This window comes from Panthera leo, chromosome B1 (assembly GCF_018350215.1).
Source record: "Panthera leo isolate Ple1 chromosome B1, P.leo_Ple1_pat1.1, whole genome shotgun sequence".
In the NCBI taxonomy this organism is placed as follows: domain Eukaryota; kingdom Metazoa; phylum Chordata; class Mammalia; order Carnivora; family Felidae; genus Panthera; species Panthera leo.
This window is the reverse complement of record NC_056682.1, coordinates 148,227,474-148,371,652: the sequence shown is the minus strand read 5'-3', so window position 1 is coordinate 148,371,652 and position 144,179 is coordinate 148,227,474. Positions and strand designations below refer to the sequence as shown.

General features: G+C 35.7%; 4 protein-coding genes, 1 long non-coding RNA gene and 1 pseudogene across 6 annotated transcripts; 4 read left to right on the top strand and 2 right to left on the bottom strand.

Moving 5' to 3' along the window:
• Positions 1-5,406: 5,406 nt before the first annotated feature.
• On the top strand, positions 5,407-13,255 carry ODAM (odontogenic, ameloblast associated). The gene is made up of 10 exons (XM_042936710.1): positions 5,407-5,457; positions 5,546-5,587; positions 6,118-6,165; positions 6,709-6,942; positions 8,278-8,325; positions 10,377-10,481; positions 11,298-11,345; positions 12,350-12,421; positions 12,850-12,996; positions 13,226-13,255. Exons 1-10 carry the CDS (start codon positions 5,407-5,409, stop codon positions 13,253-13,255), a joined length of 825 nt encoding a protein of 274 aa, XP_042792644.1.
• A 9,435-nt stretch (positions 13,256-22,690) lies between these two features.
• Positions 22,691-22,909, bottom strand: LOC122218490 (annotated as a pseudogene).
• A 5,228-nt stretch (positions 22,910-28,137) lies between these two features.
• Positions 28,138-117,244, bottom strand: LOC122218174. Of its 2 annotated transcripts, none has more exons than XR_006201923.1 (10): positions 117,099-117,244; positions 93,925-94,052; positions 84,587-84,738; positions 76,353-76,431; positions 71,281-71,626; positions 44,871-45,025; positions 44,501-44,540; positions 33,074-33,194; positions 28,452-28,537; positions 28,138-28,176 (listed from the first exon to the last, which is right to left on the bottom strand). It is a non-coding gene; the product is annotated as an uncharacterized LOC122218174 (long non-coding RNA). The 2 variants fall into 2 exon arrangements; XR_006201924.1 differs by lacking the exon at positions 117,099-117,244 and adding an exon at positions 114,941-115,179.
• Positions 43,154-60,920, top strand: CSN3 (casein kappa). The gene is made up of 5 exons (XM_042936239.1): positions 43,154-43,207; positions 53,403-53,464; positions 56,947-56,979; positions 58,147-58,645; positions 60,723-60,920. Exons 1-4 carry the CDS (start codon positions 43,156-43,158, stop codon positions 58,606-58,608), a joined length of 609 nt encoding a protein of 202 aa, XP_042792173.1. The 5' UTR covers positions 43,154-43,155; the 3' UTR covers positions 58,609-58,645; positions 60,723-60,920.
• On the top strand, positions 115,316-116,671 carry CABS1 (calcium binding protein, spermatid associated 1). Its single transcript, XM_042936238.1, has one exon. The coding sequence runs from the start codon at positions 115,349-115,351 to the stop codon at positions 116,555-116,557; it is 1,209 nt and encodes a 402-aa protein (XP_042792172.1). The 5' UTR covers positions 115,316-115,348; the 3' UTR covers positions 116,558-116,671.
• Positions 117,245-131,140: 13,896 nt separating the features above from the next.
• LOC122218173 (forkhead box protein B2-like) lies at positions 131,141-136,541 on the top strand. The gene is made up of 4 exons (XM_042936240.1): positions 131,141-131,230; positions 132,389-132,421; positions 134,145-134,670; positions 136,384-136,541. Exons 1-3 carry the CDS (start codon positions 131,177-131,179, stop codon positions 134,607-134,609), a joined length of 552 nt encoding a protein of 183 aa, XP_042792174.1. The 5' UTR covers positions 131,141-131,176; the 3' UTR covers positions 134,610-134,670; positions 136,384-136,541.
• The last annotated feature ends 7,638 nt before the right edge of the window (positions 136,542-144,179 follow it).

The window sequence follows — 144,179 nt, the reverse complement described above, 5'->3', positions numbered from 1 at the left end:
ATATCTGTCAGTGCTGTAAGTAACATTTAATCTCACTCTGTAAGTGTATCTTTGGAATTTCCAAGTCATAAGAATTTTCATACAATTGTTCAACAAATACTTGAGTATTTATTATGGGCCCGACACTACTCTAGGCACTGAGATAAAGAAGTTAAAAAAAAAAGATTCTGCTGTAATGGAATTATATTCTAGTAATGGAATGTAAAAAATAAAAACAAATAATTATTAATACTACTAAAAAGAATAAACAAATAAGTAAACAAATTATCAGTTATGAAACAGTGATACAGCCTTTGCAGAGAATTTAAGTAGGGTGATATGACAGAGGTGGCTTCTCTAGATTGGGTAGTCTGGGAACATCCTTTTGTAGGATGACTCCTAAGCTGAATGATAAGAAGACTCTGGCTCCTCAGTGATCAAAGAGACAGCATTCTGGGTGTAGAAAACAACTAAGGCCTTGAGGCAGGAATAGATTTTACATGTTCAAACTTCAGAGAGAAAACTAGCATTGTTGGAGCTTGGTGAACAAGGACTGACATGAGAAGCAGTCAAGTAGGGGAACAAGGCAAGAGTCAGATCACTGGACAGTTTGTAAACCAGGAAAGGTGGAAGAAAAGGAAATAAATGGAGTAGGAGACAAAAGAAGAAATGAGTAAATATATAGAAGAAGTCAAGGAAAAGGAAGTGAAGAAGAAAAAAGGAAGACAAGACAGCAAAATTTGGAGCCATAAAATACCAGTGCTGCCAGAAAGCATAAAATCTTGTTAAGGAGATACACTCTTAATGTAACAAAATAGAAAAAGAAGACAATCAACACAATTCTGAGGGAGAATTAAGTCAGACTGGTCTGACTACTGCCCTTGACCGCAACATTAACAAGAAGCCCCATGACCACAGTGTGGGCTTGGCTAGATGTCAGGGGGGAAAAGCCAGAAATCACCCAAAGACCCTAATCTTAAGTTACTAAAACTACAATATTTTTATTAAAATGGAGTTTGTTTCTGAGAAGTTATCATACAGAAACCAGTTTAGTGCCAGACAAAAAGAAGAAACAGATACATGGGTCATGAAAGTAGTTGTCTGAAATTTACAAAGAGCAAAGGACACAAATAAATATGATAGTAGTTCAGCAGAAAAAGAAACCATTTCAGGTTAGAGGACAAAAGAAGTGCTTTTCAGAAAAGGCGAGTGTTGATTATGCCCAAACCAGGATGGGGTGTGTTTGAGACAATGTGCCTCCCACAGAATGCTCTACAGGCTACACTTTATGGAATTACAGTCAGTTGATAGTTTTGTAGCCCAAGCTTAATTGTATAGTGGCTTCTCAATTACTCTGAACCTCCTGGGCCCTTTTTTGAAAAGAGGAAGTATATATAACCTTATTTTTCTTAATATCTCTATTCCTGAACAAGTTAATCCTGGAAATTATATTTTATAGACATAATTCACATGCATGTACCTATAAATCTGAAATATAATAAGTTTAGACTCATATTATCAAGCCAAAGTCATTAAGCTAGAATGTATTGGCATAGTGGGCAGGTGATGATTAATATCCAGTAATGTACACTATTAAACAGAAGGGGGCACTTCAGTAAGGTCTCATAGAAGTTAGAAGTAAGCACTCTACTATGTAATAGAAAAGATATGATTGACAGCTTGCTTATCCTCTGTATTTACTGTACAAATTAATAACGAAGTAATTGTTAGAGTCACCAGTTACCTTGATTGAACTGAGATTCATTATTCAACTCTGGCAATAAATGAAAATACTCACTTTTATCATTTATTATTTTGTTATTGTTGTTGTTAATTATCTTTGGAATTGTGCTGTCTCTCTTCTCCCTGGTTAGGCAGCTTGGTGATTTGGAAAGACTACTTGATTAATAATCAAAAGACCAGTATACTGGCCATTATTCTGGAAATCCTTTGATAGTAGAAAACTAACAGTAATTTCCATGAAGCAGAAATCATGTCTGTTTTATTAGTACTAAGTTCTCAAAACCCAATAAGGACATGGATATAGAAGTTATACAATAAACGTGTGTTGTATGAATAAATGAATGAATGAAGTTGCTGAACCTTGTGCCTCAGCTTTCTCACTGAAATGTGGCAATGATATAAGTATCCTGTTTACCTTGATATGTCATTAGAAGCTCCTAGAAAATTATAACTCAAATACAAGAAAATTATTTTATTATAAGCAGTGCTAAAATTCAAACTCTATTCTCTTGATGTGCAGAATACTGATTTACTTCACCATGGCTCTCTGTCAACCTCTTAACTGATTTTTCAGGTTGGTTTAAGGGAAAGGAAAGCAGAGATAACATTTTGAAAGGACTAATATATAAGCCATTGTTATTTGTGCTTCACCATCTACGTTATTGGAACAGAGTAAGGGTACGGATCATTTTAATGGTACATAATCCAACAGTCATATGTACTTGGCACTGATGTGTGTTTTTGTACTTTTATTTGAATAAAAGGGTATCTGGTGTTCTGGTCATCAAACTAAAACAAAGTAATGAAGTCACAGTCACAATCTCTGGCTCAGGATATCCTCATTGTAAGGTTTCCTCAACTTAAGGTCCCTGTACCTTAATCCATAAAGACTGACATTGCTCTGGATGTGTATCACCTTTTTCTTCTTTGAATAAAAGAACCTATTTATTTCACAAAGTCAATGGAATAGCTACTGGGTGAATGGACCAAAAAAAATGAATAAGTTCAACATAGCTCAATGTAAAAAAGAGACACAGACAATATCCACACTATGGTGTGGTAAGAATTAAATGAGAACCCCTTGCTACTTTCCCTCCTGCCCAGAGATAACTTTGCCACCAATGATATAGGGAGGTATCAGGTAGGAAAGTATAACCTGCTCTTTTCTACTTCAATTTGTTGTATAACTGGAGAGTTTCAACTGCTTTGCTTTAGAATACTCAAGTATGGAAAATAAAAACAAAAAGAAAACAATAACAGAAATTTCCTTCCAACTGCCTTCACATTTAAGGAATGTAGCTAGTTGAAATTATTCATCATCAAGCTGATTTTTACATTGACTATATTTTGGCTCTGTGATACAGTCCCTAACTTTTCCAGTGCTGGGCCCTGACAACTTTCTGGCTCGGTAGTAGTGTTAGCTGCCTAAGACCCCAACAATGCAACAGAAAACCTCTGAGACTGAGACCTTAATGGTGTACTAAATTTAATTTGACAATATTCAGAATAGACCAAGGTCATTAATTGGAAGTATGTCATCAGACAATTTAGAGCCATCTATCTAGTTCACCCACCCACCCAAATACTGGATTTTCCAGGCAACAACTGGTTACATTAACCACCAAGCTCTAGTTAAATCTGCATCAACATCTGGGGCAGTCTAAATATTTGGCTAATCTAAAAGGAAACTTTTGTAAATCTTGGGAAAGTTCCTTTCTAACAGATAGAAAATCCTAGTTGTGGCTTCTCTGCTTTAGTAAAGGAAGGGGTCTTGTTATCTTTACTATTTTTTTCCCTTGTAGCTTTTCTTTTTTCTTTTTTTTTTTTTTTTTGGCTATATAAAAAATGGCATATTTTTCAGCATTAATGAACCATGCAAATTCAAGAAGTGTCTCATCCTGCTAAGAAAGAAAAATTCATTGAAAGGTAATAATGTTGTTTTCCTGCATGATAGCTACCATTAGTTATTCAAGATTAAGTTAGCAAAAGAACTCTTCCAATGGAAATTAACTGATAATACATTATGGCAATGCTTATGATCTTGGACTGTCTACTAGAAGAGGGTCAATACTAACAGCAAAGAAAAACAAGACAAATGCAAAACACATTATGAAGAAAATTTAAGTAACAATGAAGTATGGATCATAACAGTTGTATTTTGAATGCTAAAATCATATTTAGCAAAAGGGATGTTTTAAAACACAAAACATTCACCATTTATTTTTAAAATGTAGGCCATCATGCTTCATATTTATTAAATTACTTATTCCAAGCAACATGATCACATGGGTCATAGATGTGTCATAGATACATAGAAATTAGTAATGATTTTAGGATTTCATTCTGTAGGTAAATGGAGATATACTGATATTTTCAAGGTTGAACCTAAATAAAATTAGTTCATATTTACTCAGTCCAACACTGAAGAACCAGAGAATCTTAACTGCCTCTGAGTAGATTTTGGATTTTTATCTTTTAGACCTCTTACATCTAGTAATTCTGTATTTTACTCTTGAAATAAAAAATAATCACCCATTAATCCTTGAATAAAGGCCTAAAGGCTACTCTATTACTGTATCCATTTTAAGATGATAAATGGAGCAGAATGAAATTATTCTAGAAGATGTAGTCATAACCAAAGCAGAAGCTAGGAATGATCACAGGGAAACATTTGTCAGAGGATAATTTAAGGACATTACTAAAAGTGTGGGAATCCCATGTACTACCTTGATGATTAGGAAAGTGGTTATTAGCTAAGCCATTGTCTGAAACCCACTAAATCACTAGTCCCTTTGAAAAATGATTGGTCATTCTTTTCTAAAGATGGGTTTTTAAATTTAAGAGAAGCTTCAAGCAGCAGAGCTGAAAGATAAAAAGAACACAGATCTTGCATGGGTTTAGATTTCTCTTCTTAGGCAAAGGATTAAGGTAAGATACCAAAATATTTGCTTTCATAATTTTAAGGGCCCAAATCAGTCAACTCCTGTAGAATAAACTACCAGGGTCACCCTAAATGCTTATGTAGGTCAGTAATTTGAATTAGGGCAGGAGTTTTTACATCTGGAGGACAAGATATAATATGCTTCCATGCGTTACACTATAAATCAATATTACAGTTTTATTTGATAATCTTTCCCCAAATTAGAAAAATATTGACTCAGTTGCCTAGTTTTAAGATACTTTAATGTCATTAGATTTTTAAATGAACTTTTATCTGTTATTAGACTGCTATTGTCAGATATTTATTGTAGTATTTTTACTACTACATTAAACAGACATTAAAATTATCTTTATCATAAAGACCTACTGATGGGCCTCTCATGATCAGAAGGACCCATCCCCTTAAGTGCAAAACATCGCAAGGGAGGATGCCACCTTGTTCTTTAACTCATTCAACTACATCACATGCCACCAAATGAACGATTTGGTCAAGCTAAGAGGAGAAGCAAACAATTCTGGTTTTTATAAAGAGCTGCTCTGAGAAAAAGAATAAGGTCTGTTATAGATATTTATAAGTATGCCTTTTTTATTTTAAATCCTAATATATAAGTAAATACTATAGAATTCACCCAACCACTCCTCTGATGGAACAATACTAACAAATTATTGTTATCATGATTTTTACACAGAGGTTCTCTTTAAAGGTCAATTTTACAACTTATTTTCTAGCTATTTCATCTGAAAATGAAAACTATAATTCTTCTTGGGCTTCTGGGAGCCACAATGTCAGCCCCAGTAAGTGATCTTATGGTATAACTAAAACCATTGTGGGGAATCTTTAACAAATCCTTCTTTCACCATTTGTTTGTTGTTTATTTTTTAGCTTATCCCACAGCGCCTTATGTCTGCAAGCAACAGCAATGAGGTTAGTTGAAATACTTACAACGATCTCTCCATCTTGGTTGTTTCTTTCTATGGAAACCCAGTAGAGTAGAGATAAAAGCCTTCATTAATTTACCCTGCATGCCTATCCATTAGCTCTTATATCCAAATACATTTCCAATACTGATGTTTATTGGGTGTACCAGGTTATTTCTAGAATATCATTTTGCTCCCCTGTTTGACAGTAAACTCTTTAAAGGCAGAGATAGTATGTCATATATATTTTTATTCTAATAGCACCTAATACAGATGTGTATAGGAGTTTAAGAGCATAAAGTGAGTGGCTAACCCACTGGAATGGGCTGAAGTTTTGCAAGTTTATACACAGCAGGGGAGAGGTGGTTAAATCCTAATCTCTAATCACAGTAATTTAGCATAAGCTTAGTGAGAAAACACCACTAGCAGGAAACGGATCAGTCAGCTCTGACTTGTTCTTTATTTGTAGTAAACATCGTTCTTAATCGTTTTAGCATGTGTAATAATCTGGTTTTCATATTATCTTTCCTTTTCTAGTTACTTCTGAATCTTAATACTGCTCAGCTTCAGCCACTACAGTTTCAGGTACCTCTTTGATTATTCTAAGAAGATTTGCCTATGACATTTTTTTACAGTAGTTTGTATGAGGACAAAATGTTTTCTGATTTCATTTCTGAAATCTCAATTATCAAGGTTATGGATTCATCCCATATATTCTAATGACCTTTGTTTGAAGGCAAAAGTAAAAGCTGTAATCTGATTAAGATTTATTTACTGAGAACTTGACACATACCAGACACAAATTCTCACAACTATGAGATAGTTAAATTAACTATTTACACAAAGTCATACTCAGTTGAAGAAGAAGATTTACAACCAGTCTGGCAACTGCAGAAACCATACCCTTCATCCACCTCACTCTGCCCCATATTTTTTATGATCTCTGGGAATTCAGCATTGGTCATGCTATTTGCACAGCTCATAATGTCCTAAAATGCTGTCCTTTTTTATAATGCTGCAGTAGAATTGCAGAAATCGTTTACATTTTGTCCTTTTCTTGCTCAGGACTGATTTTAAATTCTTTCTGAAATGAAAGAGAAATTCTTCCTTTCTTTCATGTCCTCCCAGGGCCCATTTAATTCATGGATTCCTCCTTTCTCTGGGATTCTACAACAGCAGCAGCAAGCTCAAATTCCAGGGCTCTCCCAATTCTCTTTATCAGCTTTTGACCGGTTGGCTGGACTGTTCCCAAATCAGACACCTTTCCCAGGATGGGTCAGTTTTGCCCAGGGATCTCAGGTGGGACAGCTGGACCCCTCACAGCCTCAAACATCACCACAGACCCAACAGGGCTCTAATCATGTAAGTAGAGCCTCTCCCATATTATTCTTTGGAGAGGTAACTCACTTTGAATGTGAAAATGAATTATGAATCAGCTTTAAAATAAGACAGGAGCAGGGTGCCTGTGTGACTCAGTCAATTAAACGTCTGACTCTTGATTCCAGCTCAGGTCATGATCTCTCTCTCTCCCCTGCTCATTCTCTATCTCTTAAAAACAAAATCCAAACAAACAAACAAAAAACAAGACAGGAGTTCTTTAAAATAAGACAGGGGTTACTGAGAGAGAATTCTTTCTCATAATTTTCTCTACCATCACTGGAAGTACTTCCCTATCTTTTCTGATTTCTCACATGAAAAAAAAAAGCTATTTAAATCAGCTATTATATCACAGTCACAAATCAAAAGTGATAAAACAAGTCTTAGAAAAGATAATTAGAGAAATTTCATCTTTAAAAAAGAAACAATTTTCATTAATGACATACACATAATAGATACCCTTTTGTTGTCACAGAATTCTTGTATATAAATTACACATGTAGTGGCTAGGTCTAAGAAAAACAGCTCCGGAATTTTATGTTAAAAAGTCGAGTACAGGGGTGCCTGGGTGACTCAGTTGGTTAACCATCTGACATTTTTTAATGTTTTATTCATTTTGAGAGAGAGAGAGAGAGAGAGTGCGAGTGGGATAGGGCAGAGAAAGAGAGAGATACAGAGTCCAGAGCAGACTGCAAGCTCTGAGTTTCAGTCAGCACAGAGCCTGATGCAGGCCTCGAACTCACCAAGCATGAGATTATGACCTGAGCCAAAGTTGGCCACCTAACCGACTTAGCTACCCAGGAGCCTCAAACATCTGAATCTTGATTCTGGCTCAGGTCATGATCTCATGGTTTGTGGGACTGAGTCCTGCATCTGGCTGTACACTACAGCACAGAGTCTGCTTGGGATTCTCTCTCAATCTCTCTCTCTATGCCCCTCCTCTGCTCATGTGTGTCCGCTCACAAGTGTGCATCCTCTCTCTCTCTCTCTCTCTCTCTCTCTCTCTTTCTCTCTCTCTCTCAAAATAAATAAGTAAACATCTAAAAAATATATCTTTAAGGGCACCTGGTTAGCTCAGTCAGTTAAGCATCCAACTTCTGCTCAGGTCATGATCTCCTGGTTTGTGAGTTCACACCCATCAGGCTCTGTGCTGATAGCTCAGAGCCTGGAGCTTGCTTTGGATTCTGTGTCTCCCTCTCTTGTCCCCCCTCCCCCGCTTGCACTCTGTCTCTCTCTCTCTTTCAAAAATAATCATTAAAAAATATTTTTTAAATATATTTTCAAATGTCAAGTATAATTTTTTATACCTTTTTTCATCAGGTTATGCCCTATGTGTTCTCCTTCAAAATGCCTCAAGAGCAAGCACAGGTAAATAAATGGAATACTGTCACTCCTACAGACAGATGGCTATATATACTCTCCACCTAATGCTTTCTTTTATATTTGTAGCTCTGACTCCTATAGCAGGGCTGTGAAACTTATACAATTATCTCTGTCTAGTGCCACCATTGCTGGGATTGCATCAGTTTGTTAATTTTAGGCTTACATAATAACTCCTGAAGGAAGAACAGCTAAGGAGATTCCCGAGTTTCCAGGGCATTAGTGTATTGGGAATAAAGGAGCTCACCAAGCCATAAGTCACATTCCCTCTGCATGGCATTTGTACTGGCATTTGGGAACTAAAAAAATACTGTAGGCTTTTTCCAACCCTGAATTTTGTTTTAGAGGTAGGTGTGTTAAATTGATAAATTATGATATGATGAAGAGATAAAAAACGCTTACCATGTTATTTGGCAGTATGGCACTCTGCTCAAAATACTTCCAGGTTCTTGCGTGTATTTTCAATTTAACTTCATATTACAATCAAATGGTGATTTCTATTAAATAAGAGATCTTAAAAAATGAATGCCAACTAGTATAATCATTAGAGTAATACGAAAAACCCTCTTAAGATTAGTTTAATTAATTTTATAATAAACTAGGTTCAAAGAAATAGGGACATAGATAAATTATTCACCAGCAGAAAACTGACCATTTCATCAAAAGTTACACCACTTGGCTCCCATGTAATCATAATTATGTAATTTTGTCCCACCCTTATCATAAAATAAAAGTTGCTTCTAGACATTACCTCATTCTATACTTGGTAAGTGAAACTGCTTCATTTTAAGGATCAGGAAACTAAGTCTTAGTGAGATTAAATTCCCAATCCTAATGGAAGTAAATAGATGACTGGGAATATAATTCTTCATCCTTCTTTTAACCACTAAACCAGTGGCTCTCCACCCTCTGTAATTTTCAAAATTACAAATGCCCAGACCCTGCCCACACCTAATGAATCAAGACCTGATGAGTAGATCCCAAGTATGATTATCTGTTAAAATGCTAAATAGGTGATTTTAACTCGTAGCCAAAAGTAAGAACCACTGCATAAAATGTACTTCTCAAACTACACTTGTTGTTTTTTAACCTTATATCTATTATTGTCTCTTATTTAATTATGCAGGAAACAAAACAGCATACTAAACTCTATGTACATACTAAGGTCCCCATTTTCTGTAAACAAATATACATGTGTAGACACACACAGATATAAATGGAAGCCAATACATGATAATGTGTGGCATGTTAAACTTGCAGTTAAAGCATTTCCTTGTCTATTTCTGGGTTGCCCAATATTCTAAAAATATATAGGGATTGTCTCAAAATGGCAATTATTAAAGGCAAAACATTCTTGAGAATTCGTTCCTTATCATAGAACTTCTAATACCATATCCTGCAGAATAATGATTCTCAAAAAATATGGAAAATGCTGCTAAACTATTCTCTTCTTAAATATTCGCAAAGTAATTTGTACATGATGTCTGTATATAAAATCTACAGTTTTTATGTAAGGTCCAAGGTGCCATTTTTGAAAATCTTGTTATTTTACTACTTCCTTAATGTGTATGACCAAGCAGTCTTTTTTTAAATATGAAATTTATTGTCAAATTGGTTTCCATACAACACCCAGAGCTCATCCCCACAGGTGCCCTCCTCAATCCCCATCACCAACCCTCCCCTCCCTCCAACCTCCCATCAACCCTCAGTTTATTCTCAGTTTTTAAGAGTCTCTTATGGTTTGGGTCTCTCCCTCTCTAACTTTTTTTTTTCCTTTCCCTCCCCCATGGTCTTCTGTTAAGTGTAATCTTAAAGTCCAGCATCATGTGTAATATGAGTTATTTCTAAAGTCTGAGAAGGACTACTTTATGCATATATGCATATATGTGCTTAAAGAAGGGCTACTTTATGCATATATATATATATATATATATATATATATATATCAGCTGTAAAACAATATTGACATTAGAAGACTTTTTTTAAAGACCTATGTGGATCTAATGGAAGCTCTTATGTACTTTTCTGTTTACAAATAGATGTTTCAGTACTATCCAGTCTACATGCTCCTACCTTGGGAACAACCTCAACAGACAGCCACACAGTCACCTCCACAAACAGGACAGCAGCAATTTGAGGAGCAGGTAACTACTATTTGATTGTAATCTGACTAGTTCCTCCTGAGAATAGAGAAGTTATAGTAAATTTTCAGAGAAGAGAATATCTGAGTATATTTACTGCAAAAGTCAACAGCCTAGACTGATGGTGACAAAAAGATATAGTGCGTTCTCCTAACATATCACTAAGATGGAAGTGCTCGAAGCTGAATTTTAAAAAGAACGAAGTCAGTGAGTGGACTTCAGTAAAATCAGAGGCCAAAGGTTGTATCATCTTGGAAAAAATCTTCTAATTTTTTAAAAGTTACCAGCATCCCTCTTGTCATATTTATATGTGGCTATTATTAAAAAATAAATAAATAAATATCCCCCATGACAGACGGCACCTAGGATCACTAGATACAATTAGATAACTTTATATTGAGCTTTGTGGCCCTGCAATACATTTTTGGAATTCTAATGTAATTCCAGGTGGCACATACATAACTAGATTTCTTTTAGTTAGAATGGGGGAAATTTTTAGTAGCTTATCACCACTCTAAAACCAAAACTGGTTTCTCTAGAGAAAACTGAAAATTATGCTTTAAGAGACTGGTAGTAGTAATTCTGAGACGTGTTAATTTAGAGAGAAACGGGAAATTTTAAGCTAGGAATAATACAGTATTAAAAAGATGCTTGGTAATTTATCAATAATTTTTATCACCTAGAAGATATGAACTTTTATTAAAAAAGTATTTAATATAATTATAATACAATATTATATATAATTTTAAGTCGTAATTTATTATAAAATTATGACAAAATCATACAACAAATCTAACACATTTTCCAAAAATCTGACAGATGCCATTCTATACCCAATTTGGATATATTCCAGTACAAGTAGAACCTGTAAGTAATGCACATTTTTCATTAAAAACAAAACTAACTTTTCAAATGACTTGCTTCATGACCTATTAAATCCATCAGTGCCCTTCATCCAAAACCCATCAGGAACACCACCATAGTTGAACAAAATTAGATTTATCTACTCATTGCAACAGCGGAGGACACACATGGGGAACTCTGGGTGTCTTTTTTTCTTAATAAATCTTTTTTTTAAGTTTATTTCTTTATTTTGAGAGAGAGAAAGAGAGCACATGAGCAGGATGGGGCAGAGAGGGAGGGGGAGAGAATATCAAGCTCTGTGCTGTCAGTGCAGAGCCCTACATGGGGCTCCATGCCATAAACCATGAGATCATGACCTGAGCTGAGATCAAAAGTTGGACACTTAACCAACTGAATCACTCAGGCACCCCTGTGGGTGTCTTAATAGGAAGGTGACTCTTCTAGGCTTATATCAGGTGATTTTGGGGTGACTTCAGGAAGTAATGGTTCACTCTGAATTCGGTATTCTCAAGAAATGATTGATAATTCTACAACTGGTTAATTAAACAATTCTTACCTAGAAGATAAGAACAACAGAGCAAGGCAAAGGCTATGATTCATAAAAAAAGAAGAGTTACTCAGATTATCCAGGATATGAGGATACCTGGTATTTTTGTGGCTAGCATGGTGACCTTGCTTTACACAAGATTACAGAGTGATCTTGTTTTTGTTGTACTTCATCATGTTCAGACATGACCTTGTCTGATGTTGGTATTCTGCAGGGTTGTTAATATTCAACAGAACACCAGAGCCCAGCAGAGAATGTCCAGCAAGCTCCTAACAACACAAGCAGAGTTGTATGTCCCATGTCACGAGTTACTTTTCTCTTTCTCGAATCTAAATGATTATGTTTGTTTTTAAGAAACTGAAATTAAAGAAGTTGAGACGTGTGCTAACTGCCTTGAATGTAAAACCACTATTTTATAGATGAAAAATTTAGGCTTTTTAAAAACTTTCCAATTTTTCAGGTTATACCAGGAGTCCAGCAGCAACTAGCCTTAGATCCCTTCACAGACACAGCTTCTGAAACTGTTGTGATGGTAAGATTCCTCACCACACTGTGCTACCTACCAGAAATCAGCAACTGACAACCTACAGGTTCCCGCACTATTGTGCATTTTAATGAAAACTTTATTATTATTTTTCCATCAACAATTATTCCTCTTTCCACCCATAATCTTATGCCAGTCAAGATTCAATTTATGCAGATTACCAAATATTTACTACTCTATATAAGATACACTCCTAGGTACACTCACTTAAAATCAGGTATCAAGAGACATCCATGTTTGCTGGTATTTATTTATAGTCTTTCTATGATAGATTATAACCTAGAAAACCAATGAAGTCATTTACTTCTCAATCCTTTGCATCCCTTGCATCTCAATCCTATTGCTTTATATTCTTCCCAATTTTGACCTCACACTTGAACCGGTAACCACTTAGTTTTCTTTCTAATTCTTCATAGCCAGCAGGAGCACAAAAAGAAATGATAAACTTTAAGCATGCCAACAGAGGACTTTTCATTCCTTCTACTTCACAAAAACCCAGCACTACAAATTATTTTGCTCCTGCTATAGACCCAACTATTACCCCCCAGGTGATGGAAAAGAAGGTAAACAAAGATCCATTTTATGTAAGAAATTGTTATCTAATAGAAAATATAAAGTTAATGTTTATAGGACTTAGTCATGGAAATAATGAGAGAGGTAATGATATAGTAAAATATGTGGTCTTTACCTTGAATAGGGAGGCCAATAATTGATTATTCATAATCAATTAATTAGAATACAATTTAATTTTTATTTAATAAGAACTTCTTGTGAATGTCCTTTTCTCACTAGGCCAATACTGATTACCGAAAGGAACCATAAGATGGTGTCCTAATCGTTCAGAGTTTTTGGTAAGTATTTGCCAAGAGGCATGCATTAAATACCATGACATACCCTAAATTAAAAGAGAAACAAAAAACTGTCAGGGGAACTAATGAAGAGGTCTTATCAAAAGGGGGGAAGTTAGTGTTTAGATAGTCCTGCAAAGCTAATAATTTGGGGGACTTTAGCAATGTTTTTTAAAATAAAAATAAATTTTTGAGAATCATGTATGCCTATGCTATATGTTTGGTATTAACTCTGAAAACATAGGTAGTAAATGTGTAAAAGACATTCTACAAACACAATATAGAATCAGTTCTCCTAAATCATCACTTTGCTTTGCAAGGTAGAAGTAACTTTGCCAATACATCTGTGTTGGCTTGGAATGAAATAAAGTCTCCAAGGGTTAAAAAAAATTGCACAATCTCATGGAAATTAAAAATTCCATGACTTTTCTATCAAATATAACCTTAATTAATTACCTGTCCTAATGGGCTTGGTTGACCGAGGCTCATGGGTGTTTGATAGAAGGGCAAGCTGGAATGGCACCAAGAAATAAAGAGCAGACACTAAAAAGCAAACAATCTGGCCTCAAGGGAAAAGTAAAAGGCAAAGGTTTTTTTGAAATCTCCTCCCTGCTAAGAGTCTTTTCTGATTCCTCCTTCTATGAAAATGAATACTTAGCATTCTTCAGTTGAAAAAAAATCTACAAAAATCCAACCAGAATTGAATAGTTTAGCACCTCTTTAGAAAAGTCACTTTTATAATGTGACATTTTGTATAATGCAACTCAATTCAAGTTATTTAACCAGAAATACTAAAATATTTCAGTATAGTGTGACCTTTACTCTAGGTGACAACAGTGCCAGAGGTTAAGTTTTCTAACTTTTTTTAAGCATTTTGGAAAATATCTAGAAAATATTACATAAAACAGTCTATTGGTATTAAAATATACTCCTTTTTTATATAATTTATTGTCAAATTGGTTTCCATACAACACCCAGTGCTCATCCCAATAGGTGCGCTCTTCAATGCCCATCACCCATTTTCCCCTCTCCCCCACTCCCCATCAATCCTTAGTTTGTTCTCAGTATTTAAGAGTCTCTTATGGTTTGCCTCCATCCCTCTGTGTAACTTTTTTCCACTTCGCCTCCCCGATGGTCTTCTGTTAAAGTTTCTCAAGATCCACATTTGAGTAAAAACATATGGTATCTCTCTTTCTCTGACTGACTTATTTCACTTAGCATAATACTCTTCAGTTCCATCCACGTTGCTACAAACGGCCAGATTTCATTCTTTCTCACTGCCAAGTAGTATTCCATTGTATATATAAACCACCTCTTCTTTATCCATTCATCAGTTGATGGACATTTAGGCTCTTTCCATAATATGGCTATTGTTGAAAGTGCTGCTGTAAACATTGGGGTACAAGTGCCCCTATGCATCAGCACTCCGGTATTAAAATATACTCCTATCTTATTTTTCAGAGAAAAAGAAGTGGCGGTGCCTCGGATATCACTTTAGGCTATTTGCTTTCTCAATGCTAATACCAGTTCTTTGAAATATATGAAAAACTCTTCTCTTGAATTTCTTTTTACTTACAAATAGCATTGCACTCTTTAAGTAAGTCATAGAAAATAATACAATCATTTAATAAGTCCCGTCTTTACAAAATTATATTTCTTTTCAAATATCCTATCATTGCATAATCTAGAAAGTCACAAGAATGAGAATGAAGCTAGTATCACTGAATCAACTAGATCATTGATTGCATTGATAAAGAATAGCTCTGGAAAATGAGAATAAAGATACACTGTCATTGGATTTGTGAGTGTGGTGATTGTGACTAACGACCTAAAGTGTGTACCTGTCTTTGACATATCATCTCATTGTTACCCCCAGGCCCATTCAGCTAGACTCCTTCTGATGCACTTCCGCTTAGAATCAAAATTATTTAGTGGCAGATATCATGAAGTGCACACTCCCCGTAAGACACAGCTACATAGAGAGGTGGATGTCATCACCTAAAAGGGTAGCTCCCTAGGAAGACGTATGGCGGCTTTGAGGAGGCAGCATCCTGTAAAAACTAGAGCACAGATTTTGGATTCCATCAGATCTGGCTCTCAATGTAGTTTTGAGCCTTTGGCAAGTCACTTAACCTGAAATTTGTTTTCTCAGGTGTAAAACATAGATAACAATACTTATCTTTCAGAACTTCTGAAGGAAGTACATGAAATAACATAATTAAGATAGCTGGCCATACAAAATACGTTGTAAAACTTTGGTTGGTGTGCATAATTTGTTCCAGAAACATGCTTATAATCCAAAGCACTTGTATATCAAAGCGAATTTCAAGAACCATTGGCTCAGTTGTGACCATGTGAGGTTAGCTGTCACGTGCTACTAGTATTGCAAGACATCGCTCGTTTATCAAGTCAAAATTTATTAGAAATGTTTTCTAGTCTTGCAGAATACTTGAAGAACAAGTTACTCACAATCCAAGGTTTTACTGTACTCAGAAAATATTAATTTTCCCCCTTTCACCTGTGATTATGGGAGGACTTCTTACTTATTTTCTCAGCTTTGGAGCTTCAGCTGAAATTCTGAGAAAACAGGAGAACTGACACTTAATATGCTTTACATATTTGTATGTAGGTGTGTGTTGATGTTTGTGAGTATATGCACACAGAAAGAAATCTGAATGTATAAATGAGTGACTGAATGAATGATTAGTATGTGTTAGGTGGTTTCAAACAAATTTGATTAGTATCTTAGGCTTTAAACCTGATAAAAAAATCCCAGAATCATACCTTTTCCAGAATTTAATATCATTATGACTCTGGAAACTGCTACTTACCTATGGAAGAGCAACCCAATAATCACCTACTCTACTTTCCTCTTATATTTCATCCTTTTCCCCTAAATTAGTGAATTGAATGAATGTAATTCTAGGTAACTGACTGACCTCTTGATGTTGGACATGACCTAGAGATTCACACATCCAGATGTCTGATAAAAGCAGTATTCAGCACTTAGGAACATTGTGCCCCCAAATTCCAAGAGTTCATGAAAAATTACATGAGGTAATTCATGCTGTTTATTTAGAAAACATTATGGAACATAGCACACATTCAACTTCTCATTAAGGAGGAGGAGAAAGGAGATGGTCAGAGACTAAAGAGGAGAGATAAGCACAACATAGCTACTGTGTTCAAGGGCACAGTGAGGAGAAGCAGAATTCAGGGAAAATGGCAAAACTCTAAGCATCAAACGAAAATCAAGTCAAGAATTTGCAAATCAGGGATTGCAGTAATAAATATTGTGAAAAATATGAAGATTACATAAATACAATATTAACAGATGGAAGCATACAATGGATAAGTATTGCATAAATAAAATCATACAATGTTAAACATTAAGTTACTCTGAGAATGTTTTTATAAAGACATTAACATTAAGCTAAGCATGCTGAAATTATTTATTTATTCTAGGAAATATTAACAGCACCTTATTACTCTGGATAGCTTTAACAGATCCAATTTAGTGACTTAGCTTAAAAAATAAATTCCCTAATCTGTGACTGTTCAGTATCCAATCTGTTTCAGGAAGATGTTAAGTCATATTAAGGTATTCATGAGCAACAACTATGTTTGAAAATCTGAATAATAGACTTGCTATCAATAAAATATTCTACATTTTCAAAGTACTGCATAAAAGAGCTTTAAACTATACCTTTTTGTTATCAAGGAAGAAGTTATAGTTAATGGAAATATCACCAGAATACAAGCAAAAAACTATACTTTGCTTGCTTGTTTGTTTGTTTAAACCCTACTATCCCAATCTCCCCATCCCAGGCCAGTGAAAAAAAAGTGAAGAAGAGAAGCAGCTCAACCAATTCACTTTGTACTGATTTGAACAGAAAAATTCTACATAGAATAATTTGTCCAAAATCAGTTCTGCTTAGATTTTATAATTCACAATGGTCTTGTTTGTTTGTTTGTTTTCTTGCTTGCTTTAAATATTTGGGGGGGGGGGGGAGGGGACATCACACTTCAATTAAGAGAAACATTTTTACAGTCTTGAGGTCTTTTTTTTTTTTTAACACATATCATACCATGAATTCATAGGGAATGGTTTCCAATGTTCATCAAAACTTTCCCTACCAACTTTCTCCTTTTTCCATTGGTTGCTTCCTATCTAAATGTACTACAGCAGCATTAGTTCAAGACTGAAATAGAGAATTCATACATGACCTCACTTTCAACGTTATACCCATAACCCATATCCAATCTATCATCATAGTCTAGTATCACTTTTAAATGCATAGATTTTAAGTATGTGGGTTTGATGAGTTTTATTCCCAGACACATATATTTATATGTACATACATAAATGTATGTACCTTGTAGCCACCACCCCTATCAAGACACGGAACATTTCTATCACCCCTAGGAAGTCCTTCCTGCTCTTTTCCATTCAATCTAGTCTCCCACTCTCATGCTAGGCTACTACTTTAAAATTTGTTTTCTTTCTATCTATCTATCTATCTATATTTGCCTATTCTGGAACTGTATATACATTGAATCATATACTAGATATTCTTTTGTATCTGAAACCTTTACTCAATATAATGCTTTTGTCATTCATCCATGTTATTGCTTCAGCTGCGTATTACATTGTATGAATGTAGCAGGTTCTTTATTCATTCTCCTACTGAAGAACATTGGGTTGTTTCCAATTACTGACTATTACAAATAAAGCTGCTATGAATGTTCTTACACAAATTCTATCATGAACACACATTTTCTTTCTCTTTGGTAAATACCAAGAAGGAAAGCAAAATCATAGGGTAAGTGTATGTGGTAAGTAACTGATAAGTAGTTTCCAATGTGGCTGTACCATTTTATACTCTGATCAGCAATGTATCAGAATTCCAGTTCCTCTACCTCTGGCCAACATTTACAATCATCATTTGTGTGTGTGTGCGTGTGTGTGTGTTTTAACCAATTTCATGAGTTGCTCTCCCTTCAAAGGTTAACCTTCAAAAGTTTGACCTCCATCCCCTTCTCTTTCTCAAAAATTGCTGCATGGACATCTTTGTGATTATTTTTTTGACTTTAGAAAACATTTATAAATAACCACTGACTCCTACACCTATATCTCAGCCTAATCTATTAAATAGTTTAGTGTATAGCTAGTCAAATATATGAAATAGTTCAAAATTGTCTTTTTAACATTACCTATTCTAACAAGCATAAAGCAGCATCTCATGGTTTTAATTTGTGTTTGCCTGATGACTAATACAGTTTTTCTATGCTAACTGGGCATTTATTTTTCTTCATTTCCAAAAACTATAATCAAATCTTCTGTCATTTATGATTGAATTGTAAGAGTTTTTAATAAATTATGGGTCAAATAAATGTATTTTGAATACTTTTCCCATTGTGTATCTTGTTCTTTTCATTTCTTAATGGAGTTTCTTAAAAATACTTTTTTTTTATTTTGATGTAGTTCGATTTGTCATTTTTTGGAAGATTAGTACCTCTTGTGTCCTATTAAAAAAATCTTCACCTACTCCAAAGTAATGAATATATGTTCCTATGTTTTCTTAAAGATTTTTTTAATGATTTAGCTTTTACATTATTTAGTTCTATAGCTATTAATTTTTATGTACAGTCTGAAGATAGGGCAAGAAAAATTTTTTTCCACACAGGTACCTAGTTTATGTTACACTAGCATCATTTGTTTAAAAGACTATCATTTTCTAATTGAGTTGCCTTGGAATCTTTATTGAAAATCAATTGACTTTATCTGCATCTGTCTTTGGATTAAAATCTATTCTATTTAAGTGTTTTTCTGCTTTTGCATCAATACCACATGGTCTTGGTTACTATAACTTTATATCTTTTGCATTTCTGTATAAATTTTAGAATCAGTTTGCCAATTTCTACTCTCCTCAAGTTTTAATGGGATGGTACTTAACTTCTAGATCAATTAGTAAAGACTTGATATCTTAACAATATTGAGTGTTTCAATTCATGAACATGATATATATTTACTTAGGTCTTTTTTAGTTTGTATCTTTTTTTAAGTTTATTTATTTATTTTGAGAGAGAGAGTGAGAGAGAACATGAGAGGGGAAGAAAGGGAGGGAGAGAGAAAGAATCCCAAATGGACTCTGCACTGTCAGCACAGAGCCCAATGCAGGGCTTGAACTCATGAACCGTGAGATCATGACCGGAGCAGAAATCAAGAGTCAGATGCTTACCTGACTGAACCACCCAGGACCCCTTTTTAAGTTTATCTCTTAAGTATATTGTGGCTTTCAATGTAGAGGTCTTCCAAATTTGTTAAATTTATTTCTAAGTATTTTATGTTTTTAAATTTCACTTTCCATTTTTAGTATATAGAAATACAGTTGATTTTTATACATTGTACTTGTATGATAAGATCTCACTAAATATATTTATTAGTTTCCATAGGTACTTGAGGATTCCATATCATTTCTACCTAAAAAATAATATTTTCTGGAAATAAAAATAATTTCACTTGTTTCTATTCAATTTATATGTTTGTAATTCATTTTCTTACCCTGTTAAACTGACTAGGGTATCCACTGTAATGGTGATTAGAAGGAATAAAAATGGGCATGTTTCCACTGTCCCTTTTTTAGGAAGAAAACATTTATTATTTCACAACTAAGTATGATGTCATCTGTGCACTTCCCACAAATTACCTTTATCAGATTGTGAAAATCCCGTTTATTTCTAGATTGGTGAGAATTTTTTTTTTAATGAATCTTTAGCTGACTTCTGTCACATGACTTCTCTGTGTTCACTGAAATAATAATATGAATTTTCCCTTTGATTTGGTTATGTAGTGAATTACATTGTTTAATTTTTTAATGTTGAATCAACTTCCACGCTTAAAAAAATAAATGCCAATTTGTTGTAATGCATTATCTTTTTAAAATATTGCTGATATCAACACAAAATGCATAAACCTTTAGAATCCTAAAGTAAGAGAGCTTTATCTGAGCCTAAGTTAGGACAGGTACCCAGGAAACATGCTGTTCATAGGGAAGAAAGTGCTCAGAAAATGAACAGTTTTTACAGGGCTATATACTTTCTTACATCTTGTAGAAGTTCAAAAGATTATAGATTAACATATAGGTAAGAATAATAAGTATTTAACTTCAAGAAATGCAAGGAGCAGGAACATGGATCAATATCTTAAAGACTAGATGGTTTTCCTTTAGGCTGCTTATTTACAAAACAGGTGTGCAATGTATGCTTGGTGGGACATAAATCAGGCTTTTGGTTTAAACAAAGTTTATATACAGCCATGCTGCTTTAGAAAGAAATCTAAAATGTTTTCCCTTTTTTCTCAGGCCTTTACGAGGGCTTTTTCCACTCATCACTGGGTTTGATTCATTAATATTATATGAATGATTTTAACATCTGTGTTCATGAATGCTATTAGTCGGCGATTTTCTTTTCTTATAATATCCTTGGCAGTTTTTATATTGGGGTTTTTCTGGTTTTATAACATGAGTTGAGAAATGCTCTGATCTTCCTAAGTGAGTCTGTGTGCTACTAATATTATTTCTTCTTTAAATGTTTGATAGCACTCACCAGTAAAGTCACTTGGGCCCAGAGCTTTCTTGGGGGGAATATTTTAATTATACTTTATTAAATATAGGTTGTCTCAATTTTTGTTTCTTCTTACATTGGTTTTAGATGTTATGTCAATGAATGGGTATAGTTGTGTTCCAATTAAACCTTATTTACAAAAATAAGCATGGTCTACATTTGACTCTCAGGCTAGAATTTGCCAACCTCTAGCTTAGATCACTGATACTAAACATTTCTTTTATTCTTATATAAACATTTTATTTTATTTTACTTTAATATGAAATTTATTGTCAAATTGGTTTCCATTCAACGCCCAGTGCTCATCCCAACAGGTGCCCTCCTCAATACCCATCACCCACCCTCCCCTCCCTCCCACCCCCCATCAACCCTCAGTTTGTTCTCAGTTTTTAAGAGTCTCTTATGCTTTGGCTGTCTCCCTCTCTAACCTCTTTTTTTTTTCTTCCCCTCCCTCATAGACTTCTGTTAAGTTTCTCAGGATCCACATAAGAGTGAAAACATATGGTGTCTGTCTTTCTCTGTATGACTTATTTCACTTAACCTAACACTCTCCAGTTCCATCCACATTGCTACAAATGGCCATATTTCATTCTTTCTCATTGCTACGTAGTATTCCATTGTTTATATGAATATCCATTCATCAGTTGATGGACATTTAGGCTCTTTCCGTAATTTGGCTATTGTTGAGAGTGCTGCTATAAACATTGGGGTACAAGTGCCCCTATGCATCAGCACTCCTGTATCCCTTGGGTAAATTCCTAGCAGTGCTATTGCTGGGTCATAGGGTAGGTCTATTTTTAATCTTTTGAGGAACCTCCACACTATTCTTATATAAACATTTTAAAGATATAAAATTCTAATCATTGCTTTCTTTTTTAACTCATGCATTATTGAGAAATGAATTGATATATATCTAAATGGTTGAGTATTTCAACATATGTTATTATTATTAACTTTAAATTAAGCACATTGAAATCAGAAAATATATTCTTTTTCATGGATAATACTTTTTATTATATTGTCAGCTGATTCAAATCCATTGTTGAAAACAAAAAAGGGAGAAAAAGACAAAACAAAAAAGGAATAATTAGTAAATAAGCATGGGAAAGTATTTCACATCTTATTTGATAATGAATATGATGTGTATTTATAACTCAGTAGGCACAAATGATACATAATTAAAACAACCAGTGTAGGTAAAAGTGTATTGTAATGAGCATTCCATTTTCTCAAAGCAACAGGGAATTTATAAAATTAAGTTTATATTCCTTGATTTAATTTATTGCATACATGCATATATAAGAAAAATATCCTATCTGTTATACACAGCAATTTACTGAAGCTTTACCAAACTACCAGAAAAAAAACAAAACAACAAAAAAAGAAGCCTTCTAACAAAAGGGAACTACAAAACATTCATTAACATGGTATTTAGCAGCCATGTATAATGAAGTATGTTCATATAATATTAATTTGAAACTCAACATAAATTAACTGTGAATAAAACTACCCCCAAATCACGCATAATAATGATGGCAAAGTAACACAGACAAAGTGTCAAGGTAAGAACATCAAAGTACTGTGCTTTTACTTTTTCAAAATTTTCTGCAATGTGTTTATCATGTGAAATTTTTAAGGAAAACTATTTCTCTTAACACATTCCAAATAATTAAGTGACCTCCAAACACCCCATTCTTTATTTCTTCATTCCTGACCATGATTGCATCAGTTCCAACCCAGTTTTTCTCTTGGAAATCAGCTACCTGGATGTCCCAATACTGCTTTAACCATCTCTTAGTGTCTCAGCTAAGAATGCCTGCTCAGTTCTGGCTGGAAACCACCAGAGGTCCTTGCTGCTTCTGAGACTCAGTTGGGTACAGCTGACAGTCTTGGTTGCTCAGTGGGGCTGCCTTAAGTTTGACTTGGACACCCACCTCTGGAAGATCCTTAGTCATCTTAGGTGTAAGCGGTCCCTGGCCCACTGCTTCTCAGAAAAGAACATCAGACATATCTGACAGCTGTCCCATTCTGCCAGAATATTTTATATCATTTTACTCCTCTGAAATTTATTGTTACTAGTCTGTGCCTCAGACTATAGTCTGTCTTGGTGAATATTTTCTGTGCACTTAAAAATAATGCTTATATTGCAGTTGCTGGGTCCCATCTTCTACATTCATTAGATCAATTTGGTTATTTCATTCAAATTTCCTATATTTTGAATATAGGAAAAGAGTTAAAACAGATGTGAAACTCTTCAAGTGCAAGTGCTGATTTGTTTATTCTTCCTTACTTCTGTCAATTTTTATTTCATATATTTTGAAGCTCTGATTTTAGGTGCATACACATCTGGGACTCATATTTTCTTAAGGAGATATCTTTTAATTATGACATGACCCTAATTATCTCCAATAATACACCATGTTTTGACTCTCACTTTGCCTAATATTAATGAAGACATACGAGCTTATGCTCAGTATTTACATGATATATCTTTTACCATTCCTTTACTTTCAACTTTGTCTTTATATTTAAAGAATGTGTCTTATACATGTCATATAGTTAGTTGGTTCTTACTTTATTTATCCAGCCTCAAAATTTGTCTTTTAATTGGAATATTTAGTCCATTCAAATTTCGTGTATTTGTTGATATGATTGGGTTTAAGTCTACTCACTTGTTTTCTGTTCTCTCCTGTGTGCTTTGTTTCCCCTCCCTGTTTTGGATTAAACCTGTATTACTATTTTTCCTTTCTATCTCCGTTACTGGCTTTTTAGCTAATAAATTTATATCACTTAGTGTTTCCTCTGAGGATTATTTTACACATCCTTAATTTGTCATGGGCCATGTAGAATTAATACCCTACCTCTTTTCCTGTAACAAAATTATATTACAATTGTATAATACCATATTATATACTATTGTCCTTTGCGTTAATACTTTCACATATTTTACTTCCACATTTGTCTATTAATTCTTTTTTTAATGTTCTTTTAATTTTTTTTGAGAGAGAGAGAGGACGATCAGGGTAAGGGCAGAGAGAGAGAGATGGAAGATCCATAATGGGCTCTGCGCTGAGAGCACAGAGCCCGATGCAGAGCTCGAACTCAAGAACAGTGAGATGATGACCTGAGCCAAAGTCAGATGCTTAACCAACTGAGCCACCCAGGTGCCCCAATATTAATTCTTAAAGGATTTTAAGAAGGAAAAGAAAACACCTACATTTACTTACACAGTCAGCAGTTTCAGTGCTCTTCCTTACTTCTTTCCTATAGGTGTGAATTTTCATCTGGTATAATTTCACTTAAACCTCAAAATTCCTTTATTATGTCTACATTGTTATAGATTATGTTTTCTGGATGTAGAATTCTAAGCTGATATTTTTTTCCTTTTCACACTCTAAAGACATTGTTACATTATCTTTTAGTTCCCATTGCTTCAGGTGAAAAATCAGCTATCATTAATGTTGACATTTCCCTATATGCAATGTATCTTTCTTTCCTTAAGCTGCTTAACAGACTCTCTCTGTATCTTTGGTATTAGTGGTTGACTGTAACAGACTTAAATGTAGTTATCTTTGTATTAATCTAACTTGCTGTGCACTGAGTTTCCTAGATTGGTGTGTTGGCTTTTTATCAAGTTTGGAAAAATCTTCTCAATATTTCTTTAACCATTTTTCTGTTCCATTTTCTCTCTTCTCTCATTCTAGAACTTCAATAACATACATATTAGATTGCTTAATACTATTCCCCAGAGCATTGAGCCTTTGCTAATTTTAGTTTTCTCAGTTGTTCAGTTTGGAAAATTTCTATTGACTTTCAAATTCATTAGTCCTTTCTTCGATTATAGCCAATCTGCTTCTGCTCTTAATATCATGCAATGAATTTTAATTCAAGTTTTTAAATTTTGAAGTTCTTGGATTACTATTTGATTTTTTAACAACTTTCTTATCTGTCCAAAAATTATCAAACTTTTCAGTCAATATTTTAATCATATTCCTATAAATTCTCTAACATGTTTAATCCTAGTTATTTTTACGCCTAGTGCAGAAACCAGTGCAGGGCCTGAACTCTACCTTAGGATTAAGACCTGAGCTGATATCAAGAGTCAGATGCTCAACTGACTAAGCCACCCAGGTGCCCCTAATCCTAGCTATTTTTAAATCCTAATCAGTTTATTTCAATTCCTCGACTGTCTGTGGGTCTGTTTTTATTGGTTGATTTTACTTCTGAGTGTGGGTAACATTTTCTTGTAGAGTGGGTAATTTATGTGTCATTTCGACATGCCACAGAGCACTCAAATTAAACATTATTTCTGCATGTGTCTGTGAAGGTGTTTTGGGGTGAGATTAGCATTTAAATTGGTGGACTCAGTGCAGTAGATTGCTTTGCCCAATGTAGGTAGGTGACATCCAAGTCACTAAGGGCCTGAATAAAACAAAAGACGGAAGGAGGAATTTGCCCCTTTTTTCTGACTTGAGCTGGGGCATCTAATTTCATTTTCTCTGATTCTTAAATTGGACTTCTATGATAGATTCTCCTGGTTCTCAGACCTCTGGACTGAAGCTGAATTACACCACCAGCAATCCTGGGTCTCCAGCTTGCAGATGGCAGACTGTGGGACTTCTCAGCCTCCATATCACATGAACCAATACCTCATAATAAACCTCAATAAAGATATACAGACATAGATATACAGTTGGCCCTTGAACATCATGAGGGTTGGGGTGCCAACCTCCCACATAGTCAGAAACCTATATATAACTTTGGTTTCCCCAAAACTTAACTATTTAGTAGCCCACTGTTGACCAGAAGCTTTACTGATAACATAAGGCATATGTTGTATGTTATATGTATGTATTATAGTTGTATTCTTACAATAAAGTAAATGACAGAAAAGAAAATGTTATTAAGAATACTGTAAGGAAGAGAAAATACATTTATAGCACTTTACTATAAAAAAATCCACATTTAAATGGACCTATGCAGATCAAATCCCTGTTGATTATCAACTGTAGTAACAGAAAATGGATATTATGGTTCTATTTCTCTGGAAAATCTTGACTGATACACTTTGGATTTTTTTGCATATTTAGTAATTTTTTTTTTGCATGCTGTCTTTGTAAATGATTTATATCATAGGGACTCTGCATTCTGTTACCTTCCTCTGAAGAATGTTGTAATTTGTGCTCAAATAGTTAATATAGTGGAGGATCACACTGGTATTATGAAGCGTTTTTTTTAAACTTATTCATATATTCATTTCACTTTTATCCTCAGTGCCAGAGCAAAACTGAGCCCTGTTAACATGGCCAGAAGGGTTCCAGTACCACAAGGGTTCACCTTCTGGTACTTGAATAGAAAATTTATATTTATCAAGCTCCTCAGAGTTGATGGAACTCTAATTCCTAACTCAGTCTCCACAGCAATAGGAAGCTGCTGAAATCTCTACTCCCCTCTTCAACTTTCCAGATATTGTTTTTCCCTGGGATCCTTGAAATCTTGCTTTGCACAGGCATATTTTAGTGGTTACCCAAGAATTTGGGAACACTTTATACACAGATTTTGAGGCTTCCACCTCAGACATTCCCTCCATTATGGGACTTCCCCACTCTGGGATCCCCAAACTCCTTCCTCTGATATCTCAAAGACTGTGATTTCCTTACTGAGGATGCCACCACCCCCACATCCTGCAGATGAAGAGTGTTTAAAAGGGAAAAATTCTATAAATGCAGATTTAATCTTTCTTGCAAGAGCCTAATTTCCTTAAGTTTCTGCCTGCTTTTGGTCATTCACCAATGCTTTCCAAACATTGTTTTTTATATTATGTCCAGAGTTTATATAATTGTTACTGGCAGGAGGTTTATTTCAATATAAACTTTTCTGTCACTAACAGAAGGTGGAAAGCTATATTCTGAAGATTTTCTCTCATAAATACCTTTGGAATATCTTTATCTTTACTGTCTCTACCCTCCTGAAGGCAATACTCATCTCTTATGAGGATTAATATATTACCACCTCCATATTTGTTCCCCCTCAAAGAAAGTGATCATCCAAAAATGGAACCTTGATCATGTTACCGCCGTGCTTAAAACCATGCAACACCTTCCCATTGGTCTCTGCTTAAACACCAAATTCTTTTAATTGGCTTCAATGGTTCATATTACTTGGTCCACTAATACATCAGTTATAAACCCCTTGATCATTACATTCCAACCAAAGTAAACTCCTTTACATTTCATAAAATATGCCATGAACCCCTGATACCTGAAATTTCACACTGTTCCCTCTGCCTGGAACATTACTCCTTCTCTTCATTTGACTAATATTATATCACTTCTTAGGTCTTTACATTTTCTGGTATATTTTCTCATGGATCCCTTATATTATACTAGGGTGTCTGTTTTGTATTTCTACAGTACCCATAAGTAGTCATTTCACTTATAAATTCAGTTGTTACTTGTATTTTGTCTAACAGGCTATAAGCTCTAGTAAGGCATGAACAGTGTCTTCGCTACTGAGTACTATAGAGTGACTTCCACAGTACCTGACTTCTAGTTACAGCACAATAAATGATTACTAAACTCATAAATTAATGACTATAACCAAGTTTTAACACAACCTGAATCTCCATTGATAATTTCATAACTTAAATGGCAAGGGCTAACAGCTGAGCAGCATTGTTTACCAATTATCTCAAATAATAAGACACAAAAATGTCACCAATACACTTTGAATATCAATTTCCATTAACAATTCTGTTTGACATATCTTAAAAACAGCTTTTAATATTTGCCTTCTAAGATGTCCAATTATTATAAAAATATTTTTGTGACTAATCCAAAACTTCCCTTGCCCAAATCAAAAAAAAAAAAGTATTATCTTTTTGAATATATAGTAACTATTTTAATTTTACTATATTATTTTTAATGTTAATATTTAATTTAATATATTATTATATATAAAATTAGAAGACTATCTTTATTATAGATTGTAGCCTTATGTCCAAAAGGGGTTGCAATGTAACCTCTTCTGATATAAAAAGTTTTTAAAGTAACAGATTATACAACTATTTAAAATCTCTATAGCCCCCTTGTAATTCACTATGTGGATTTTTCCCTAATTCTTTTCATGTTACGTGTATTACGGTTAGGAAAAAATCTTGCATTCATTCCAGTTACACAGTTTACTAGATTTGTGATCTCAGGTACCTTTCTTTTTGTTTTCTTTTTCTTTTTCTGAAATCCAAAGCTATCCAAGCTGCATTTTCCTTATCTGTAAAAATAGACATAAATTACATAGCTTATCTCATAGGGCTATTGTGAATATATTTCATGTAAAGCATTCATCAGCTTCTAGCACATAAGCATTTTTTACCTTAAATAATGTAAACTAATAGAACATTTTGTAAGTATACTAGATCCTGTAGGACTTAGTATAACTCTAATCTCTATTAAATACAAAAAGCTTCTTATAATTTAATAATTCAGACATAAAAATCAAGGGGGGAAACTTGAAATTCTAGAGTACTATGGAGATCAGATACATACCTGAAGGAGACTAGCAGTTCAAGTTCAAAATTTGATTTCAATCCACTGCCATATAGAAAACATCAGCTTTATTTAAATTGTTAAAGCTAGGAGGCAAACAGGAAAAATGTTATTTTTCCTTTAATGCTGAATAAATGGGTGGTTATAAAAGGCAAAGAGACTTATCCAAGTTGAGTAAGTGGAGAGGCATGATTCAGATCCTGGATTCATGAGACTACAGGCCACTTTCTTAATCTGTGCATGAAGAACATGCATCAGGGGAAAACGTCTATTTAGAAGGAACCATAGGCATTATCTACAGAGCTATGTGTAACACACACAGGGTAGCAGCACCATAAGTCATGATCTGTATCAAAATATTTAGGTTCTATTCAAACATTTTAGAAAATATAGTACATAGAAGGAGGTCATTAATCTTTATATTTTGTATTTAACCAATATTAGTTTGATTTTGAGAAAATAAGTTACATATCTTCTAGAAAGAAAGGGAAGTTTCTGGAATGGGCTACAAACACTTTTTGAAATATATATGTATGTTAATTTCCATACTTTGAGCCATGTGCAAAATATCAAACTATCAATAGAATTTGGTATAAAACTCAAAATATTCTGATAAAACCATGCCTTGTGAGTATGGGGACAGTTAATAAATGGAGCTTCTCAGTTATTGGCCTTTTGGTTTTGAGCTATTGTATGACTGATAAAGAACACCAAGAAATATACAAAGCAACTTCTGATGAGCCCAGTTTGTTCACTCAATAACTATTTTTTAAGCACATAATTAGTCCCATGGTAAGCCAAGCCCATTCTAGGGAATAGTATGGTGGTCATGGGGCTGTCTGCCCATGACTCTGGCACTTGCTGGTGCTGACTCCAGGCATGAGAAATCTATGACCACCTAACAAATGGAAGTTAGGTGTGCCAGGGAGATTGTGGAATTGACAACCACTCAGATTCTACAACCTGGACATATAGGATTTGAATTCTTTTGCAGGAATCCACAGTCATTAAGTGTGGGGAATAAATTTAGGAATTCTCTGAGCTTGCACCAATGGGTAAACAAGGCATAAAGAATTAGAAAGCCATAGGATTAACACACCCAAGTTTGGGTAAACAAGATTAGGTAAATAAGATTAGGTAAACAGGGCAAAAGCACCCAGTATAAGACAAAGGTATAGGAATAGGATACCTCAGGTTGAAAAACATCCAAGATTAGGTAAACAAGATTAGGTATTCAGGGCGGAAGCCCCCTCCAATTTAATACAATAGCAAAAAGCTGCTTTCACTGGAAGGACAAAAACAGGTAAACAGGGCCAAGTTGCCCAAGCGGGTCTATTTAGCAAAAGAAAGGTGCCTTGTTGACCCTGAGGTAGCATGCTCTGTCTTTCTTGTTCCCTAGGCCAGCTCAGGTAAACAGAGGTGGAGCCTCATGTATGCTGTAAACAACCTTCTACCCAGCACCAGAATTTTGTTTGGTATTGACCCAAACCCCTAACACCACATATCTTCAAAACCCCTTTTCCCCCATGCCCAGGAGTTAATGTTCATGGTTTCATTGTCTCTTTGTGCACTCTCATCATGTTGTAAGCCTTCTGATCCTAATAAAAACAGAGCAAGGACCCTTACTCGGGTCTCTTGTCTCCTCCTAGACATTAGCCTCTGTCACACTTCAATCCAGCATCCGCTCTCTTGCTAGGCAAGAGAGAACTCCAGACCCAGAGTCTACAACAACTAAGGTCACTTCTAGTTTAATGTATAACATTTACAGGGGCTTTGAAGATAATTCAGAGATTTATCTTTATCCATTCTCTCAAAGAGAAGAGGTCACAAACTTTTTTAAATAAAAAAATTCCTCCTGAGTACTGAACAGGTTAGATCATTTCTCATCATTTTCAATGACCAAAATAGTAGAAATGCCTAAGGAATGTGTATGTATTGAATTTCTACAAATTTTGCCAGCCACAAGATGTGGAACAAGGTATTTCTGCTGTTTTATTGAGTTAATCCACCGATAAGCCTTCCCAGAGTATGGCTTAAAATGTGCATATCCCTACCACTAATTCTCATCCTTTAATGAAAATAAACTTTTGGGCTTTTTTTTTTATTGCATTAACTGCTAAAACTGTTCCTTTAGGTACTCATCCCCATTTACCATCCAGTCTGAGAATATTATAATTGAAAAGGCATAGAGAGGTCATTGAACCATTCTAAAATCCCCTTCTATAGACACTTCTCTAAAGAAGACATCCGGATGGCCAACAGGCACATGAAAAGATGTTCAACATCGCTCCTTATCAGGGAAATACAAATCAAAACCATACTCAGATATCACCTCACACCAGTCAGAGTGGCCAAAATGAAGAAATCAGGAGACTATAGATGCTGGAGAGGATGGGGAGAAACGGGAACCCTCTTGCACTGTTGGTGGGAATGCAAATTGGTGCAGCCGCTCTGGAAGGCAGTGTGGAGGTTCCTCAGAAAATTAAAAATAGACCTACCCTATGACCCAGCAATAGCACTGCTAGGAATTTATCCAAGGGATACAGGAGTACTGATGCATAGGGGCACTTGTACCCCAATGTTTATAGCAGCACTCTCAACAATAGCCAAATTATGGAAAGAGCCTAAATGTCCATCAACTGATGAATGGATAAAGAAATTGTGGTTTATATACACAATGGAATACTACGTGGCAATGAGAAAAAATGAAATATGGCCTTTTGTAGCAATGTGGATGGAACTGGAGAGTGTGATGCTAAGTGAAATAAGCCATACAGAGAAAGACAGATACCATATGGTTTCACTCTTATGTGGATCCTGAGAAACTTAACAGAAACCCATGGGGGAGGGGAAGGAAAAAAAAAAAAAAAGAGGTTAGAGTGGGAGAGAGCCAAAGCATAAGAGACTGTTAAAAACTGAGAACAAACCGAGGGTTGATGGGGGGTGGGAGGGAGGGGAGGGTGGGTGATGGATATTGAGGAGGGCACCTTTTGGGATGAGCACTGGGTGTTGTATGGAAACCAATTTGACAGTAAATTTCATATATTAAAAAAAAATAAAATAAAATAAAATCCCCTTCTACTACACCACAGCTTATAGTCACTCAACATCTCCTTGAATACCTGCAGAGATAGGTCTTTAACTTTTAAAAAAGTTTTTCCTTATAGATTATTTTTAATATCTTTTTTGAAGTATAATTGACATAGTAGTTTCAAGTGTAAATCCAATGATTCAGTATTTGTATACACTGTAAAATAATTACAACAATAAGTCTACTAATCACCATATTAAGTTATGAAATATACCATACAGTATTAGTGATTATAGTGCTGTATATTACATTTCCATTTCTTATTTATTTTATGACTAGAAGTTTGTACCTCTTGACCCCCTTCTCCCATTTTGCCCACCCTCCAATCCTCCTTCTCTCTGGCAACCACCAATCTGTTCTGTTTCTGTGAGTTTGGTTTTCTTTTGTTTTGTTTGTTCGCTTGATTTGCTTTTTAGATTCCACATATATGTGAAATCACATGGTGTTTGTCTTTCTCTGCCTGACTTGTGTTAGCATAACACCGTCAAGGTCCATCCATGCTGTTGTAAATGACAAGATTTTATACAAGGTTTCTTTTCTTTTTATAGCCAAGTAGAATTTCATTGTGTGAGTTTTTGCACGTGTATCTCACATCTTAATCTATTCATCCATCAATGGACATTTTGGATGTTTTCATATTAATATCTTATATATTAATTTTCTTCTTCCATCTGAGTACCCAAAAAATAAACTTATGCTCTCTTTCCTATGATAGCCTGTCCAGCTTCTGAAGGTCACTCACAACCTTTTCATGGGCAGAACATCCTGGTTGCACCTGCTCTTTGAAGGACAACCACATGCTGAAGACTTTGCAGAGTGGATTTATATATATATATATATATATATATATATATATATATAATGTATATATTTTATATATATAATATATAAACTTTTTATATAAATTATAAAATAAAATTTATATAAATTTATATATATTATATAAATATATAATTTTTGTTCTTTTAGGCAAAGGTGTTTTCTGTTTATTATATTCTAATCATTTGAATTAAGATTTAACACATGAAAGTAATAGAGGCCAGGATTACAGCTTGTTAGAGCTTGCTGGGTTGGTGTGGAGGATGAAGTTAGATCACCAACCAGAAAGAGTAATTATTCCCTCCTGATAATACTTGGTTTCAAAATTCCACCACTTATATTCAGATTTAACTACATATTAAGCTCATATCTGGTTCCAATTACTATATAATATGTTTTCCTATATCTTTAGATTAGCTGGAGAACATAATTACCTAAGGATCCCTGAGGATATGTAGCAGGAAGAGGCCTGACTTACTCAAAGCTTCAGCTCTGATGCTCATGAAACCATCGTTTATGAAGTCAGATACCATGATGAGTGCTTTTCTACATTTCATTTAACTTATTTGCCAGTTCCAGGATAATAATTTTTATATTCACACTAAAGATAAAAAAATTCAGACTCAAAAGTGTGGCTTTCCCATCCACAGCTAATAAGGAATAAGATCTAAAAATCTAAACACATATCTGTCAAATCTAGAGCTTTCACTACCTTATTTAGTGTGGGAGTTTCCATGGCTGACATCTTCCTTATCCCTGCTGCCTCCTGATAGCTAGAATTTCAATAACAGGACATCTGCAGCCTTATACAGCTGGCTAGTAATCAGGACTACCTGTTGGCCAACACAAATAAAAACCAAAGATTGAGTAAGCAAAACCACTCATAAGAAAAGTGCTCATAAGCAAGACAAATACTTCATGATCTTGCTTATATGTAAAGAAACCAAATTCCCAGAAACATAGAGTATATTGGTGGTTGCCAGGGGCTGGGGAGTGGAGGGTTTATAAGATGAGTAACTTCCGGGGACCTAACATACAGCACTGTGACTATAGTTACTAATACTGTATTAGTATGGTATACTTGAAATTTGCTAAGAGTAGACCTTCAATGTTCTCACTACACACACATATACATACACATGTTCCCAAAGGTAACTATGTGAGGTAATGGATGTGTTAACTAACCTTATCATAGTAATCATTTCTCAATATATACATATATCAAATCATTATATTGTATACCTTAAGCTTACTCAATGTTATAGGTCAAATATATTTCAACAAAGATGGAAAAAGTATTGTGCATTTTAAAAAGCTTAATAAGTAAAGCTACTATTTTTTAATCTTGTTTCAATTCTGTGTGTGTGTGTCTATGTACTAAGTTATGACATATAATACATTCTTTTAACCATGGGTGAATTTAAAAACATTTGAAAGCCAACTTAGTAGAATCACTATAGCATTACTGAGGAAGGTGGATTAGAGACAGAGTATTAGAGTAGATAATCTGATTAAGAGGCTATTATAATAGTCCAGAAGAGAATGAGAAACTAAACTAAGGAAATGGCAATGAGAATGCAAGAAAATGATTACCAGAGTGTATAAAGGAAAATTTAATTACCAGAATGAAGGGACAAGGAAAGTACAGGTGAGTTTCAGATTTCTGGCTTGGATGAATGAGTGATGTATGACCATTAGCTGAGGGATTAAATAAAAGTGAGAAGCAGATTTTCAAGGAAAAAATAGTAAGTTTAGTTTTGAATCATATCCATCATATATCTAAATGAAATATGCAGTTAGATATTCCATTCTACAGGACAAGACTCTGGACTAAAGGTATAGGTTAGGGACTCAGAAGTCGATTATATGATTCATAACAAGAGTGGACTAAGATAAGAGGTCAACTACAATAAGTTGAGGGAAAAGAATCAGTGAATAAGACTTAAGGTTACTGTTAGAAAAGTTGAAAAAGAACAGAAGAGAGTGGCTTTAAGAAGCTAAAGGAGAGAAAAAAAGGGTTTCCAGATGGAGTAGTCACCACTATTTAAATGCCAAACAATATAATATAACATGAGGACAGAAGAACATCTATGGTTTTCACAATAAGTGGTAACTGGCAGGGCACCTGGGTGGCTCAGTCAGTTAAGCCTCTGACTTCGGCTCAGGTCATGATCTTGCGGTTCGTGAGTGCAAGCCCCACATCTGGCTCTGTGCTGACAGCTCAGAGCCTGGAGGCTGCTTCAGATTCTGTGTGTGTATCTCTCTGCCCCTCCCCTGCTTGCACTCTGTCTCTCTGTCTTTCTCTCAAAAGTAAATAAACATTAATTAATTAATTAATTAATTTAAAAAGTGGTAACTGGAAACTTTTGTTAGAACAATTTCATGTAAGTAAAGAAATGGAAACACAGATTGTAAGACAAGGAAATGAACAGTATGTTATACACACATGTACAAACACACACACATACATATGCACACACATATACATACAGATACACCTGTTAGTCCTTGGATAATCTACTCTGACCTCAGATTGGCCCAAATTAAACTGATGTACAGCAACATGCTAGGTTTAATAAATTAGATTTCTGATTGAGGCAGTTTGCTTTAAATAAGTGAGATAAGCTAGAACGTTCAGTTATAAGAAAGTTTAATGTTTCTCTGGGTTTTCAGTGATTTTTCTGTACTTCTGCCACATGACAGTATAAAGCATTAGTTAAGAGGGTGGGCTTGGACCCAAATTACTGATGTTCAGTACCATCTCCGCCACAGTATAATATATAGTAATTAGCATTCTCTACTTCTCTTTCTCTGTAATGGGGATCGTGTGAACAATAATGCTGGGCTCTGAAGGTTGGTTGTTTTGAGGATTACGTGACAATACATATAAAGCAGTTAGGTTTGCACTTGAGCACTTAAATGTTACTTTTTTTCTGAGTTCTAATTCACATAAAGGAAAAAAGAGAAAGGACAGATTTTGATGCATTACTAAAATTTGGATCATATAAACTCTGCTGACATAGAAATTGAACTGAAAGGATACAATATTCTTGAGGACTCTCAAATAAATGGTAAAAAAGCCCAACTTTTATAACTCTTGACTACAGACATGCAATCTGCATACATATTTAAGGTAATTCTTGAAGTTTTTGAGGGCTCTCGTGTTCAGTCCCACATTTGACTGTTATATCCTTTCTATTGTGTTAAGTGCACCTTTAATTGAAAAAGAGAATATAGTATTTCATAAGGTAACCATGATGCTTAGATCCTCCCAGATATGGTCCATTGATATGTGAAGCTCTAACTCTGATCACTAAAATCAGAGCTGAAAGAATCATGCAAAAGATTTTAATCTCTTTAACATTTTTAATAGTCTTTATTTTTTTAAATTACAACACTACCAAACATGCTATCCAGTAGATTATAATCAATACTGATAAGATGCTTAGAAAATATTTTTAATTATGGAAATTAAGTTTTAAAAAAATAAGAGCATGGGGCAACCTTATATGATATTATAAGCTTTATATATACAAGACAGAAAATTTGATCACAAATAGATGTATTTGGTAGTCACTCAGTTTCAATGAAACCACAAACATTGGCTATTCCCCAATTTCAACACATTGTGATAGTTGATGATTCAACTCAGTAATAACTGATCCCAGGGAGAGGCTTTCAAGCCACAAACTTTTCCATACCATTCACTTCTGAGTCTATAAAATAGCTGTAATAATCCAGGGCCAGTCACTTCTAATTGCTTACAACAGCATCCACGAGAAGGAACTGGCTGAGAAGTCTGAGGTAAGAGAGGTCTTAAATATGATAAACTAAGGTAGATAGATGATAGATAGATGATAGATAGATAGATAGATAGATAGATAGATAGATGTTAGATAGGTAGATAGATGATAGATGGTAGATAGATAGATGATAGATAGATAGATAGATAGATAGATACAAATAGATGATAGATAAACAGTAGACAGATAGACATATCCTGTAAAATGCCAAAATTAAAATTATTGAGACTGTCATACAATGGTTGCTTGAATTTGTAAACTTAGTAATTAGTGATTTTGGGTATCGTGCTTTATCATTATACCCAACAGCACCCAGTACAATGCTTTGCAGCTTAGAAGTTATGCTCTGTGTGTGTTTACTTATGTCTGTGAGAAGTGTGTGTGTGTGTGTGTGTGTGTGTGTGTGTGTGTGTGTGTAAAATTGCCTATTCTGCAAGTCCTCCCATAGAATTCTAAACTTCACTGCAATTTTAAATGCCTGTCTTATTACAACATCATCTGGTATTTTTCCAAATCCCAATTTGAATTTTGAACAATATGATCAAAAATAAAGACAGAGTTCAAAATGTGAGTACATTTTTTCTTTTACATTTTATTTTTCCATCTCATAGAAATTTAGGAAGCATCAAGAGGTGATAAAATACCCCTAGAATCTCCATTAATTGCCCAAAGCCATCCCCAAATAATAATAATGTTATGGACAATTGACATTTTCCTGAATGTAAAACTTTAAAAAATCTTCAGAAACTTTGTAATGTGTTGGCCTATGATTGCATAAATAAATTAATTAAATACTTAATTTAGCTCAGTTTTATAAAAATTATTAGCAATTATAACATTCATTATAACAACATATATGATAAGATAGAGTCTACAACTGAAATTAAAATATAAAATGAAATGCTTTGGAAATGTTCTTTCCCATATGTCAAAAATATGTCCTTCTAAATAGTGTGGAATTTTCAGGGTTTCCTGAGAACCAATTCAAATCATTCTTTCACCGAAACTAATTTATAGACATTATTACCATGTTTTGAACATCCTGAGATCAACTGCTTACCCCCACACTACCATTCTCTCTATGTAAACTAAGGCTGTATTTTACTCCAGAAACTACCTTTATTACCATATATGGAGAGGTATTATTCTGAAATGATATGTGAAAGTTGATTTGTAAAAGAATTGAGGTAACATAGTTGTAAAGTTGCAAAGTACCTTTGATTTTACCTAAAAAAACAATGTGCTCCATTAACAAATAGATTGATGCCCTAAGATTAAGTGACTTGCCTAAAGTCAGAGTTGTTAGTAACATAATCTGTACTACAACTGGATTTTCTAAATTTATTCTAACATTTGATCTTTCTCCTGATTTCTAGGATATTTCTGAATAAGATGAAAGTTCTCCTTCTGATCACAGCCATTTTGGCAGTAACTGCTGGTTTCCCGGTAAGTATCTGTTTCTATATTCCAGAGTATTTATGGTCAATATTTCAGAGTATTTATGAATTTGAATTTTTTTGTTCTAATTCGAGAATCCTGGGAATTTTCCCCACACACACTGTATTCCTACTTTATAAACATGCCTGATATCTGCCCCTTTAACATGATGTAAATCATATATTGTTCAGTGCTTAGTTCGTTCAATCCACATAGCATTGATACAGTGGTGAATTTTAATCATTTAGAATACATATTAACACTTTCCAGGAAAAGGGTTACTCTAATGTTTTCTGGATGCTCAAATCCTAGATTTTTAAAAACTGGATAGTATAAAATAATATTAAATAGTAGAGAAATTATTTCCTTCACACATATGTATATATTTCTCAGTTTGTGTGTTTCATGAACATGAGTTGAACTAATTTCACTATTTGAGTTTTAGGTCACTCAAGACCCGGAAAGAGAACAACCAAGTGTAAGTTACATATCCTCTTTTTAACATGTAAGATGTCCATGCGACATATCCATAACTGTGGTTAAAGTTCCTTTATCTAACCTTCTCAAACTCTAGATAAAACCTTAAAGAGTTTATATAAAGCAGTCAACAGAACAGACTTCAAAAATTTGATCTTGCTTGTATGAAGGGAATTATATCAGCACCTCATGTTAACAGTGGGAACCAAAATGAAACTTGAATCACTCTGAAATATACTCGGTTATGACATTTTTGTTAGAATTATCTAGACTAATAGAGGCTGTTAATTATTCATGTCTCCACTCTGCTTAACTCTACAAAGTTCATTCCACAAAAGGTAAAATAATAATAATAATAACAATTAAAACTTGAGAATTAGGAGATGTGGACCAGTTTGACAATCTTGCCAGTGACAAATTCACTGAAGAATTATTTTGTCTAAATAGTTAATCAAATTTTTTTAAGAAAAGAAAAATAAAAGTTGAAGAGGAAGGTTCTTATTTAAGGATCTGCTTATACTCATAAAAATCTTATTATCTGAAAGGAAGTTTGGTTTTGAGGCCAAAGATACAAACAGTGTTAAAGATACAGAAATTGATAGGGATATAAATAGAAGATAAGAGACAGAAAAAAGAAAAATAAAGAAAGATAAAGAGGATACAGGGCCAACACAAAGTTTGGGTAAAGATCTAGTATAAAGACAAAGGGAGAAATCTGATGTTCCCTCATTAATCCCCCTCCCTCTTGGCCTTCTAGTTAAAAGTGATTATCAGAAAAATTTGGCCATGAGCAGAAAGGTATGAAGATATAGTTATCTTTAAGTAATTTCCTTAAATTTTCTAAAATAATGTAAATTAAATCCCTGTTCATAGTACACAGAGAAAAGGTAAATGATCCTAGAACTTCTAAACTCCCTACTTAAAAATGAAGGCCCACATGTTAAAAGGCTATTTTATCTCTCTCCAGCATGAAAAGTAAAACAAGTCTTTTTAATTTCTTTCTTTCAACAGGTCACTCAGAGCAATGGATCACCTTCACAGTTTTATGGATCCCCTTTCCCATATCCATTGGGCCCATATTATGTACCATTCCTGTATCGAGGATATCCATGGTATCCATATAATTTTCCTATTCCAATACCTCTGTCTGACCCTACAACTACACCTTCTAGTGGCCAGTAAATAAGAAAAAAAAAGTCCCACTGCAATTTAAAATGAAATAGGTGGTAAGTACACATAATACAAAGCATGTGTTTTTTAAGTTATTTGTGAATTATAATGTACCATTCCATGAAAAATATATTGCAATGTTCCCATTTATCCCCATTAAGTTACAATTTGTTTCCATCTTTTTCTCTGGTATACATCGTTAGTCTCCACTCAGCAGTTAAGTTCCTGTGTCTTTCCATGATCACAGTAGCACAGCAGTTTAAATACCTCCTTTGCTATGATATAATAGAAACAAACCCTTTCCTTTCTTACTAACATATTTCTAACTTTTTAAATATTTTCTACTATCAACATTTGTGCATATTTGGACTAAATCAGGAGTCTAAAGGAGGCAAAACTTCAACTAAAGTGCATATCACAACAGATGAACTTGTGGATGTAAGGTCTAAGGCAGACTTCAGACTATTCCTTAGAAAATCATGTATTTTTCTAATTAATATTAAAATTTCAAACTAGTTTCTGATGGTCATATCATAATAAAATCCTTAAGGCTGAATATCCCATGTACAAAAGGGGCCCCTATCATCTCATCATATCAAAACCAAAGTTACTGGCTTAACTGAAGGAATGCAGACTAAAGATTACACTAGGACCAAGAGGACTGTTTTAGGAAACAAAAACTTTCAGCTATTACCTACCATCAAAGGCCTCTGCCTTCTTTCCTGCATCTACTCAAGTTTTCTTGAACATAAAGTTTCCCAGTCGTTGGACTAGATTTACTTTTAAAACAACCTTTGTGGGGTGCCTGGGTGGCTCAGTCGGTTAAGTGCCCGACTTCAGCTCAGGTCACGATCTCGTGGTCTGTGGGTTCCAGCCCCGCGTCGGGCTCTGGGCTAATGGCTCAGAGCCTGGAGCCTGTTTCCAATTCTGTGTCTCCCTCTCTCTCTGCCCCTCCGCCGCTCATGCTCTGTCTCTCTCTGTCTCAAAAATAAATAAATGTTAAAAAAAATTGTTTTAAATAAATAAAGCAATCTTTGTAATTAAAAAGTAAAAAAATTATAAGTTCACAAGCAAATTACCCATCTGGATTAATAACTGAGCACTTATCATTTATTTCAGGTCTCTACAAAGTTGAATGTCAGCCACTTCCCTGAAGAGTCAATATTCCTGCTAATAAAATAAAAATAAATATAACTGAAGTAGCATCAGTATTCTCTCACAGATATCTTTTGTGTCCCTCTTTAGTAAATAGAAGATCTTGGTTTCCTATTTTCTAAATGTGCTTTGCTGGTAGGAATGCAAAATAATTTTTAACAGATTTTAATATAGATTTCTTGATGACTAACCATTCTATAAAAAGTATGGGGAGTGTGGCGCCTGGGTGGCTCAGTGGGTTGAGCGTCCGACTTCAGCTCTGGTCACGATCTCGCAGTCCGCGAGTTCGAGCCCCGCGTCGGGCTCTGGGCTGATGGCTCAGAGCCTGGAGCCTGCTTCCGATTCTGTGTCTCCCTCTCTCTCTGCCCCTCCCCCATTCATGCTCTGTCTCTCTCTGTCTCAAAAATAAATAAATGTTAAAAAAAAAAAAAATTTTTTTAAGTATGGGGAGTGAGGTGACCAACATCAACCAGTCCTGGAAGTACCTTGAATAAAAGTCTATCCACCATCTTCTGCTGTATAGTTGCACCAATTGTATTAACAAGAGCCAGCAGTTGATTTAATTTAATTCAAAAAATATTTGAGTAATTGTGCCTCAATTACTCAATTGAGTCTGTAATTTATATACTGTAGGATATAAACTTGATATGTTGGTAAGGGATATCAAAACAATCAAGTACTTAATCTAACTTCAAAAAACTGATGAGTAAGATCCTAAAGCTAGATTGATACCATGCTTGCAGGTTACAAAGTGTTTTTCTGAATCATTAGATCAGCAAATTATCACCTAATCTCTGCTCAGTAATCACAATTCATATGTGGGGAAACTAAAGACCATGAAAGTCCTATGGAACTACACATAGACCTAGCCCATGGCAGAAAAGAAATACAAACCAAGCCTATTCAACTCCTATGTTTTTGCCAGCAGCATATATACTAAAATAAATCCTGAGTCTAGGACTCTACAATGGCAGTACCAAAGTCTGTCTGTTTTCAGTTTATTTCAGGAGGAAAAATCAAACCCCTGCTAATAAATGCAACTACCACCCATTTCCTTCTCTGCTAATCTAGATGTCACACTGCCACCAGAGTTATCTTTCAAAACATACACTGACTTATATCTCCGACCTCTAAAATGCCTTGGAAGGCTTCATAGTAGCTGCAGTAGAAATCCATTTCCCCCTACATGGCATTCAAGGCTTTCTACAAAGTAACCTTGAGCTTCCTTTTTTTTTTTTTTTTTTTTTTTTTTTTTTTGAGCTTCCTTTTGAATTACCATGCCATGAGCCCATCTCTCTCCCAGCCCCAGGTGTTCTGCCACACTATTGCCATTCCCCACAACTGGCTTTCACTCTCACACCCTGTGCCTCTGCTTAGGTGCTCTAGCTTCATGCAACGTCCATTCCTCGGGTTCACTGTTTAAATCCACTTTATCTCTCAAGATCTAAATCCAGTATCATGACCGTCATGAAAAGCTTTCTCCTATCTCTCCAAACAGAATAACTCACCACTCTGACCTTTCTCCACTACATTTTACTTCCACTTTAAAAAAAAAAAAAATCTTATTATACTTTAATTTCTAAAAAATCATTCATTTACATTTCTGTATCTTTCTTGAGAAGACTGTAAGTTCCTGCAGTAACACAATAATATAAGTATTCCTCAGCACTTAGCAGAGTACTCAGTGAATATTTGAGAAATAAAAAGTATTAAGAAAACTTCCAAATTCTTAATGTTAAACAAAACAGCTTTTTCATATCTCTGACCTATATCAATACATAAATTAGCAGAGTATTCCTATTTTTGAAAAAAAAACTTCTTAAAATTAATATATCAATGGTAACAGTTTTCTCTTAATCAACTATAGCATTAGCCAAAAAAAATGGGTAAATTTGTGTCTATCCATACTTTGCCATAGAAACTGCCATAAAATGTGAAGTCATAAATAAAATTTTTTGTCACAAGACAATACAAGTTGGATACAATAGAATAGATAGAAAGAAAGATAGATAGATAGATAGATAGATAGATAGATAGATGATATATCTCAAAGGATTTAACATTTGTGTCAGTTATGGAAAAACCAAGTTCAGAGGCTTTTAGTTAACCAAGTATATATTCCCTTTCATAGAAATGAAATGCACATAGCAAAGAGTTTGCAAACTTTATTATAGAACAACATGTCCTGATCATCAGCTTCCATAAATCTCATGATGAACATTCTAGAAACAAATCCCTGAAAGAGGAAAAGGTAGCAAGTGGTGATGAAAATAAACTCTCCTGCAGTAAATGACAAAACAGCATCCAACAAGATTCTACTTGCACAATGAGCCTTTCATTGTGTCACAATGGCAACCTTTGTCCCCATAGGTCAATTATCAGGAAATAAGAAAAATTCTCTTTGGACCAAGATTACATTTCTCCACTCCAAGTTAAAAGTGTTCATGGCTAACCCCTCAACATCAATGAGGGAAATTCTGCCATGACCCACTAGCTGGCTACAAATCAAGGTCAGCCTAATGAGCCTCTCAGCATGACTTGAACAGGGAAACTGCTGTCTCCCTTGGTCATTTTCAAGGATCAGAGCTTCCTCAAACATTAAATATTCATCCTTTGGTATTAAAGTCAGTGATCCCATTTAAAACTATGGGAGGGAGAGCAAGAAGACTAGACTGTCCTCAATATAACTTGGTAAATTAATTTTATAGCAATTGTTTCACAATCTTACAGCTGACAGATTGGAGGTGATTGCATGACTGAGGAAAGACAGTCAAAGGAAACCAAGATAGAGGAAAATGAAGAAGGTAGGAAATCAAAGCCCTGAAGACGGGCCAAAGGCAAAGCTTGGCTGCTCTGAAGTTTGGGAAGGCCAACTTTCTAGTTTACTGTCTTTCCTCTGTTTTCTTTGTTTAGGCTTTGATATATGTCCTTAACTCTCAGATTGGAAGTTTTATTTTATTCACTTCAAATTATATCACTGTAACTCCCTGGGGGGAGAAAAACGAAGAAACTATCATTTACTTTTAACTACTGTATTTGTGAAGCAAATGCATTCTATTAAAATTAATCAGCTAGTCCCCCAGGGGATTTGGGCAACATCATTCCTGGTCCTGACACTTTTGATTGTGGTGACTAGGGAGATAATTTCTCAAAGAGAGTGTCAATCAAATCTCCATTTTATTTTGTAATCTAATGTTGGTTTATGGGAATAGGATTCACAAGAACATTGTCTCCCAAAGTGTGTATCTTGAAGCATGAATCTTACCAGATGGACTCAAATTAAATATTCACCCTCAAACTCAAAATATCTCTTGAAAATTTATAGCAAACATACATAACATTCTTGAAAATGCCAGTTTAATACATCTTTTGCTTAACTATGCTTCCCAGACTAAACTGACCTTATTATAGCATGTTTACCATCTCATCTAAAATAGATGATCAAATTAGTGTGCCCCTGAACACACTATTATTTTAAAACGTAATCAGCTGTAGAGACACTACTTACCACATTCACATGGAGTTTATATACCAACTATTGAAAAAGGCTTTTATGGAAAAGTAAACAAAAAGCTGAATTTATCTCCATTATTTTCCTTGAGAAGAAGACTCACATTTTCCCAGATAATCTTTCATATTTCATTCATTCACTAAAAACTCAATGTTCATTTTGTGTCAAAAATTGTGCTAAATGTTAGAGATTTGGACAAAAGGATTTTTTTTCTTCTTTAAGTAGCTTATAGTCTAGTGAGAATAGAGTAACATGTATACAATTTCAATAAATGTAATAAGTGTTCCAATAAAGTATTCACAGAGGCTTTTTGGGAGGAGAGGGATTTGTTTGTTTTTAAAGCAGAAGGGTAGGGGTGCCTGGGTGGCTCAGTCGGTTAAGTGTCCAACTCTTGGTTTCAGCTCAGGTCATGATCTCATGGCTCATGTGTTCAAGCCCCACATTGGGCTCTACACTGACAGAACGGAGCCTTCTTGAGAATCTCACTCTCCCTCTCTCTCTGGCCCTTCCCTGCTCATGCACACTCTCTCTATCTCAAACTAAATAAATAAACCTTTAAAATATAAGGGAAACTAGACTGACTTACACAAATTAGGAAAGGTCCCACAGGTGACTTGGAGCTGAACCTTAATGGATAAAAAACAGTAATTGACAAGTAAGTACAAATTAAATGTTTAAACAGATGTCTACTGAATGGATAAACTCTGTACCCAAATGAGTATTTTTAATGAGATTTAGCTTCATTGGGCAAAGTAAAAAAGAACAAAAGATGGGACTAAAATAATTTATATCCTGTTTCTAATGGATAAAAAGTGAATATATAAAGTTCTCTTAACCTTAGGGATAACCTCTGATCTTAGAAACAAAAGAGAAGGTGGTAAATATCTTACTATGTTCTTGTTCAGTACATAACATTTCTGTTAATATTTCATATAGATATAGAGAACAAATATCACCTGATGAGTCATCTCCTTATGTAAATGACTAAGACATCCAGGAGGCAGTATTTCTCCAGAATTCTATGTGAATTCAATAATACCTTGCAGAGTTATTCCTGTGGATAAACTTATGGCTGAAGTTTGGTCAAACCAAGGCAGATGAAAGAAATTAGCTGCAATAAAATAAGGTGAAAGTAAGGCACCATCAGCTGAAGGACTCCTCCCTCCAACAGTTTAAGATGCATATTACTTCTCTCATCTATCCAAGACTTCAGTAGGGGAAGGAAATACAACCAGGATATCTAGCAGCAATCACTCCAAGTGAGAGCCCAGTGAGAGCCCAGCTCCACCGACAATCAAAGGGAAGTCGGTTTTAATGCTCTTACAGGAAAATCCGAGAAAACCTATTTCTTATCCACTAGCTCTTCAGTGAAGGAAATCCGAATCCCAGGGATAACAGAGAATATGCCTGTCCACTTCTGGAGTTCTTCATGAACAGGTTCTGATTTCATACAGAAGAAAGTAGTGAATCCCAAACTTTCAAGTGTATAAAAAACTATTTAGGTGCTTATTTCTTTTTTTTTAACTTTCTAAGTTTACTTTTATTTATTTTTTGAGAGAGAAAGAGCAAGCGGGGGAGGGGCAGAGAGAGAGGGAGACAGAATCCCAAGTACAGACAGAGCCTGATGGAGGGCTCAAACTCATGAACCATCAGATTTTGACCCAAGCGGAAGTCAAGAGTTGGATGCTAAACCAACCAAGCCACCCAGCCACCCCTAGGTGCATATTTCCTGTGCAGATTTCCAGGGACACTACTCCCCTGAAACTTATGGCTCAGAAGTGTGCAGTGACATAATAATTTGCAACTTAAACAAGTATCCAGATAATTTGTGCAACAAACATTTGAATGTCTAAAATGTGTTTGACATAATTCTATGCAGTGGGGAACTTAGATTCTAGTGAAAGACAGAGAATAGTAAATGGACATATATAAATTTTGAAAATCATTTCATAGTGTAATATGTTATGGAAAAAATAAGGTAAAATAATAGAATGATGATGGAAAGGAAAGGGCTATTTAGAAAATGTGGCAAGAAACATCTCTGATATAAAGAAGACACTATTTGAGGAGAATTGGGGTAAGAATATTTCAGAGACTATGAACACAAGTAAAAAGTGATTTGGGAAAGAGTATGGCACCTTCTAGAAACAGAAAGTTTATTGAGGCTGGCACAGAGTGAGAGAAAAAGTGGTGGAATATAAGATATGAGGGATAGAGAAATAATAAATTATAGAAATTAATAGGCTCTGAGAAAATGCTTGGAATTTATTTTAAGTGCTAGAGGAGGTCATTGCAAGATTTTAAGCAGGAGAATAATCATATCAGGTATATGTCCAAAAAATAACATTTTTATAACTGTGTGAGGAATGTTTACAAGGTGACAAGAGTAAAAGTAGGGAGACCAGAAAGTACTGAGATGATCAAGTGTGTGATGTCAGTAGCTGGGATTGACTGGAGCAATGTTTTTTTTGTGTGTGTGTTTTTTTTAATGTTTTTATTTATTTTTGAGACAGAGAGAGACAGAGCATGAATGGGGGAGGGGCAGAGAGAGAGGGAGACACAGAATCGGAAGCAGGCTCCAGGCTCTGAGCCATCAGCCCAGAGCCTGACGCGGGGCTCGAACTCACAGACTGCGAGATCGTGACCTGAGCTGAAGTCGGACGCCTAACCGACTGAGCCACCCAGGCGCCCCTGGAGCAATAAATGTTAAGACTAGAAAGTGCTGGCAGATTCCGGGTATATCGTCAAAGATAGGGCTTATAATTCTAATGGACTGTTGAGGATGGGAAAAAAAAAAATGACTCACGGATTTGTGTCTTTATCCACAGAGAGCATCATAGTTTCATTTATTAAAGAGGGGAAACACTAGGAGAGTTGAGAAAAGAGATGTGTCTAAAAATCAAATATTCTGCTTTATTCATAAATGTGGGTTGTCCCCTTCACATACAAACGGGAATACTAACACAACTGCTAGATACATGAATATGTAGTTCAATGAAGTTAAGAGTATGTGTACCATATTTAAAGGGAATGGAGTAGGTCAACTATAGTGATACAAAAGATAGAGAGGGAAAAAAGGTAAAAGGGTGGTAAGCCCAGGAAGAATCCATGAACGTTTCCCCAAATTGAGAATTTGAGAAAAATAAGAGGAACCAAAAGAGAATGAAGAGCAGCCAATGGTTTGAGAGGAAAAACCAAAAGAATAAATCATTACAAGTCAGAAAGATGAATCAGCATGCCAAAGGCTGCTGAGATTGATGAAGAGAAAGATCTAAACAGTAGCACTGGATTTGACCACATGGATGTCATAGTTGACCTGGATATTTTGAATGGTATGAGAGGAATAAAAGATCTATTGGAGTAAATAAAGAACAGAGTTACTGAAAGTGCTAGGATCATATTGGATCCTTTACAAAATTGATACATATTGGATCCTTTACAAAAATTGAAAGTTTTCTTGATTACTCCTTGTATTTCTTAATGTGTTATTATAGTGGACCCAGAAACTTTGGGATTCTAAAAGTTGCTAAAGCATAAATTTATATGTGCACTAATACTAAAGTCATAACAACTAGATGGGCTCTAGATGACATCAAATGTATTCTCAGGCCTCAAAAGAGTCTCCTTATCTACATCCAACAGAAAGCGTTATCTCTTCGTATGTTCTCTGCAAGCAGAGACCGTGACTGCCTACTATACTCTCCAAACATATTGGTTTTTGGGTTTTTTTTGTTTTTTCTTAATTTTATAAGTTTATTTATTTATTTTGAGAGAATGCAAGTGGCAGAGGGGCAGAGAGAGTAGGCGGGGAGAGAGACAGAGAGAGAGAATCCCAAGCAGGCTCCACATGGTCAGTGCAGAGCCTGACATGGGGCTTGAACCCACGAACCATGAGCTCATGACCTGAGCCGAAGTCAGATGCTCAACTGACTGAGCCACCCAGGTGCCCTATAGTGCCTTGTTTTGAATAAGAACTATATATTGTGCACAATTTATTTAAATAAATTTTCTACAGGAGAGAAAAATCGTGATATTCTGTTTTGTTAATGTTTAAAAAATTTAGGAGCATTTAATGCTACTTTCCCAGAATTTTCATGCATTGCAAAGGTTTCCAAAGCATACAAGCTTCTGCATTAAAATGTTAATTTTATGATATCTTAAGAATTAATCTGTAGAAAATTATGTTAGTTATTTACATTGCCACTACTGTCACAAACGTTGTACTTGAAGCACATGATACAGTATTGAGATCAGCCTGGTAGTAATGAAGTAGCTGAGAAATAAAATGAGACAGTAAAAAAACCCACATACATGTGAGTACCACCAAAAGAAAAGAAAATAGAGATAAAGTACATATCAGATGTGAGAAATGCTAACAGAACAAGAAGTTGTTATGGATAAAAGCATGCATTTGCATCAATAATCATATCACTGATCACAAAATGATTATTTCATAGTGCTTGAAATCTGAATTTATGAACCCACAATAGCCTCTTACTCAGCTTCCCTGTGTTAATGGTTATACAAACACTGATTATCAGGACCTAAACAGAAAGAAGCTGTAGCTTGACTAAGAAGCCCTGTTGGTCTTCCTCCCATACTCTGGGGATGTTTCAGGAGTAGACTATGACCCCTAAAATGAATTTATGACTAGATTGAGGCTAGAGAACCAATTCCAGATGGCAAACTCTCTATGTTTTAAGATCTTGTTCATCACTATCCCAATTTCCTGAGAGATTTCATATCATGGGAGTTCTGATCTTCCTTTTTGTTTTTCTTTGAAAAACATCAAGGTATCTGAATAGCTCTAATGTAGAGTTCACCTAGTTCATCTATACCAGTCATTCAAAACTCTAGTTCTCTTAGATTCCTTAGGTCAATATACATATGGGGAATGTTCAGTGTCACTAGTATTCAAGTAAATGTTAGACTATGAGCTCCACAATGGCAAGGATATTTGCCTGCTTTGGTTACTAATTTATCCCTAAAGCCTGGAACAGTACCTGGGCTAATTTAAGTACTCAACAAATAATATCCAGTTTTTCAAAAAAGTCAGATTAGTGTTTGAGGTGGATGGGTGACCCCACTGTAAAATGGTTTTCTCTTGGTATGGATAAAGATTCCTAGCATTCTCAGGGGAAATATAATTACTGAAATATATTTTCCCACTAAAACAATGTTATTAAAAGTGTTCTGAGCCTTTGGTGAATAATAATAATAGTAATAATAAATAAATAAATAAACAAACAAATAAATAAATAAGTTCTTGTAATTGTGAATTAAGTAAATAAAGGCTCAAGTGAAAATAAGTATCATTTTATGGCTCTAAACCAAGGACTGAGAAATTACCATGTAGAAAGGAATACCTTCATAATTGGTCAATCCCCATTGACCAGTCCATAATCTTCCAACTATCACTTGACCCTCACAACCAAAGAAAAAAGGTGTGACTAAACAGACCATATAGAATGATTGGTCTTATTATTCTAACAGCTTGTTTTAGCAGTTTTGAATCTCTGCCATTTTTCTTCAAACAGCAAAAGCCAACTATTCTGAGAAATGGAAAATCTCAATTCACTCTGTTCAAACTCAATAAGCATTCATTCTATGATTCAGAACATTGTTCCTAATTTTCTAAGGCATAAAATAGTTCTAAGAAAAAGACAAGAATATAGGAATACTACAATGCTCACATTATTTCTCATATTCTGGCAGTCTTACACTGATTCCTGTAAATACTTCAGTCTTGCCAGGACCTCACAGCTAAAATGAAGTCACAATTAACATTTTTCCCCAGAGAAGCATAAACAAAATAAAATATCCTTTTCTGAATTGGCTCGGCAAATTGTTTGGTTAGCTGTATTTTACCAAAATGGCCCCCATATTGGTGATTTTTTAAAACTTACTTTTATGTCAGAATGAGCTATCTCTGAGACAGAACAATTATCCTCAATTCAATAATTTAATTTTATTTATACAGAGTCACCTATATTCCTGAAAACTAAAAATCTAAACTAAAATGTCATTCATAAGAGCTTAATCAATAAACAAATGTGTATTGAATGTACATGAGCTTAGTGAAAACTCTATTTTGTAGCTCAAATGCAAATGACTATTTTATATTGATTAAAATATTTCACATTTAGATTTAACTTTTAAAAATTTGCTCTTGGGTGTGCAATAAATGATCATCTTTCTAATTTTTAAAAATCAATAGTTTTGAAGAAGACCAAGTAGACTTAATAATATATGTAGTATCACTTGATATCCAGGTTCTTAAATTTAAAATCTTTAAAATACGACAGTGTTATGGGTAGCTATTTTTCATTTTTACAACAGCTTTAAATTCAAAGAGGTAGGATAAGTTAATTAAGAATGCAATTAATGTTTTTTAGAACTCCTCTGTTTACAAAACATACAAATTCATTCTTTAAAAAGTGTGAATAGTCTTTTTTCAAGCTTTATGAATGACAACTCTATTTCCCCTTCTGCATTTCACAAAGATTGACCCAAAGATGACCTGGCTGTCATCAAATCTTTCCTTTTTGTCATCTTCCTATTCGGCGAAATGTAGGAGGAAAATAAATCACATGACCCAAGCGACTAATACCCTTTAATAAGTCTTCAGTTATTTACCTTGGGTCTTCTCTACAGTTGAAAGGCCACCTCAACCTACTGCCAAGCAAGACCTGACAGACACAAGGAAAGGTAATCATACTGAAATATCCAGAGAGACCGACTTCTTTTTACAATAGAAATAATACCACCAAAGTTATTTTAGAAGCACATATTCTTCCTTTTAGCTTTTATTGTTAAGTTTGAATATGTCTTGGCTTCATTTTGATATTAGTTTCTAACCTAAACCATAGATTCTGAATGGTGTTATGATCCAATTTTCTTTTAACTTCACTTTGGGTTAAAGGCCAAGGTTTGATATGATAAACTACTAAAGACAATGTAAATTCTAGAGAAGAAGATAGAGAGGTAAACCAAGAAACAGACTCTTAACTATAGAGAACAAATTTATGATTACAAGAGAGAAGGTGGGCAGGCAGGGAGATGGGTGAAATAGGTAATGGGGATTAAGGAGTGCACTTGTGATGAGCACTGGATGTTATATGTAAGTGTTGAGTCACTATATTGTACACCTGAAACTAATATTACACTGTATGTTAACTAACTGGAATTTAAATAAAAACTTTTAAAAAAATCATTGAAATTTAGAAAAATAATAACCAAAATAAAAAAGAAAGTATTCAAGACAAAGAACCTACAGACAAATGTGAAGGGATAACTTCTCAGCAAGATGGACATGTAATAATAATCCCGATTGATCCCTTAATTAATTTCAAATATATTTATATCTAAAGGTCTTAATTTTATTTGTTATAGTATAACTATTGTTTTAAAACATGCCTTTTGTATTCCCATGAAAGCTAAATAATTCTATGTCACAAATTATTTCTGTCTTACAAAGTGATGAAGGCAATTTCAAGTACTCATTGGTTTAAGTAGCTGATAAGGAAAGTATGGGCTTATCTCTCTGATATCTATTGATGCTAAAAATGGAAGAATTACTATCACTTTACAGAATTTTTGTGTGTGTGTGTGCATGTGTGTGTTATAATTTTGTGAGAACTTAACTGGAGTCTTATTCATCATAAAAATTTACTGTTCAGTCTATAATTTTAAGTTAGCTGGTGATTACAATACAATATTGTTGTCTATATTCATGATACTTGTCAAGACTGGATCTTAATTATTCCAACCAAAAAAAAAAAAATAGTAATTATGTGATGTAAGTGTTAATTATCACTACAATGGCAACCATATTACAATATGGTAAATTTATATAGTGTTGTATGTCAAATATATTTTAATAAAAAAATTAATTGGCATGTAAATAATTAATAAGGAACTCCACTCTCTCAATGAAATCTGAGTTTGCTGCAGGTTGTTCAGATTTGATTCCATAGGAGTTCTTTTCTATCCACTGATATCCTATCAGCAGTTTTGAAGTCAGTTTAGTAGACAGTCTTCCAAATCATTATTACCTGGGAATGGAAGCAAATAGAGTCTGATGTGATTCCCCTTCCCAACCCTGGGCTTTAACTCTGTAAACCTCTTTTGTACAACTGTTGGTAGGACTCAATTTTGTTACACATATGGCAAAAACAATAGCTACAACAGGATGTAGTTAGTATTTACTTCACAAACATGATAATGCACTTAAATATTAAAAGTCTGAAGTGTTATATGTATCTTTCTAAAAAGACAATTTATTAAAAAAGAGTCAAATAGGGGGCCTGGGTGGGTCAGTTGGTTAGGCGTCTGACTCTTGATTTCGGCTCAGGTTATGATATCACAGTTCATGGGATCAAGCCCCGTGTCAGGCTCTACACTAATAGCACAGGGCCTGCTTGAGATCCTCTCTCCCCCTCTCTCTGCCTCTCCCCTGCTCACTCTCTGTCTCTCTCTCTCTCAAAATAAATAAATAAACTTTTAAAAAAAGTGTCAAATAAGTAGGTGTGACAACCCTATATTCCATTAGAAGGATAAAACTAATTTACTTTTTTAAATATTCAAAACCACTGTAATTATGATATTTATATTTCTTATTAAAACAATCAAGTTAATAATATCATTTATGATTACTACCAAAGTATATTATAAAGAATGCAGTCTCAGGCCCCACCCCTTCCCTCCATCTTACCTATTTCCATTAGATCAATCATGGAATTAATAGAATTTTAGAAATCACTTAGTTCAAACCTTCAGTTTATAGATTAGAAAGATAAGGTCTAGGCAAGAGAAATTACTTGGCTAAAGTTACTCAAGTAGATAGGGACTGGACTTGAACTCAGTCTTCCAAAGGAATGTATAGTCTTAACATCTCCAGTCTAAAACCTCTCAACTAGTTTCTGTTGTTTACAAAGCCATGCCTAACTCTTTCACCTGGCATTCAAGACCTCTCCTTTGCTGCCCTAAACTTTCTTTTCAACTTTATCTTTCCCTTCTTATAAAATGCCACTCCCTTCAAAGTGTCCATGGATGTTCCCAAGGCTTTCTCCTCTACTTGAAAAGTTTTTGTCCCTATCCTTCTCCATGGACAAGTCCTACGTATATGCCATCTTCTACACAAAGAATTTGATGATTCTCTTAACCAAAACCCTCTATCTGTAGAGAAACACTTGTGGAATTTTCCACTTTCTTTCTTTCCTCTTACACTGATTTGTGTATGTTGTAACTCTCTTCCTAAAATTGATGCTAGTTGTTGGCAAAGCCTGTATCAGATTCAACCTGTTAATTTCAAGTTTGTTTTTTTTTTTTAAATGTACAATAAAATATTTTCTACACTGGCTAAATCTACCCATAAATCTGGTTTTTTCCTTAAACCAAAAAGAAAACAAAACAAGCAAATATTGTCCCAAATCAGTCCTAAATTATAACAGATCCTCTTAATTTATTTTTTTTAAATTTACTTTCAGGTGCAATGATGAAGACTTTTTTCCTAGTTGTGAATATCCTTGCATTAACCTTGCCATTTTTGGTGAGTTGATTTCATCTAATCAATTTGTATTAAGATTTTAAGAAAATTTTATTTAAAAGTTCTATTGTGGAAAGTGAAGTTATATTTCATGTAACAAAGTAACTGCATACTTGCTATATTTTCTTAAAGTTTTATTGATTTTATATTATAAAATTATAATCATGTTATTCTGGATATGATTTTAGCTCCCAGGAATTAAGAAATCACACTTTAACATGTATGAAAAACCCTTAAAATTCTCATACTATACAGAAAATACATCGGGGAGGTAAAGAGAGAACAATTCTGGAAATATTTTTAAGTTATAAAATGTTCTAAAAATAATTCCTAAAGAATAAATATATAAGTCATAACCCAGGATCATAAATTCTTTTTATTTAACTTTTTAAAAAAATTTTAATGTGTTGTTTTTTTTTGAGAGAGAGAGAGAGAGAGATCCAAGAAAGAGAGATTATTCAGGGATCCCAGGCACTTATTTGCCCATAGCAAGAACAAGAAAACAAACATAAGATGATGTTAGATGACCATCTCTTAGATTATACATTTTGGAAGGTACTAGTCTTTGTTTCATAATTCATGTATTATTCAATTTAGACTTCCTTTTAAGCTAATATTTATTAAATAATTCTATTAGGTAAATTCTTAGAGTCAAACTCCTTAAAATTTATTATGACTTTTACATTTATTTTACTTCATTTATTCCTGGAAATTCCATTTTACTTTGCCCACCAGCACATTTTGAACTTAGGTTTTCTCTCTGAATAATCAGGATTAAAACTGAAATAAGAAAATTATTATTTTAGGTTCCTGGACACATTGCCAACATGTGTTTGGGAGTGGGAGTTCTCACACAACACCAAGCAATTATTGGACACCAGCAGTGTGTCAGAGATTCCAACTCCATTCTGAAACCATCTACCCAGAGACAGTGTCAAATTCCACAGGTTGAGGGTTCAGACTGTCCCGCTGCTCTCACTTCAGACACTAGTCACAAGCCCAGGCTGTTGCCTGTAGTTCTGAAGACTGGCTATCAATGGGAGTTTCCCACATTCCCCTCCTTGGATTTGGTTAATTAGCTAGAGCAGCTCACAGAATTCAGGAAATGTTTTACTTACTAGATTACTGGTTTGTCATAAAAGGATGTACTCAGGAACAGTCAGATGAAGAGATACATAGGGTAAGCTATGTAAGAAGGGGTACAGAGGTCTTATGCCCTCTCCAAGAAAGTCACTTTCCCCTAATTTCCATGTGCTTACCAACCCAGAAGCTGTCTGAACCCATCCTTTTGGGGTTTGATGGAGGCTTCCTTACATAGGGATGACTGCCTAAATTATTGGCTGTTTTCTGCTGACTCAACCTCCAATCCCTTTCCCCTCCCTAAAGGATTACAGAGTGGGATTGAAAGCCCCAACCTTCAAACCAAAAGGTTAGTTTCTCATGAGGCACCTGGATAGCTCACTGAGTTAAGCATCCCACTCTTGGTTTCAGCTCAGGTCTGATCTCCTGTTTCCTAGGTTTAAGCCCCCTGTCAGATTCCGTGCTCCCAGAGCGGAGCCTAGTTAGGATTTTCTGTTCCCCTCTCTCCCTGCCCCTCCCCTGCTGGAGCTCTCTCTCTCTCTCTCAAAATAAATAAATAAATATTGAAAAAAGAAAAAAGGTTGGTTTCTCTGGCAACCAGTCTCCATCCTTAGGTGGGGTCCAAATTCACTTCATTAACATAATGAAAGACACCTTCTTCCCAACCCCATGCCCATCACTTAGGAAATCACAAGGGTTTTAGGAGCAGCACTGTGCCAGAACCTGGAATGAAGACCAAATATATATTTTTTATTATAAATCGCAGTATCACATGATCCACAACTGCCTGGTCTATAGCAACCTCTTCCTGAGCTACTTGAGCTTACTGTAGCTCCCAAACACTTCTTCCCATTTTCACAAAGGCTTCAAGCCCCAGGGACATGAATAAATAATTCAAAAAGAATGAAAGTTTATAGATTTTACCATTCAATCTTGTGAACAATCAAAACTATACATATTTTGTGATAGTATCTTATACATGTTAATTTGTCCCTTCTCTCCAAATATAGTTAGGATAATGTTTATTATTAACATTATGTGATGAATTGCACAATCTTATAGCCTACTGGTGGAATTATAAATTGGCACAACTTTTCTGTACAGCAATCCGATAATTCCCATTAAAGGATTTTTGTCACCCCCAAAAGTTATATTTTTTAAAACTATTTTAAGGCATCTATGAAAACTATTAAAAAGGACAGTGATATACAGATGTTACTCATCTATCTATTAATAAAACATTTTTTGAAAGAAGCCTTAACGGTTAACAATAAAGAATAAACATTTCATGACAGAATCATTTATCATTTATTTTTCAACTATAGATATTTGAGTATAAAAACTATATGATAAATGGGAAAAAAGATGAGATATTGCTTCTTGAAAAAAAGCAAGATACAATATGTGTACTAACAGGAACATATACTAGGAACATATGTACAGATTGATATAATATGAAGATGTCTAGATTATCTCAATTTGGGGGTATATGCAAACTTTCTACAATATTCATATTACCTTTTAAGTTTTAATTTAGTAATTTAGTAAGTTTAGTAATTTAATGCATTTAGAGCAAAGAAATCTCTATCTCAACATACGTGAGTTTTATTATTTTATCAAATTTCTAATTTTCTGTACCAACATCATCCAAAAGAGTCTTTTTATATCCAAAGGATATGTGTGAACTGTCCTAAACTAGATCTATCATTTTTAAAAATGTTTAATCTTATAACCTCATCCCAAAAGTTCATATAAACTTTGTGAGTTTTTAAAGCTCTATATATATGCCTATGGAAATTGTTTTTTCACTCCTGATTCCCTATGCATGTTGCAATCCAGAATTAAGAAAAGTATTATAAAAACAAATGAAAGTTGATAAAAAAACACTATTTTTTATATAACATTATATATTAATGTTATACAAGAGGCCGTTCTTTAATCGAAATAAACCTCATAAATTATCTTAGTAGGAGAGCAGAAAAAACTATGCTCAATGCCCCTCTTATTTATAATAATGTACATTCAAAAATCAAACAAAAAAAGAAACCAAAAACACAATGTAAATTCAATACAAATTGAATATAGGTTATTCATATTTTCCATTTAAACAAATATGTATATTTGTTGGCATAGGAGTCAAATGATCATACTATTTTCAACCTTAAAATTTTCTCCCCAGGTGGTGATTTTTAAAGATTTTAATTAGCTTATTGCTATCACTTCCTGAGTGGCCCACAGACCTTATAGATTAAACAACCATGGATAATGCATTACAATATTTTACAATATTAAAGCAAAAACAGAGAAACGATGTTTTGTCTTTAGTACAAAAGATTTTTAAACCACAAAAAATCTGGACTTTGCCTTGTTTTTAACTTATTTCTCATTTTTGTGAACTGCAGCAGGGTGCACAGGTGCAAAACCAAGAACAACCAACTGTAAGTTTCTTTTAATTATTTCCTGTAGAGACATGAACTCTAAAGTATAATATTATGCACAGTTCAATGGTACTTAAATGCCTTCTGTCTAAAAATTAATAAATAAACCCCATAAAATAATAATCTTTACCAAAAAAATCACTTCAGCAAACAATCGTATGAATTGACCTCAATATTCACCTGAAAATCTTGGGATTCTTTTTATGACCCAAGTCACGTATTTTTGGTTTTCATGTATGCTTTGCAGCATGAGAAAATTATCTCAGAATTTAATATTGGGGAGAAAAGGAAAACAAATGTAAAGTTTAGTATCTCTCCTAACTAAAGACTGGGGGAAGGATCTTCTCTGACCCATCTTTGAATAACTCTCATACACTTGCATTTACTTCCTCTTTTTGTTTTCCAAATATGTTTGAATGAACACATTTAGATATGTCTCCTTTCATGAGAAATAGTTGCTTTGGAGTGTAATTTGTTGATTTGTTTTTATTCACATGGGAAGATTTAATGACGTATTTTTATAAATTCACATAACCAATAGAAGAGAGGCAAATAAAAACAGAAAATTCCCTAAGTGATCTTTAGTGAATAAAATGAAGCTGAAAAGAATCCAAAGTATAAATATAGGAATCCTCCCACATCACATTGTTTTACTATTCTGCTATAATTAGTTTAGAAAAAAAAATGTGCTCTCAACCTAATCTCTAGATAAATAAAATTTGTAAACAACTACAAATATGTGGTAAGAACACAGATATACACATATTTTAAAAGCTATATATGCACATATATTTCTTTGCATGTGCTATGTTTGTGCATAATATGTCAAAGCTCTCTATGAGACTTTTCTAGGTATTATACTTATTATAATGCCCAACGTTTATTAAGCACTATTCCTATATGCAAGACCTGGCAATGTGGTTTACATTATGGATTACCTCATCTAATCTGTTTGAAACTAATATTATTTTTAATATTTGTTGAAAATCAAGAAATGGAAGAGAAGTGTACAAATCCGTATCTTGTAAAATAATATGGTTGTTGAGTTCACTGCTTCCAATATTGTATTTCTTCAATGTCAAAGACTAAAATATATTACTTCAAAAAGTTCTGATTTAAGATTCTAGCCTACAATTATACCATCTGCACAATGTATTCTTTTTGCAGTGCCGTGAAAATGATGAAAGATTGCTTAATCAGAAAACTGCCAAGTATATCCCAGTTCATTACGTACTGAGTAACTATCCTCACTATGAGCCCAGTTACTACCCACATAAACCAGCTGTACCAGTTAATAATCAATATATGCCCTATCCATATTATGCAAAACCAGTTGCAGTTAGGCCACATGTCCAAATTTCTCAGTGGCAAGTCCTGCCAAATACCTACACACCCACTGTGGTACGTCACCCACACCTACCTGCGTCATTTATTGTCATTCCCCCAAAGAAAATTCAGGATAAGACAGGCAACCCTACCATCAATACCATTGCTACTGCTGAGCCTACACTTACTCCTACCACTGAACCAATAGTGAACACGGTAGTCACTACAGAAGCATCCTCAGAATTCACCATCACAAGCACACCTGAGACTACCACAGTTCCAGTGACTTCAACCATGGTCTAAAAACTCTAAGGAAACGTCAAAGAAGATGACATCACAGGTAAATGAGCAAAAGACAAAACTAAATAATAAAGACAAGATTAAATTTCTGACTCTTGATTTCGGCTCAAGTCATGACCTCACGGGTTCAGGGGTTTGAGCCTCTGCATTGGGCTCTGCTCTGTCTGTGCAGACCCTGCTTGGGATTCTCTCTCTCCCTGTCTGTCCCTCCCCCACTCGCTCACTTGCCCTCTGTCTCTCAAAATAAATAAATAAACTTAAAACAAAATAATACAGACAAGATCCATGGATTCATCAGTACAATCATAACATCTAAGATAGTACAATAGACAAATTAAGTCTGTTACAGGAGCAGTCAAAATGGGTTCATTATAATTTTACTTTGTTGGTGCCACACCACCGATATAGTAGATTCTGTTTCAGTAAGAAATGAAATATCTTATTTTACAAAATGAAGAAAAATTTGAGCTTTTATTATCAAACTTAATTTCAACAATTGGAACACTACTAGAATCTATTAGTTTTACTTTATTTCTGTTCACACATGAAGTAAAAACTTGTGATTTTTCTTATCTCAAACATAAATTTTCTTAGAACATTTATACAGAATATGAGTTTAAATATATTTTAAACATGTGATCATGTTCTTCCACTCTAATTTTGCCCTAAATTGAATAAAAGGAAATACATTTCCCATACATTTCTTTATTTCAGACATCATTTCAGAAAGGACCCATGAAGTTAGGCACCCGAAATTTCTCATATTGTAAGATAAACCCATGAAAGAATTGTAATTCTTAATTTAAAAAGCACATACATACTAAAAGAATATTTTCATAATCTTAAATGTGATGCCAATATTCCCATTTATTATTTGGATCCAATAATAAGGGTGAGTCTAAAATAACTTGCAACTTATGGGAAGAAGTTAAAGGGAAAGATCAATAAAATAGAAAATAACCAGAGTTTAAATAATTTGGGGAGAAAATTGTGAAATTTGGAGTTTCTTTGCAATAAATATTTTCAGTACATCACACTGCCTATATGTTATGTAATCTAAAATACAACACAGTAATCTGTGTTACAAGTGGAATAGCATTAGACCACAGAGGGCTGTTTCTTCCATCTGTGTGAATTTGAGCAAGTCACTACTCTCTCTGAACTTTCACTTTCTCTTAATTGTGGTTTCTATAAGACTCAAGTGGCAATGCATATTGTGAAAAGATTGTAAAAACTGGTCAGTCTACAAAACATAATGCATTAGAAAAAAATAAAAATAATAATAAAATTTATTTTTAACCAACATCTTGTCCTTACTAGACAGTAATTACTTTATATAAGTACCTCTGATTATTCCTATAGCAACCATATGGGACAGATTATATTACTACGTTGAATTCACACACACAAAAATAAATATAAACAGGCCTATGGATCTTAACTAAATTACCATAGCTCAAAAGTTCAAAACTGGAAACCAAACCAAAACTGTCTGATTTCAGATGATAAAGCTTAATAACTATGCCATCTATTTCTGTACAGGCTGTCTAATGTGCAGAAAAACAGAAAATACATTATGGTTTCCTTAGATCAGTGTATGTGTAAATTTTATTATTTGGTTGCTATTTAATAGGACATATGGTAGGAAAAAGAAGATAAGATGCTGGATAAATTTTTGACTTATTAAAATTTAGAAAACACAATGAGAAAATTAATGGAGACAACATGAAAGCAAGTAGTACACAGTTACATATTTTATTGATTCAAAAGATGTTACATGATTATATTTTTAATGGAATAATCATTATTTCAATAGTTACATTTGTTCAAAACTCATGAACCTAGATTTCTAAGCTACAACCAGTGTATAATATCACTTATAAAGAAGCATGTAAAGGACATTGTCTTGGTGTAAATATTCAGTGAAGTCAATTATTCTCAGTTACTATAAGCCAATTTTAAATATTTATATTTAAATATTTATATTTAAATTTTTAATTTGATAAAACCCTTGGATACAGACATAAGAGATAAATCATTTAAGTTAAACAATAGTGTATATGAAAACTGTTAACACATTATACATTAAATTCCTAACCTGTCATCATTTTTTATAGGTCTTGCTGAAACCAAATGACTACTCCAAACTCTTCTTTGGTCACCCATCCACCTTCATTCAAGAAAGAGAAAGTGATTTCAATGGATTTGGCTCCTTTCTCTTCTCCCCTTACATTTTACATCCATGTCTCATTTAATTTTTTGTTTCTTGCACAATAAAGCCATTTGAATGCAAGCGGATCTCTTAATTGAGGAGTCTGTGGATATACCTCAGGGATCTTTGAAACCTTGAAAGTCCAAGGCAAATTTAGTGTGAGTTTGAGTAAACAAGTTTATCTGGGGCAAAGTTCAAAATAGCATCTAATTCTCAAAGTGGTACATGGTCTAACACTGGTTAAGAACATCTTCTCCAGGATGAGACTGGAACATCTAAACTTACAACTAAGTCATTGGGACCAGGAAAAAGCTAAGCCATGGTAATCCAGTCCCAGGGACCACAAAAGTGACTCTTGAGAGCCCTAGAAACTCTAGAGTTAACATTAAATTTAAGTGTTCCAATGTATCGCTAATGATAAGATCATTCCCAGGAGCAATTTCTGGGCACAGGCAGACTATAGATGACCACTACTGCTAACACAGATACATAGAAAAATTATGAAGTTGATGGAAACAAGACTAGATTCCTCCAGACTAGAAGCTACAGTGTCACATCTGTCCAAATATAAACATGCACATGTGTGTGCACATGTGCACACATACACACACACAGGAAGTTTCTAGAGTTGACGTCTTCCAGTATACAAACATTGGTGAATATTCAAAGTCCAAAAATAAGGGTTTTTTTTCTTAAACAAATATTGCAAAAATAACTGGATTGCTTATTTGCTTGCTCCATATTTAACACATCCTGCCAGAAAAAATACAATCACTCAACCCTTACAAAGTGCTTACTGGTCACCCATCTAATCTTTTGCCGAAACCCTCAACAGATGTGCTATTATTAGGAATGATTTTTAGCCTTTTACCTGCTCTCTCGCTCAAATTCTAGAGTCTGGAAGAGAGGGATGGTCAGGATCATGGCATAGCTGGGCCTCATTTGCTATGACCATTAATAACATTATTAATTTCTTGAAAAACAAAGTGCAAATGTGGAAGACGCAGAATTTGTTTTATTAATTAAAAAAAATTTATCACCTACTAGGTACAAGGTAGTATAAGAGTTATTGTGGAGCATATAACAATAATGATATTTAATAATAATAAGCAATCAACAAGTTATACAATATATACTATAGGTCAATATTCTATTTGTTTACACATATGTAGCCATTTAATATGTACCCATGGACTACATGTTGTTTTTGCTGTTAGGAAAAATAAATTAAGTAATTTTCCCCAAGTGGGGCTGGGATTTGAGCCCAGATAATTTTGCCTTACAGCCCATGCTCTTAATCATGTGAACACTACTATAAAAGCATTTCCAGTCTGGCAGGTAAAATAAAATATGAAGCAAACTACTTTAAAACAACAAAAACAACAAATTCTTACATATAAAGCACTTTCACATATATTAATCTCTTAATCTTCACCAGTAACCTCTTGAAATAATTTGTTACTGATCCTCATTTTCTATGTGTGCAAACAACTTCAAAATAGTTAAACATAAGACGGTAAAAATGTATAGGCTTCACTAAGTGGTAAAATTTAGCTTTGAATGCTAGTAATTCAACCCACCAGCCTTCATTCTCTTACTAGTAGGACATACAACCTTTAATCTGAGATATTCATTAATGTACCCTATATTAAATGGGCATTCAGTCAATGTTCATTCTTTTATCCCTACTCTCCCTAAGTAACACTTGCAAGCACATCCATTGCCCACAGGATAAAGACAACTTTCATGAGTTTGCTATTACCTTCCCACATCACCTCTCTCCCTTAACATCCTCACACCATACATTCAAAAACTCCTGTGGCTGCTTTAGCTGCACCTGCACTTTTCTGAAGCCACTCAAATCCTTTTGATAATTCATACCACATAATCAAAAGTTGACTCCTTGGCTAAAATATCACATTCTTAAGAAAATCTTTCCTGAACTTCCAAGATTAAATGATCCACTAATGTGCTGCCATAGCATCCTGCCTCTGCCAGTTCTTTCTCCTTTAGTACTCCTCAAACTCTGTTATACCTGCCTGTCTATCTTTCCTGCTGGCCTACAAGCCCTACAAACATAGGAACTATAGTCTTATATCCTGCTCACTATTGTCTGTCCAAGGTTAGGCCTGATACAGTGTAGGAACCAAATAAATATTTGTTAAACAAATGAGTAAATAGAAGAATAGTGGATTAATGACTGAAGTTGAAATACCCATTTAATAAGATGAAATAACCTAGGCTTCTCTTACCAAGATCTAGGAAAAAAGTAAATGCTGACCTTAGCAGTTAGTGATCAAACTACCAAACTACCAAAATCAGTGATATATTGTTAAACCAATTTTAAATCAAAAGAAAATTACTACAAATAATTGTCAGCAATCACAGCAATATAAAAGTATAAAGAGAGGATGTTTTTATAACTTACTCTCAATTTTCAAGGAAAGAAAGCTGAATGTCAACAGAATGATAACTAAACTGTGATATCAATATTATGCATTATCTTAATTTTAGCATGTTATTTAAAAGAAGGAGATTATGGCATATTCTCTTCCTAATCTTCCTAACATGATATACTTAAGTAGTGGCCAGATGCCCATATTATTGAAATCATGGCTATAAAGCTAATAGGCTGATGAACAAAAGCAGACTTAAAAGATCAACTGTATACTTTTTATATACATATTTTATTGGAATATACTGAAAAATCCCTGAAACTCTTGAAGGCAAGATTAAACTCTGATACATTCCTATAAAATTAATATTTGGCATTAACATAGTTTTTTCCATATCTAAAAGTCATTCTTTAAAATAATTCATAACAAAATATCTACAGTCATTTTTGGGAGGCTAAAATAGGACCTTAATGAATAAAACCTTGAAATATCTCATGCCATTAGGCAATAAATTTTAAACTAATGATTTCAAGTAATAGTACAAATAATAAAACTCTATAATAAAATTATTCTTTTTTTCCAAAATTTATCAGTGAAACATATTTCCACAAAAAGAATCCATGCAAGCAGCTGATTTTGCCATCAGATTTGACTTTCTTTTACTCAGTATTAACCCTTGCCAACAATATTCATATTCAAGTTATTTCAGTCTCTCCACAGTAAGAAATAAGTAGGAGGGACATCCAGGGATGAAAGGTTTATTTATTCAGAGGGTGCTTACTAGTTTTCATTTGGAGACAGAGTCTATTTACTGGAAAAGAGTCAGGTTGGTTAACAGAAGTTAAAAAATCTGACCAGAACAAGGAGGAGAAACCTTCTTCTAAGGTATCCACACAGGTAAGAGTTTGGGACGTAGATTCTTTATTAGGCTCTGGGCTTTCCACAGTTTGGACATAAGTGTAACAGTTAAATTAACCACTGGAATGATCTGTTGACTTAGACAAACTGAATTTGTTTCTAGCATTATTATACTAATTACTATGGCAACTCATCATATATCCTCAAAGAACAGAGTTTCACTTTCTCTGCAGTTTAATCAAAGCTTATTCCTATGAATTGTGCAAGTTCTATGGCCAAATAGCAATCTTTGATAGAACAAGCACAATTTAAGTAAAAATCATAAAACAAGCTTGTCTTTGTTAAGTAAAAATTGCTATAATAGGAATGCTTCATTCTGCCTAAGATACTCTCTGGTGATAGAGTGGGTGCAAACTTCAATATTTGCTTCAACCCTTCAGTACTCTATGAAAGCATAAATAATTTAATAATTTAAAAATAATTTTTACTTAAATAATGGACTTTTTCTTATATTTAAAGAAGAATTACACTGTTAACTCCAATTACTCTAATTATGCTTATGTAATTAGAAATTATAAAGGGTGCAGAAAGTCTGTGGGTAACCAGCAAATTATTTAGTGAAAGTATTGGTCATTGAGAAGTCTTAATATCATGACTTACTAAAATAATTTACACTATATGCACTATTAATATGGATTCTTTTTTCTTTTCTTTTCTCTTTCTTTTTTCTGAAGTCCATGAAGAAAAGTTGAAGATCTTCCTCTTATCTATGATCACCTTGAACCTTGCTACATTCTTATTGGTAGTTTTCAATGCTCTTCAACAAGTAATTTTTTTTCGTTTAAAAAAAGATAAAGTGGTTCATATCAATCATATGCAAAAAAAAAAAAAAAAAAAAAAAAAAAAACTTAGTAAAATATCACTGTGCTTATAACCAGGATAAGGAAAGCTTTGTTGCTTTAAAAAAAATTTACCATGAACTTTGATTATTATATCCCTTTCTATATAGTCACATAGAGGATTATAAATTAAAAAAATCAGAAACATGTCCACACAAAAACGTGCACATGGATGTTTATAGCAGTTCTATTCATAACTGCCAAAACTTGGAAACAACCAAGATGTCCTTCAGTGGTGAGTGAATAAACTGTGGTATACTCAAATAATGAAATATTATTTGGTACTAAAGAAAAATGAACTATCAAACCATGAAAATTATGGAGAAAACTTAAATGCATAGTTCCAACTATATCACATTCTGGAAAAAGCAAAACTATGAAAATAGTAAAAAAAAAAAATCAGTGGTCACTAGGAGTTAGGAAGAATGAATAGGTAGAGTACAAAGAATTTTTAGGGTAGTGAACCATTCTATAAGATACTATACTGGTGAATACATGCCATTATACATTTATCAAGACCCACAGAATGTACAACATTAAGACTGAGATCTAATGTAACCTATGGACTTTGAATAATATGTATATGTTAAGTTCACTGATTATTATAGGTACTACTCTGGTGTGGATACTGAAAGTGGAAGAAAATGGATATGTAGAAGCAGGGAGTATATAGAAAATCTCGGTGCCATCTACTCAACTTTGCTATAAACTTAAAACTGCTCCAAAAAGTAGACTTAAAAAATAAAATATGAAAAAAGTTAAAAATGGTTACTTTTTTGTTTTTACTAGTGAATATTTTTAAATACGACCCATGTGACTTGATGCCACACATACATTTTTATTTGTATCCTTTTGTATTTGCAGACAACTGAATGTCTTAAAACTCATGACCAGTCAAGACAAAAGCTATTGAGGCTGAATTCACCTACCAAAACCAGAAAAACCAAGTCCTCACATGCCCCCCTTGCACTAAGACAAGCCCAAGCCCAGACATCAACACAGTCTTTGAGCCAGGCTTCACTTATTGAGACTCAACCAAAATCATCTTTATCAGTTTTACCAAACTGTGGGGAATAAGTTTAGGAATTTCTTGGACTCGCACCAATGGGTTAACAAGGCTTACGACAAAAGTGTCTGACAATAAGTAAACAGGGTGAAAGCACCCCGGGCAAAGAACAAAAGCAAAAAGCTGCTTCCACGGGATGAAAGCGTCCAAGAACAGAAAAACAGGGCAACAGACCACAGCAGCAAGGTGAAATTTCCCAGAGATAATTTGCAAAAGAAAAGTGCCTTGTTGACCTGAGGTAGCATGCTTATCTGTTTTATCCCCTAGGCAAGTTAAGATAAACAGACACAGCACCTGGTGCCTGCTGTTAACAGCCATCTGCTTAGTGTCAGGATTTTGTTTTGCATTGACCCAAACCCCTAACACAGCATATCTTTGAAACCCCCTTCTTCTCACACACTTGAGTTAATGATCATTGTCTCATTATCTATTTCTGCATGCCCATTATGTTTGTAAGCCTTCTGATCCTAATAAATGTGGAGCAAGGAGCCTTACTCAGGGCTCTTTTCTCCTCTCAGACATTAGCCTCTCTCTCGTATTCAATTCTTCGTCCACTCTCTTGCTGGACAAGAGAGAACTCCAGATTCAAAAGTCTGCAACACCAAACCAATCCCTAGCATCTAAGTTCGAAAAATCTTCAACTTCTAAGTTAACATCCAAGCACTCATTATCTTCCCAAGATGCAACAAAAAGGCCCACCTCTACCAAAAAGTGATTTCTACCTAGGAATATTGTACAAAAATAGCCATAATTAAAACCAACTTCAAAAAAAGAGAACTTAATCCACAAGTCTGCACACAAATTTATTTCATCTGACAAGACTGAGTTCAAACAGTCATCATCCTCCAAAACTGCTATAAAAAGGATGAAAACTACTAATTCGAAACAGAAATGGTCAAAAATTTCCAAGGCTATACCCAAGCAGACATTATCTTCCCACAATACAGGAAAAGGGTCTTCAGTTGCCAATACTACACAAAAATCACCTGTAAAGACAGGAAAACAGAAGGCTCCAGTTGCAATACTTGCACTTAAACAGGTGTCATCTTCCCAAGGTGCAGTAAGGAGCTATCTGGTTCCTAAGTCTAAATGGCTGAAGTCTAAAGTTTCCAATAGTTAAATAAAGAGAGTTTCTTACAAGAGGTCTCCACCAACCAATTTATCAGTCTCCAGATCTGCTTCAAGAGGAATTGCTAACTCCAGACAACTCCTAAGGATGTAATTCTTCCAGAAACCACCATTGAGCTTCCAAAAACAAACCAAAGAAGATGAGACCCTTGCATCCTGTTAACCAATCTCCATCTGATCCAGCATTACTACATGCTCCCAAGTGCCATGTATGCAAACCTCATTCATCACTACCTTGTCTAATAAAATCTCCTCCATCTTAACTTGAAATTCATACATCTGAACCTCATAAACCTTGTCAAGTCAACCAAAAAAGCAGCCCTCTGAGAATTCTGTAGAAGCAGCTCCTGCATCACAAGCAGCATCCACTACTGTCTTTGCAGATATCACCACAATAGCCAATGGAGGTACTCGTGACATTACTGCTAGCATAGCTCAAATTACACCTAATGAAAAAGCCCTTACTACTCCCTTCTCATCTGCTGCTACTACTACCTCTGCATCTAAAATCATCACTTATTTTGCTGGTACCACCACCACCACCAGACAAGAGACACTATCCTTGAAGATGACACAGCTACTACCATCACTAACGCTCCTGCTATGGCAACCACTTCTGCAGTTGACACCACCTCTACTAACAGTGGTACTGCTGTGACTGCTCCCATGACTAGTCCCATAGCCACTGTGGTGAGCGCCAACAGGGCAAGTGGTACTGTGACGGACACTGCAGCCACTGCAGAGGCTCTTAAAACCACCACAGCTGCTCCAGGGGTGAACACATCCACCCTCAGCACTACTCTTCTTGTGACTGTTAGCACTTCTGCTCCCCCTAATGCCACCACTGCTACCAAAACAACTGCTGACACTTTGCCCAAAGATGCCACCAACCCTGAAGGGATTCCTATGGCACTGAAGAATATGGTTCAGCCCTTGAATATATATCCCAGAGCTTGCAGAAGATTCCACAGCAACTCCAGAATCCAATGCCACATGCCCTGTTACTCATTTCAACTCCAGCGGCCACTTCTCCTAAATAAAATACCTCAGAACCTACAACTGACAACACTCCGTAGAACCTACAAGGGATAGCTACTACACGTGCCCCCTGAGTACTGACTCAATACCCCAACAAATAATCAAAGGTATGAAATACTGAAGATTTGAACAGTGAAAATACAATTCTTTAAGCATACTATCCTGTAGATTTTAACCTTTCTTCATCTATCACCAACAAATCATTTCACATATTTGAAATACCATAAGAATTGTCATTGCATTTTTTTAAAGCTTTTTTCAAAGTAATCTCTACACCCAATGTGAGGCTTGAACTCACAATCCCGAAATAAAGAGTCACATGCTCTACTGACTGAGTCAGCCAGGTGCCCCAATAACCATCATTGTATTTTACCATGATGACTGAATTCATTTCACAGCCCTCAATACTTGACATAAAAGAAGAAATTTGTCTTTTATTGTCCTTGATGTCTTAAAAGCAAGAATCCCTAACTCCTCTTAATTTCCCTCTTAAGCAACGAAATCTCTCATTCACTGACTTTGACTATATTATCCCCCAAATTTGTCACATAGCTTAAAATAATAATTTATTAACTTTTTTGAAAGGAAATGAACACTTACAGGTGTTACCTATAGAATAATACAAATCCCTTATAGGGGATATGAGATTTCTAGGATACTGTAAAACTGGAGGCAGAGATATTATTCAGAGAACCCAGAAAACCAACAAGCTTTCATTCCCCGAATGAAAAGTTGACCCTGGTGCATACCAAAAGGGTTCCAGAGGTCTGTAGATACCTCCTTATATAGAAAAGACTAAATTATTCCTGAGCTATAAAGCACTGGAAGGCAAAAAGAGTTTTTTAAATCCAACAAGAAGCTGTCTTGCATGGAAAATGTCACTGGCATCACTATAACCACACACTCATAGACTGGGATCCAAGGAGAACTGAACTGAGAAATTCTGCCCCTGTCCCTTCTCTCTATGACCACTTCATTAAAGCCTCTATATCTTCTGAGAAATAAGTAGGGGATTGATCTACTTTTATTGGGTCTGTATGTGTCTGTGTGCAAGAGAGAGAAAGAGAGGAGATGAGGGGTTAGGAGAATTTGCCTGTCAAACTATAGCTCATGAGAAAGGCTGCCTCATATTTATTCTTTCCATTTCCCACCACAAGTGCTTTCTTCCTTTATACAATGTGGAATCAATAGCATATATGCGACAGGAATTTAGAATTGAAAGAAAAAATAAACGAAGACTACTTTTCTCCTCAGGCCAAGTGTATTTTAAGTTTATCAATTTTTATCTTAAAATATTCTTCCTCACGACTATCCCACAGAAAATTTTTAAATCAGTGTACTCATGATGTTGGATGGGAACGCCTTCATAATCTGGATTGGTTTATAAAAGCAAACCAAATTAGTAGATAAGATGTCCCTTCTTTTTATAGCCTTTGAAGATAGTTTACATGTACATGAGAAATATCATAAGGATCTGCTAAGCACAGGCTTAAATTTGGATCTGCTCACTAGCTCCATAAATGCATACGTCTAAAAGATTTCTGCTAACTGATCTTCTCATTCCTAGACATTTATGAATTTTTATACACCTAAAATTTTGTCCAAGACTCTTTACTATGTAAAGAGTTTTTATGATAATTAAATATATTAAATTAACACAGTCAACCTCGTAGTTTGAGCATCTACAAATAGCAAAGCAAATCTCTGTGCTAAGTGCTTTGAGACAATAAAAAAAGCCCCAAATAATGACAATGGTCTAAGGGAGCTAAGACAAAAGGTGGGCATATAGCATATGTATAACTAATGATGGCACAATCCAAAATAGTAGAGATTTCTTACAGACCAAGGCAGTAATAGAGGAAAAACAGAAAAGTGTAGGAAAAAGGTGGTATCTGAGCTGGATGTTAAAGAATGGGTTGAATTTTTTACTCTCTCATTTTTTTCTGATTTAAAGAGTACTTTTAACAACTGAATGTTACCAATAAGCAAAACATTAAAAAAATATATAACTCATATGAAAGTCCAAATTTTCCTCCAAAACATGAATGATCTGGTATTGTGGGCAGGCACTCTTGTGTGACAACTGTCAACCACAGCAGTGCTACTCAAAGTGTGGTCTGCAAACTGGCTGCTAATCCACAAACTGTTACAGATCAGTTAAGAGTGAAGGACTTAAATCAATGTTGTCAATGCACACATTTTCCAGCTCTCTTTATATTAATTGATTGATTCATGTTTTCATTCATTCATTTAGCAGCAAGACTTTCTTGCTGACAAACGCAATATGTTGTGGTGCAAGTTCTTCTAAGCCCTGACCCGTCCTTTGAGTATCAATGGAACTAAGAAGTGGCTACTCCTCATTCTCATAAATGAGACACACTCTTCTCCAGTCTCAACTAGGCCTACTTCACACTCACTGTTAACTAGAACAGATAGCCAAGTTGGTCCGAAACTCCCTTCTGTAAGAATTGCATATGAACCACACGTCAGCGATTATTCTCCTACTGTTTTCAAAACAACCTGATAGAAAAATGTCTAAGGTCATGCTAATACCAATGATTTTGATAAGAATATATCCAGATATTTTATATTTACTTAATCATGATTGGTGTTAATAAATAAATGATTAATAATCTCTTCCATATCAATAATATGTTAATAACTGTGCATTGTATTCATGATTACAAGAAGGTTGGTCTACTTTTCTAAAATATCTTTCAGTTCACACTGAAGAAAGCATGAATAATTTTTATATAACATAGAGTTTATAATGTTACATGATGCAATTTCCGTATGTGAACTGTCCTTACAAAATTAAGTATACACTCAAATTTAGGGAATATGCAGACCAAAGTTCTTAGCTTCCAAAGTCCTTTCTACCATATTCCAATATTCAATTAAAATAAAAACCATAAATTGGAACTCCTAAAATAGTACTGACTTCCTAAAGGAGAGTGTTATGATTAATGCTCCAAAGTAATGACAAACTTAAAAGAGAAAGGAGGTCAACTTTATTCTGAGTCAAATTAGTGTATCAGTATTAGGTATACATAATATTATTAACTTTAAAGTGATTACCTCAATTCTCAGAAAAGACAATATTGTATGTTGTTATTGCACAGCTCTTATTATGATACTGATTATCACGCAGGCACCCAGTCATTCAAGTGCAGCCAAACCCTGACTTCTGGCCTACACAAGGTTCTTAGAAGAAAAGGTGAATGAAGAAAGTTTGTCCAAAAGAAATGGCTAAGTGGAAGTGTACTTTCTCTGTTAACCAGATATCAATAGATCAAAGTCGCTCTTTTCTGTTTGTATAATATTTCTTTCCAATAAATCCCTAGCCCCTCAAGGCAAGAACCAGGTCTCTCTTGTTCCTATTGAGTCCACAATGCTTTCTATGGAGTGGATGTCCAATAAATATCTGTTGAATGAATAAAAAAATCAAAGTTGTCATTTCAAATCTAGTAATGCTGAGATTAAAAGTTATGTTAGATACATCTGTAAATAATACATTAAAATTCAATACATAAATAAATTATATTACAAACAATTGTCACATAGTGCTAAAGAGTTTACAAGGTAAATAAATATTCTAATTTAATTCTAATAACAACACACTCAGGTAAATAGAACAGGATTCCCATTTTATAGATATGAAAATGGCATTTGCAAATAAGTTTACCAAGGTCACACAGAAATAAAATGACTGAGCTAGGAGTTAAATCTAAACCTCTTGATTTCAAGTTTAGTGCTCTTTGTACCATTCTAGAATTGCCTTTAGAAACTTTTTTCCATTTTTTTCTTAAATACACTAGTGATTTCTCACAGCTACATTTCTTCAGAATTAATGTATTTGCCATTTGTTCTGGTATGTGGCTTAATACAGATGAATATGTAAACATGGTAAATAAATCAGTAGAAAATTAACAAACGTATGCTTAAGGAAAATTATGTATATTTCTTCCATTGCATGGTCACGACAATTAAAAAAGTATTTACAGAGTAGATTATTAGGTAACTGAACATGTGATTTTCAAAATCTGGGAGATTCTAAGTTAAAAGGATCATGAGGGAGTACAACGGGAGTGCAGCAAGGTAGACATATTTCACAAATTTTCCTTAATGCAGACACTTTAAGTGTTAAATAACTGTGTTTTAATTCAATGGAGGAAAGATTATTTATAACCTCCTATTACATTCTCTCAGACATTCATGTCTTTGCATCTATTAAACTTTGGAATACGGAAACAAACTGCAAAAATAAAGTTGTTCAAATTCCAAAAATTGGGGAACATCAGACAATATACAAATTATTCTATAGCTGCAAATAAGAAACCAAACCATGGTTTTCTTAAAATAAGTGATATACATATAAGCTGTAGTGTTGATTTACGAATTTTGTTAACTATCAGATTTTATCATTACCTTTTCCAAGTAAAAGATAAGATAGAGTTCTCAACGTGCCTGAGTCAGAAAATCCAAAGGGAAAACGTTTCAAGATTAAATTGAAATAATCGCATATACACATTTTTTTCCTAGCCCCCACTCTCTACTACAACCAATAGGCAAAAAGTAGGAGGTACAAAGGGAAGGCATGGCTGCCTTATTAGGTGGAAGAATCATTCAATAAGTTGTCTTGACATCTGCAGGTATCAAGTCTTGGAGGCACTGCTGAGTTAAGAAGGAGCAAGTCCTGACCAAGATCCAAAGGAGACACCCCTCTCAAGGTAATTGTGTGGATAAATGACAATGCTGCTAGGGCACTCTTACTCTAGAATCTACTTTTTCTATTAACATGTGGTTTCTTTTCTCTTTTTTTTTAAGGCTTCATTTTTTTTTTAATTTACATCCAAATTAGTTAGCATATAGTGCAACAGTGATTTCAGGAGTAGATTCCTTAGTGCCCCTTACCCATTTAGCCCATCCCCCCTCCCACAATCCCTCCCATAACCCTCAGTTTGTTCTCCATATTTATGAGTCTCTTCTGTTTTGTCCCCCTCCCTGTTTTTATATTATTTTTGTTTCCCTTCCCTTATGTTCATCTGTTTTGTCTCTTAAAGTCCTCATATGAGTGAAGTCATATGATTTTTGTCTTTCTCTGACTGACTAATTTTACTTAGCATAATACTCTCCAGTTCCATCCACATAGTTGCAAATGACAAGAGAAGAGGCTGGGGGAACTAATAAATCCAATTTTGGACAGGCTGCGCTAAAGGTGCAATGGTACAACCAAATGGAGATGTCCATGAAAGAGTTGGATATATGAATCTTGATCAATAAACTTAGAAGCCAGCATAGAGATGGATACTGTTTCCAAGGAAAGGCAGAGATGTTGCTATAGAATAAGAGAATAATAGGGTGAATGTCAGAACCATAATTGGGTAAGTAGAGAAGAAAGAAAATCCATGAATGAACCTAAAAAAAAAAACAAACAAACAAAAAACCCTTCAGAGACACAGGAAGGATAAGTTGGTTCCACAGAAACCCAGAGAAGAGGGAAGGACTTGTCAAACACTGAGGAGAATTCCATCCTGTAAGACAAGAATTAGATTGGCAATAAACACATCATTAGCTAACTTGACTGAAGTTGTTCCAGTAGGCAGGTGGGAATAAAAAGCCTTTTGCATTGAATTGTGTAACAGAATATATAAGGACCTTCGAGGAAGAAAACAGTCTCTCTCTCTCTCTCTCTCTCTCTCTCTCTCTTTCTCTCTCTCTCTCTCTCTCTCTCTCTCTCTCTCTCTCTCTCTCACACACACACACACACACACACACATACAATGTGAGTGACACTAAAAGAGATGTGACTGAAGATCAAGGAGAAGTGGGGCTGCCATGGGCCTTGTGAGCCACTTGAAGAATTAGGGGGGAGGGCTTTAAGATAAAGAGCAGCAGAAAACCAGTGAAAGGTTTTAATGAGGAAACTAGAATCATCAGATTTGTATTTTATAAAAATCAGAGTGACTTTAGTCAATTAAAAGCAAGGCTGTGGGTCAGTTAAGAGACTATTTTGATAATCATGAAAATGAAACCTCTAACAAGTCAAAGATATTGAACCCATGTCCCCTATCTCTGCATATCCTAGAACAGTGCCAGCAACTTAATAGGTAATATTTGCTAAGGAGAGGCTCAAGTGAGATATGATGCTAACTTGGCTAGGATGCTGTTGGTGAAGATGAAGAGAAGCAAATTGATTCAAAACTGTCCAGAAAGTAAAACATAGAGAGGATTTAGTGATGGATGGACACCGGAGAATGAGAGGCAGAGTCAAGCCTGACTCAGGATTCTGGCTTACACAACTACTGGGTGAATACTGTGTCATTCACTGAAATGGGGACACATGGAAGAGACTGTTTTATGGGGGAAGATGTTGATGGAGACTGATTCAGTTCAGACTCAGACTAAAACACCAAGTAGTTTCAGAGTGTTCTGATGATGATTCTAAAAGGTGACCAGTTGGCACTGACAGCCACTAAAGCTGAGGGTGCCCCCATCACATTATCATAAGCCATATGCTACCAGAGACCAGTTCATTTATACTGAGCTTCCCTAAGTTACATACAGGCTGCCTTTATTTTCCATTTTCCTTTCACAACATTCTGGAATTACAAGTCTTTTTGCCTATATACTGGCATCATGGAAACATCATACACTTTCCACCCATAAAACCGTCTTATATTAGGAAAAACAACATGAGGTTCTTAAAAATTAGATTAACGCAGGTCAGAAATAGATTTGATATATTCAATAACTTTAACTGTGATGAGGTACCCCTCATCTAAAAATGAATTATCAAGGGGCACCTGGGTGGCTCAGTCGGTTAAGCGGCCGACTTCGGCTCAGGTCATGATCTCACGGTCCGTGAGTTCGAGCCCCGCATCGGGCTCTGTGCTGACAGCTCGGAGCCTGGAGCCTGTTTCAGATTCTGTGTCTCCCTCTCTCTGACCCTCGCCCGTTCATGCTCTGTCTTTCTCTGTCTCAAAAATGAATAAACGTAAAAAAAATTTTTTTAAATAAAAATGAATTATCGATAGGCAAAGTGCATAAAAAATTTATAAAACATTTTCAGGTAAAGGATCCTGTAGACTAAAAAGTAAAAATTAGAGGGAGGAGGAAAGCAAAAGTCAAATAGCATCAGAGAATCTCAGGATTTTGTGGAAACTGTCCTTGCAATATATTACATAGTGCACCGTGTTATCCATCATACATATAGGATCTGAGTTCAATAAAGTTGGCCACTCAACTTAAGAGCATACCATGTATCTTCCTGGAACTCTCTTTATGTCACAACTGCTATGATTTTCCTAAATGACGGTGATGGGAGTTGGGAGAGGAGAGAAAGTAGTGTGTGTGTGAAGCGGGGAGGAGATGGGGGGGAGAGTAAATACACATGCAGTAAGTGGATAATGGATAGGTGAGGGATTGCTTAATATAATTTCTGATAGAAGATGAAGGTCTCCTTTTAGATGAGAATTTACAGGAAAATAATAATCCTATTGGCAAACCAAATGGAGAAACCTGATTTTTAGTGGTTTCAAATAATGATAGTGTTTTCAAAAAATATATAGGTATCTTTTCACTTAACATCCACATTTGAAGTTTAATTTTAGGAAAAAAAAATTCCTTAGCTCTTAAACTTGCTACTAAAATTTTAATTTTATATCACTGGGCAGTTTGGTAAAACCTATTCTTTCATTGTCAAGCACATCGCAAATATTTTCTCTTTTTCTTCACTTATAGGGGTTAAAAGGACAAGATGAAGGGTTTAATCCTGACGGGGCTCATCCTGGTCTTTGCCATTTGTTTCCCGGTAAGATTCTATACACTTGAAATAAGAACTACCTAAAATTGAAAGCTACATTAACACTGAGATAGGGATCAGAGTGAGATTATGGGATTGTATTTCTAAAATCAAGATACAGTCACATGAGATGGAAAGAAACAGAAACAATTACCTTCTACTTCTAACATTCATAAAAATATGTTTATTCAAAATCACCTGGAACTTGAGGAGAAGAAACAAAGCAAAGGGAGATGTGGAAGGGAAAAAAGAGAAAAAGAGGGAGAGAAGCAGAAGAGAATGACTATTAGTTGAGGAGGATAAATATGAGAAAATCCCCAAATAAATTTGGAGCACTACAACTAACCTTGCAATGAAATTACCAAGACTCCCACTTCTCCTTCCCGTGCATGTTCACCCACTACTTCCATTACAAGGAGATAACCCTGTGAAGACGAAACATGAGGGCAAGCTTATCTCTAGCTTGTTTGTCACTCAGCCTCTGGATCTATTATTATAGTCTCACAATCAAACACTGCAGTATGTTCTTCCACATAAGGCATAAACACAGTGAAAAAGAAGATAGTCTCTTCTATTGGTATCTAAAATAAACAATTGTCATACATATTTGACTCATCTGAAACATGACTTGTGCACATGGTTTTTATGTACTTTTCTGAGTGAGCCTTGGTCTTTTGAACTTTGTGGGCTTTTGCTTTTCCCTTTTATAGCTCTGGCAGAGTTTTTTTGTTTTGTTTTGTTTTTAATACCTTCTTCTGCTCTTCTGATTTAATCATATACTATTTACTAGTTCCTTATCTCTCTCTTTGCTCAGAGCACAGTATCCACTATTTTTAGAACTACAGGAGGTCTTCAAGTGTCTGTTTCATGCTATTTAACCAGCAATGCTTCATTCAAGGATCCTTTCCTTTTTTGTCATTATTATTATTTCCTTGTCCTATTCTTCCCAGAACATTTAATGCCTCAGACAAAGCTTTTACAAGCAAGAGAAACTCATGGTGGGGGGTGGGGGTGGGGGTTGTTGTTGTTGTTGCAGTTTTTCAATATCCAACTTTCTGAGTTCAATATCAAATACTTCTCTTTTATATAATTTCTAAACTAAGGCTTAGATGTAACACTTTCATTGAGAGTCATGTAACATGTTTACATGGTAACTATGTGATTTTTTTGTTAATTCCTAAAGGAGATGACAATGATTTCATCCTGCAGTTTTTAAGTGAAAAACAAGTTTTCATAGATTTAATGGGGTATTTTATAAAACCAATGAACTGGATTTCCCCAAATTAGATTTCTGTATTTTGTTGGATTTTCTTAGAAAATACTCTAAGCATTGAAAGTAACACCCAGTACTTTCTCTAATCATCCACATATTGTCTTGTTCTTTTAAATTATAGTGCAGTTAATTCTAAATTTATATTACACTTGAAACCAAAAGACTTTCCAAACTAAAGAGCAGAACAGTTTCCATAACTGAAGTGAAAATACAAAACAATAACTGACTGAATGCTTCACTTGGTAATATCTCCTATTCTCTCCTGCTGCAGTTCAGTGAGAGTCAGCAATCACAGCGCCAGGCAACAAGGAAAACAATTAACCGTCAGCCAGTGCAAAGTTCCCCTGCCAGGACATCACGAAACAGACCTCCATCCACCCAAGTCATTAGGAAACCTCAAACCCGTTCTCATGCCTCTGGTTCACCTGCACTGCCTAACAAAGCAGCCAGCCAATTATCTTTAAATTCTAGGACATCAAGTAAAAAGAAAAAACCTACCCTGCCATCAGAAAGGCAAAGTCTACAAGTCAGGTCTCAGAAAAATATGTTAGCCTCTGCCAAGAAAGGGCCCCCCCTTTCATCTGGTTTAACAGGACGAAATGCTCCACGCAGGACAAGTAAAACTCTAAAACAGCCTAAAAAAAGTCAGAAGACAACTGCCAAGAAACAGTCAAAACGGACTCCAGCAGTACCAAAACCATCTTTAGCTGTTAAGAAAAGTCAAAATGCACCTAAAAAACCTCTGCCCACGTCGGCCAAGAAGCAGTTGAATTTGCCAAAAGTAGCTCAGGCAGCATCAAATAGAAGTTCAGCTTCGAAGAAAAGTCCACAAAAATCCGAGAGAATCCAGTCTATGCCTACTAAGAAACAGTTAAAACGGCGCACAGCCAAATCAGCTCCAAAAACGTATCTAACTGAGAAGAAATCTCAAAATATTTATAAACCAAACTTGTCTGTATCCAAAACACAATCTAGGTCCACAGCAATAAGAGGTTCCCCCCAAACTTCTTCAGCTCCGAAGAAAAGACCAAGTACATCTCACAAGACTCTGTCATCGCCTGTCAAGAAAATACAGAATCAGGCGAAAGTAGTTAAAGCAGCCCCCCAAAAAAGTTTAGCCAAAAAGAAAACTCTAAAGAATCAAAAAACCAAACTGTTAACTCCATTCAAAAAAGGGCCAGCTAAGGCAACAGCAACAAGAGCAGTTTTAAAAGTCAAAAAGAAAAATGCAACTACATCTAAAAAGACAGCATCTACATCTGCCAAGGAAAAGCTTAATCAGCCAGGAAAAGTTGCAACAAAAAAGAAAATATCTATAGCCAAAAATAAAGTGTCAAAGAAATCCAAAAACTTTACCACACCTGCCAAGAAACAAGTGAATCAGCCTAAAGCACTTAAATCAGTACTAAAAACACAACCAGCCTCAAAGAAAAGACCAAAGATATTGAAAAGCTCCTTGTCTAAAACTGCCAGGAAGCAGTCAAATCAAACAAAGGAAGGCAAATCTCCAGCCCTCAAAACAACTCTGGCCAAAAAGAAAAACCTAAAAAAATCTAAACTAGCTGCCAGAAATCTCAATGGGTCTAAATCTGCTCGAGCAGGACCAAAAAGATCTCTAGCCAAGAAGAAAATTCAAAAGAAGTCTACACAGAAACAGCCCACAGCAGGTAAAAAGACTGCAAAAACAGTTCCTGCAAAGAATAAATCTATAAAACCATCTAAAAAAAGGCAGCCCACATCTCTAGCAGCACAGAAAAGGCTAAGTAAACCCAAAAAGAGACCCTTTAAGCCCTGTAAGAAAGGTATAAATCAACTTAAATCCCTTCAAGGAAAAAAAAGACCACCTTCCTCAGCAGGCAAAACTGTAAAACGACCAAAGAAAGGGAAATCTATACTTGCCAAAAAAAGGTTGAAATCATCTAAACCTAAAGGATCTAAAACTGTTCAAACTCCACAGAAAAAGCGCCCACATAACAAAGTCACAAAACCGTTCCCAATACATGCTCCATCTAAACTTCAATATAAACTTCCCTGTCTACAACCAAATCGACCACGTAAGTGTCCACTGAAGGTTCATCATTTCTGTCCACTGCCACCAAGACCATGGCCAAGTGGACAACATCCTCATACACACCACCAACAGCATCACCACCCTCATTTGCCTCATAAGCCACCCGGTAAACCACGGCCTCCAACAAGGCCAACAGGAACAGAAGACATCACAACTGATGGCCCGACCAATGCAATCACTGCAGCAGCTGGAACTATTAGTAATTTAGCCACCATTGCTAATACCATGTCCGATAGCACAACATCTATATCAGTTGCCCCAACTAGTCCATCTGCCACTGCAACCAAGGCATCAAATGCAACCACCAGAGCACCTGAAACTCTACCCCCAGGGGCTGCCACCACAGTCCAAGTGACACCAACCATGAACTCAGCAACTGGTGCTGCCTCCACTACAACTGCCCCAGCATCTGTGGTCACCTCCAAGACACCTTCAGTGGAATCCACGTCCCAAGAGTCTGCTGCTTCCAGTGCTGCCACCTCCATAAACCCAGGGGCTGACTCCACAGCCCTCTTAACCTCTGCTTCCACCACTGCACCTGATTTCACCACAAACGGCTCAGAAGCTGAAGCAACCACAACAGATGACACCACTCTCCCAATGATTGATGATTCCACCACTCCAGCTGCCTCTACGACTTCAGCAAACACAATCCTTGCTACTACTGTTGTCACCACTGCTGTGGCCTCAACTCCCACATATGTTGGAGCCACAGGTGCAACAGCCCTCACAACCCCAGAGACTGGGGCCACTAGCCCTGGTGCTACTTCATTATCAGCCAGTGCTACCACAACTCTTGCTTCTGCTACCATGGAAATATCCAGAACTTCGACCACTGCTTCTAGTTCTGTCACAACCCCAGCTACACGTGGTGCCACAGCCACAGGTGCACCAAGTTCTGCAACCACCAGTGCACCTGGTACTGCCACCACAGCTGCACCGAGTTCTGCCATCACACCAATGGATGAGACTACCGCTGAAACAACCAGTGACACAACCACTGAAGCTACTTCCCCAGTGAATGAGGACACCACTGAAACAGCTGATGACACAACCACTGAAGCTACTTCCCCAGAGAATGAGGACACCACTGAAACAGCTGATGACACAACCACTGAAGCTACTTCCCCAGAGAATGAGGACACCACTGAAACAGCCGATGACACAACCACCGTAGCTGCCACCACAACTTCACTCAATGGGGTAACAACTGGTGCAACAGACTCCTCCACAATCTCAGAAACAGACTCGTCAATCACTGCTACTACAACCGCAGGATCCTCAAACCCAAAATCTGTGGGGACAATGACCACCACCACAGCAGCGGCCTCTTCAACCCCATCACTGGATATGACCACCCGTGGTGCAGTCACAACTTCAGCCACTAATGATACAGCTGCAGCTGCTGGCACAATGGTAGCAGGTGTTGCCACTTCAACCCCTGTGACTTCAGCCTCCACTGTTGAACCAGTTGTGCTGACCAGTCTGGGTCAAACTACCACGCAGGCTTCTAGAACTACAACTCTAGGGGAAGAGGCTACCACTGAACCGACCAATGACACAACCACTGAAGCTGCCACAACTGCACCTGCTGATGCCACAACCTCCACAGCTAACCCTCCAACCTCAGCAGTAGATTCCACATCTCCAGCCGTGAGTACAACTGATTCGGCTACAACCATAATATCTGGAGTAGTTACCAGCACAGCCACAGTAGTCTCCATAACTCCAGGGGTTGATGCCACCACAAGTGTCACTAGCTCACCTTCCATTGCTGGTACCACATCTCCTTCTGGTGCCACCACAGCTGTCCCAAGTGCTGCTTCTACTACTGAATCTGGTGCACTGGCCAACAGTGAAACCACCGTCCGGACCTCCGATGCTACAACCCCAGGGAATGAGACCACCCCTGAGTCGGCAAATAATACAACCACGGAAGCTGCTACCACTTCAACTGAAGGTGCCAAAACCCGTTCTGCTGACTCCACAACCTTAGAAGCAGGCACTACATCTGTTGCTACTACTGCAATGGCTACATCATCTGCAACCACAATTCCTATGACAGCTACCACTGCAACAGCTGCAGCCTCCACCAGGGCTGCAACTACACCATCAGCCTCAGAGGATACCACTACTGCCAGTACAAGCATACCAGCCACCACCCTCCCCGCTGACCCTGGTTCTTCAGCCAGTGAGGCTACAACTCCAGTGGATGAGGACACTACAGAAACTTTAGGTATCACTGCCACTACAACTCCGTCAGGTGTCACCTCCACCACTGTACCTGAAGATTTAACCACCGAATTGGACTCTGCCACCACAGAACCAGAAACAGCTGTCTCCACTGATGAGGTCACTGCTGCCACACCAGATGATACTACTCTCGCCGCAACAAGTACCGATGCTGCCGCGACTCCTTCTGCAGAATCCACAGACCCTCCTGAGGTTTCCACACTTGCAGCAGATGCTACCACCCCACCTCCAGAAAGGATTTCCACAGCTCCAGCTATCACAACAGTAGCAGCAACTACCACACCTGAAACTAATGCCATTAGTACTGCCCCAGTGACAACCACCAGTCTCGCAACTACAGTCCCCACAAACACAGGCTCAGCTGGAACCACCTTTGTTGTTGACAGCAGCACACAAGCATCACCTGCTACTGTGACCACAACCAGTATACCTACAACTGGCCTTGACACTACTTCCCCATAGTAAGAGCAATGCAGTGGTGCATCTCGAGCATCTTGAAAACAGGTAAATCATGCATGCAAAGAATTAGATGAAGAAATTCAATAGTGCTCTATATTTCTCTAAACACCTTACTTTAATAACTAGTTACTCTTGATATGCATACATTTTTATTCTTTGCAATTCTATGAGAGAAAGCAGATAGTCTCCTATTTTGTATATAGGATATAGAGGTATGGAATTTGCTCAAATTCAGAATACATGGTGGCAAAACCAGGACTAAAATCCAAGTGTCTTCATACTTAAGCCAACAGTCAGAAAGCTTACAATTCTAGAACAGTAAGCCCAGAAGACAGTTTAGTAGATAGTTGAATCGCAGTCACTTGGTTTCTTTTCCAAAACAAAGATTACTGAGCTCCACTACCCTAGAAACTATACATTTTTTAAAGAAAATTCTTGGGAGGTGAGGAGTCTGATGAGGTTACGAATGTAAAAACACGCAGACAGTATTTCATAAAGGGAAACTGGGAAGTATACAAGCTCACACACAAGAATGAGTATCACAATCAATTTACTGTAAATAGTTGAACTTGACTATAGCAAAATTGCCACCTCAGTTAAGCTTAGATGGAAATGGGGGAATACTACTACTATTAATAAGAAAGATCCATGGAGAACAAAACAAAATTAGAAAAATGTATAAAGTAAACTTTTATCAAAATACCACACAATAAGAACATCTGAGTGGCTCAGTCAGTTAAGTGTCTGACTCTTGATTCCACTGAGGTCATAATGTCCAGTCATGAGATCAAGCCCTCCCTCCATGGAACCTACTTGGATTTCTCTCTCTCCCTCTGTCTCTGCCCCTCCCCCACCCTCTCTCCCTCTCAAAATAAATAAACATTAAAAACAATACAACAAGGGGCGCCTGGGTGGCTCAGTCTGTGCTGACAGCTCAGAGCCTGGAGTCTGTTTCAGATTCTGTGTCTCCCTCTCTCTGACCCTCCCCTGTTCATGCTCTGTCTCTCGCTGTCTCAAAAATAAATAAATGTTAAAAAAAAAATTAAATAAAAAAAAAAAATACAACACAATGAACCATGTGATTAGAACCATGATCTAAAACTCTAAACTACAAGGAGCAGGTCTAAGATGATTTCAGAGAAAGGATTGCTAGAACACATAATATCAAAATTTTTTACAAGGATTTTTTATTTTTTATTTTGTTTTGATTTTGGGGTTTTTTTAAGTTTTTTTAAAGTTGGATAAAACCATTCTAGGTTGTAATAATGATGAACTAGGGCTTGAGTACAGCAGGTAGCTATGCTTTAAACACAGGACATCTAACTAGATATGTTTTACTTTACAATAGAATCATGAACTATCATAAAAATAAGAAAGTGGTGCTGGGGCAAGGGAGGGTATATAGACTGGAATTTATTTCAAATAATTAATGTAAAATAGTAATTTTAAACTGACTAGGTGATATTTATAGGACTGTAGAAATTAATTTTATATTTCTCAACATTTTTCCTAGGTCATAACTTTCCTAAATATTAAACTTCTCACCTTAACCTCTGCCAATATTGCCTCAAGAAATGACTGCCATCTCACTTCAGAAATAAGACAACTCTAGAAATTCTACTTTCATTCTCTCACCTCTTATGTATGTTCAGTTTTAATTTTTCAGCTTTTGTTCAATAAATCATTTTGAAAATCATTTGTTCCCTGTGCGTATTTGTATCACTCTCATCTGTTTGGAAATGAATGAAAAGATTAATATGCCTGTCCCCCTAAAAGCGATTCCAATTATGAGCATTACTTAAATATAAGATTGACCTGGGCACCTGAGTGGTTCAGTCTGTTAAGCAGCTGACTTCAGCTCAGGTTATGATCTCGCAGTTCAAGAGTTCGAGCTCCGCATCAGTCTCTGTGCTGAGAGCTCAGAGCCTGGAGCCTGCTTCAGATTCTATGTCTTCCTCCCTCTCTGCCCCTCCCCTGCTCGTGCTCTATCTCGCTCTCTCAAGAAAAAAAGAAAGAAAGAAAGAAAGAAAGAGAGAGAGAGAGAGAAAGAAAGAAAGAAAGAAAGAAAAAGAAGAAAGAAAAAAGAAAAGAAAAATATAAGGTTGACCAAGACCTTAAAATTCTCCTCAGTGTGACTAAATTTTAGACAGGTTTCTTCCTGACTCTAGGTCCCTGGAGGTTTAGAATACTTATTTAGAACACTTGCAATTGTAAATTCTTTCTCTGGTTTTTTGAGATGTAAACATTTTTAAAAGCCTCTTTTCTAATTTTACAACCTAGAAATATCTTTCCTAAGGACCTGGGAGCCAAGGAAGATAGTGCCCCCTTTCCCAGTCTCTGCAGGAGAGTAGGAGCTTATTTAGATAAGCACCAATTAGCAAGCACATACTGTCTAAATCACAGTAAAACATTTGCAGGCTCCAGAATTACATAATTTACTCTATACCTTCCATTAATCAACATCCCCATAACATCCTCCGGGTACTTTTCCACTAGTTCACCCTAGCTCTAAAATACCTCTCACCTTTGTTTCTGCAGAGTTGGCTACTGAAATAGTCTTGAATGAAGTCTTCCTTGCCTGTTTAACTTTATCCTGCAATTTTTGCTTTGACAAGGTAAACATGTGGAATGCAGAAACTATAAACAAAGTTTGGGTGAAAACTTCCCTCGGTCAAGCTCCACAAGAACATAAAAGAAATGAAAAACAGGGTCAGGCTCACTAACATAATCTGAAATGACTTTCATATTATGTCTACTTTTAACACCATGAAAAATATATATTAAATTTTTGAGGCTGAGAAATTCTGAATTAAGTATAATAAATATAATTTTGAATGTATAGCTGACTTTGAAAGAAAGTAATAGCAAGGAAAACTCCTATAATGCAAAAACAAAATGAAAATAGAATCCAGGGAGGAGCTGTACATGGACTCTAAGGTCACCCTCAAGGATGCGGCTGGTCTTGGTAATTCAAGGGCTTCAATTTTAAAACTTAGATGAAGACAAAAGAATGGGCATTGAGCCCACTCCAAACAGTTGGAACTGAGTCTCTCTACATAAACCTGGGACTCTCAGAAAGCCACATCCTTTAAATGGATTCAAAACATTTTGAACACTGGTAGAGACAATTGAGAAACAATGTGCTATACACACTTGAGTCTAAAAGATTAAAGAGAATTTAAGAGATAATGGATGTAGATGGAGACTGCCTATTTTCCTTCCAATAACATAACAAAGACATAGGAACAGAGGCAATAATCAAAGGTATAAGGACTGAGAACCAGTCATTTCATTCACCTTTTTCTTAAAATAACAAACATGTTGACATTTTTATCACACAAAGAATATGCATAAATCTTCAGCTAATCTTCCCCTTGAGCAGCATCTTATTACAGATCTTCCTCAACTTACGATAGAGTTATGTCCTGATAAAAACCATCATAAATTTAAAATATCATAAGTTGAAAATTCATTTAATACACTGAACCCACCAAACATCAGAGCTTAGCCTAAATGACCTTAAACATGCTCAGAACACTTACATTAGCCTACAGTTGGGCCAAAGCATCTAAACGAAGCCTATCTAATACAAAAATGTTGAAAAGATCCTGTAATTTATTGAATACAAAAGTGAAAAACAGAATGGTTGTATGGGTATAAAATGGTTGTGTGTTGGTTGTTTACCCTTGTGACTGCATGGCTGACTCAGAGCTGCAGCCCCTGCCACTGCCCAGCATCAAGGGAGAGCATCTCTAGCCCAGGAAAAGATCAAAATTCGAAATTCAAGTACAGTTTCTACTGAATGTGTATCACTTTTGCACTATCATGATCGAGCCATCATAAATTGAGGACCATCTACATTAATCGCTCTAGTGAATCCATTAGACCAGGCCTGACCCAGAGACACCATCTTCACAAATAAATCAACATCACAGGAATAATAGCTATCCTGGAAGTTTTAATATTCCCTAGCTTGTCTGTGTATCTAAATACTCTCCAGGTTAATATTTACTTTCCAAAACAATAACAATAATAGTTGACAGTCACTGAGCACTAATATGTGCAAAGCATTTTACATATTCATCAAATTTCAATAGATCTTAGTCACAACACTATGAAGTTGGCTGTACTGTTAGGCCCTTTTTACATATGAGGAAATTGAGGCTTGGAGAGTTTAAGTGTTTTGTTCAAGGTCAAAGAACTAGAAAGAAGTGGATCTAGCATTTATAAAATACATCGACATTTAGTATAAAATAAATGAAGATTAACACACAAGTAATTTAATTGCAGATAACATCTTTGGCATAGAAAAGCTGATTCAATGCATGTGAAGAAGTTGGATCCTCCCTGAAGGAAATAAGTGTATAAATTAAGGTATTTTTAATACATGGTCCATGGCAAGATGGCTCAGATGATTACACTGGATACTCAAATATTTTCATCCCACTAAAGTACTAAAAAGAAGACAGCTGAATATAAAAGAAAGTACCTCAAAAAATGGCATTAAGAAACTATTACTTAGAATTTCTATTTCCTGAAAATCTGACAAACTTAGATAATAATCTTTGAGAGTATAAACATTAATACCCAGGGCACTGAAAGGAGCAAATCTGATCCCAGAATTTATTCAGTATAAGAGAAGAACTATTTGTGTTAAATTTCCATTTAAAATACACATGAAAAGAAGTGTCTTGTAACATCCATTTCTAAATTACAGAAATTCACATCTAGCCCTTGTTGACATGGATATTTAAAAAGGGGGGAAGTACAATCAAAGTGCCCAATCCAATTAATATTTCCAAGGGAGCATACCATGTAACAAACTACCACCCACATGAAGAAATAGAACCTGACAAGCACACCAGAAGACTGCATGTGCCTCCTTCCAGTCACTGCCCTTGACAAAAAGCAACCATCATTCTGATATTCATCTTTTCATTCTTTTTTTTTAATTTCAAGTATAATTAACATAGCATTACATTAGTTTCAAGTGTGCAATATAATGATTCAACAGTTCTATACATTTCTCAGTACTCAAGATAAGTGTATTCTTAATCTCCTTTACCACTTCATTCTTTTTTTTAAAAAATGTTTATTTATTTTGAGAAAGGGAAAGTGTGAGAATGCATGAGCAGGGGAGGGGCACAGAGAGAGGGAGACAGAGGATCTGAAGTGGGCTCTGTGCTGACAGAAACCCACAAACAGTGAGATCATGACCTTAACTGAAGTCTGACAAACAACTGAGCCACCCAGGCGCCCCATCAATTCATTCTTTAGTTCTAAATCCCCACTTCCAACTGCTTTATGAACTGAAAGTATCTATCCAGATCTATCTCAAATACTACACATTGGAAAGGAACATGTTATCTTTGCCTCTCACACCTTTCTGTCCTATGGTCTCCATCTCTACCATGATCTGTTATGCATCTGGTTACCCAAGCTACAAACCTCAGTATTATCCTCAACTCCTCTTAATCCCCACTGTATTCTGTTGATTCTCTCCCAATTATTTTATTATTTTTTTTAAATAAGTGATATTTTCTTTTCTTGCCCTTTACAGAGACTCATGACCTCAGATCTAGACTGGGATTAATGATCTGAAAATTAGTCTTCCTGTTTCTAATTATTCTCATTCCTCCTTCTCATCATTAAGGCCAATAATGACTGAAATATTCTAGGTACCACAACAAGGTAACACGGCTGGACAGAGTGAGAAATAGGGAAAGCAGAAAATGAGTTCTGAGTGGTAATGGGGCATAATATTCTCTAGGGCCTTTAAGAGTTTAGATTTATTTATAGTAAAATGAAAAATGACTGGAGGCTTTGAACAGAAGAGTAGCATAATCTGACTAATATTTAAAAGAAACACTATATAAGAGAAAGTAGAAGCAGAAAACTAGTTAAAAAAGCAGCAAAGTGAGAACTGATTGAAATTTGGACCAAGATGGTAGTGGTGTTGCTGGAAAAAAGTCACCAGATTCCAGGTATATTTTGGAGACAGAGCCACCCATATTTGCCTAAGAATTGGATTTGGGGTATAAAATAGAATGAATAGTCAAGGAAGACTCCAAAATTTCTGAACAACTGGAATTATTGACTTGCTATATTAGTTTGTTCAGGCTACTATAACAAAATACTATAGAGTGGGTAGCTTAAACAATAGAAATTTGTGTTCTCACAGTTCTGGAGTCTAGAAATCTAAGATCAAGTTGCCAGCCAATTCAATTTCTGGTGAGAACTCTACCTTGTAGATGGCCACCTTCTCATTATGTCTTTACATGGCCTCACCTCTGACCATGCACATGGAGGAAAAAAAAATTTTTTTCCTTCTTATAAGGTCACCAGACCAAGATTAGGGCTTCACCCTTATGTCTCCAATTAACTTTAATTACCTCTTAAAGACACTATCTGCAAACATAGTCACATTAGGAATTAGGGCTTCACATATAAATTTTAGGGATGCTCAACTCAGTCTCTTAACAGTTGTCAACAAAAAAGATGGAGAAACTATAGGAGCTTTTTTATTGGGTGGTATTTTGAGTATATTAGAAGTTTTGTTTGGACACGTTATCTAATTGGCTCTGTCATATAAGAAGTAGGCTCTGTCATATAAGAATTTAGGTTAGATGTTTGACCTGGAGATATTAATTTGAGGGGTGCCTGGGTGGCTCAGTCAGTTAAGTGTCCAACTCTTGATTTCAGCTCAGGTCATGATCCCACAGTTCATGAGTTCAAGCCCCAGGTCAGGCTCTGCGCTGACAGCACGGAGTCTACTTGGGATTCACTGTCTCTCTGTATCTCTCACTTTCATTCAAAAAATAAACATTAAAAAAATAAAATAAAAAGAAATCAAGGAATCGATCCCATTTGCAATTGCACCAAAAACAATTAGATACCTAGGAATAAGCCTAACCAAAGAGGTAAAAGATCTGTACTCTGTAAACTATAAAACATGTGTGAAATAAATTGAATAAGATACAAAGAAATGGAAAAGTTCATGGATTGGAAGAACAAACATTATTAAAGTGTCTATATTACCCATAGCTATCTACACATTTAATGCAATCCCCATCAAAATACCACCATCATGTTTCACAGAGCTAGAACAAACAATCCTAAAATTTGTATGGAACCAGAAAAGACCCCAAGTAGCCAAAGCAACCCTGAAAAGGAAAAACAAAACTGGAAGCATCTTGATTCCAGATTTCAAGCTATATTACAAAGCTGTAGTCATCAAGACAGTATGGTACTGAGACAAAAACAGACACATAGGTCAGTGGAACAGAATAGAAAACCCAGTAATAGACCCAAACTATATGGTCAACTAATCTTTGACAAAGCAGGGAAGAATATCCAATGGAAAAAAGACAGTCTTTTCAACAAACAGTGTTGGGAAAACCAGACAGCAAGATGCAGAAGAATGAAACTGGACCACTATCTTACACAATATATAAAAATAAATTCAAAATGGATGAAAGGCCTAAGATGAGACAGGAAACCATTAAAATTCTAGAGTATAACACAGGCAGCAACCACTTTGACTCGGCGATAGCGAGTTCATACTAGACACATCTCAAGAGCCAAGGGAAATAAAAGCAAAAATGAACTATTGGGACTTCATCAAAATAAAGGCGTCTGCACAGCAAAGGAAACAATTAATAAAACTAAAAAGCAGATTACACAATGGGAGAAGATATTTGCAAATGACATATCTGATAAAAGGTTAGGATCCAAAATCTGTAAATAACTTACAAATCTCAGCATCCAAAAAAAAACAATCCAATAGACACTTTTCCAAAGAAGACATCTAGATGGCTGCCAGTCACGTAAATAAAGTCTCAGCATCACTCATCATCAGGGAAATATGAATCAATGCCACCATGAGATACCAGCTCATACCTGTCAGCATGGCTAAAATTAACATCTCAGGAAACAAGTGTTGGTGAGGATGCAGAGAAAGGGAAACCCTCTTGCACCACTGGTTGGAATGCAAACTGGTGCAGCCACTCTGGAAAACAGTATGGAGGTTCCTCAAAAGGTTAAAAATAGAACTAACCTATGATCCAGCAATTGCACTATTAGGTATTTACCCAAAGGATACAAAAATACAGATTTGGAGGGGTATGTGCACCCTGATGTTTATAGCAGCAGCATGAACAATAACCAAACTATGGAAAGAGCCCAAATGTCCATCTACTAATGAATGGATAAAGAAGAGGTGGGATATTTATATATAATGGAATATTACTCAGTGGCCAGAAAGAATGAAATCTTGCCATTTGCAATGACATGGATGGAGCTAGAGTGTATTAGGCTAACTGAAATAAGTCAGTCAGAGAAAGACAAATACCATATGATTTCACTCATATGTGGAATTGAAGAAAAAACAGATGAACATATGGGAGGGGGGAAATGAGAGGGAAACAAACCATGAGAGAATCTTAAACATAAAGAACAAACTTAGGGTTGATGGAGGAAGGTGTGTGGAGGATGCACTAGATGGGTGATGAGTATTAAGGAGGGCACTTTTATGATGAACACTGAATGCTGTAAGTGATGAATCACTGAATTCCACACCTGAAAACAACATTGCATTCACTGTATGCCAACTAACTAGAATTTAACTATTTGAAAAGAAAAAAAAAAAAAAAAAGATTGAGAAGGTGAATGAATTCAAACTGACCATTCTGATTACCAGTTAGCATTAACAAGCACTTAGAAGTCATAATCAAGTATTGTTTTCTCTGGGCACAGGAACAAAGTGGATGGAGAGTTATGTTTACTCTGAATTGATGCTTTCCAAGCAAGTACAATAAAGCAAGAAAAAGACAAAGGACTTGATTTATGCAGAAGGAGAGATTATAGTAGTTGTTTATAAAATGCGAACTGGATAAGGAGAACAGTGAGAACTCGGGGAATAACAAAGTGTTAAAAGCTGGTAGGATTCACGGACTGTAGGAATCCATGAGGTTACAGAAATGTTAGAATCAGGGCACCAGAGAGAGGTTAGAAAGTGAGCTGTTTGTCACAGGAATTATTAGTAATGGTATGTTTTAGTTATGGCCATGAGAATGAATAGTTTAAAAAAAAAGTAAACAGTAAGCATATAGGAAAAAAGGAGTCAAGGAACTGAGAGAACAAAATATTGAAAGGACCTTCTATGTCATTGAAATCACCATGAATTGACAAAGCAGTGGTATGAAAAAAGTTACAGCATAAAAAAAGTTACAGTAAACCAAGAGATGAAATCTGTGATAGTTAATTTTTTGTGTCAGCTTGATTGGGATAAGAGGTGCCCAAATTAAATATTATTTTTGGTTTTGTCTGTGAGGTTGTGTCTGAATGAGAGTAGCATTTGAATCAATGAACTCAGTAAGGTTCATCCAATCCAAAGGATGGGTTCATCCAATCCTTTGAAGGCTTGAATAGAAGAAAAAAGGTTAAGGAAGAAGGAATTTGCTCCCTTTTGCTTCCTGCTACTGGATAGAGTTGGGACATTTTCTTCTGCCCTTGAACCAGGATATATACTATTAACTGGACTGGAATTACACCACTGGCTTTCATGAATCACCAGCTTGCAAATAGCAAATCATGAGACTTTTCAGCATCCATAATCATTTGAACCAATTCCTCATAATAAATATCTCCATATATTTATGTGGGTGTATGTGTGTGTGTGTGTGTGTGTGTGTGTGTGTGTGTGTGTATGTATATGTATATATATATTATATATATATATATAATATATATATACATATATATATGTGTGTGTGTGTTGTGTATATACACTACACACACACACACACACACATATATATATATACACATACACACACACACATATACACATATATATGTATAGATACATGTACATATACATATATATACATATGTATATATATGTATATGTACATGTATCTATACGTGTGTGTGTGTGTATGTGTGTGTGTGTATACACACATACATATATCCATCGGTTCTCTTTCTCTGGAGAACCATAATGAATACAAAGTCTTTACACGAAGAGGGAGAGTGATTTGAGCATCCCTAGATGAGTAAGTCCCCCTGACCCCAACTCCAGTCTCAAACATCCAAACTTCAAAGCCAAGAGCCTTTCAAACAATCTCTTCTTCTCTGGTAAAACCCCAAAATTATAGTCCTTTGATTATGTGACTCATAGACCAGATTTTGCTTATCTTATTCCCCATCATGTCACTCAGAGCCTCGAGCTGAACCTTAAATAAGCAACATTCAATTAATGTTTCAATAAATAAATAAATAAATAAATGGCAAAAAACATGGTTATCTGTGTATTCCTTTCCTCCTAGAATATATTATAAATTCTTTGAGAATCAGTGTTATATATTCTACTTCTGTTTTTCCACCAGTGCCTTTCAGACACTAAATAATACTTGTTGAATTGATATGTACCCTCATCCATTAAATATACGGTACCAACAAGCTTGATGATTCAATAAAATAAAACAAGAATTTTATAAAAATTAATTAGAGCCATGCCTGTAGGTTTCACTTTTGCCATGTAAAAATGATAACTGCATGTGGATGTCAATAACCTGTTTTCTAATCTGTGGTTCCTCCTTCAATATAACTATTGTAGTGTATGGAAAAGCACTGGTGTTAGCCTACTTATGCATTATAGATGACAACTTCCAGAAATAGTGAGTAGATCATAAACTAGAAAGTATGTAGAAAAATAAATGAACTATTCACCTCAATGAATGGTAACAATGGATTAGAACTTCTTGGACAGAGAAGAAGAAGGAGAAGGAGAAAGAGATGAAGGAGGAGGAGGAGAAGGAGGTGAGGGAGAAGGAGAAGGAGACGGAGGAGGAGGTGGAGGAGGAGAAGAGGAGGAGAAGGAAGAGGAAGAAGAAAGAAGAAAGAAGAAAGAAGAAGAAGAAGAAGACGGAGGAGGAGGAGGAGGAGGAGGAGGAAGGAGGAGGGAGGAGGAGAAGAAGAAAGAGGAAGAGGGGGAGGAGGAAAAGAAGAATTTTAAGGATGAAGTTTCTTAACAAAGCCTTGATTTTATCGTCCCAGTTTCAACTTTGAAAACCATGATGTAGAAATCTTTGCTACCTTAAATTTTATAAAGATGAATTAGTGCCAGCCAGAGATTCTGAATCTGAGTCTGGCAGCCTACTGGAAATAAAAAGACCTGCAAATATTATCTCTAATTGAATAAACACTCTATCTTCAAGTACATATTACTGCACTAGCTTTCCAACAATTACTTCAAGTGCCATAAAGAGCAATATTTAATGTCATGGGAATGGTATTTCCAAGCTACTAAAGTGATAACATTATAATTGTTCAACTCATGACACATTGCTTTTGATCTGAAGGTAATTATGGTGTACATAGAGGCTTTGTACATCAATACTCTGCCTGATTAAAAGAACAATCCAGTGACAATCTGGGATATAACTTGGGGATTCAGTATTTGTTCCAATGCATAATAAAAGAATGTCAGCTACAGAAAAGTATTAAGATGAGCCAGAGAATAGGGACAATAGAGGAAGCCTAAAGGAAAAACAAAAGTACAAAAAGCTCAACTTTGTCTTTCTACTTAGTAACATCCATACATCACAACCATTACAGAATTTTAGGGTTACATGATATGAAAGAAGAATGTAGGATTAAAAAAATGAAAAATGTAATTGCCGGTAAGTAAATTTTTGAGATGTCTTCAAATGAAAAGAAATAGCAAGCCAATTAAGTTCAGACTGAGTCTCTGTGCCTCATAAAAGTACTATGTATGCCTTGCATAGCATAAACTGAAAGTCAGTAACAACTTAAGTTCAGATTTTTATGGAGGTTTTAGAATATATACCAATGAATCACCTCAGCAAGTGACACAGCAGGGATGATGGATTTTGGTGGATTCCATGTAAATGGACAATTAGCTTCAGAAACTGGAGTTAACAGCTATATCAGCCAGGAATTTGATCCCTGAGGGATCAGCACTGTATCTATATAAATCATGTAGAAAAGAAAAAACAAGATTATACTGGGCATGTTATTTTTTTTTTAATTTCTTCTTCTCCTATAAACATATTTTTCAAACACTCAACCAAACACAATCCTGTCCTTACAAAAACCACAGCCTCATGGGGTTTTTGTCACTAATGTAAACTAACTAGTGACAATACATGTTAAATGCGATGTTAGTGAAGCAAAATTTTGCTGTAGAAGCAGAAGGAGCAATGTTTTAAAAAAACAGGAAAAAAGGAGGAAATGGCACTAGATGCCATTTTTTTACTATTTTTTTATTCTATAATTTCTTTTTTTATTTAAATTTTAGTTAACATACAGTGAAATATTGGTTTCAGGAGTAGAATTCAGTGATTCATCACTTACATACAACACCCAGTGCTCATCATAAGTGCCCTCGTTGTGCCCATCGCCCATCTAGCCCATGTCCCACCCACCTCCCTCCATCAACCCACAGTTTGTTCTCTATCATTAAGAACTTCTTGTGGTTTGTTTCCCTAGAGAGTTAATTTTTAAAAGACTTCATTATATTTAAAATGTGAGCCTTGGCCCTTTCAATTTGTAGATAAGCTAATAGGTTCACTTTGTGCCTGAGAGATACATGCACAAAAGCCAACAGACACCTCCTCTCTTTTCTTTTGTTCTGGGATTAGCTCAGAAGAAATCCCTTATATAAAAAGCTTTTTCTCTTCCCCATTGAAATAAAGAAGGAGGAAGAAAGAGGAGCTTGTGTTTCTGTCTGAGATTTAGGCTTTTTCATCATGGAGTTGATCTTCTTCATGCACTGCTGAGCCAGGCTGATTTGATCAAGAGTCAAAGCTAGAAGGCGGCTGACAGGAAAAACTCCTTTGCAAGGTAATACTTGAATAAATCAGAAGGTTTGGAGCCATTCTTTCCTCAAATACCTACACTTTCTTTAAACTCTTTTGTAAAGGGATCTACTTAGATAAATTTTAAACTCTGGCATAAGAAAGATTCAATAAATTAACTTTTGTCTAAATAGTCCTGAAAAAATGCAACAAATAGATATCATCATGAGAATAAGGATGAATTTGTATGATGAAGTCCCCACTGAATAACTAACTCTGTCCAAAATGTACTTGCTATTTAAATATATACTCCTTGATTCTCTGTAAGTTACAAAAAAAAAAAAAAATAGCCAAAATTCTTCCTATTCTCATTGATTGGTTAAAATTGACCTTAGCAAACAGTATTCTATCCCACATATTGTCCTTTCTGATAATGCACTAGAATTAGCTGGGCATTGTCTATCTTATTAGCAAGCCATCATTTAGTTAATGTTTATTTAATTAACTAATAATATTGGAATATAACAGAGATTATTTTTGATGTTTTTTAAATTGTCACTCAAGTTGTCAATGAGCTAATGTAACATAGGACAATCTTGCACTTAGTTGCAGGGAATAGCAGGACAAGATGAAGATTCTAGTCTTAATTGTGACCATCTTGAATTCTGTGGCTTGCTTCATGGTAAGTTTCAGTATTTTGAATAACAGTATCCTTATGAAACTAAAAATTAGATGGAGGAAAAACATGGATTGATATCATTAGCTTATGTTTAATGCAAGAAAGAATATTTTGCTAAACAAAACATCATTGTATTTTTAATGTTCTATTTTCTATTTATAAACTTCCTTCCCTTAAAATAAATAACATACATAATGAAGTAAAGATAACAGAAACCATAATGCATGATAGTATATAATTTAAAGGGCTTCTCTATACTTTTCATACTTTAAGAGATTCTATACTGAAAATTTGCTATGGGACACCTGGATTTACATTTGTTATATTTGCAGAGGCTACTTAACCCTAATATGCTAGCTGTTCCTTTTTACATTGATATTGTATATTTCTGATTTGATTAAACTAACAACTAAGGGATAAAAAAGAAAGCAGAGACCTTCAGAATGTTGCTTTATTTGATCAATTTAGCACTGTGACTACTGACTTCAGGTTTTTAGTAAAATATAATCAGCAAGAGGAACCTCACCAAAATGTTATACTTCTTTCCCTTTAGTATTATGGGAATGAGGAAACATACAATCACACAAATCATTTGTCTGCCAATCCACCTTTGTCTGCATCAGAGAGCCACAGAGCAAGTCAACTCTCATCCATCCTCAGAACAAAAAATAATTCTGCACCTACAGATGATTCAAATAGCTACTCTGAGTCTACTGATACAGTAACAAGGCACTCTGGATCTCTTTCAAAGAGAAACCACTCAGAGACTCTTCAAGCTAGGATATATAACTTTCCCCCATTTGGGGACGATATACCAAGTAACCCTTCAACTAACCAGACTTCAGCTAACTTCGTTTATGTTGAGGGTATAGGAGGCAACTCTACTCAGGCAGAGGCTCCAGGGAGCAATGCTTCACCTTCATCTGCTGCTGTGCAGGATACTTCTGCTGTCAGCATCACAAATTCCAGATTTGCCCCCAACTCCACAATAACACAGAGCAGGATGGCTGTTTCTGGGGAAAATAACATCTCGGTCCCTGTGTCCATAACCACCCACCAGTATAAGTCTGATTCCATTGCTATTCCCCACTTTCAGACAGACTCCAAAACAACTCGGAGTCTTGAACGCTTCTTCCCACCCACTGGAAGATCTAAACCATTCTTTGTCCCTAATCCTGCTGCACATATACAAAATGCTAAGAATGAGTTCAGTGCCTCTGCAGGTGAGAGCACCACTGTCACAGCAGATGCAAACAACCTCCTTGGAACTTATACCACTTCTCATGAGGAAGAAGCATGGCCACAGAGTGTATCCTTTACTGGTGCTACCGCTCTTATGAAAGAAAGTGATACAGCCACCATTGCTGCCATAGACATTCTAGAAGATTACACAACTCTGTTTGATGTTCCTGACATGGAGGATGAAAACGTAATTATAATTGACACTACTTATCTGGAAAAATATGGCAAAACCGTGAGCAGTACTCCAGATGTTCCACAGAAAGACCATTCTATTGTACTTGATGCCAGAGACAAGAAGAATCATCATAGAACTACAGCTAATGCTCAAACACCTAGCATTTCTCTTGCAAAAAATGGCAATGATTTTGAATCTTTTCCTATTCTGATTACTTACAACAAGGCTGATACCAAACCTAGCATGACTGCCACTGACACTGATGAAGCGACTTCCAATATCAATCCCATTAATACTATAAATTCTCTTCTTAATTATAGAACATATAAGGAAAGCAATAATGCTATCGGTAATTTTTATGATACCAAGACAACGTTGGAGGTAGCTAAAAATACTATGCAACCAGTGGATTCAATTATTTCCAAAACAAATGGCATCACTTCTACAAAGCATTACACTAATCCTAACTCCATAGAGCCAACAACGAGCACCAACATTAACTTTAAAATAACCTGGCCTTTGAAGAAAGATACAATAATAAGAGGCAGACACACTGTACAGGTGGAAAACATCACAACACCTAACAATAACAGTATTGCTGGAGCAACTGGATCTAAAGTCACTGATTCAGTAATTAAGCTCCATTCTAATATTCCTGCCAGTGTACATTTTAAAACTAATAGGAATAATTTTGAGGCTGTGAGCAGTGATGAAATTGACGAAGTCATTCCTGTGGTCCAAGAAATTGTAAATATGGACCAAGATGATGTAGTTACAGAGGAAGTAATCTTTCTTCATCCAGACTCTTCCACAACAGAAATTAGAAGAAAAGTTTACTCTCATAACCCTGATGCAGATTATGCCCAAACGTCAAGAAACAAAATCATCTTCCTTTCTGACATCCCTGAAATGTTCAATCCCCTTTCCAAAAATAAAATAAAGCCCTTTACAATAGATAGCACAAACCTCATCACCAAGAGAGGTAACCATAGAACCCCCACCTCAATTACTGCAAATGATGCCAAAGCCAAAATGGATGTTGAAAGAACTAGTGTGTTTAAAAGAGCCAATTTTCAGAGAAATATCACTCCTATCATCACTCACCCTGGAACTACCGGACCTGTCTATTTTAGTGAAGACAGTGTAGCTGACAAGACCTCACCTTCAAAGCTCAGTATCACTTCTTCAGATAAATCTACTGACTCTGTGGATGAAACCATTAGTTTCTCAACTAATAGTAATCATGCCAATGGTGGTACAGGTCCCAACCCTGAAACAAACTTTCCTATGAACAAAGGATACACTCTTCCATCAGTAGCTGAATCACCTACCCTAATGCCCAAAGCCCAAAATAATCAAGCTCAAAACTCCCTGCTCATTAAAGATGATTCCTTGGCTGGTGCTTGGATATCAGATCCTGTGGCTAAAAGTCCTCATCTCATTAATGATGCCATTATACAAAAGTGGAAAACTGATAAAGTACCAGTAAATCCTTTGAACATTCCATTGGAGTCTACTTTCCTTACAGCTAGTTTCACCTCTCCCACCGATGAATACAGTACCACTGCCAGTGCAGGTAAGAGGACCACAAATATGACTGACAGCTCTGAATTGATGATTAAGAAGGCCAGCATACGAGAAGGAAGGCCCACCGGAGCCATTAACTCCTTGCGTACAAAAATAGGTGGTTTTCTTATACCAAAACAAAGATTTAGACATTTGCTAGACAAAGAAAGGGATAATGAAGAGGAATCAATTCCCTATGTGGAAGTAAAATCTTCAATGGAAGAAGATGGCATTTTTCAGATAAAAGAAGACCTTCCACCTTCAAATAATTTCAAGTACCCTGAATCAGAAAACAGTGGCTTTGAAAGGAATGGATTTGTGGCTATGGATAGCACAAAGTCCCTTTCCACATTAGGTAGTAGTATACCTACTGCTGAGGTAACAATAAGTGACGGAGACCTTACCACTCCTGGGGAAGAAAATGTTGATGTTCTATATGAGGTCACTAAACCTGGAAATGGCAAAATACATTTTAATACTATAGCCACCAAAACAATAACTAATGGTGTGGGGGAAAGTGCAGCTATGAAACAGAATGTGGAAGCAGCAGATGGCACTGAATTCCTTCCATCTAGCAATTCTATCCCTCAAAGTAGAAGAGATCACCCTACATTCTCTAACTTATACTACAATATAATCACTGATAATCCTCTCCATATCACCAAAGAGAACCCAAATGTTTCTCACAACATTAAGAAACATAAACTGTCAGTCTTCACAATGCACAATGCAGAGCATAGTGGTTATAGAGATGGCTATCAAACCCTTGCTGCCATAACATCAAGCAATGCTAAGAAACTGCTCAATAAAGGCAAAATATCTGGGACTGAAATAACAAATATCTCTCTTGGCAGTCCTACTATAGTTGATGATATTTCCAAAGAGGATAAAAATACTGAAGCTGTGACAGACTTGGCTTCAATAGCTGCCACCTCGCCAATAAGGAAAGGCATTCTGACCATGAACGAAGTTAATACTCTTAACAATGAACCTAATAAACCAGGAGATGACTTTACCACGTCCAAAAGAGGTCCCAGTGTATACAGAAATGATGGCACTTTATTAGTAGCTAGTTCCTCTGCTTCCATGCAGTCTGTTGCCCCTTTCAATCATCCTCAAGCAACAAACCCTATAAAAAAGATCTCCTCAGCAGATACTATAGTACCAAAGACTTTTCATAATAAGTCCACCCCTGCAGCTTTGACAATAGCTGTCACTGACGCTTCTCAAGATGTCGACACCATGCTTTACAGTGAACAGTATGAATCTAAGGACACTTTTAAGGAAGATATAATAGTGAACAATGAAGCATACCCCCAAAAAGACATAGGTATTATGGCAAAGGAAGAAGATATACTTAAAGAAGAAAATGTGAGGGATAATAATTATGTTACACCTATTGCAGGTGATAATGTTCCTAAAGGCAACAACTTGACATCTAAACATTATTCTCTTAACTCTGATGTATATAATTCCACCAGATTCAAAGGAACAACCAAAACCACAGCTGACCAACTTGAATTTGAGAATCCTGCATCAAACTATATGACTAAAGTCTCAAATACTCTACTTAGAAAATTTACTCCTCAGTCTCAAGGAAAAGCAATTATAAGAAACACCAACAGTAGTGCTGAACATGGCACATTCTTTGGTGGTGATATTCTTCATCCAATGATGAAAGAAAACGTCCCCAAAGGCTTCTTTTCCCCTGAAAGAAGATCTACCTTTACAACACCAGAGTCTAGAACGCCAATGAAAGATAATATAAACCCTGCTCTGGAAGACACTGTGTTATTAGGTAAAGAAACCTCCAACAAAAATTATGCATCCTATACTGATGAGCAAGCTGATCCAGGAACAGAAAAAGACCAAACTGCCACAGGTAGCACAACAAATTCTCACACAAGCATTATACCTGTGACCCTCTTCATTCCTATCACCTCTGAAGACTCAAACGTGAAAAATTATTACCATATATCTGGAACAGGTACCCCTCTATCACTGGGATATGCAAATACATTAAGAGATGATTCCTTTATTCTTAGGCCTGAGACTACTTTGGCAAAGGAAAATAATCTAGATGCTATGGACTTGATCATCATTGAACCTGATAAAAGTGATTATGAATATATTTCAAATGAGCATCCCTTTAAACTAGAGAAGGAAGAGAATAGTTCTATTAAAAAACCTATTCCATTTATACACGGACCAAATGGATTTGTATCTCATACAACCTCCCTGGAAGGTGGGGCCTCAAAGAGTCTTCTGTATAGAATAACTTACCCTGAGTTTGAAACTGAAGAAAAATATCAAACTATTATTCTCAAAGAAGAAAATTCTGACTCTGGTATTGTTGCCACTTCTTTCAAAAACTTCAACACTCAACATCTGAAAACCATGGCACCCTCCCTAATTGATGCTACTGAGACTTTTCCCTCTGAGTTTCAAGAAAGATCATCTGCAGAAAAAACTCTAAGTGAAGATGATACCATCATCATTCTCCCTGAAGTTTCTGACTTAGAAAATAAAAAAATTGAGTATTTCTTTGTACCATACACAGAAACAATTGTTACTATGAGAGAGAGAACTGCATTTGGTACTGTGCCCACAGATCACGCTATGATCACTTTCCCCATAAAAAGTCAAGGTCATTCCTACAGCAATGGCATTTCATCCAAAGTTGGTAACACAGCTGCCCCAGAGTTGGCAGACACCATCAAATCAGAAAATTCAAATGTCAATGAAAATAAATTGGACTTAGCTGAAGTGATGCCTTCACAGGATCACATTTACCCCTTGGCTCAGGATATTGCCTCCCAAGCAAAGAATATCTCCTATGTTGGTGAAGTTACTAAGGGTATAATCAAAAAAGCCTCAATAGTTTCTCCTAATCCTGTTAGGGACACCAAAATGTCAATAAATGTTACCACAATTTCACCTAATGCTCCTGCCTTTGACTCTAAAGACAGCAATGAAAACAGTGACTCTACCATACCTGAGATAGATGATGTTGTGTCCATAAAATTAAAATCTCTATTAATTCCTAATCAGAAAAGACCTAGAATTGCGGATGCTCTTAGTCAAAATGATGACTCTTTACCTAATAAATCAGTGTCCTTAAAGCCATTGGGTGAACACTTTATTATCACTGACCAAAACTGGGAAATCACTAAGGTGCAAAGTAACCCTCAGCCCTTCTCCATGGTCTCCTCTGTTCTTCTGGAAGATCCTACTACTTTTTCAGATAACCCTATAAATGTAGCCATAGGCATACCCATCACTGAAAATGAGAGCATTTATGATAAAACTGGCGTCATAGCCTCTGTGCCTAATACAGTTCTTCAACCTGTAATCCACAAAAAAGAGCAGATAAATGAAAGTCCTGACTATGCTATAAATCACCATATAAATAAAGCAGTTATCAATCTGTTTGCAAAAGAAATCACTACCTCAGGAACTGGGGGTAATACATTCCTCAGGAAAGATAAGGCTATTGTAGGGGATGAATCCTATATTTCTGAAGCCAAAATTCCAATAATCTTAAAACATGTAAATTCAGCGAACACTAATCCTTTCATTCTTAAGCCTCTTGTTGCTTCTGCTGAACAGAAAGCACCTGCAACTTTGAAAGAAATGTTTTACCCTGCTTCCACAATGAGCACACCAAAGCAGACAAAGGCCAGGGCTAGGGGTTCATTTTCTCTTGGTAATGATAACTTAAAGAGCTCTATCACAAACTCTCATAATAAATCACATCTATCCGTGAAACCAACACTTCCTCCTACTGATTTTATTGCTGATTTTATTAAAAACAATAATTCTGCATCTAATCCAGTGCTTGTTAAAGGAGAGAGAAACATAAAAGTGACTGATGAGTCTATTATAGCTAGAGATATCATTGTTCTACCTGACAAAGAAATCATTTTGTCTCACAATATTATCTCTACTGATGATATAAGAAACATTATAAATGAAAAAAGGCACGTAGATTCTACAGAAAATGATAATGTAACTCAATATGAAGTCATTCCTTTTACAAAGGACTTTTCAGCAGAGTCAGATGTGGTTTTTCTGGCAGAGGAAAACAATGTAAATAATAGGAATCTAAAGACCACTAGGCTTGATGACAATACCTTTAAATACATATTGGAGAAAAATACCTTTTATGTTGGAGAAAAAGGAGAGAGCTCCACAACAAAGACACCGACCTCTGTTCAAGGGCTCCATAGATATGGATCTCATGCTCTCTTCCCCACTGCACATGTCACTGAGAGTCTCCTGAATGAAAATCCTGTAGAACCCAAAACTAAACAAAAATACCAAATATTGATCTCCAGAAAAGGAAACCCTGACTCTGACAAAGATAACACCTTTCTCAAAGATTATTCTGCCAAATTCAAAAGCAAGTCACCTAGAACCATGACTCCTTTACCCACAGATGGAAATAGAAAATTTTCCCTCAAGCTTCCACCAGATGACTTAGCTCTGGAAAAGGACACCCTAAGTAGAAATGACATCATCATCACTCTTCCAGAAGGCAAATGGATTCAGCATATCAGTGCTCCAGATCCAGAATCAATGGAAACTATAGGACAAAGCAGGATGTTCACAGATGAAATGACTGATCTCACCATTAGAAAAATACCGGTAATAAACAAAGACCAACTCTATAGGAGATATGTCACATTCAGTGCTCTTTATTACCAAAGGGAACCTGCAATGTCACCCAAATCAGATTATAATCAAGATAAAAATTTCAAGGCGGAGAGCTATCATTCACAGAATGCCACTGCTCCTTCAATTACATTCAATGTCAACCTTGATAACAATGAAATTCCCCTTGTTGATGAAAATTCTGGGAATAAAATAAACGGGGCTTCAATTTCTTCTTCACCTGTGAGGACAACTCACACTGTTGCTGATACCACTTATCTTTCCTTTAAGGACAGTTATGAAGGGGGTGATTCTATGCAACCTAATGAAAATAATGTTAGGTCTAGAGAATTTCCATTTCTACTAACAACTGAAAGTATCATTCTTATGCCTAAAGTTTTAACGAACAATTTTGTGCTAATGAGTGATAACTTACTGTCTGAACCCTCACAGTCAGTATCAGTAGACTCAGAGATAGGGACTGAATACCTTGACTTCATTCATGGAACTGATATTTCAAAAAATCAGGACATTAAAATCCAAACGGAACTTCAGTCCCACTCATTGGACACAAATATTCCTTCTATCGATTCAGTAACTTTTACCAGGAATTCCACAGATGATGAGGCTGATTCAGCATCCACTATGGAGAGAGAAACTGCCAACATTTCCAAAATTAACACAGATGCTCAACCACTGGGTACAATGATGCAAGTTCCTTTGCCTACAGAAATAAGCTCCTTCCCTTCTGAAATCAAAAAAATGCCTAAACTCTCTGCTAAGGAAGACACAGGTGCTAAATTGGATTTAAATCACATTATAAATGCAACAGTTCTCATTCCAACTTTGGAAACAACACTTCCCCCAACCCTTGAGCCCAACGCTCTCTCCAAGACTAATAACAAGGAGGAGAAACTCAATAGTTATGAAGCAGGCAATTTTGTTTTAGGAGATTCAAGGATATTGAAAGATAATCCTTTCTTTGGTAAATTTAATATTCCTGCTAGACCTCAAGCTCCACCCAATTTAAAAAGAATCCTTTCAGCTGATTCCACCATGTTTCTGGAAAAGACTTTAAAGCCTAAGTATAAAAACTCCACTCCTCCTGATGAAGACGCAGGCACAGCAGGCTTGCTTCATAATGCTCCCACTGGATCCTATGTGCCACTACGGAAATCAATCCTTTCTCCTGATTTCATAATGTCTGTGAGTTCTGAACTTGACCCAGTTGTCAAAATGAAAAGTGATACTACAACAAACATGTATAATAATATTCCATTTGAGGAAAGAAATACTCCATCTCACAAAGCCATAATTTCACCTAATATTAATACTTCAACAAAAGACATGTTGAATACTGTTTTTCGTAAAAGATTTGTGCACAGAAATTCCCTATGGAAAGATATAATCACTGAATATGAAATAGTTCCTATTACAGAAAATATTTCTGATATTACTTCAGATGCTGAAAATATTCCAAATATTGAGGATGTGATAAACACTGTGCCTGACAACAGAGCTCTTAAGTATGTCACAAATGAATATATCCTAGAACCACAGGAAGAAAAATACAATCCTATTATGAAAAAAACTACTTTCACTTATGACCCCAAAATAGTTGGGCTTCATCAACTCTACTCTAGTGCTGATGTCTCTAAACATTTATTTCAAGGAGCCCCAAATGAGATTAAAACTAAAGAAATGTTACAAAATTTGGTATCTAGAGAAAAATATACCAGTTCTGACATTGATGCTGTTTTTCTAAAAAGTTCCACTGACAACTCAAATTCTCAGGCTCCCAAATCTGTGACTCACCCCCTAACTCACACAAGTGAAAGTACTCACAAATTTCTAGGTAAAACAACTCTTAAAAGGGACACCTTAAGAGGAGATGACACCATCACTGTTTTCCCTGAAGACAAAACGATGGAATACACCCTTATTCCAGACCCAGAAAAAACAGTAATCATGGTAGAGGGAAGGATGTTCCCAGATGAACCTACAGATCCCATTGTTATCACCTCTCCATTAAAAAATAAGAATCAGTTCTTCAGGAAAGTCGTTTCATCTGCTATGTATAACACTGATGCCCAAGGTAAAGCAGAAAACATCTTATCATCCCAAGCAGACAATGTTAAAGGTAAAACTAATATGGCAGAGATGCAATACTCATGGGATAGCATTATTCCTTTGACTGAGTTTAATATCATCCCTAAGGGCAAACTTTCTTTCATCAATGAAGATACTAAAACTTTAAACAAAAAGGCTTCAATCTCTTCTTTATCTAGGAATACAGTAAACATTGTGGATGACACCACTACTCCCTCCACTGAGAGTAGTTATGAAAGAGGTAACTCTATGCCGCCAGAAGACAATATTGGGTCCAGGGGATTCCTAGCTCTACAAATCCAAGAAAAGTCCATGTTCAATCCTAATGCCTCAACTGAAAATCTTGAAATCTCTGACCCAGTGACAAATAACTCCTTGGTTAATTCTTCAATTGCATTGTCAAACATGTTTAAGACAATGATTGAATACCCTAATTCTGTTAATGATGGTGATAGTTCCACTGAAAATAAAACTGATCCCAAGCCCAACTCCTTAACCTCAACAAAACTTCCCATTAGTTCTACTACTTTTTCAGACAATCCCACAAACAATGAGTTTTATTCACTGCCCTCAGTAAATACAGAAACTACTGATGTCTCTAAAACTGAGACAGATAAAATATATTCTGAGCCTCAGAGAACAATCATGAATGCCTTTTCTCCTACAAAAGTCTCTCAACATATGGTCTCTGAAAGAAGAAAAATAGATATTTTTTCTGATCAAGAAGATCCAGCCACTAAATTTGATTTAAGTCACATTGCAAATGCAACCATTCTCAATTCAGCTATGAGGAAAATCCTTCCCTCAGTAACTGGGTTTAATACTCTGTCAATGAGTAACAACAATGTGGAAGAGGAAGTACATATTTCTAAAGCAGACAATTTTTTTCCAAAAGATGCAAGTACATTGAAAGATAATTCTTTCACTGTTAAATATGATGCTACTTCTACTAAACCTCAAGCACACCACAATTTAAAAGGAATCATTACAGTTGATTCTGTATTAACCCTTCCAGAAGCATCTAGGTCTAATGATAAAAGCTCTTCACTTGAAGTTGCTACTGGAGAAAGGATCATCACAAACACTCCAATTGGGACATATGACCTACCACCATGGAAGTCAATTATTCCTTTTGATTTCACAGCATTCATGAGTTCATCTAAGTATTCTGAACTTGATCCAGTTATCAAGATGAAAAAAGATACCACAACAAAGACTAATAATAATATTCCACCTGGAGAAAGAAATAGTCCATCTGACAAAATCATTATCTCACCTACTACCATTCTTTCAAAAAAAGACATGAAAAACACTATTAATACTAATACTACTACTAATAATAATAAATTTGGAGATGAGACTTCAATAGGGAAAGATATATCCACTGAAGTAGTTCTTATTACAGAAGACATTTCAGAAAAAATACATGACACCTTTTTGGCAAGGGAAAATATTCCAAGTGATGAGGACATAGTAACTATTATACCCGTTGACAGTGCCCTTGAGTATGTTGCAGATAACTATGCCTTTGAACTAGTGAGGGATGGAAATGGTCCCCTTACAAGAAAGACCACACTTAGGAATGACTCCAAAGTATTTGACTCTCATTCACCCCATGCCAGTGCTGCAGCCTCTGAACATGCATCCCAAGGATCTCTAACTGTTATCAAAACTACCAAAAAATACCAAAGCTTCATTCCCAAAGATAAAAATCTTAATTTTGACAATGATGCTACTGTTCTCAAAAGGTTTTCTGTCAATTTTAATACTAAGGTTCCCAGATCCATGATTCATTCTCTTACTGATTCAAGTTGGATTTTTTTACCTGAGTTTCTAGGTGAAACAATTGTGGAAAATACTTCTCCAATTGGTGATAACACCATCAACATTATCCCTGAAGGCAAAAGAATGGAGTACCTGTTTGATTCAGACCCAGAACTAATGATAAGAATGGGAGGGAGCAAGATATTCACTGATTCCACTGATCCTGCTGTGATCACCTATCCTATAGATTATAAAAACCAATTCAATAGGAAAGGTGTATCGTTTGCTTATCATAATAATGATGTACCTGAAGAAGCAAAAACCACTATATCAGCCAAATTGGACGCAAATAAACGTAAACCAAACTTGGCAGGTATACTTCATTTGCAGAACAACATTATTCCTTTGGCTGAGTTCAACGTCATTCCTGATGATGATCTTCCCTTCATTGGTAAAAATACTGAGAAAGCAACCAACAGAGCTTCAATCTTTTCCTCATCTATGAATAAGGCAGCCAGGAGTATGGCTGATTCCATTGTTCTTCCCACTGAACGTAGTTATGGAGGAGGTGATTCAATGTTACCTGGAAAAGATGTTAAATCTAGAGGATTCCCATCTCTATTAACACCTGCCATACTTATCCCGAATTCCTCACCTGAAAATCCTGAAACTTCTGGCCTAATGACAGATAAATCTTCATCTGAATCTTTACTAAATAGGTCAGAAATGTTAGAAAGAGCAAATGAATATGCCGATGCCATTAATGGAGATGATGTTTCAGGGAGACAGGTCATAATAACTCAAGCTGACATTCATTCCTATCCATTGGCTTGGAATGTTTCTCCAATTGGATCAACTACTTTCTCAGATAGTACCACAGATGATGAGGCTGACTCATTTTTCTCTCTGAATACAGATACTCCTGAGAATTATATACCTAAGACTGACAAAATATATTTCAAATCTCAAAGAGCAATGATGAAAGCCTTTTTCCTTACAGAAGACTCTCAAGATAGTGTCTATGAAAGAAAGAAAATAGCTAATCTTTTTGATCAAGAAGATCCAGCTTCTAAACTGGAATTACATAATTTTACAAACACAACAGTTTTCATCCCAGCTATGAGGAAAATCCTTCCATCAAGAACTGAGCCCAACCCTCTCTACAAGGGTAACAGCAATATGGAAGATTCTTTTACTGTTAAATTTGATGCTACTTCCTTCAAACCTCAAACACCTCCCAATTTAAAAAGAATCTTTTTAGCCAATCCCACATTAACTCTTCCAGAAGAACCTAGGCCTACCTCTCATGATAAAGTTACTAACACAGGAGGGTCCATCACAAACACTCCAACTGGACTACATAGGCTTCGATGGAGGTCAAATTTTCCTCCTTCTTATTTTACGACATCCATGAGGACTTCCAAATATTCTGAACTTGTTTCTGTTACTAGTATGGGAAAAGACAGGACCAAGAAGATTGATCATAACATTCCACATGAGAAAATAATTATTCCATATGATAAAGGTATCATTTCACCTATTATCATTACCTCTGAAAAAGACATGGCGAACACTTTACAAGGGAATATATCTGAGCATAAAGACCTTATAAAGAGAGAGATGGCAGCTGAATATGAAATCATTTATTTTACAGAAGACATTTCAGAAAGAGTGGATAACATTTCTTCTACAGATAAAATCACTCCAGCATATTTGGACCATACAGCTATTATGTCTGATGACAGTGGATCTGAATATGTCTCAGATATGCATACTGCAGAATTAGAAGATAGAGCAGATAATTCCCTGATAAAAATGAGCACACTCATATATGCCCCCAAGACACATGTGTCTCATGCACCACATACCACAGTTACTCCTCCAGACAGTCTATCTAAAATAATATTACCAGTGTTCAAAGCCAGAGAAAACTACCAAGCTATGATTCTGAGACAGGAAAACAGCACTGACACTGATGTCATTGCTCTCAAGGATTCTAATGCCAATGTCAATACCAAAGCTCACAGACCCACAACTCACTTCCTAATTGACGCAAATGTAAATTTTCCTTCTAGTTTTTCTGACAAAACACCTGTGGGAAAAGGTACCATAAATGATGATGATGGCACCATAATTCCCTCTGAAGGCTTTGATTTAGAACATAAAATAATTGAGCATTCCCTTTCTCCAGACATAAAACTCGTAGCTGATAGCAAGACATTCACAACGGATACTACTAATCATGCTTTTAAAAACAGTGCTAATTTTCTCAGGAGACACATAGCACCTATCATTTATAAAACATTTACATCCCAGAGAGGAGACACTACCACATCCAGTATATCTGACTTTACTGAAGATCAAACAGGTATAGCTACAGTATATGATTCAAGGTTTAGTAATTTTCCTTCAGCTCAGCCTTCCAGTGATGGCATCTCCAATGTGAAAGAAAACAAAGAAGATGCAATCAAGACGGCTCTTACTTTCTTTTATCCTTTGAAAAAGATGTCTGCCAACATGCAAAATGCTCCTGCTACTTCTACTAAGAACAAAAATAACATTGACCATTATAGCCTTCCATCATCGGGGAATGTCAGGTCTCTAAAACTTGCATATATGGGACTACCTGAAATTCTCATCGTAACTTCTAAAGTCCCTACTAAAGAAACCACATCTCCCAAACTTATAAAAGGCACAAACCTCTACTACCCAACAGTGTTAATATCAGAGCCTGTGTCTATAGACTCACTTTACTTCAATAAAGGCATTGTCTCAAAAGGAAAAAATACTAAAAGTCAAATAGTCCCCTTGGTCTATACTGTCCTCCAAGCTGATTCCACAGGTTCTTCAGACAACATGGCTAATGTCAAACCTAGCACATCTGCTACTGTTGTCACCAAGAGCAAAATTTTTGGTACTGATGAATTTCGTGATCAAAATGCAGAACCCAAGAAAACAACCACCAAGTTTTCTTCTCTTTTTCCTAAGGAATATAGTAAACCAAATTTCTATTACACAAGGAAAATAACTAAAGCTTCTGCAGTGAAAGACACAGCTGAACTGAATCACCTTACAGATGTAAATAGAATAGGAAATGATCCAGTTATTCAGGTGGAAACAAACTCTCTAAAAGATGCTGACCTAAAGCCTTACCTTGTGAATAAAAATGTCATTGCTGATAATAAATCAGTGAACGAGGATTCTGACCGTGTCCCTGTAGCAGCTTACTCAAGCTGTCACATGCCAAAGGATTCCCTCCCAGATGGATCTGGTCCTCAGGGTCAGGTCCTTGAGTTCATTACTGGGAACTCAAACTTGCTAACAGAAGTAATTACCACTATTCCTACTGATGAAAAATCTTTATCTTACACAGAAATCATTTCCATGGTAGAAGGAAATTCTCAGTTGGAATTAAATTAGCCAATTTCAGAGCAACACATACTGAACTTCAAACTTCACAAAGCACAAATGATACACATTAATCCATTGTCAAGATAAAAAATATATATTATTTAGGTTTCAATTTCTATTGTACCACAAGCTAACAAAGAAGTTGAAGGAAACACTTTCTTTAGTGCTGATATTCTTCAGTCACAGGAACAATTACTCCAAAGGGTATCCCTGAGAAGCCTACAAACAACAAAGCAGAAATGAGGATCATATCTAACCCTGCTATCTACAACATCTTCCTTGGAAACAACAACAACAACAACAACAACAAAAATAGTGACACCACAGGCCAACACATCCTTCAATTACAATTTCTTTACTCATGCACCCAGCATTCCAATCACTGGAGGGGAAGAGGCCAAAAATGTGGATGTTGCTATAACCAAATCTCAAGATATAACTGTTCCTCTCACCTCCCTGTTTCTAAAGCTGAGAATTCTCTCATGAATGAAGATATTGAACCTGAAACTTCCTCAGCAGCTACATTCCAACAATGATGATAATCACCTCAACTAAGATCAATAACTCTATTTTCTCCAATAAATTTATAAAATCTGAAGATACACAGACTCTTTTTAAAGTAGGAATTCTAATGTACACATTCAATGCGATCCCAATCAAAATTGCACCAGCATTCTTCTTGAAGCTAGAACAAGCAATCCTAAAATTTGTATGGAACCACAAAAGACCCCTAATAGCCAAAGTAATTTTGAAGAATAAGACCAAAGTGGGAGGCATCACAATCCCAGACTTTAGCCTCTACTACAGAGGTGTAATCATCAAGACAGTATGGTATTGGCACAAAAACAGACACATAGACCAATGGAATAGAATAGAGGACCCAGAATTGGACCCACAAATGTATGGCCAACTAATCTTTGGCAAAGCAGGAAAGAATATCCAATGGAATAAAGACAGTCTCTTCAGCAAGTGGTGCTGGAAAAACTGGACAGCAACATGCAGAAGAATGAAACTAGACCACTTTCTTATACCATACACAAAAATAAATTCAAAATGGATGAAAGACCTAAATGTGAGACAGGAAACCATCAAAACCCTAGAGGAGCAAGCAGGCAACAACGTCTTTGATCTTGGCCGCAGCGACTTCTTAATCAACACGTCTCTGGAGGCAAGGGAAACAAAAGCAAAAATGAACTATTGGGACCTCATCAAGATAAAAAGCATCTGCACTGCAAAAGAAACAACCAACAAAACTAAAAGGCAACCGACAGAATGAGAAAAGATATTTGCAAATGACATATCGGATAAAAGGTTAGTATCTAAAATCTATAAAGAACTTACCAAATTCCACACCCAAAAAACAAATAACCCAGTGAAGAAATGGGCAGAAGACATGAATAGACACTTCTCTAAAGAAGACATCCAGATGGCCAACAGACACATGAAAAGATGCTCAACATCACTCATCATCAGGAAAATACAAATCAAAACCACAATGAGATACCACCTCACACCAGTCAGAGTAGCTAAAAATGAACTAATCAGAAAACAACAGATGCTGGCGAGGATGTGGAGAAACGGGAACCCTCTTGCACTCTTGGTGGGAAGGCAAACTGGTGCAGCCACTCTGGAAAACAGTGTGGAGGTTCCTCAAAAAATTAAAAATAGAATTACCCTACAACCCAGCAATAGCACTATCAGGAATTTATCCAAAGGATACAGGAGTGCTGATGCATAGGGGCACTTGTACCCCAATGTTTATAGCAGCAGTTTCAACAATAGCCAAATTATGGAAAGAGACTAAATATCCATCAACTGATGAATGGATAAAGAAGATGTGGTTTATATATACAATGGAATATTACTTGGCAATGAGAAAGAATGAAATCTGGCCATTTGTAGCAACATGGATGGAACTGGAGAGTATTATGCTGAGTGAAATAAGTCAGGCAGAGAAAGACAGATTTCATATGTTTTCACTCACATGTGGATCTTGAGAAACTTAACAGAAGACCATGAGGAAAGGAAAGGGGAAAAAAATAGTTACAAACAGAGAGGGTGGGAGGCAAACCATAAGAGACTCTTAAATACAGAGAACAAACTGACAGTGGATGGGGGCGTGGGGGAGAGGGAAAGTGGGTGATGGGCATTGAGGAGGGCACTTGTTGGGATGAGCACTGGGTGTTTTATGTAAGTGATAAACCATGGGAATCTACCCCAAAAACCAAGAGCACATTTTACACACTATATGTTAGCCAACTTGACAATAAATTATATTAAAATTAATAAATTAATTAAAATTAAAATAATAATAAATAATAATAATAAAGTAGGAATTCTAATGTCCATAGGAGACACCACTTGTCTCAGTTAATTCTTTTAAAATTGCACATTACATTTCATCTGATAGATCTGAAGATATTCTCCATACAAAAACAGTCTTAATGGTGGGCATCAGTATGACATCAGCATTTTCAAAGTCTATATCTGAGGACTCTTTCTAGTCAAGTATCACTGAAAATCCTAAACTGTCAGATAACATTCCTGAGGCCTTATTGCAAACTCACCCTCTTTTGCTAACAACTTCCTTTTTTTTTTTTTCTTCACTTAACAAAAGGGTTTTTTTTTCATCCTGGACCTGAAGAAATTGCTACTTAAATATAAACTTGATGCTCTTCTGAGAAAAGACAAACTGTTTCCATTAGTGTAATAGACACTACAACAATAGAGGAAAGTACTATTCAGATAAAGTGAACCTCACCTATAGAATCTGATCCTCTATCCTTAAGTCAGCTAGTATCTTTGGTGGTAATGACCTGTTGGTCCAATAAGAGTGTCCTATGTTCCCCAGAGCAGATGATTCCAGCTCCACCCTCAAAATTGCTAAAATTCCAGCAGTCCCACCAGGATTTTCACCATATGCTTCTTTCTCTTTGATAGATGACACACACTTACCATGTAAAGTGTCTATGTAAAGAGGTCAATGGTTAAAAAAAAAACAAAAAACAAGATAATGGTAATAATATTCTGTATAGCCAAGAAAAGCCTTTGTATGCTATAATCAATGTGATCCCACCTCACAGTTATATTAGTAGAAGCAGAGTTGATGTGAGCACAAGAGTAATCCCTGAAATTAAAGACTATTTGACAAATTAGTGTCTGCAAAGATGGTATCATTTCACCTGACATTTCTAACCAGGAACTAAATGCCTATAAAAATGAATATTTTGCTCCTTATTCTAACTCTATTCAATATAAGAAATAGTAAGTACTCCAACCTGACTTCTAGCAATTATACAGTTAACACTTCCTTTTTCCCACTTTTTGTACACAGAATAAAAGAATTCCTGCCAAAAAGACACCAATCTTCTGTTTATACCATGCTTATTCTGAATTAAACCTCATAAACACTAGATAAGGGGGAGGGGGTGGAGTAGAGGTTAAATCAACCCAGTTAATCAACCCAGAGAATAGGTTTACCTTCTCATTTCCTTTCCTGCCACTGAAAATGACTTAGAAATAAAGAGCCATGCCTGTCATTAACTTAAAAGACTTTCCTCCTTGTCCCTGATGCTGACAGCATTTCTTATGTCAATAGAGACACTGAGACCCTTCATAGTGACATCTCCTTGAAGCGAAAACATCGCTGGAGAAGCTACCTGTGTCTTTAAAATGAAAAATTCCCATCTTAAAACCTATCATAGCTCTACAGAGAGTGGTCATGTATATGTCTATACCAGGCCAATCAACTAAGAAAAGACACTGTAAACTTGGAGGTTGAGTCCAAATCTAATGAAGAGAAAGCATTTGCTCTTGAGATGGAAACCACTGCTCTGACTGATACTGTTGCCCTTTTTCATATTTAGTTGTATCTGAGTCTGAAAATTCTCTTTCTTCTAATAACACTGGGAAAATATTAACACCAGACTATAATCTCCTTTCATCTAAATAGCTAAATATTAAGAATGGTAACAAAATGACGATGGTTGAATTAACTAACATCATTATAGGAAACATTCCCTCTGAAATTTGAGGATAAAATTCTTAAGGCTAATACAGTTATTCCACACTTTGATTTTGTTTCTCGGTGAATTCTGACATATAATGCCAACTCCCTGGCATTAGGTTGAAGTAACACACTCTACAGAAAAATTTCCTGAAGAAATTAAATCTACAAGACCTGATATCGTCCTTGTTAAGCATGTTAATTCACAAAAAAAGTAAGAATTGTAATGAAGAAGAAAATTACAAGAACCCTAAATATTACTTACTTATTATCTTTACTGAAAAAGTGAGAATTCACTCTCTGAAGAGGAAAACTAATTGAAATCCTTGCTACCTAATTACCTTCTGCATGCTACATTCATTGCCAAAACTGCCATCAATGTTTTTAGACATTTAAATAACCATAAATCTCAAGAGAAGACACTTCACCTCAAAAACATACTTTTAACTTACTTGAAAGACAGGCCACTTGAAACTAATGCTGATAATCTCATGGCTTGCAGAGTTCTCCCCACTGACACTCAACCCACAAAGTACCTGGCAGACTCTGCTATGTCTGTTTCAAGTGACACTAGCTCCATATTGGAAGGCACATCCCTTATAAACAAAAAGAAGACAAATCCAGCTGTGAATGTTGATTTCATAATCAGAGAGGATTCTACTGCCTTTTAATCTAATATCCATACTCTTGAAACCAGTTGCCCAATCAGACACAGAAACAACCTCCAAGGAGAGCCAGTGCCATTGGCTCTATGGTTGATGCAACAATCACCATGATGACCAATGCCTCAATCACTATCATGAACATCACTCTCCTGCCTAGGGAAACCACTGGGCCCAGAGAAAGACCTGTGAGTGTGCATGGTGCCATTTTGTCCCATGGCTGAAGATGGTTTGCCAAAAATTTGCTCTCATCCTCCAACAGAAAGCAGCAAAACAACAACTGAAGCAACCATTTTATTTGGGGATGACAACACTATTCCTAAATCAGAAACAACTATGACCTCAGAAGGAGACCACATTACTTCAGTAAATGACAATACACTAGAAAGTGATTTTTCAACAACAGGCAACAAGTTTACATCTCTGAAGGAAAAACCAAAATCAGAAGATGATGCTGAGTCTCATCTTATTAGGTCATCAACCCATCTGGAGAAAGAAATTACTAGTCTGATAGGCACAACAAACTCCATGGCTAATGACTCTATTACTGAAAACTTCATTCCAGTGAAAATTGGTAATATCTCATCACCAAGTGCTACTGTTTCTTTAATAGATTTTTCCACTAACATAGCAAAAGAAGATATTCTCTTGGATGCCACTGGCCCAGGGAATGAATATGTCTCTATAACTTCTGAAGTCTCTGGCACACTGAAGGATGGCACCGCCAGCATTGTGGACACCCCTGCCCTTCCAGCTAAGAAGGATGAACCCGATGTTAACAATTACAGTTCCTCAGTTAAATCCAATGTCACTGCTGATGAGGCTGTCCAGATCACTACCTCGTCTATTCCTGAGGCTGAAATCTCTTCTGCTACTGAAAAAGACTTCACCACTATTCCAGATATAGCTGCCCTTACAGAAGAGAAAATGACTGAAATTGACCTCAACATTCCAGAGGATGGCCCCAATGCTGTGCCTAAACTAACAGATTCTGATGAGGAAAAGTTCATCACTGTGTTTGAGCTCACTACCACTGTTGAAAGGTGCAAAGATAACCCAGAAGATGTTCTGATAACTGATGAAGAGTCTATGGATGAAGTCAATGTTTGGATGGAGAAAGATATTACAAATGAAGCAGAGAACCATCCCATTTTGCTTACTGCTGTTGAATCTAGATATGACTTTGTAGTCCCTACATCAGTAGATGTGAACCTCATGGAAGATTCATCTATTACTACAAAAGATCTGTCTGAAAATAATACAATGGAATCTGTAACTAAGGACAGTGAGCCACTTTCAAGAACTACCTCTGATCTAGATGCCCTAAGCCACGAGGACGATGCTTTTACTACTGAAATGGGTGTCTTTAAGCTACTGAAGGAAGAACCAGATGAGTTCCTGATTTGAAAGCAACAAAACATATGCCACATAGACTTGAGTAATAGCCTGGAAAGCTAGTTTTAACATCTAAGAAGTTTGTTCAGCAAAAATCTTATTAAGTTAAAGAATGTGAGAATTTAAGGCAAGTATTAGACTCAGAAAAATGCAGACGTTTAGCAATAGAGGTCATGCAGTAGAATATATTTATGGAAACTTAAAAACTCAAATACAAGAGTTCCCCTTGTATCAAAAGGTTTAATTTAGTTATCTATTTACCGTAATATAAAAGTCTTTAATCTCAGCCTTCAGGGATATGAAGAGAGAGCAATAAAGAAAGCTCACTTCCTACTACATTTAATGATGTATGTCACTTTAGTTAACCCTGAATAGCACATTTTAGTGTGAGTTGAAGAGAACTGAATTAACTTATCTCAAAAAAATTGTTGTAGTATTAAAAGTTTTGAAATGCTAATTCTAAACAGATTTTTTTCATGCAACCAATGATTCTCTTCTATTAAAAAATATATTTGCAATAATTAAGACTATTCAGTAATTGTTTAGCACCCACCTGTAAGAAATGTAAGAAATCTTATTGGGTCCCTGGCTTGTGTTGGACGCAAACTAAGAAAAAATGATTATTTCATAAACATGTAAATTTGTCAGAAGCAATATTTTGTATAAATGTATGAATTAATTTAATTTTCTTTCTGTAAAATTTCTTTCCTGAATTTTTGTCAATTTTTTCAGGTCTTAATCACTGATATCATACTCTTCTTGTGCTTTTGGTTAGCAGTTGAAGGACATGTATCTTCATTTTTTTTCTGTCACAGACTTTTAAAATGGGTCTGTTTTCATCTTGCTGATTTTCCTTCAATAAATCTTTTGACAGCAACTGATTTACTGTGTGTAGATGTGTTTGATATTCCAGTACAGAATTCTGAAATTACGAGAAACATATAAGCACAGTTGACCTTTGAACGACAGGGGGATAAGAGAGGTAAATTCCTCTCCCAGTCAGAAATCCACCTGTAATTTTGAGTCCTCCAGAGCTAAGCTACTAATAGTCTACTGTTGACTGGAATCCTTATCAATAATATAAATAATCAATTAGCGCATATTTTGTGTATCTGTTATATGCTGCATTCATACAATAAAGTATGGCAAGAGAAAAGAAAATGTTATTTAAAAAAAACACATGGAAGAGAAAATACACTTACAATACTATACCATAAAAAATCCGTAGATAAGTGGTCCTGCACAGTTCAAACATGTGCTATTCCAGGGTCAGCTGTAAAATTAAAGTCCATTGTTTGTTTAAAGAACAACTTAGGGGTATCTCAGTGATTCAGTCAGTTAAGTGTCCAACTTTGGCTCAGGTCATAATCATGCAGTTTGTGAGTCTGAGCCCTTCGTGGGGCTCTATGCTGACAGCTCAGAGCCTAGAGCCTGCTTCGGATTCTGTGTCTTCCTCTCTTTCTCTCTGCCCCTCCCCGCTCGCACTCTGTCTCTCTCTCTCTCAAAAATAAACATCTTTTTAAAAATTAAAAAAAAAAAAAAGAACAGCTTAGCTCCAGATACCAAGGACAGAATTATTACACAGAGGCTCATAATTTTATTATATTTTTAAAAAGGAAAAACAAAGACAAAACAGTAGGTAAATAGTAAGTGGTACACTCGGGGTGGGGGAGGAGGAGGGATTTACACCATTAGATGGACATACAGACTAGCATAATTACAGCAGCACGTTAAAACTCAGAAACACATTTTAACTAAAAAATTTATTACATGGTAAAGTGAACTTCAAAACCATGAAATATGATAAGTAATTAAGCCTTCCTTGACAGTTGACTATTTGAGAAAAATTAAGCGACAGTGTTAAGACCACAATCTAAAATAAATTCTACATGGACAAGAAGCTTAAATATAAAACCATAAAAAAGTGTAGAAGGAAACATGTATATTTATTCAAATGGAGCCAAAAAATTTAAGCATATAAGAAATGGAAAAAAGAAGATTCATAGATTTGATACCATAAATAGCTAAAATTCTGTACAAAAGAAAATCAACATAAAATCAAAAAGCAAATGATAACTGTGGAAAAATAATTGCATTATACATGGCAGTGAAAAGATTACTATCCTTATTCTATGAAGAACTCCTAAAAAGAAAGCATTTTAAATGAGCAGTAGAGATAAATAATTCATGAAATACAAATTGCCAGTAAACATAAGAAAAACTCAATGATTATAGTATTTAAAGAAAGTGAAACTATTACATACATTTTGTAATATATATATATATATATATGTATATATATCCATTTGACAATTGACAATGATAATTTTAAATATTCATTGTTGGCTAGTGCAAATTTCTCCACCCTTTCTGGGAGGCAGTTTAAAAGTACACGCAACATGTATTAAAAATATTTAAACTTTTTGGCCTATTTCGCAACTAAGAACTTTCTTAAAATTTTCTTTAAAATAGCTGACAGTTATTACAGGTTTTGTTGGGTTCACATTTAGAATAACACTGGCTTTTCATGACAATCCTATAAGAAAGAACAATATTATACCCATTTTACCGATAAAGAAACTGAGTCAGCAAATCTATATAACATGCCCAAGCCTCATAGTTACTATGTAGTAAAGGCTTCAAACCAGGCAGTCCTTCATAGCTCATGCTCTCTTAATCAGTATGCTCTCCTGGCTCTCACAGTTTTACAAAAAAAGGATGTTGGCAACAGCATTCATTTGATTCTATATGTTTATAAAAGAGAAACACTAAAAGTATAATCTAAAATTCTGGTGACATGGAACTGGTTACATTTCTGTATACCCATATAAAGCAATAGTATGGATTTTTTAAATGGTCTATAAAAGATTTAATCACATAGGGGAAAAGGGAAATTCACACTAAACTTCTAAATGAAGTTTAAATGCATTATTTCATTCTCTGCTTTTGTGCATTTACAAATGCATGAAATCCAGAATATAAAGTGTACACCAGGGGGATGAATGATTGTCAACATCATTTTTCATTTATAAAATATTTATTCTGTACCTGCTATGGTCCAAATACCTCAAAAGCCTCTTGTGGATGCTATAGTGAACCAAATGACAAAGCCTCCACCATCATGGAAATTAATCCACTGGAAAAGAGAAATATTAAACAAATAGTCTCAATCACATATGAAGCAATGCCAACTACAGACTGTGTTGGGTATTACAAACAAAAATAATAAGAGATTATAGCTGCAGACTTCACATAAGTTTAGATCCAGGGAAGTTGTCTCTGAGAAAGTGAGATTTAAACAAAGACTGACAAATATGAAGAGTTGAGGACACAACACGCCCGAAGCCCTGAGGCTAGAAATGGCCCAAGTTTCTCAAGGAAATGAACAGATCACGTGATTGGAACATGTGTCAGTTGAGAAAGACTTCAAGTTGAAACTGAGAAAGTAGCCAAGAACCAAATGTTTCTTGTGCTTGTTGAAAGCTATTTAAGGTTTTAATCATTTTTTTTCCTCAAATCAACTTTAGAATTGAGATAGGCAGCAAGCTGAAAGCATAATTATTTTATAAACTGCAACCATAGTTTCTTTCAGGGGCTTTGTTTAAAAAATAGGGTGTACCTGGATGGCTCAGTCAGTTGAGTGTCTGACTCTTGATTCCAGCTCAGGTCGTGGACCTGACATGACATCAAGCCCCACATCAGACTCTGCACTGAGCATGGAGCCTGCTTAGGATTCTTTCTCTCCCTATGCCCCTCTCCCCCACTCACACATGCTCGCTCTCTCTCTCTTTCACTAAAAAGAGAAAGGAAGAAGGGAAGGAAGGAAGGAAGGAAGGAAGGAAGGAAGGAAGGAAGGAAGGAAGGAAGGAAGGGAAAAATAGTTTGGTGTTACCTTTGACTGAAAGAGAGTGAGGCATAAGCTGGACTAGAACAGCTAAGCAATTAAAAAGATAATGTGTGCTAGAAGACAAGATAATGGGAATTTACAGATAGGACTGGACAAAGACAGGAAGAACAGAGCATGTTGGCAACTGGCTAGAGTTCAGAAATAAGAGTGTCCAGTGTTGTGTGTCAAGCAAACCTTTATAATTTAAAAAAAAAAAAAAATACAGTGGCTAGTGAGATTATTGGTGGTCAGAGGACATCAGACTTTTCAAAAAATGGGTACTTAATAATCAATTTTAAATTGTGCACCTTCATAGTAAAGTTTCTCCTTACCCTGAAATTTCATTAAACATCTCAAAGAAACAAGGTCTTGAATGCTATTCTTGAATAAAGGAATTGGTGAGCCTAAGGACCACAGCTAAGATAGGGAATTAAGGAATAAGTGTGAAACAGTCTTTATTCTCAAATGTACTAAATAGTGATGATTCTAGAAAGGAGTTTGGGGCATACAGTGGGTGGCCATTTCAGATAGTCTTATTTTACTGATGACCAAAGTAAAAACAGAAAAGCCACTGGACCAGGGTAACCAAGCCAGTAAGTGGCAAAGCTTAGCTCTCCACACCTGTAGAACTCTAAAGCCCAAGGTCACACAGCTTTGTGTGAATTGTTGAAGAATGAATCACTCAGTTTATAACCCTACTTCTTTCTCTATTTCCACTGCCACTCCCTTCTTTAAGCCTGCCTTCAATCCCGTAACTGGCAATCCACCTCTTGTCTTCTTTCCCACCAATTAATTATGCCCTGAAGTCCTCATCTTTCTTCTAAAGCCCTTTACTTGCTATCTTTACTTACTGTCTTTATGATAAAGTCCAAACTCTTCAGCAAGGCACACAAGCCTCTCTACATGATTTCCCTCCACCCACCTTTTTCCTCATCGCACCTTTACTTCTCCTGCCCTCCTTTCACACACTACACTCTATCTATACAAAATACTAAATGTATACTCCCTGACAGCTGGGATTCATGACTACTGAGCTGAAGAGTACCCAGTATGTACTCAATAAATGTTTATAAATGAAGAAATGTGAGGAATTAAAGTTTCCTTAATGTGAGTGACAATTACTGTTTTTGACCTAGCTTCTAACCCCTGCCTGCTATAAAATTTTATTTGTAATACAACTCTTTTACCTCCACATGTTTCAGTGAGATAGACCCCCCCCCCCAATTCCATCAAAGACCTAATTGCTCAGTGTCCCATACACCTTACCATGGTCATTCAAGAATAAGCACATAAATCAATCAGAGCAAAGAGAACACATTTGTGGAAAATAAACTTCTGAAAGAAATGTCAGTCTGGAAACATGTAGTGCAAGGAGCTTCTGGAGCCATCTAGGGATCACAAAGAGGCATGCTGCTGAAAATAAAGCCAACGCTGAAGAAATAAGAGCCAAAAAATATAAAGAACTGAGTTGTAGTCACATCGTATGTCAAACCTTCATATAATAAGCCTGGTCTGCTTATCTACCTGAGACAATACATTTTACATTCTAGTTAAATGAGTTGGGGTTGAAGTTTTCTGTTGGTTAAAACTGAAGTATCCTACTAAGAATACAAACAGTTTCAAGTTCCTGTGTCTTTATTCTTCATACTCTCTGTCCCCAGAATTCTCTGCAGTTTCACATGGTAAACATTTAATCATCTTTCATGACTCACCTCAAGTACTAGCTTCTCTAACCACCTCTAGATGTAATAACCTGTGTATCCCACTCACCATATATATTCTTCAATAATATCGCTTATACTTTATTGTATTTGATAAAAGATTCTCCTAAGTCACAAGATATCCTATTCATAGTTTGCTTTGACACAAGATACCTCTGTCCAAAGTTCCTCTCTGTCCTAACGTAACCCCTGTTCAAACCCTCATATATTCACAAGCCTCACTGTAACCCTTACCCACAGCTCCTCCTACCCTCTGCCATAAACCTATTTTTCATGTCTTAAGGAATTCCTGATCCAATATGAGAGACAAACAGGGAGAGAGAAAGGGAATGAGAGAGAGAGAGAGAGAGAGAGAGAGAGAGAGAGAACCAGTTTCAAAATGAAATGACCCTGACCATAAAGTTCTCCTAAAGAGATGTTCTACATAAGGATACATTAAAGAACATTTGTAACTTCGAGGTACCAAGAAGACTGGGGAACTGGACCAGTATGTGTTAAATATATGTGCATTACCCAATTCTTCCACCTGTTGCAGATTAGAAGCAAATAAATGATACATGAACTAAACTTTGAGTCTGCAGTCTATTTCCACAATACCACTGGTATGTTCTTTTGCATTTTTCACATACACTTCAAAGATAACAGAAGTCTAAATTGAAACTGGCATTCCCCTTCCTTCATTTTTCTCTTCTAATATTTTCTATCTCAAACAAAAGATACCATCTGCACAGTTGTCCAAGCCGGAAACTGGCACTCCTCCTTCACACCCCTCTCCCTTTTCCCACGTGCAACAACAAAAACAAAGTTTTCACCTCTGGGGTCTTCAGGAATCCACTCGCTTCCATTCCCATTGCCTCTTCTTTATTCCAAGTTTTGTCAAGCAAGAATATCATTTTATATCACAAATGTATCATGCCACTTCCAGCTTCATGCTCTAGTGACTTTCCACCAATTTCAGAATAAAGTCCAAAATCATTTTCTTATTTGTCACATTCTCCACAATCAGGACATTGCTAATCTATGCGGCCTCACGACATCCTACTGTCAACTTATACTCTTAAATCTTACCTATATAGATCTATTGGTTTCTTTAGAGCATCAAGTTATGTTTTGTGTCGGTATCACTAAACATGCTATACTCTTCCTGACACTTGTTAAAATTCCCAAAATACCATTTCCTCCAACCAGATAGGCCTCTGTATTTTCCCATCATACTGTCTCATAGCACAAAATATCTTGCGTTATGTAACACACATAATTTTTCAAGTTACCTGTTGTATTGATTTGCTAGGAAAGCTGTAAATAAATTACCACAAACTAGATGACTTAAAACAATAGAAATGTATTCTCTTCACGGTTCTGAAGATTAGAAGTCTGAAGTCAAGGTGTGAGCAGGGCTTCTGCTCTCTGAAATTTCAAGGGAGAAGAAGATCTTTTCTTGCTTCTTCTAGCTTCTGGTGGTTGCTAGCTGTCCTTGACATTCTGGCTTATGAACACATCATTACAATCTCTGCCTCCCTCATCAGATGATATTCTCTTGTGTGTCTCCATGTTCAAATTTCTCTCCACTTAGAAAGATACCAGTCATCGGATTAAGACCCTTAATCCAGCATGACCTCCTCTTAACTTTGTTACATCTTCAAAGACCCCAAATTTAATAAGGTCATGTTATCAGGTTCTGGGAGTTAGGACTCCAACATATTTGGAGGTAAGGGAAAGACATAATTCAACTCACAACACCTGCTTAAAGTTTGTCTCCCTTACTAAACTGTATGTTTGATAATGAAGAAGACCACATAATTGATCATCAAAACCAAACTACTTGTGAGACTGAAAGAAGACAGTATTAATAATGGCTCCACAACAACAGTCATAGAGTGTCCTGAATAAACAGCGCTGATCACCCCATTCTAAGAAAAGAGATCATACCCCTCTTGTCCACTGCTCACTTCTGACAGCTTTGGACACAGTAGATGCTCAATAAACATCTACTAAATGAATGAATTAAATGAAAGAGTGAATAGTGATTTCATTTATGAGGCTATGAATGCTCTTGGAGGAAAGATGGCATAAGCTGGATACTCAGAAATAAATAATGAGTTTACCAGGACAAGAAGGGGATTACTGGGTTCAAGCTGAGGGGAGGAAGGGCAAGGGCAAAAATCCAGAAGCATAAAAGTAGAGTTGACCCTTGAATAACACAGGTTTGAGTTCCACAGGTCAATTTACATGGGGTTTTTTTGTTGTTAGTGGTTTGTTTATTTTTGTTTTTGTTTTTGTTTTGTTTTGTTTTTTTTGGTAAATACAGTACAGTATTATAAATGTATTTTCTCTTCCTTATGATTTCCTTAATAACATTTTATTTGGTCTAGCTTATTGTAAGAATACAGTATATCATACATGTAACATACAAAATATGTGTCAATAGACTGATTATATTATCAGTAAGACTTCACCAGTAGGTTATTAGCAGTTAAGTTTGGGGGGAGTCAAAAGTTATACATGGATTTTCGACTATGTAGGATGCTGGGACCCCTAACCCGCACATTGTTCAAGTTTCAACTGTACTTGGTGGGCTCAATAATACTCAAGTAAGTTTAGAGCACAGAGAATCTGAGAGAGAATGGTAACATATAAACCAAGTTGTACCTGATATTATAGCCTCACAAAAGCAAAAATAATCGAACTGTGTCAGACTATGTGCATTGGTCAGATTCTCCAGAGAAACAGAACCAATGATTGATGGATAGATGGATGGATAGATGTGGATGTATGCAGAAAATTTTTAAAAATTCGCTCATGTAATTGTGGAGACTGTGCAGTTTGAAACCCACAACACTAGCTGGCAGGCTAGAAATTCAGGTTGAGTTGATGTTACAATCTTGGGTCCAAAACCCACAGAGCAATACTGCAGGCTGGAACCTCTGACACAGATTCCCTGTTTCAGTCTCTAGGCAGAATTCCTTCTTTTTTAGGAAACTTCAGTCTTTGCTCTTAATGCCTTTGACTGATAAAATGAGGCTCATCCACATTAGGGACGGTAATCAGCTTTAGTTAAAGTCAACGGATCATAAACGTTAGTCACATCCATAAAATACCTTCACAGAAACATCTAGACTAGTATTCGACAAACAGTCACCATAACCTAGGCAAATTAACATAAAATTAGCCATCACACCATGTGTTAACAACTTAGACTTAAAATTTCACATAACAACTCATTCCTGAGCTAGTTTCACAGGAATTAATGGCTTTTTTTTTTTTTTTTTTTTTTTTTTTTGCAGGAGCTAAAAAGACTTCTAAGGTAAAATGCATTGCTAAAATGTTGGGGTGAATATCCTGGAGTCTTTAAATGAGAATATGTATATGAAGTGTTCATTGAGCTGTATTTTCAAGGAGCTCCAGTAAATATCCCTGGGTGGCTCAGTCGGTTAAGCATCTGACTCTTGATTTCGGCTCAGGTCATGATCTCATGGTTCAGTTCATGAGTTCAAGCCCCGCATCAGGCTCCCCACAGACAGTATGAAGCCTCCTGGGGATTCTCTCTCTCTCCTTCTCTCTGCCCCTCCCCTGTTCACACTCTCTGTCTCTCTCAAAATAAAAAAAATTAAAAACTTTAAATAGACTTAGGAGATAATGCTCTATATAACATGGGTTGAGAGATGCTATTGTAGAAAATGGAAGACATCAAAAGTTTTAAAGGGCTAATATGTTAATTGTGTTTTAGAAAGATTATTTTAGTGGAAATGTAAAAGTTGGATTGGGTATGTAGAGGAAGCAAGAAGTAGAGAGAGGAGAAACTAGAGTAGGAATCAGTAAGAATAATTATCAGTATCAATTATCAATATGAATGTATTCCATTTGTACCATCAATCAGAATGGTAATAAAATGAGCACAGCCTTAACTACACAGACACTTCAACATGAAAATTTTAGGTAGAAAGATGAAAGCTCGAGTATGAGCTCCAATTGGTAGTTGTTCTTAACCAAGTTGGCTGCCTCTCTTTAATGAGAACAAGCATCCTATAAGTTGAAATCCTCACATTTTCTCTCACTCTACAGAATTGTTTTTATTTTCATTTTTTGTTAGTCATATTCATTTGAGAGAGACAGAGACAGAGACAGAGAGACAGCAAGGGAGGGGGAGAGGAAGAGGAACAGAGAGAGGGAGAGAGAATCCTAAGCAGGCTCTGCACTGTCTGCATAGAATCCAACGTGGGACTTGAACTCACAAACCATGAGATCGTGACCTGAGCAGAAACCAAGAGTCTGACGCTTAATGACTGAGCCACCCAGGCGCCCCTCTCATTCTGCAGAATTTTGGATTAGATATAATTTACAACAAAATCAGAAAAGGAAAGGAAGTTCATGATATCTATTAACTTGGTCAAAAACACTATTTATCACCTAAATTTTTGCCAGAAAATATATCAGTTGATAAAGACACAAAAATGCCTAAGATAATTCTCTGTCCATAGCTTATTCAGTATCATAGTTAATCAAAAATTTTCCTAACAGAAGTCAAACATACTTAAAAATATCTTGCTGCAGGGAAAAGTAAAAGCTGTAAAGATCAACAAATTTGGGTTAAAATATTGGCTGTTAAAACTATGACCTAGCTATTTTCTCAAGTCACAGTTTCTTCATATGCAAAAGTATATTCTATGTAAAAGCACACAGATCTAGGTCTGCATCTTGATTTGGATTTTAGGTTGCCTTCATTGTAATAAGCTATCCTTAAAATATATCTATATCTGTATCTATCTATCTATCTATCGATAGATAGATAGATAGATAGATAGATATAATATAGATCTATCATGTAAACAAACTGAAAAACCAATAACCAAGGAGACAGTGTGTCCAGTGCCCTCAAATTCACTGTTAGGAGAAAAAGTCTGGAGGTTCTCACTTGACCTTCAATTCATCACTGGGTAAATTAATGCCCAGAAAACATACAATTGTTAACTTCTAACTTGAAAGAAAACTATTACAAATCCCATTACCCACCAGTAGACCATTCATGTGTAAGTACATGATGTTTACCTATCTTTGTCATGATGTATGACATTTTCAAGTAAGTAAAACTTACATGAAAGCAAATGTCAACTTACTATAATGCTCACATTTTGTATTATTTACTAACTGGTACATTTCTTCTGAGCAAGATAATTACTGTGGCACACAACATATCTTACTTGACAATTTAATTAAGGAATTATTAATCTTAATGCCAGCATGTTAAGTGGTGTCAAAATGGTTCACTAACTACCTTTTTCTCATTTTTATGTCCAGAAAAGGTAAGAAAAGAATGCCGTGTTTGCAGCTACCCTATAGTTACTAATGTTTAAAGTTGAGCTCATGTTAGAATCTCTAAAAATTAACTTTCAGGAATGAAGTACTTTATCCTACAAAGCTAAAGATGAACACAAAAGAAGCGACCATCTTCAAATACTTTCTGCCAGATCAGAGTCCACAACATTATCACACAATAGTAAGGCAAATATAAACAGCAGTCTTAATTATGAAAGTGTTCACAGACCTAGGGTTTATATTCAAGTTTCAATAATTACTGCTTTGTTACTAAAATGTCAAGTTATTTGAGAAAACACTATCTGAAATAAAGGAAAGAAATTGCCTCAGAGCATTATATTTAAATTATGAAGAATAAGCCTTCAATTTTTCTGATGCACAGTTAATCAGCCGTGATGTTTCCAAAAAAAAGGAGAAGGAGAAATGTCAGCTTTTGAAGATTATAACACTCCATTTTTTGCTTCAGGAAAAATTTGGATTAGCCCTGAAGCAAATGCTAAAATAATAATAATAATAATAATAATAATAATAATAATAATGTTTGATAGGAACAAAATAGAAAGGATAATAGAGAGGGGGAAAAATCCTTTATAAGGCATGAATTACTTGCACTCTTTCTCCAAGCTTCCAGACTTCAAAACCTGAGGTAAGGCTGACATTGCTGGACAGGCAGAAAGAGGATCCCTTGTTATGGTATCATTTTTAAAATTTCGAAGACTTAAATCAGTTTTCCTTAGATTTTGATTATATCTTGTTTCTAATTATTATAATCATCATTTTCCATATCTCAAACTGTTTTCCATATAATCCTAATAGACAATGCATTTGAAAGAAAATATGATAGGGGAGCCTGGGTAGCTCAGTCAGCTGAGTGTCTTGACTTCGGTTCAGGTCACGATCTCACGGCTTGTGGGTTCCAACCCCGTGTAGGGCTCTACACTGACGCTCAGAGCTTGGAGCCTGCTTTGGATTCTGTGTCTCCTCTCTCTCTGCCCCCACCCCCTTTCGCACTCTGTCTCTCTCTCTCTCTCTCTCAAAATAATGAACATGATAAAAAAATTTTTTAAAAATGAAAGAAAATGTGATAAATAGAAAATAAATTGAGTTGCTTTAATAAATCGTCAATCTATAGGTTCTAGTCACTTATACATTAATAAAATGTTAACAATTTCAGTAAAAAATAATAATAAAAATAGCTTGTCCTCTGGAATCCCAGTTTTAAAATGATTCCTTTTTTAGACATGAATCCATATTATAATTTTGTACCTACAATAACAAAACTGTTTTCAGTGGCATGAACATATATGTGTGTGTGTGTGTGTGTGTGTGTGTATATATATATATATATATATATATATACACACACACATTATATATGTATGTACATATATATGTATATATATTATATTTTACTAATTTTGCAAGAAATCAATGGGCCTGCCTTTTTTAATTTTTATCAATTGAATGTTTCCATTCTATTTATCTCTTATTACAAAGGGAAAGGCAGGTAAATATCTAAATGCTCCTTATATTTTACTTGAGATTGTGACTGTTTCACATATGGAGATACACTTATTAATTTGGTTTTCAATTCTTATTCTTGGGTTTATTGAGTTGTGACAATTTCATCATAAATTAATGACTCCATTTTAAAAGCAGAAACTGGACCTCAGATAGGTTAAACAATGTGACCAGGGTTTGACAACTGAAGCTCAATTCCAATGACTATTGATCCAGTGATCTTTCCCTTATAATCAAAAGGAGATGTCCTACTTAATAAAATCATTGCTAAAGATAGTAGTAATTCTCCATCAATTGGGTTGTGGCTATGATGGTTTCTTTTTTTTTTTTTTTTAATGTTTATTTATTTTTGAGAGAGACAGAAAGATAGAGAGCAAGTGGGGGAGGGGCAGGGAGAGAGGGAGACACAGAATCTGAAACAGTCTCCAGGCTCTGAGCTCTCAGCACAGAGTCCCAGCTAGTGTTCAGACTCAGGAACCATGAGATCATGACCTGAGTCGCAGTTGGACGTTTAACCAACTGAGTCACCCAGGCACTCCAACGGCTATCTTGTCTTTAAAGCAGTAACTTAAAGATTAGAAAAGTGGTCACATTTGAACATGAGATTTTGTAAGCATAAACAATTAGTCACTGATTCCTCTACGTAGCTACTTTTCTTCTTTGGGAGAAGAATTAGTTAAATGGATAGTGACAAAAAATATATATATGATTCATTACTGAAGTATGATATATAAATGTAAAGTTATGAAGAAAACATAACTTTTTTTAAGTTTATTTATTTATCTAGAGAGAGAGAGAGAGAGAGAGAGAGCAGGAGAGAGGCAGACAGAGAAGAAGAGACAGAATTTCAAGCAGGCTCTGTACTGTCAGCCCAGAGCCCAAGGAGGGGCTGGAACTCACAAACCTTGAGATCATGACCTGAGCTGAGATCAAGAGTCAGACCCCCAACCAACTGAGCTACCCAGGTTCCCCAAGAAAAGATAACTTTATAATAGACCTCAAAGAACTTCAATTGGAGAGGTTTGGATTTGGTGGATTTGGTTTTTTTTGCATTTGCTATCAATAGGAGAATCTAGAAATAATGATCATATCAAAAGAAAATAAAAGATTTAGCAGAAATGTCAAATTTCTAAAAGTTACTCATGAATAATAAAAATAATACTAATGGCAATATTAATATGAATATCTCATATTTCTGCTTGTCATATTTTTAAGTTATAAATTAATGTTAAAAATTTTTTGTCTAAAGTCTATGCAAGTATGTAAAGTCTATGTAAGTCTATGTAAGTAGGTAAAGTCAAAATCAGAGCCAGAAGATTATTTTAATGGCAATTTCTTCATTTCTTTTATGTGTTTAAATTATAAAACCAACAAAACACTGTAAAATTTTAATAACGGAAAATACACATACATATTAAACCATCATATCACACTTATTTTATCCTTCATTTACATTTCCTCTCTTATCCATTTGAATAATTTATACAGTGTGCTATTTAAACTTTTCACTTGTGTTATTTGAATAATTTACATACAGTATGGTAGTTAAACTTTTCACTTATTATAACAAGCATTTTTTAAATTTCTATAAAGTCTTCATGATTATCAGTATCCAAGTTTTCTTACCTATAAGTAACATTAAAATGATTTAAATTTTTTCCTATTGGTTAATTTACTAAAGATCATTCTGAAGACAGATTATTTAGGTTAAAGATACAAACATTTTCATCTTTTGCATATTTCCATACTGTTTTTCAAAAAAATTATCTCAGTTAATAGAACCAATGGCTGTGTGCAAAGATATCAACTTCACCGTCTTGATCATAATTTGGTTTTAGGTTCTCAAATAACTCTTCAGTAATTATAAAATAGTAGCTCAAAAAATAAGTTCTCTATGTTTTCTTGACAGTAAGACAAGGGTTAACTTCTGTCTACATTTTTATCTATATTGGTATTGCCATGGTAATTCCTTATTCGTAAACTTTGCACATATTTGTTGGACCATTCTTCTTATAAATTTGATAATTTTTTATTATACCATATATATAACATATGCCATAGACATGCTTTGACATATATAAATGTTTTTCCTTTGGTTAAAATTTAGCAAAAACAAAATGATATTTTTTTATTCTTCTACCAATAAAGCATCACCTTTTGCTGCCTGCTTCTAGAAGACCCTAAGAAAAAATGAAGGCTCTCATTTGGATCGTTGCCATCTTGATTGTCACTGCTTGCTTCTCGGTAAATATCACATATCTTCACCTGTGTTAATTTCCTTATTTAGTTCTTAATCATAAGGTGTACATTCAGTTCATTGTTTTATGTTAACCTAACTTTAATCCACACAAACCTTGTTTAATTTTATTTTTGCCTAAGATCTTAATTTAACTTTCTTTGTAACCTTTTTGTTGACCTTCAGATTCAATCAACATTTTTATTTTTTTCCACACATTTTTAGTCTTTAGAATTGCCAACATGTGTAAGTAGAATATTGTAGTGTTATGATTTTAAATTATGTATTCTGATTCCACTTCTGCAATAGCATTCCTGAATAACATTTAGTCTTTGGTAAGCACCTCAAAAAGAAGGATGTCTGAAGAAGAAAACTGATTATAGGGAACACTATAAAATACATTTCTAACCATATAAGGGATTTCACATGGATAAAAAAAAATTACGAAATTCTAGACATGATATATAACTCCAATCAAAAGCATGTGCTTGCTATCCCCTTAACATTTTTAGGTTTGTTTACAGTAAGCTTGCACCTACATTACATTATCTAAAGGGTAGGTTACACTGTCTAAGGCTTATTGCTGCAAACCTAATCCAGTATCATTTCATGAACAACCAATGTCTTACGGGCACTGCTAACACAGTGCCTCTTCCCTGTTGTTCCATGCTAAAATGTAACAGCGAGGAATTTCCATCCAGTGAAAAACCTTATTCCAGAGCTCTTTGGATCACCCACTTTCTCTCCCAAAAAGACAGGCTGATTTTTCCTTATGTCAAGTTTATAAAGATACTGTAGTGGTCCCCAGGCTTGGCACCTGAGTAAATGGTAGCTATTATGATGAAAGGAGCCAAATCTTGCACTACCTGTAAACTACAGACTGGTTGGCAACAATCCATGAGAATGTAGAGGGAGAGGAGCACTTCTGCCTAAAGACCTCCAGAAAAACTGATTGTCCTTATCCTATGAACTGTGTGCTCTAAACTATTACAAGGTCACTCACATTTAACAATGACACTCAAAATTCTAAAACTGTACTCCATTCTATCCACCTAACCCAACCACATATTACCCTCAAACAACTTACAATCAGTATTCTTGAAATACCATATATGCTCTGGGTCTAATTTTTTTTATATACATTTGTATTCTCTATTTCCATTTAGCCAGCTGGTGCACATAAGCGGAAAAGCTTCAGGGTAAGTTTTGTTTATATTGCTAGTTATCTTTTTATATTTTCATTCATAATCAAAAGTCAGTTATGTCTGAAGAGTTGATAAGGTGCAAATATTTTCTTTTATTCCCAACCTAAGAGAGTCCTTCAGCAGAAATAGTTCTGTGAACACCGAAACCTTGCCTCCAGTTGCCTGCCTCTTTGATACATATAAATCTGCAGTGGAAGCAGAACAACTTAGCACATAAAAAGCAAAGTTCACCTAGACTTCAGTACCAAAACCTATCTACATTTGTTTGTTCAATGTAAATGTCTTTCTCTTTATAAATATTAATTTTTTTTTTAGTAGGGAACATTTCCTATGATCCTAAAAATGCAAAAACCTAGGTTTTTTTCCTCAAAAACAATGGTTTTTCATGGGGAAAAAAAATTCAGAATCATCTAGAAAGACTTTCCAAATCACAAATCCCTGTTTCCACTCTCTGCCATTTTTTTAAATTCTCATAATCCCCATTTTGTGTCCCAGTGGAAGTGGGCTGCATGGCAGGGTGTGTTACCTGAAAATACTGTCACATCATCCCGTTACATCCCCTGCTCTCCCTTTTGCCCCTTCTAAGACAAGTACCCTAAATGAATCCTTAAAATCCAAAACATTCTCCTGCTTCTAATGCAGGACAAACAGTGGAATAAACAATGTCTAGGTTTAGTGACACAAATTGTGCTGATATTTAGAAAAAAATTCTAGACCTACCTTGAAAGTTTATGATAATTTTGGCAACTTATTTCTCCTTCATCATAAAGTCAAGTGCCCAACTATTTCTTAGAATTTATTCACTTTGGCAACTAATGTTTCATGAAGAGGCATGAGGAGTGTCATATTTAGAATCCCAAGAATCAACTTCTGCCTGTGAAGACAAAATGAGAAGGGTTTAAATGGAAGTCTGAAGGGAATATCAGGTTAAAAGCCCATGTAACTAAAGACAATTAAAATTGTCCCTGGCCTTGCTATAATGAGGTTTTCACTGGGTAGGTATGCACTGCCTGATCTAAGGTACTTCCAGCTCTTAATGTCTGCAATTCTGTGCAAGTGAATGAACAACGTGGATTCATGGAATGCTCTATCAATCTCACATTTGGGGTCTATGAACACAGAGCAATGCAAAGCTTCCATAGTTTCCTTTTATTCTCTATTCAGAGCAATAAAGTGCATTATGTTTTTTTCTAGGATAAAAATCAGAACAGCATGTCCCAAAAGGGTCTCCATGAAACACTAAAACACTAGTATGAATAAATGATACACACACACACACATACACACACTTCCATGATAAAGTAAGTTTGGGAAATATTACATATCCCTTGGATATGCTAAATATTCATAGCATATTATATTAATAACTCTAATAAATCCTATAGTAAAGAAATGTGTTTACCCAAATCTTTTCCACAGTCATTTGACCACCAAAATTTTTTCAACATTTTGGCTGTAATGGATCACATGTTGGGAAAATCTATAATAAACTACCAGGCTTTAAGAATAGCAGAGATACAGTTTACTTTATATTTCACAAAACGTCATAACTCAAAACCCTCTACTTGGTAGGAACACCAATCAAATTACTTAAGGAATGAAGTTAGAATATTTACCCAAATTTCAGTGATAATATAGACATATTTTTAAAGCCTGAGTTCAGATTTATGCATCTCACCTGTTTATAAAACAATTGTGTTTCATATTCTCTCTTAAGTTTAGTGAAAGTTCCGAAGAGCATTTAAAACTACTTAAACAATTAAGTTCTAAGCTGTCAAGAGGATATTTTGCAAAATCTGGAACAGCTCCTGGAAGTCCATATGGTCACCACGGTCGTCATGAACCCCACAGAGGTCGCCATCCCCCTCACTACCCCCACCATCACCAAAGCCCACCTGGTCCACCACCCAGACCTATATCACCACCTGAGAACACTGTAAATCCTCAAGCACCATCAGCCCCTTCTAGTGCTGCCCCAATCCTAATTTATACCACTGCCACTGCTGCTGCCAACACCACCACTGCCACTGTTTCTGCGGGAAAAACTGCAGGCGTGACATCCACCACCACGGCTTCCAACACCCCCCAACCTGAAGACATCACCAATGCCCCTGTGGCTGGCACTACCACTGCCCCAGCAGCTAACCCTACTACTGTCAACCAGCAACAAGTAATTCAGTAAATTCCACAACAGTCCAAGATTACAAACGTACCAAACCACAAGGAGACCAAGGCAAATCAAGGTAAACGATACTTTCCAAAATGTTTTCTAACTAAATGAGTAACTTTACAATGTGTCTAAATAAGGGCAGGTGGGTTTTTCCCACATCAAAAGAAATAAAAAGAAAACGACATGGCAATGAGAAAGAATGAAATATGGCCTTTTGTGGCAACGTGGATGGAACTGGAAAGTGTTATGCGAAGTGAAATAAGTCATACAGAGAAGGACAGATTCCATATGCTTTCACTCCTACGTGGATCCTGAGAAACTTAACAGAAGACCATGGGGGAGGGGAAGGAAAAAAAATGGTTAGAGAGAGAGGGAGCCAAAACATAAGAGACTCCTAAAAACTAAGAACAAACTGAGGGTTTATGGGGGGTGGGAGGGAGGGGTGGGTGGGTGATGGGTATTGAGGAGGGCACCTGTTGGGATGAGCACTGGGTGTTGTATGGAAACCAATTTGACAATGAATTTCATATTTAAAAACAAAAGAAAACTAGTTTTTAACTCTGCCATATGGATTAAAAACTCTTAATACTTTTTTATTTCAAAAACTAAATTTGGTTTCCTTGAGTTGATAGGTTATATCTGTAAACGCAATGCTAGCGGATTCCTACAAAAGAAAGAAAGATTTTGAAAGATCACTAATATGTATTTTGACCTTCTGTTTCCAGTGCTAAAATGTGTTTTATTTCCCTGAAATAATCACTTATAATTAGGGCTTTTGTAAATAAAAGTTAGTGTATACTTCAAAGTTTATTAAATCTGGGGCGCCTGGGTGGTTCAATTGGTGAAGCGTCTGACTTCAGCTCAGGTCATGATCTCATAGTCCGTGAGTTCGAGCCCTGCGTCAGGCTCTGTGCTGACAGCTCAGAGCCTGGAGCCTCCTTCAGATTCTGTGTCTCCTTCTCTCTCTGCCCCTCCCCTGCTCATGCTCTGTCTCTCTCTGTCTCAAAAAAAAAAAAAAAAAAAGTTTATTAAACCCCACAAAGTGTGTACTTGACATAAAGGAATGCTCCCTCCTTCTTTCAGGACCTACCAACTCTAATAAGGCACACAAAATATATATATATGAAATATTTTAGCAAATATTACAATTAGCCTTGAGAACAGAAATATAAACTAAATCACAACCCATAGAAAAGCTCTCTTGCTATATTGACTGAAACATACACATCATGATATAACATGATCCTTAACAAATATTGAAGATATTGGAGAATATCACATATTGCTCCTATTTCTGAATATAGGTGCTCCTAATTACAAATAGAAATGAGAATTATCCCTATTATGTGACAAAAATAATAATCATGGATACCAACTGTAGAACACTTAGAATAGTTCCAGGGCTGTTACTGCACTAAAAAGTCTTTGTATTGATTCCCATTTAATACTCATAGCAACCCTGTAAAGCTAATATCATTGTCTGCTTTTTAGAGATGAGGAAACTGAAGCTATGAGAATTTATGAGACTTTCCAAAGACCGCAAGGTATAAATGGCAGATTTATATAAAAGGTGATAGGTGAACTAGGTGATGAGGATTAAGGAGTGCACTTGTGATGAGCCTGGATGTTGTATGGAATTGCTGAGTCACTATATCGTACACCTGAAGCTAATACTATACTATATGTTAAATAACTGGAATTTAAATAAAAACTTTAAAAAATTGGAGAAGAAAGAGCTTGTGTACTTTTAATTAATGGCTCATGGTATTTTGTTTTGTTTTTACAGATCCTGAAAAACTGAATATTGATATATTGTGATCACCCTCTCTCACCGTTTCAATTTTAACAAAAATACAAGAAAAGAAACAAAAACAAATGGATGTGGGTTCTTACTACTTCTTCTTTAGTCTTGCTATACTGTACACATTTCCAAAGATAATTATATGTATGCATTTGACCACATGTGTCTTGGTCTCCTCTTTATTTCTCAGTTGAGTGACAAAAGTATTACCGGCACTTCCACTCTTTCAGATGCACCCATAACACACAAAGCATGTGTCTAGAAAAAAATGTAAATATTTCATAGGCAAAAAAGATTCAAAAAGCATAGAAAGAATAAGTTAATTTTCTACAGATCTACAGATATTCTTTTTCTGAATATCTGAAACACTATCCCTTCATCTAAAGAGGAATTTTCTCCAGAGATTGTTCAACTAACACTTTGTACCATTCCATGAATCTTTTCTTTTCTTTTCTTTTCTTTTCTTTTCTTTTCTTTTCTTTTCTTTTCCTTTCTTTAGAGAGAGAGAGAGAGAGAGAGAGAGAGCGAGCATGAGCAGGGGAGGGACAGAGAGAGAGAGGGAAAGAGAGACTCCCAAGCAGGCTCCACGCTGTCAGCTCAGAGCCCGACACGGGGCTCAAACTATAAACTGTGAGATGATGAACTGAACTGAAACCAAGAGTTAGACGCTGAGCCCACTAAGCCACCCAGGAACCCCTCCGTGAATCATTTCACCCAAAAATATATTAGATCAATTTCTAGTTGACAAATTAATTCATTCAAGTGATTTAGTAAAATTTACCTATATCTAGGTCAGGGAACAAAAGAACACAAATATAAGTAACTCAATCACTTACTCCTCAAAGGTTCAAGAGGCAAAGATAGAAATAAGGCAATTAACTCTAAACTGTATAAGGAATCGGTAGTAAACATTATATGCAAAAGTACAAACAATAATGAGCAAACAGGGGAGGAGATATTTATTCCCCTTCAGGAAGAGCAAATACTTATAGAAAACCTACAATAGATAAGTTATTATAAGAGACACAAAAAATCTCAAAATCTTGGTATTGAAAGGTTGAAAGTGACTCACTAGCTAAGGAGATGCAATCCAGTCCTGAAGGAGTAGAAAGTAAAGGCCAAGACTGTACATAACTATGATGAGGGCCATAAAGAAATGATCCCCAAAATGTTTTATGGAATTTCACTGAGGAGATTTCTTTTTAAGTTTCATGAAGAAATGAAAAGCAAAGGAATGATTTCAAGTGGCAGAAAAAAATGTAGTAGCTTCACCACTGATAAAAACACAGCAAATGCATGGAGGTAAGAGAGAAAATAGCATTCATATCCATGCCCTCCAAATATTTACTAAGTGAACAGAATATGCCAGGCCTGTCATTCTAGGAATACAAAAATGGGTAAGATACATACCACACTGTCAGGTTGCTCCTAATCCCACCAAACAGAAATTGGCCATGAATACAGGACATACTAGAAAAATAGATATTATAATGGAAAGTGATCATCATATTATCAGATTAGGATTTCAGATTAATTCTAAAGAAGAGAGAATCAGTAAAGATTTTACCACAGAAGATTGCTATAAAAAAGATATCTATAGAAAATATAGCTTATAAAAAATAATAACATTTGATTTCTTACATGTGCCAAACCCTAAGAGCTTGATGTACAAAAACCATAACCCTATAGGAAAATAATATTGACACTCTAGGGATAGGGAAACTGAGGGACATGGAGGTTAATCAAATACCCAAGGGCAAATAGTAGCTAAATGAAGAGCAGGCATTCAAACCTAAGTAGTCTAGCCCATGCTCTTCACTTCTGCCAAAAATGTCTAGGAACTATGGAATGAAGAAATAAGGAATCTATAGTGATGGGCCAGTCAGCTTTGTGTTCTACGTATCCTACAGTCTTATAAGGAAAAGTTTCATTCAACTAGGACTGTGCAAACTCCACATTAATGTAATTCATAGTGTCTTTATTATCGGCAATAGTTTAGAGCACACGTCTTTTTAATCACAAGTTTTTCTATATATTTATTATACAATGAAAGCAACAGGAGATAAAGGAGGAGGAGGAGGAGGAGGAGACTTGAGGGGGTGCAGAACTAGAGAGAGAGAAAAAAAAGGAGGAGGAGGAGCCATAAAGGCATAATCATAAGAGAAACCCATATTTAGACCAGAAGGAAGAAAAGCAAGGACAGTCGACAGAAAAGGAGAAATCAGGGGTGAGAGAACTAAAAAAATTTCTCATAAAAGCCAAGAGTAGAAAAATATTTAAACACTTTTTTTTATTATTTTAGAGAGTGAGAGAGCACATACACACGCTCATGAGAGAGAGAGAGAGGTGGGAGAGGGCCAGAGAGAGAATTCTAAGCAGGCTCGATGCCCAGTAGAATCCAATGCAGGGCTTGATCCCATGACCCTGGGGTCATGACCCAAGCCAAAATCAAGAGTCCAATGCTCAACCAAGTGAGCCACTCAGGCACCCCTAAATACTTCTTAAAAGGCAGAGAAGAAGAAAAAAAGAGAAGTATAGGGAGTACATGAACAACAAATTGTTTAGAAATGAGTCTCAATGTTGTCCAAATTATAAAAAGAGGTAAAAACTGAGTAAGCAATAAAAGAGGCTTTGCATTAAAAAGACCAAAAGAGGAATGCCTGGTTGGTTCAGTCGGTTAAGCGTCCAACTTTGACTCAGGTCATGACCTCATGGTTCATGGTTCCAGCCCCATATTGGGCTCTCTGCTGTCAGTGCAGAGCCCACTTTGATCTCCTGTCCACCTCTCTCTCTCTACCCCTTCCCCACTGGTTCTCTCTCTCTCAAATTAAATCAATAATTAAAAAAAAAAAAGATGACCATAAGCTTTCTATAGTTTTCAGCATACAGATCGTTTATATCTTTGGTTAGGTTTATTCCTAGGTATTTTATGATTCTTGGTGCAATTGTGAATGGGATCAGTTTCTTTGTCTTTTAGTTGCTTCATTATTAGTGCATAAGAATGCAGCTGATTTCTGTACATTAATTTTGTATCCTGCGACCTTGCTGAATTCATGTATCAATTCTAGCAGACTTTTGGTGGAGTCTATCGGGTTTTCCATGTAGAGTATCATGTCATCTGCAAAAAGTGAAAGCTTGACTTCATCTTTGCCAATTTCGATGCCTTTGATATCCTTTTGTTGTCTGATTGCTGGTGCTAGAACTTCCAACACTATGTTAAACAACAGCAGTGAGAGTAGACATACCTGTCGTGTTCTTGATCTCAGGGAGAAAGCTCTCAGTTTTTCCCATTGAGGATGATATTAGCTATGGGCTTTTCATAAATGGCTTTTAGATGTTTAAGTATGCTCCTTCTATCCCGACTTTCTCAAGGGTTTTCATTAAGAAAGGATGCTGAATTTTGTCAAATGCTTTTTCTGCATCGATTGACAGGATCATATGGTTCTTATCTTTTCTTTTATTAATGTGATTATCACATTGATTGATTTGCGAATATTGAAGCAGCCCGGCAGCCCAGGAATGAATCCCACTTGATCATGGTGAATAATTCTTTTTATATGCTGTTGAATTCGATTTGCTAGAATCTTGTTGAGAATTTATGCATCCATATTCATCAGGGATATTGGCCTGTACTTCTCTTTTTTTGCTGTGTCTCTGTCTGGTTTGGGAATCGAAGTAATGCTGGCTTCATAGAATGAGTCTAGAAGATGTAAAAGATCTGTATGCTGAAAACTATACAAAGCTAATGAAGGAAATTGAACAAGATACAAAGAAATGGAAAAGCATTCCATGTTCATGAATTGGAAGAATAAATATTGTTAAAATGTCAATACTACCCAAAGCAATCTACACATTCAATGCAATCCCAGTCAAAAGTGCACCAGCATTCCTCTCGAAGCTAGAACAAGCAATCCTAACATTTGTATGGAACCACAAAAGACCCCGAATAGCCAAAGTAATATTGAAGAAGACTAAAGCGGGAGGCATCACAATCCCAGACTTGAGTCTCTACTACAAAGCTGTAATCATCAAGACAGCATGGTATTGGCACAAAAACAGACACATAGACCAATGGAATAGAATAGAGACTCCAGAATTGGACCCGCAAATGTATGGCCAACTAATCTTTGACAAAGCAGGAAAGAATATCCAATGGAAAAAAGACAGTCTCTTTAACAAATGGTGCTGGGAGAACTGGACAGCTACATGCAGAAGAATGAAACTAGACCACCTTCTTACATCATTCACAAAAATAAACTCAAAATGGATGAAGGACCTGAATGTAAGACAGGAAACCATCAAAACCCTAGAGGAGAAAGCAGGAAAAAAACTTCTCTGACCGCAGCCGCAGCAATTTCTTATTCAACACATCTCCAAAGGCAAGGGAATTAAATGCAAAAATGAACTATCTGGACCTCATGAAGATAAAAAGCTTCTGCACTGCAAAGGAAACAATCAACAAAACTAAAAGGCAACCGACGGAATGGGAAAAGATATTTGCAAATGACATATCAGATAAAGGGCTTGTATCCAAAATCTATAAAGAACTCACCAAACTCCACACCCGAAAAACAAATAATCCAGTGAAAAAATGGGCAGAAGATGTGAATAGACACTTTTCTAAAGAAGACATCCAGACGGCCAACAGGCACATGAAAAGATGCTCAAGGTCACTCCTCATCAAGGGAATACAAATCAAAACCACACTGAGATATGACCTCACACCAGTCAGAGCAGCTAAAATGAACAAATCAGGGGACTATAGATGCTGGAGAGGATGTGGAGAAATGGGAATCCTCTTGCATTCTTGGTGGGATTGCAAACTGGTGCAGCCGCTCTGGAAAACAGTGTGGATGTTCCTCAAAAAATTAAAAATATATCTACCCCGTGACCCAGGAATAACACTGCTAGGAATTTACCCAAGGGATACAGGAGTGCTGATGCATAGGGGCACTTGTACCCCAATGTTTATAGCATCACTTTCAACAATAACCAAATTATGGAAAGAGACTAAATGTCCATCAACTGATGAATGGATAAAGAAGTTTTGGTTTATATATACAATGGAATACTACTTGGCAATGAGAAAGAATGAAATATGGCCTTCTGTAGCAACGTGGATGGAACTGGAGAGTGTTATGCTAAGTGAAATAAGTCATATGGAGAAGGACAGATACCATAAGTTTTCACTCTTATGTGGATTCTGAGAAACTTAACAGAAGACCATGGGGGAGGGGAAGGGGAAAAAAAAGTTACAGAGATGGAAGGAGGCAAACCATAAGAGACTCTTAAAAACTGAGAATAAACTGAGACTTGATGGGGGGTGGGATGGAGGGGAAAGTGTGTGATGGGCATTGAGGAGGGCACCTGTTGGGATGAGCACTGGGTGTTGAATGGAAACCAACTTGACAATAAATTTCATATTTTAAAACAAAAAAGAAGACCAAAAGAGATAAGCTGATGGCTTGAAAAAGTAATCCAGTCAAGAGCATAATTTTGTATTAGGGAAGATGAATTAGGAATTATGTCCAGTTGAAAATGAGAAATTTAATGTTTAATTTTAAAAGGTGATAATCAGTAAAATTGCATCTCAGAGAAAGCAGAAGGAATTAGGCTTTCTAGGAAGAAACCTGATTTTTTTTTAAGTTTGTATTTAAATTCTAGTTAGTTAACATACAGTATAATTTTGATTTCAGGAGTAGAATTTAGTGATTCATAACTTGTATATAACACCTAGTGCTCCTCACATTTAGCCATCCCCTACCACCTCCCCTACAGCAGCCCTCTTTGTTCTCTACAGTTAAGAGGCTCTTATGGTTTATTTCCCCCTATTTTTTTTCCTCCCTTCCCTTATGTTCATCTGTTTGGTTCTTAAATTCCACATATGAGTAAAAGTATATGGTAGATGTCTTTCTCTGACTGGCTTATTTTGCTTAGCATAATACACTCTAGCTCCATCTACATCATTGTAAATGGCAAGGTTTCATTCTTTTTGATGGCTGAGTAATATTCCATTTGATATATTTATATATATAAGTTTTCCATTTTATATATACACACACATACCACATCTTCTGTATCCATTCATTAATTAATGGATAACAGGAAATCAAATTCAACAGTACATTAAAAGAATTATTCACCACGATCAAGTGGGATTTATTCCTGGGTTGCAAGGGTGGTTCAATATTCACAAATCAAACAGTGTAATACATTATATTGATAAAAGAAAGGTTAAGAACCATATGATCCTCTCAATAGATGCAGAAAAAGCATTTGACAAAATACAGTATCCCTGCTTGATAAAAACCCTCAACAAAGTAGGGATAGAAGGAACATACCTCAACATCATAAAGGCCATCCACAAAAGACCCACAACTAATATCATCCTCAATGGGTAAACTGCTTCTTTACAAGACATAAATAGACTCTCTCGAGTGGAAGCTAGTGATTTTTCCTCAACTTTCAACCACATGGAAATGAGGCAGATATATCATTCTCTTAGCTGCAACCTCCCTACTGTGGTAGATGGTGCTAGTAGTGTTCCTAATCATTTACTTCCACCCTTTATAAAAACAGGGTTTTACATTTTCACTCATTGCCATGAGGCTTGCAGGGCATCTCTCCTTCTCTGCGTAATATACCTCCCTATCTCATTGTCAGGCTTGGCCCTATGACCTGCTTTGGCTGCTGAAATGTGAACTCAAATCACAGTAGGCAAATTAACAACAGGAATCCCATCACATCTGCTCTTTTTCTGTTTTCCTTTATACTCAAGAGCTGCATGTCCTAAATAGAAACTTTCTTCAACCTGGTCCTGGAATGGGAAGATACGGACAGTGGAGTTGCAGAAGCATTCTGCCAACAGTTGCCAACACTTGACATGAAAGAAATATTTATTTTTGTTAGACATTAGGATTTTGGTGGTGGTGGTTGTTGCTTCAATAAATACGCCAACTAGCACAGAGACCATTACTCTTCATTCTTCTAAAAAATTGTTCCCAATTAAATGAAACCTGTGCCATTTAGCCACTCCTCCTTCTTCACTTCTTTATTACTGCCATCAATTAAGCTCTTAGCCACCGCTCTCACTCTCTGAAGAAATTTGGACCAACCCCATTGCCACTACAGTTCTGGGAAATGTCACAGTTCACACTGACCATCCATTAAAATCCAGATTGCTCCATTCTTTGATCACTTCTTTTTTTTTAATCTCTTCATCTTGAATGATCCTTACTTCCCTTCAGCTGTACAAGTAACCTGGACCTTCCTATCATCACATTGATACATCACCTATAAAGTCATATATCAAGACATACCTGATCAAAATACCTTTGATCAAAACTTCCCATCTCCCAGATATTGTACTCAATTATTCTCACTATATCAACTCTTTAAACTTTTTAAACTCTCCAGTTCCTGGACATTTGCCATCTTCCCAGAGTCCCCTCTTCAACTTTCTTTCATATCCAGCTTAGATTTTTATAGTCCATCAATCTAAACACTAGCTTGCAAATATCTTCAACTTTCTTTTTATTTTTTCTAGTTACTCACAAATCAGATATAATCCCAATATTTGATTAATAGAAATAATTACTTCCTCTGCATGTATACAAAATCTACCCAGTGCTGCTCTGGAAAAATGCACAACTTTAGAGAGAAAGAACACTAAAATTTGAGGCCTCCAAACTCAAAGGGGCCCTCAAGTCTGCCTTGAAATCCTACAGTTTCCCCAGTTTTCCTCTCTAGTTCTCCATTTGGTCTACTGCAAATATCCTCCA

What these genes read in the sequence shown, in the direction of transcription:
- CSN3 (XM_042936239.1), top strand. Translation starts at nt 43,156, where the DNA reads ATGACTGAGGAAAGACAGTCAAAGGAAACCAAGATAGAGGAAAATGAA. An exon ending in GATAGAGGAAAATGAAGAAG is followed by an intron (nt 43,208 to 53,402) that starts GTAGGAAATCAA and finishes ATTTACTTTCAG; the next exon opens with GTGCAATGATGAAGACTTTT. An exon ending in AAAACCAAGAACAACCAACT is followed by an intron (nt 56,980 to 58,146) that starts GTAAGTTTCTTT and finishes TTCTTTTTGCAG; the next exon opens with TGCCGTGAAAATGATGAAAG.
- LOC122218173 (XM_042936240.1), top strand. Translation starts at nt 131,177, where the DNA reads ATGAAGGCTCTCATTTGGATCGTTGCCATCTTGATTGTCACTGCTTGC. An exon ending in TTGTCACTGCTTGCTTCTCG is followed by an intron (nt 131,231 to 132,388) that starts GTAAATATCACA and finishes ATTTCCATTTAG; the next exon opens with CCAGCTGGTGCACATAAGCG. An exon ending in ATAAGCGGAAAAGCTTCAGG is followed by an intron (nt 132,422 to 134,144) that starts GTAAGTTTTGTT and finishes TTCTCTCTTAAG; the next exon opens with TTTAGTGAAAGTTCCGAAGA.
- ODAM (XM_042936710.1), top strand. Translation starts at nt 5,407, where the DNA reads ATGAAAACTATAATTCTTCTTGGGCTTCTGGGAGCCACAATGTCAGCC. An exon ending in AGCAGCAATTTGAGGAGCAG is followed by an intron (nt 10,482 to 11,297) that starts GTAACTACTATT and finishes AAAATCTGACAG; the next exon opens with ATGCCATTCTATACCCAATT. An exon ending in CCCAGGTGATGGAAAAGAAG is followed by an intron (nt 12,997 to 13,225) that starts GTAAACAAAGAT and finishes TTTTCTCACTAG; the next exon opens with GCCAATACTGATTACCGAAA.
- CABS1 (XM_042936238.1), top strand. Translation starts at nt 115,349, where the DNA reads ATGGTGCCATTTTGTCCCATGGCTGAAGATGGTTTGCCAAAAATTTGC.